This window comes from Rana temporaria, chromosome 5, assembly GCF_905171775.1.
Source record: "Rana temporaria chromosome 5, aRanTem1.1, whole genome shotgun sequence".
Lineage (NCBI taxonomy): Eukaryota > Metazoa > Chordata > Amphibia > Anura > Ranidae > Rana > Rana temporaria.
This window is the reverse complement of record NC_053493.1, coordinates 417,199,858-417,344,036: the sequence shown is the minus strand read 5'-3', so window position 1 is coordinate 417,344,036 and position 144,179 is coordinate 417,199,858. Positions and strand designations below refer to the sequence as shown.

Genomic DNA, 144,179 nt, shown 5'->3' with positions numbered 1-144,179 from the left:
GTCCGTGTCCTGAAATTCCCCGAAAACAAAGCCTCCAAATTCCACCCCGTCCCCCCCTGACCGAGCGTCCCATCTGCTCCCCTCACAGCCGAGTCCTTTCTGCTTCAGATATTTCATAGAGAACAAATACCGACACAACATGCAAACATTCCTCAGTCCTCTTCTGGGTTTATATAGATATATAAATATATATCTAAATATACACACATATAATATATATATATATAAAGAAAAAATATATATATATATACACACACACACACACATATATAATATATATATAAAAAAAGAACAGAAAAATATATATATATATATATACACACATATAATATATATAAAAAAAGTATAATATATATATATACACACACACACACACATATATAATATATATATATATATATATATATATAAAAGAAAAGAAAAAAAATATATATATATACACACACACACATATAGATATATATATATATAGCTAAATAGCTTCCTTTACCTTACTGCAGTACTGGTTTCATGTCCTTATTGTTTGTTTTTGCTTTGAAGTTGCTGTAATTCTGCTGTGATCTCCACACTTCCTGGTTGCCCGTTTCCTTATAACCATCATACTGGGAGATTTTCACGGTGGTCTAAGCTGTCATTACTGTGTGTCTAAAACTCCTCAGAACCAATCAGATTCATTTTAAAAACAAAACACTGCCCTGGATCTTCTGTTCATGAGTTGTATGAACAGAAGATCAGCATTTCTCCCCCTGACAGGACCGGGAGCTGTGTGTTTACACCCACAGCTCCCGGTCCCCGCTCAGTAACGAGCGATCGCATGTGCCCTGCGGCGATCGCTCCCACCGGGCACGCGCACAGGAGTCGGGGGAGAGCTAGTGGTCTGCGCGAGAGCCGACGTATAGCTACGTGCTCTTGTGCAAGGGGAGCCGACCTGCCGCTGTAAAACGACGGCGGCTGGTCGGCAAGCTGTTAATATTCACTATCGTAACACTGGATCTCCTCCCGGCCAATCCCTCACCTGATTGGTCGAAAGTTGATCCGATTGGATTGACTGGAAGGAGAGGCACGGGCACAGAGGAGGGAGAAAAAGCACGGAGGGGAGCTGAGCAGCAAACAAGCAGCCTGCAGCCCAGGGAGAGAAGCCGCCGCCTGCAAGATGGGATAAGGGTGGGACTACGTGCTCTTGCGCAGGGGAGCCGACCTGCGCAAGAGCCCGTGCCCCAAATGACTGGGGGGGGGGGTGCCACCCACCCAAAAAAAAAAACAGCAGCCGCCACTGTCCTACTTATTGGCAAAAAGTAAATGTAAAGTGTTTTTAATAAAAAAAAGAAGCCCCCAAAAAGTCCATCTACCAATCACGTCCCCCAGAAATGTAGATGTATTTTATAGACATACAAAAAGAGCTGATATGAAATGGGTAGAGGTAGTGTCTCGGTCCCAAAGTATTATGCACACAACAACAAAAAATATTTAGCCCACGGGACTTTTACCGAGTCACACCTCAAACAAAATATATAAAAAAAGATGAAAAATAGATTCACATACATTTAAAAACCACATACAATATAACAACTTGTTAATGAACATCAATGCCTAAATAGTGTATCGCATGAAAAAAAAAAAACTTTTTGATAGGACCTACAAATGCCATAAAGATACCACCATCAATCTGGAGCAACTGATGCGACTAATCTCGACGCGTTTCGCGAGACAACTCTCGCTTCTTCAGGAGAGGCGCGGGAGAGTATCTGGAGATAAAGAACATGAATGAATAAAGAGGGAGAGAAAAAAACAAATAAAAAAATAAATAAAATATATACCGTATTTATCTTCGTATAGCGCGCCCCGGCGTATAGCGCGCACCCCCAACCTGGAAGGGAAATTTCCTGGAAAAAAGAAAATACTTACAGTTTGAATGCCCCTCGTGGGTGTCTTGCCCGGTGTCCATCGGCGGCCTTCTCCGGTCCGGCGTCCGTCTGCGGCTCTGCTGGTGTCCCCCCCGCTTCCCGCACTGTGTTTGAACGCCGCCGCCGACATATACCGAGCGCAGTACACTCGGGCACGCTCGGCCACGCTGGGCTCCTCTCGCATAAAGGCTAGGAGGCGGCACAGGGCGTGACCGCGAGGGGAGCCGAGCCTGGCCGAGTGTACCCGAGTGTACTGCGCTCGGTATATGTCGGGAGGAGGGGGATTTATACTTAGGGGATGAGCATGCAGATTAGCGCTCGATTATTTTTTTGCAGGGGGGGGGGGCAGCTGGATCTCCCTGGGATCTGATTGGTGGGATTGTCCCTGGAGAAAACATTGGATCTGTAAGAGGAAATGAGAGAAAATTACTTTTCCCATATAACGTTTTCTTGTATCATTATTGTGATTTGTTGGAGGGAGGACAGCTCTGCTCCGGTTTCCACAACAATAAGGTTCCCTTTCTTTATTCTCGGGAAACTGGTTGGTCTGGTTTGGGGGCCAATAGATTGACTTGAGCTTGGTTTCTATGCTAGGTTCACACGCTGGGGGTATACAAGTAAAAACCTCGGATTGCAAGCATAATTCATTCCGGAAACATGCTTGTAATCTAAAACACTTGTATAGCAAAGCGAATTTCCCCATAGGAAATAATGGAAACTCAGATGATTCGTTCCACAACCATTTATTCATAAATCCTTCAGTTTATAGCCCATATAAAAAGATTACAGCGATGTGATTGGTTGTGTGACCATAAAATGTCCGTCCACAGATGGAAGCCTCCACAAGGGGATTAGAAGCAAAATCCAGCTACAGGGTATAAAAGAGAAGAGAGGCGCCTCTAAGTGTAGCAATAAGTTGCTAAATGTTGTACCTTCATTAAATGTAACCATATTGCTACACTTAGATGCTCCTCTCTTCTCTTTTATACTCAGTTGTGACATGACGCTACTCTTATATCAAGACATCGCTTGTATATCAAGACATCGCTTGTATTTCAAGACATTGCTTGTATATCAAGACATCGCTTGTATATCAAGACATCGCTTGTATATCAAAACATCACTTGTATATCAAGACATCGCTTGTATATCAAGACATCACTTATATATCAAGACATCGCTTGTATATCAAGACATCGCTTGTATATCAAGACATCGCTTGTATATCAAGACATTGCTTGTATATCAAGACATCGCTTGTATATCAAGACATCACTTATATATCAAGACATCGCTTGTATTTCAAGACATCGCTTGTATATCAAGACATCGCTTGTATATCAAGACATCGCTTGTATATCAAGACATCGCTTGTATATCAAGACATCGCTTATATATCAAGACATCGCTTGTATTTCAAGACATCGCTTGTATATCAAGACATCGCTTGTATATCAAGACATCACTTGTATATCAAGACATTGCTTGTATATCAAGACATCACTTGTATATCAAGTCATCGCTTGTATTTCAAGACATCGCTTGTATATCAAGACATCGCTTGTATATCAAGACATCACTTGTATATCAAGACATTGCTTGTATATCAAGACATCACTTGTATATCAAGTCATCGCTTGTATTTCAAGACATCGCTTGTATATCAAGACATCGCTTGTATATCAAGACATCACTTGTATATCAAGACATCACTTGTATATCAAGACATCACTTGTATATCAAGTCAACTTTTATTAAAAAATGTTGCTTGTCTTGCAAAACGCTCTCAAACCAAGTTACTCTCAAACCAAGGTTTTACTATATTGCAATAATATGCTCTTCGTTCTGTTCAAATTAACCACATAGCGGCGCACGCCGATATATGTCAGCAGAATGGCACGGGCAGGCAAGTGTGCCTCACGAGTGCGCTCGCGGGCCCCTGGGAACTCGATGTTCCCCCGGCGGCCCCGCGATTGCGGTCACCAAAAAGGCAGAACAGGGGGATGCCTTTGTAATCAAGGCATTCCCCTGTTCTGCCTAGTGACATGACACTGATTGAATGTTCCCTGTGATCGGGAGCAGGGGCGGACTGACCATTCACTAGGGGGCCCCATCAGGGTTGCCAGCCTCAGTAGGTACAGTATGTAAAAAACAGATTATAGCTACCCCGCCTCTCCAGTACCTTTTCATTGTGTGTGTATATTGTGTGTCTGTGTGTGTATACTGTATGTGTGTATACTGTGTGGCCCATATGCTATTGCCTGGGGGCCCCATAATCTCCTATTGCCCAGGGGCCCCATACTCTTCTATTGCCCGGGGGCCCCATAATGTCCTATTGCCCGGGGGCCCAATGAGTTGTCAGTCCGCCCCTGATCGGGAGAAGCGATCAGTGACGTGTCACTGGTAGCTCCTCCCCCTGACAGTTAGAATCACTCCCTAGGACACACTTAACCCCTTCAGCGTCCCCTAGTGGTTAACCCCTTCCCTGCCAGTGTCATTTTCACAGTAATCAGTGCATTTTTATAGCACTGATCGCTGTAAAAATGACAATGGTTCCAAAAATGTGTCAAAAGTGCCCGATGTGTCCGCCATAATGTCGCGGTCACGATATAAAAAATTGCAGATCGCCGCCATTACTAGTAAAAAAAATAATAATAATAAAAATGCCATAAAACGATCCCCTATATTGTAGATGCTATGGGGCAGATCCTCAAAGAAATTACGCCGGCGTATCTCTCGATACGGCGCGTAATTTCAAATTTTGCGCGTCGTATCTTTGTTTTGGTATCCACCAAACAAGATACGACGGCATCTGTGTTAGATCCGCCTTAGTACGCCGTCGGATCTAAGATGCAATTTTCCGGAGGCCGCTGGGTGGCGTTCACGTCGTCGAGTATGCAAATTAGCTTTTTCCGACGATCCACGAACGTACGACCGGTCGTCGCATTCTTTTACGTTGTTTCCGTTCGGCTTTTTCCGGCGTATAGTTAAAGCTGCTATCTGGTGGCGTACTCAAAGTTAAATATGGCCGTCGTTCCCGCGTCTAATTTTGAAAATTTTACGTCGTTTGCGTAAGTCGTCCGTGAATGGGGCTGGACGCCATTTACGTTCACGACGAAAACAGTGAGGTCCTTGCGACGTAATTTGGAGCAATGCACCCTGGGAGTTTTGACGGACGGAGCATGCGCAGTTCTTTCGGCGCAGGGACGCGCTTCATTTAAATGAAACATATCTCCTACTCGCCGCATTTGAATTCCGCGCCCTTACGCCGCGAGAAATACACTACGCCGCCATAACTTATGGCGCAAATTCTTTCTGGATTCAAACCAAAGCCGGGTAAGTTACAGCGGCGTAGCGTATCTCAGATACGCTGCGCCGGTGCAGATCTTTGAGGATCTGCCCCTATAACTTTTGTGCCAACCAATCAATAAACGCTTATTGCGTTTATCAAAGATAAGTAGAAGAATACGTATCGGCCTAAACTGGGGAAAAATAATGTTTTTTTTTTTTTAAAAAAGGCGGATATTTATTATAGCAAAAAGTACAAAATATATATATTTTTTTCAAAATTGTCGCTCTATTTTTGTTTATAGCGCAAAAACTAAAAACCGCAGAGGTGATCAAATACCACCAAAAGAAAGCTCTATTTGTGGGGAAAAAAAGGACACCAGTTTTGTTTGGGAGCCACGTCGCACGACCGCGCAATTGTCAGTTAAAGCGACGCAGCGCCGAATCGCAAAAAGTGCTCTGGTCTTTTGCCAGCCAAATAGTCCGGGGCTTAAGTGGTTAAATGGGCTGGCGATGCACCTCAACATCACAGGCTGTGGACAATTTTGCATTTCATTTGGACATGGAGGTCCCAGAGTCTGGAGGAGGAGTGGAGAGGCACAGGATCCAAGTTGCATGAAGCCCAGTGTGAAGTTTCCACAGTCAGTGATGATTTGAGGAGTCGTGTGATCCGCTGGGGTTGGTCCTCTGAGTTTTATCAAATCCAAAGTCAGCGCAGCCGTCTACCAGGAAATTCTAGAGCCCTTCATGGTTCCCTCTGCTGACCAGAGTCATGGAGATGCTGATTTCATTTTCCAACAGGACTTGGCACCTCCCACACTGCCAAAACTACCAATACCTGGTCACATGATCATGGGATCACTGTGCTTGATTGGCCAGCAAACTCGCCTGACCTAAACCCCATAGAGAGTCTGTGGCTGTGTTTGATGGCACAGTGGCTGCGTTTGATGGGCACAGTGGCTGCGTTTGATGGTACAGTGGCTGCGTTTGATGGTACAGTGGCTGCGTTTGATGGCACAGTGGCTGCGTTTGATGGGCACAGTGACTGCGTTTGATGGGCACAGTGGCTGCATTTGATGGGCACACTGGCAGCATTCGATGGGCACAGCGGTGGCATTTGATGGGCACAGTGGCAGCATTTGAAGGCACAGTGACTGTGTTTGATAAGGACAGTGGCTGCGTTTGATGGGCACAGTGGCTGCGTTTGATGGTACATTGGCTGCGTTTGATGAGCACAGTGGCTGCGTTTGATGGGCACAGTGGCTGCGTTTGATGGGCACAGCGGCTGCGTTTGATAGGTACAGTGGCTTCGTTTGATGGCTCAGTGGCTGTGTTGGATGGCACAGTGGCTGCGTTTGATGGGCACAGTGGCTGCGTTTGATGGGCACAGTGGCTGCGTTTGATGGCTCAGTGGCTGTGTTTGATGGGCACAGTGGCTGCGTTTGATGGGCACAGTGGCTGCGTTTGATGGGCACAGTGGCTGCGTTTGATGGGCACAGTGGCTGCGTTTGATGGGCACAGTGGCTGCGTTTGATGGCACAGTGGCTGCGTTTGATGGCACAGTGGCTGCGTTTGATGGGCACAGTGACTGCGTTTGATGGGCACAGTGGCTGCATTTGATGGGCACACTGGCAGCATTCGATGGGCACAGCGGTGGCATTTGATGGGCACAGTGGCAGCATTTGAAGGCACAGTGACTGTGTTTGATAAGGACAGTGGCTGCGTTTGATGGGCACAGTGGCTGCGTTTGATGGTACATTGGCTGCGTTTGATGAGCACAGTGGCTGCGTTTGATGGGCACAGCGGCTGCGTTTGATAGGTACAGTGGCTTCGTTTGATGGCTCAGTGGCTGTGTTGGATGGCACAGTGGCTGCGTTTGATGGGCACAGTGGCTGCGTTTGATGGGCACAGTGGCTGCGTTTGATGGCTCAGTGGCTGTGTTTGATGGGCACAGTGGCTGCGTTTGATGGGCACAGTGGCTGCGTTTGATGGGCACAGTGGCTGCGTTTGATGGGCACAGTGGCTGCGTTTGATGGGCACAGTGGCTGCGTTTGATGGCTCAGTGGCTGCGTTTGATGGGCACAGTGGCTGCGTTTGATGGGCACAGCGGCTGCGTTTGATGGGCACAGTGGCTGCGTTTGATGGCTCAGTGGCTGCGTTTGATGGGCACAGTGGCTGCGTTTGATGGTACAGTGGCTCCGTTTGATGGGCACAGTGGCTGCGTTTGACAGCACAGTGGCTGCGTTTGATGGGCACAGTGGCTCCGTTTGACAGCACAGTGGCAGCGTTTGATGGGCACAGTGGCTGCGTTTGATGGCACAGTGGCAGCGTTTGATGGGCACAGTGGCTGCATTTGATGGGCACACTGGCAGCATTCGATGGGCACAGCGGTGGCATTTGATGGGCACAGTGGCAGCATTTGAAGGCACAGTGACTGTGTTTGATAAGGACAGTGGCTGTGTTTGATGGGCACAGTGGCTGCGTTTGATGGTACATTGGCTGCGTTTGATGAGCACAGTGGCTGCGTTTGATGGGCACAGTGGCTGCGTTTGATGGGCACAGCGGCTGCGTTTGATAGGTACAGTGGCTTCGTTTGATGGCTCAGTGGCTGTGTTGGATGGCACAGTGGCTGCGTTTGATGGGCACAGTGGCTGCGTTTGATGGGCACAGTGGCTGCGTTTGATGGCTCAGTGGCTGTGTTTGATGGGCACAGTGGCTGCGTTTGATGGGCACAGTGGCTGCGTTTGATGGGCACAGTGGCTGCGTTTGATGGGCACAGTGGCTGCGTTTGATGGGCACAGTGGCTGCGTTTGATGGCACAGTGGCTGCGTTTGATGGCACAGTGGCTGCGTTTGATGGGCACAGTGACTGCGTTTGATGGGCACAGTGGCTGCATTTGATGGGCACACTGGCAGCATTCGATGGGCACAGTGGTGGCATTTGATGGGCACAGTGGCAGCATTTGAAGGCACAGTGACTGTGTTTGATAAGGACAGTGGCTGCGTTTGATGGGCACAGTGGCTGCGTTTGATGGTACATTGGCTGCGTTTGATGAGCACAGTGGCTGCGTTTGATGGGCACAGCGGCTGCGTTTGATAGGTACAGTGGCTTCGTTTGATGGCTCAGTGGCTGTGTTGGATGGCACAGTGGCTGCGTTTGATGGGCACAGTGTCTGCGTTTGATGGGCACAGTGGCTGCGTTTGATGGCTCAGTGGCTGCGTTTGATGGGCACAGTGGCTGCGTTTGATGGGCACAGTGGCTGCGTTTGATGGGCACAGTGGCTGCGTTTGATGGGCACAGTGGCTGCGTTTGATGGGCACAGTGGCTGCGTTTGATGGCTCAGTGGCTGCGTTTGATGGGCACAGTGGCTGCGTTTGATGGGCACAGCGGCTGCGTTTGATGGGCACAGTGGCTGCGTTTGATGGCTCAGTGGCTGCGTTTGATGGGCACAGTGGCTGCGTTTGATGGTACAGTGGCTCCGTTTGATGGGCACAGTGGCTGCGTTTGACAGCACAGTGGCTGCGTTTGATGGGCACAGTGGCTCCGTTTGACAGCACAGTGGCAGCGTTTGATGGGCACAGTGGCTGCGTTTGATGGCACAGTGGCAGCGTTTGATGGGCACAGTGGCTGCATTTGATGGGCACACTGGCAGCATTCGATGGGCACAGCGGTGGCATTTGATGGGCACAGTGGCAGCATTTGAAGGCACAGTGACTGTGTTTGATAAGGACAGTGGCTGCGTTTGATGGGCACAGTGGCTGCGTTTGATGGTACATTGGCTGCGTTTGATGAGCACAGTGGCTGCGTTTGATGGGCACAGTGGCTGCGTTTGATGGGCACAGCGGCTGCATTTGATAGGTACAGTGGCTTCGTTTGATGGCTCAGTGGCTGCGTTGGATGGCACAGTGGCTGCGTTTGATGGGCACAGTGGCTGCGTTTGATGGGCACAGTGGCTGCGTTTGATGGCTCAGTGGCTGTGTTTGATGGGCACAGTGGCTGCGTTTGATGGGCACAGTGGCTGCGTTTGATGGGCACAGTGGCTGCGTTTGATGGGCACAGTGGCTGCGTTTGATGGGCACAGTGGCTGCGTTTGATGGCACAGTGGCTGCGTTTGATGGCACAGTGGCTGCGTTTGATGGGCACAGTGACTGCGTTTGATGGGCACAGTGGCTGCATTTGATGGGCACACTGGCAGCATTCGATGGGCACAGCGGTGGCATTTGATGGGCACAGTGGCAGCATTTGAAGGCACAGTGACTGTGTTTGATAAGGACAGTGGCTGCGTTTGATGGGCACAGTGGCTGCGTTTGATGGTACATTGGCTGCGTTTGATGAGCACAGTGGCTGCGTTTGATGGGCACAGCGGCTGCGTTTGATAGGTACAGTGGCTTCGTTTGATGGCTCAGTGGCTGTGTTGGATGGCACAGTGGCTGCGTTTGATGGGCACAGTGGCTGCGTTTGATGGGCACAGTGGCTGCGTTTGATGGCTCAGTGGCTGCGTTTGATGGGCACAGTGGCTGCGTTTGATGGGCACAGTGGCTGCGTTTGATGGGCACAGTGGCTGCGTTTGATGGGCACAGTGGCTGCGTTTGATGGGCACAGTGGCTGCGTTTGATGGCTCAGTGGCTGCGTTTGATGGGCACAGTGGCTGCGTTTGATGGGCACAGCGGCTGCGTTTGATGGGCACAGTGGCTGCGTTTGATGGCTCAGTGGCTGCGTTTGATGGGCACAGTGGCTGCGTTTGATGGTACAGTGGCTCCGTTTGATGGGCACAGTGGCTGCGTTTGACAGCACAGTGGCTGCGTTTGATGGGCACAGTGGCTCCGTTTGACAGCACAGTGGCAGCGTTTGATGGGCACAGTGGCTGCGTTTGATGGCACAGTGGCAGCGTTTGATGGGCACAGTGGCTGCATTTGATGTTTTTTATTTTTTTCAGAATATTTCAGTTTGTTTGCGCCCAAAAATTTGAGCACCAGCCGCCACTACTGTACATGGACATACTTTTCACTAAGCCAACATTTCTGCATTAAAAATCCTTTTTTTTTTATTGGTCTTATGTAATATTCTAATCTTCTGAGATACTGAATTTAGGGGTGTCACTAGCTGTAAGCCACAATCATCAAAATGATAGTGGCTGCGTTTGATGGGCACAGTGGCTGCGTTTGATGGGCACAGTGGCTGCGTTTGATGGTACAGTGGCTGCGTTTGATGGGCACAGTGGCTGCGTTTGATAGGCACAGTGGCTGCGTTTGATAGGCACAATGGCTGCGTTTGATGGGCACAGTGGCTGTGTTTGATGGGCACAGTGGCTGCGTTTGGTGGGCACAGTGGCTGTGTTTGATGGGCACAGTGGCTGCATTTGATGGGCACAGTGGCAGCGTTTGATGGACACAGTGGCAGCATTTGATGGGCACAGTGGCTGGGTTTGATGAGCACAGTGGCTGCGTTTGATGGGCACAGTGGCTGCGTTTGATGGGCACAGTGGCTGCGTTTGATGGGCACAGTGGCTGCGTTTGATGGCACAGTGGCTGCGTTTGATGGGCACAGTGGCTGCGTTTGATGGGCACAGTGGCTGCGTTTGGTGGGCACAGTGGCTGTGTTTGACGGCACAGTGGATTTTCACCAAGCCAATTTTTCTGCATTAAAAATCCTTTTTTTTTTATCGGTCTTATCTAATATTCTAATTTTCTGAGATACAGGATTTGGGGTTTTCACTATCTGTAAGCCACAATCATCAAAATTAGGAAAGATAAAAATAAAAATAAAAACATTAAAGGAAAGTAATGCCTGAAATACATCACTCTGTGTAACACATTTATATAAAATAAACGAGTTTCACTTTTGAATCGAATTCCCGAAAATAAATGAACTTTTTGATGACATTCTGATTCTATGAGATGCTCCTGTATATATATATATATATATATATATATATATATATATATATATATATATATATATATCTCTAAGCTCAGCTTTATTCTCTTACCAAATTCCCTTATTGAAGGAATTGGCGCTAATTTGCTTTTTTTATTCCTTATAAGGGACATTTATATCTCTATATGAGGTTATTATTGCCCCCGTTAATCTCCTATTCCCATAATAAATTCTGGAATAAATTCCCCCCCCCCCCCCATGCTGTATAATGACAATCTGCCGCAGCAGAATATGGCGGCCTGTCACTCTCCCCCCATCAGCGTTTGCGGGAAATGAATTTATCCTTCTGAGATTTCATCTTCCATTTCTGTCCGATATGACGGGATCTCATTATCCGCTGACACCTCAGATTGATTCCCCCCCCCCCTTGTCTTCCTTGGCTTGGGGAGGGGGGGAGGGAGGGGGGTAATGCTTCTCTGGAGAGGTCCCCCCCCCGGGAGCGCAGAGATGGTGACCGCACAGCGTGCCCGCGTTAATTACACATCTATCACGTACAGAAAGCGCTTATTCCCGCGCGCAAATACAAAAACAATTACACAATATTCCTGCAATCCGAAATGTATTCCCGGCGATCGATACGCAATTCACTTCTATGGAAAGAAACATGGCGGCCGCGCACCGCAGGCGTAAATGGAAATGCTTTATGTCGTTAAATATAAATTGCCCGGCGAATTATCATTCTGGAAATGTTTTTATGCCGATGATGACCGCACTTTGTTACATTATACAATCCGATTGAATAATTCAGTTTGTTAATGTGGCGCCACCATGTACTGGTGCCATGTCTTCTTCCAACTCTTGTTTTCAAGGGTACAGTCCAGGAAATAGATGGGGATCAAGTGGTGATGCCCGGGGCTGGGGGAGAACAGGGGCGGGGGGGGAACAGGGATGGGGGGAGAACAGGGGGTGGGGGAGAACAGGGATGGGGGGAGAAAGGGTGTGGGGGGAGAACGGGGATGGGGGGGGAAGAACAGGGGCTGGGGGGAGCACACCTAATGCAAGCTCCAGATCAGTGGCCAGCAATCAATGGGCTGTTACACAACATTGTAACTTTGTCTCATTTCCTCAGCCTCTTCTCCTCCAGTGATCAGCCGGCAACATTGTGGGGTAGATTCACAGGGCTGGATTCAGATACAATGGCGTATCTGTCCAGGCCGGTATAACGTATCTCCGATACGTTACGCCGTTCTAACTTTGGGCTCGCGCGAGGTCTTTATTCAGAAAGAACTTGCGGCCTTAGTTACGGCAGCGTAACGTATGTGTTGCGGCGTAAGGCTGCGTAATTCAAATGGGGATGTAGGGGGCGTGTTTTATCCAAATGTGTCTTGACTCCGCGTTTTTTAAGTTTTGTTTGAACGGCGCATGCGCCGTCCGTAAAATATCCCAGTGTGCATTGCTCTAAATGACGTCATTGGTTTCAACGTGAATGTAAATTACGTCCAGCCTTATTCGCGAACGACTTACGCAAACGACGTAAAATTTAAAAACTCAGCGCGGAACGACGGTCATACTTAACATAGGATATGCCTCATAAAGCAGGGGTAACTATACGCCAGAAAAAGCTGAACGCAAACGATGTAAAAAAAAGCGCCGGGCGGTCGTTCGTTTTTGAATCGGCGTAAATACTCATTTGCATATTCCTTGCGTAAAAATACGGAAGCGCCACCTAGCGGCCAGCCTGGAATTGCAGCCTAAGATCCGACGGTGTAAGTCACTTACACCTGTCGGATCTTAGGGATATCTATGCGTAACCTGATTCTATGAATCAGTTGCATTAGATACGACCGGTGGAACTCAGAGATACGACGGCGTATCTCTTTCTGAATCCGGCCCACAGAGAAGATACGACGGCGTAAGTCACTTACGTCAGTCGGATCTTAGGGAAATCTATGCGACTGATTCAGAGAATCAGTTACGCATAGATTTCCCTAAGATCCGACTGACGTAAGTGACTTACGCCGTCGTATATTAGGCTGCATATTTACGCTGGCCGCTAGGTGGCGCTTCCGTATATTTACGCAAGGAATATGCAATTGAGATAGATATGCCGATTCAGAAACGTACGTCCGGCCGGTGCTTTTTTTTACGTCGTTTACGTTAGGCTTTTTTCGGCGTATAGTTACCCCTGCTATATGAGGTGTATCCTATGTTAAGTATGGCCGTCGTTGCCGCGTCGAGTTTTGAAAATGTTACGTTGTTTGCGTAAGTCGTTCGCGAATAGGGCTGGGCGTAATTTACGGTCATGTCGAAAGCAATGACGATTTGCGGCGTAATTTCGAGCATGCGCACTGGGATTTTTTCACGAGCGGCGCATGCGCCGTTCGTAAAAAATGTCAAATACGCGGGGTCACAGTTAATATACATAAAACACGCCCACATCATCCACATTTGAATTAGGCGGGCTTACGCCGACACAGATACGTTACGCCGCCGTAACTTAGGGCGCAAGTTGTTTCTGAATACAGAACTTGCGCCCTAAATTACGGCGGCGTAACGTATCTGAGATACATTACGCCGGGCGGATAGATACACCATTGCATCTGAATCCAGCCCTGTAACTTTGTCTCATTTCCTCAGTCTCTTCTCCTCCAGTGATCAGCCGGCAACATTGTAACTTTGCCTACTGACTCTTTTTTTTAACATCCTCCAATCCACGGGGATGTTAAAGAATGAGCCTGGATGCCGGGGCGAGGTTCGGCAAGGTCCATAAAGACATGGATGAGCGAGTTTGGGGTGGAGAAACTTGACTGGCCTGCACAGAGTCCTGACCTCAACCCGATAGAACACCTTTGGGATGAATTAGAGCGGAGACTGCGAGCCAGGCCTTCTCCTCCAACATCAGTGCCTGACCTCACAAATGTTCTTCTGGAAGAACAGTCAAACATTCCCATGGACACACTCCTAAACCTTGTGGACGGCCTTCCCAGAAGAGTTGAAGCTGTTATAGCTGCAAAGGGCGGGGGCCAACTCAATATTGAACCCTCCGGAGTAAGACTAAGGCAGGCGTCCCAATATTTCATTGTGTTGTGTTTGGCCACCTGTTGCGGGTTTTGTGCGATTTTTTCGATCGGAGATCTGGGCCTCTCAGCTGACGATCATTCACAGCAGGACATTCCCAGGCTGCCCCCCCCCCTGTCTTGTGAATAGCGCCTTCCCTAACACGGGCGTCCCCGGGAGGTGGTGAGCGGCGAGGGTGACTCGCAGGGGGAAGAAGAAATCGGTGACATCAATATGCAGGAATGTGACATCTACACACACACAAGGTCCGAGCAGCCGAGAGCCGGGGGGTGACAATGCCCCCCCGTCCCCCCCCCCACAGCCGTTACTGCGCAAGCAGCGCCCTTTGTCTGAGAAGAATCGCTCCTTTCACCTTCTGGTGCCCCATTGTCCTCGTCCACAATGAGAGCGGCCTGGCGGCTTATCATCGGCCTTGCCAGAGAAAGACACTTTGTTCTGTGGTACGAGGACGGGCATATTCGGGGGGGGGGGGGGAATCGGACACATCGGGGGGGGGGGGGGGATAGGACACATCGGGGGGGGGGAATCGGACACATCGGGGGGGAGGGACACATCGGGGGGGGGGGGGGGGGGGTAGGACACATCGGGGGGGAGGGACACATCGGGGGGGGGTAGGACACATCGGGGGGGGACACATCGGGGGGGGGGAATAGGACACATCGGGGGGGGGGGGGACCTCCATACAACATCCGGATGGATCCCTCAGGAAAAGTTGCAGAACTTCTACAAGTTGCCTCTTGATGAGTGAGACGGGTGGGGGTGGGAGGTCCATAGTTCCTTCCCTGACACCGGGCCCTATTTACCAAGGGCCCTTCATGCACTTGTCCTAACGTCAATAATATGTGATGCCCCCCATCTCACATGATACCACAGTGCCCAGGGCAACCGTCCCTCCTGCCCCCCATCTCACATGATACCACAGTGCCCAGGGCAACCGCTCCTCTTGCCCCCCATCTCACATGATACCACAGTGCCCAGGGCAACCGTCCCTCCTGCCCCCCATCTCACATGATACCACAGTGCCCAGGGCAACCGCTCCTCTTGCCCCCCATCTCACATGATACTACAGTGCCCAGGGCAACCGCTCCTCTTGCCCCCACAAAAAAAATCACCCCTCCTAGAACACACCCTCTTCCCCCATCCCTCCTCTAATCACAATTACTCCCCCCCCCTAAATCCCCCCTCCTAGAACACACCCTCTTCCCCCATCCCTCCTCTTAACACAATTACTCCTCCCCCCTAAATCCCCCCTCCTAGAACACACCCTCTTCCCTCATCCCTCCACTTAACACAATTACCCCCCCCCCCCCCTAAATCACCACTCCTAGAACACCTCCCCAAATTTGCCCTCTTAGAACATTTCTTACCTCCTGCTGCCCAAACCCCCCCCCCCCCCCGATCTCCTTGCGGTGCCCCCCAATCTCACATGATATTTCGAATTTGGAATTTATGAATTTCCGAATATTCGAAATTCATTAAAAAAAAAAATCATTCGGGAAGGAAACGTATTGCCCATGTCTAACTGCCACCATTTTATTCTCCAGGGCCCCCTCATTCAGAAAATAATGGGCTAGATTCAGTAGATACGCCGTCGTAACTCTGAATCTACGCCGTCGTAAATTTAAGCGTATTCTGGAAACCAAGATACACTTAAATTAGGCTAAGATACGAGCATACGTAAGTCTCCTACGCCGTCGTATCTTAGGGTGCAATATTTACGCTGGCCGCTAGGTGGCGCTTCCGTCGTTTTCGGCGTAGAATATGCAAATGACCTAGATAAGCCGATTCACACATTTACGTACGCCCGGCGCTATTTTTTTCACGTCGTTTACGTTAGGCTTTTTCGGCGTAAGGTTACTCCTGCTATTAGGAGGCGCACGCAATGTTAAGTATGGGCGTCGTTCCCGCGTCGAAATTTCAAAATTTTACGTCGTTTGCGTAACTCGTCCGTGAATGGGGCTGGACGTCATTTACGTTCACGTCGAAACCAAATGACGTCCTTGCGGCGTACTTTGGAGCAATGCACACTGGGAAATTCCACGGACGGCGCATGCGCCGTTCGGGAAAAAAGTCAATCACGTCGGGTCACCAATAATTAGCATAAAACACGCCCCCCTCATCCTCATTTGAATTAGGCGCGCTTACGCCGGCCCCATTTACGCTACGCCGCCGTAACTTAGGAGGCAAGTGCTTTGTGAATACAGCACTTGCCTCTCTGACTTACGGTGGCGTAGCGTAAATACGATACGCCGAGCCGTGATTCATTAATTTATTTTTTATTTTTTTAGTTGATCGGATTTGTGTCTTTTTTTCGATCCTGAAGATGTAACAATTTGATGAGACGGTCGGTCCATTTACTTCTTGATGGATGGAGATCTTCCTCCGGATCCCGCAGCTCACACAGCAGCCATGTGGAGTGCTGCAGGCAGATTTTGGTGGTGCGCCCCCCTTATATTTGATGTCGGGGGAGGGGAGGGAGGGGGGGGTGCTGATCCCCGCAGGCATTATCAGAAGAGTATTTAACCGTATAAACAGTGTCAGCCTTGTGACCCACACAGGTTGTTAATCTCCGATTACACGCCGCCGGAGCCTATTAATATTCCCCCATTTATCCGGCAGCTGCCGCCGCCTCTCCCATCTCTTCCCGTCATCTGCGCAGTGCGTGCCCCGGCCCTCCACCGGCCTCTCCCGGGCCCTCCATCCGTCATCCCCTTCTTAATTGGTTCCTTTTTGGCAGAGCGGCCTCCGACAGAGTCGGGTGGACACGAGAGGCAACTAATTGCAGGATAAAACCCCGTTGGGCCGCTTCACACCACATGCAGTGCAAAAAAAATCAGCGAATCGCATACTAGCTCATTATGGAAGACTTACCTTAAAAAAAAATCACGAATCGCATACTAGTTCATTATGGAAGACTTACCTTAAAACGAAAAAAATTACGCGATTCGCATACTAGCTCAATATGAAAGACTTGCCTTAAAATGAAAAAAATTATGCGAATCGCATGCTAGCTCATTATGAAAGACTTGCCTTAAAATAAAAAAAAATCAGCGAATCGCATACTAGCTCATTATGGAAGACTTACCTTAAAATAAAATAAAAATCACAAATCGCATACTAGTTCATTATGGAAGACTTACCTTAAAACGAAAAAAATTACGCGATTCAAATACTAGCTCATTATGAAAGACTTGCCTTAAAACGAAAAAAATACGTGATTCGCATACTAGCTCATTATGAAAGACTTGCCTTAACCACTTGCCGACTGCCTGACGTAGATATACGTCGGCAGAATGGCGCGGGAAGGCAAAGCAACGTACCTGTACGTCACATTGTATCTGCCACCTAGCGGGCGCGCGCGTGCTCGCCGTGTGCTCCGTGCCCGCAGGCCCCGTGAACTCAATGTCTGCCGGTGTCACGGAGCAACAGAACAGGGAGAAGTCTATGTAAACAAGGCATTTCCCCGTTCTGCCTAGTGACAGGACACTGATCTACTACTCCCTGTCATCAGGAGCAGTGATCAGTGTTGTGTCAGTGGTAGCCCCGCCCCCCACACAGTTAGAATCACTCCCTAGGACACACTTAACCCCTTCATAGCCCCTTAGTGGTTAAGCCCTTCCCTGCCAGTGACATTTACACAGTAATCGGTGCATTTTTTATAGCTCTGATCCCTGTAATAATGACAATGATCCCAAAACAGCTCCAAAAGTGTCCGAAGTGTCCGCCATAATGTCGCAGTCCCGATAAAAATCGCTGATCGCCGCCATTAGTAGTAAAAAAAAATTATAATAAAAATGCCATAAAACTATCCCCTATTTTGTAGATGCACAAACCAATCGATAAACGCTTATTGCGATTTTTTTCTTTTTTTTTTACCAAAAAATATGTAGAAGAATACGTATCGGCCTAAACTGAGGAAAAAAAATTATATATATTTTTGGGGGATATTTATTATAGCAAAAAGTAAAAAATATTGTTTTTTTTTTTCAAAATTGGCGCTCTTTTTTTTTTGCTTATAGCGCAAAAAATAAAAACCGCAGAGGTGATCAAATACCACCAAAAGAAAGCTCTATTTGTGGGGAAGAAAAGGACGCTAATTTTGTTTGGGAGCCACGTCGCACGACCGCGCAATTGTCAGTTAAAGCGACGCAGTGCCGAATCGCAAGAAGTGGCCTGGTCTTTAAGCTGCATAATGGGCCGGGGGCTGAAGTGGTTATGCAAAAAAAGAAAAATAAATAAGATTTTTTTTAAAAAAATGTAAAGTGCCCCCGTCCCGGCGAGCTCGCGCAACAAAGAAAACGCACACGTAAGTCACGCCCGCATATGAAAACGATGTTTAAATCACACATGTGAGGTATCGCCGTGATCGTTAGAGCGAGAGCAATAATTCTAGCACCAGACCTCCTCTGTAACTCAAACCTAGTAACCGTTATTTTTTTTTTTTAAAGCGCCGCCTATGGAGATTTTTAGGTAACGTAGTCTGTCACCATTCCACGAGTGTGCGCAACTTCACGGTCAAAAACTTTGTTTTATTATAGAAAAGACAAGGTGTGCGCAATTTCAAAGCGTGACGTGTTGGGTATCTATTTACTCGGCGTAACGTCATCTTTTTACATTATACATAAAATTGGGATAACTTTACTGTATAGTTTTTTTTTTAATTCATGAAAGTGTCTTTTTCCCCCCAAAATTGTGATTGAAAGACCGCTGCGCAGGGCCGCCATCAGGAATTATGGGGCCCCTTACACAGCTTCGGGCATGGGCCCCCTGGAACAGAGAACCAGGGGGGGGGGGGGCTGCCATCTGAAATTGAGAAGCGGGGGGGGGGGTTTCTGCCGCAAATTGAGAAGGAGGGTTGCCATCCTGGGGACCTCTGGGCCCTTTAATAATAAAATAAATAAATATATATATAAAAATAAATTACAAAAAAGGGGGGTTGCTATCCGGGACCTCTGGACCCTTTAATAAAAATAAACCTCTGGGCCCATTACTAAAAAAAATAAATCAACATTTATAAAAAAAAAAAGTGGGTGGGGGGGTTGCCATCCAGGGCCCTGGGGACCTTTGGGCCCTTTAATAAAAATATATATATATATATATATATATATATATATATATATATATATATAAACAGAAATAACAAAATAAACAGAAATAAAAAAAATAAAAAAAGGGGGTTTGCCACATGGGGACCTCTGAGACCTCCTTTAATAAAAAAAAAAATATATATATACATATATATATATATATATATATATATATATATATATATATATACATATATACATATATATATATATATATTATATATATATATATAAAAGAAAAAAAAGAAATAATATTTTTTATTAAAATATAAAATAAAATAATTAAAAAAAAATAAAAAATTTTTTTATAAAAAAGGGGGGTTGTCATCTGGGGCCCTGGGGATCTCCGGACCCCTAAAAAAATAAAAAATAAATTGGCCCTTTAATAATAAAAATATATTAAAAAAATATTTTTTTTTTATAAAAAATAAATAAAAAAAAGGGGGGTTGCCATCCGGGGCCCTGGGGCCCTCCGGACCTCTAAAAAAATAAAAATTGTCTCTTAAAATAAAAATATATAAAAAAAAAATGTATATAAAAAAAAGGGGGGGTTGCCATCTGGGGCCCATGGGGACCTCCAGACCCCTAAAAAAAAAAAAAAAAAAAAAAAAAAAAAATTGGCCCTTTAATAAAAAAATAAATAAAAATATATTACAAAATATATATATATATATTTTTTAATAAAAAAAAAAGGGGGGGGGGTTGCCATCTGGGGCCCTGGGAGATTGGAGACAGGGGGAGATTGGAGACAGGGGGAGATTGGAGGCAGGGGGAGATTGGAGGCAGGGGGAAATTGGAGGCAGGGGGAGATTGAAGGCAGGGGGAGATTGGAGGCAGGGGGAGATTGGAGGCAGGGGGAGATTGGAGGCAGGGGGAGATTGGAGGCAGGGGGAGATTGGAGGCAGGGGGAAATTGGAGGCAGGGGGAGATTGGAGACAGGGGGAGATTGGAGACAGGGGGAGATTGGAGACAGGGGGAGATTGGAGGCAGGGGGAGATTGGAGACAGGGGGAGATTGGAGGCAGGGGGAGATTGGAGGCAGGGGGAGATTGGAGGCAGGGGGAGATTGGAGACAGGGGGAGATTGGAGGCAGGGGGAGATTGGAGGCAGGGGGAGATTGGAGGCAGGGGGAGATTGGAGGCAGGGGGAGATTGGAGGCAGGGGGAGATTGGAGGCAGGGGGAGATTGGAGGCAGGGGGAGATTGGAGACAGGGGGAGATTGGAGGCAGGGGGAGATTGGAGGCAGGGGGAGATTGGAGGCAGGGGGAGATTGGAGGCAGGGGGAGATTGGAGGCAGGGGGAGATTGGAGGCAGGGGGAGATTGGAGGCAGGGGGAGATTGGAGACAGGGGGAGATTGGAGGCAGGGGGAGATTGGAGGCAGGGGGAGATTGGAGGCAGGGGGAGATTGGAGGCAGGGGGAGATTGGAGGCAGGGGGAGATTGGAGGCAGGGGGAGATTGGAGGCAGGGGGAGATTGGAGGCAGGGGGAGATTGGAGGCAGGGGGAGATTGGAGGCAGGGGGAGATTGGAGACAGGGGGAGATTGGAGACAGGGGGTGATGTGACTAAATAATTTGACATTATTATATCGAAAACAACAAAAAATATGTTTTTTTTTTACCTTAATATTTACCTGAAATCACATTGCTATTTGCCTATTGTACTTGTTTGCGGCCTAAATACTGAAATGTGCACCTAAAAAATGTCATTTAGTAACTTTTGTGAAATGCCAGTAAATTCCAATCTGGTAGGTTGGCAACACTGGTGTGTGCGATTCGGGTGCGATGTGGGAACCGGCACTAAATCGTTGGGTTTCCCGCATGGCGGCCTAAAGGCTCCATTCACACTTTGTGCAACTTGTCATGCGACTTGGGACATCAAAGCCCCTCTAACACAAAGCACTGATGAGAGGAGCTTCAACTAATTCAACAATTTCTTTTTTTTTATCTAAGACGCAGTGACAAACGCAAACAGATGCGACCCGGGCCTTGGATTCGCCGTTATTCTTGGCCGCATAAGGCCAGACAGCAAAGCCTTGTGGGAAGACGAGCGGGCGATGCATGGAATGTGACGTGTGTGTATAGTGACCTCTAGTGGGCAGAGCAGGGATAGGCGAGAATTACAGAACAGACTTCACAGGCAATATTACCGAACGATAATCGTGGCTGTTCCACCTCTTGTTTGTAATTGGCCCATTTTTATGATTATTACTATATATATATATATATATATATATATATGTATTTTTTTTTTTTTTTATTGGCAGCAACTGAGGTGACCGCCAATAAAAATATAATGATGTGAATGTAGTCAGATATTCCAGGACACAACTCCGTATTTTAGCATGGACCAATCCCGCTTCATACTATACTACAGGGGGAGGCAACCCGGGGCCCTCCAGCTGTTGCAGAACTACCATCACGCCTCTGGGCAGGGCTGGTGCTTTCACCAGGCAAACTAGGCAGCTGCCTAGGGGGCGCCCGGCCACTGATGTTACTACTCTCTTCTCTCTGCCGCAAGCAACTAAATCTCAGCATCAGCCGTCGCTCCATCCGCACATAGTGTCAGAGGCGCAGCGGCGACGCAGGGCTGTGTCTGTGTCCTGACTCCCCAATGAATGGAAGCAAGCAAACATTAATTGATGGGCACTCGTACGCTGCATTGATGGGCGCTGGTGAGGCTGCATTGATGGGTGCTGGTGAGGCTGCATTGATGGGTGCTGGTGAGGCTGCATTGATGGGTGCTGGTGAGGCTGCATTGATGGGCGCTGGTGAGGCTGCATTGATGGGCGCTGGTGAGGCTGCATTGATGGGTGCTGGTGAGGCTGCATTGATGGGCACTGGTGAGGCTGCATTGATGGGTGCTGGTGAGGCTGCATTGATGGGCGCTGGTGAGGCTGCATTGATGGGTGCTGGAGGGGGGCCCAAAGTGTGCCAATAAAATATCCCCCACACACCATTACACCACCAGCCTGACCCGGTGATACAAGGCAGGATGGATCCATGCGCCAAATTCTGACCCCACCATCTGAATGTCGCGGCTGAAATCCAGACTCACCAGACCCGGCAACGTTTCTCCAATCTTCTGTTGTCCAGTTTCGGTGATCCTGTGCCAATTGTAGACTCAGTTTCCTGTTCTTTGCCGACAGGAGTGGCCCCCGGTGTGGTCTACTGCTGCTGTAGCCCATCTGCTTCAAGGTTGGATGTGTTGTGCGGTCAGAGATGGTATTCTGCATTCCTTGGGGGGTAACGAGTGATTATTTGAGTTACTGTTGTCTTTCTATCATCTGCCCATTCTCCTCTGACCTCAACAAGGCATTTTCCTCCACACAACCGCCGCTCACTGGATATTTTCTCTTTTTGGACCATTCTCTGTAAACCCCGAGAGATGGTTGTGTGTGAAAAATCCCAGAAATACTCAAACCGCAAACCGCGTTAAAGCGGAAGTAAACTGTCCTAACTGTCACATTGGTTGTGCTCTCAACCAAACTGTCAAACCATCCAATGGCTGGTGTCATAACTGATCACATGTGCAGCATCATGGCAGTTGAAGGTTAAACATAGGCCAAAATGGCAGCTTCCTTGGCTGAACGTGATAGGTGGGTTTACTTACACTTTACTATGCTTCAGTTTGTGAATAAGAAGGAAGCTGCTCAGCACAGAGCCCTTCCCATTGGTTGGCTGTCCTGTGCAGAGGAAGGTGGGTGTGTTTGCGCTGTGGGGTGCGCAGCTTAACCACTTCCCTCCCCGCGTATGACGTCCGCAGAAGCCATCCTGGGCAGGTGTCATATGACGTCCTGGGTTTCCTGCCCGTCTAGGGGGGGCGTGCGTGGGCCCCGCCGCGTCACTCGGGAGTCAGTGCGCGTGCCCTGGCGGCCGCCATGTCTGCCGGGCACCCGCGATTACTGGTAACAGAGCCAGGGACGTGAATCCACGTCCTGTCAGGTGAGAGGAGACCAGCGGTGTGTTTCCAGTACAGAGGAACAACAATCGGTCTCCTCCCCTTGTGAGTCCCATCCCCCCCTACAGTAAGAATCACTCCCTAGGAAACACATTTAACCCCTTTGATCGCCCCCTAGTGGTTAACCCCCTTCCCTGCCAGTGACATTTACACGGTAATCAGTGCATTTTTATAGCACTGATCGCTGTATAAATGTCAATGGTCCCAAAATAGCGTAAAAAATGTCCAATGTGTCCGCCGCAATGTCACAGTCATGATAAAAAATACGTAGATCGCCGCCATTACTATTAAAAAAAAAATGCCATAAATCTATACCCTGTTTTGTAGACTCTATAATTTTTGCACAAATCAATCAATATTATTATTATGATTTATTTATTTTTTTTAACTATTTTTTTCCTCAGTTTAGGCCAATATGTACTTTTCTACATATTTTTGGTAAAAAAAAAAAAAAATCGCAATAATAATAATATAAAATATAATAATATATATATATAATTTATTATATTTTATTTTATTATTATTGTGATTTTTTTTTTTACTGGGCTGGATTCAGAAAGACTTACGACGGGCGTATCAGTAGATACGCCGTCGTAAGTCCGAATCCGCGCCGTCGTATCTTTAAGCGTATGCTCAAATTGAGATACGCTTAAATATTGCTAAGATATGACCGGCGTAAGTCTCCTACGCCGTCGTATCTTAGGCTGCATATTTACGCTGGCCGCTAGGTGGCGCTTCCGTATATTTCCACGTAGAGTATGCAAATGAGCTAGATACGGCGATCCACAAACGTACGTCCGCCCGGCGCATTTTTTTACGTCGTTTACGTAAGGCTTTTTCCGGCGTAACGTTACCCCTGCTTTATGAGGCGTACGCAATGTTAAGTATGGACATCGGGCCAGTGTCAAATTTTCCGTCGTTTGCGTAAAACGTTCGCGAATAGGGCTTTGCGTAAATTACAATCACGTCGAAAGCATTGACTATTTGCGACGTGATTTCGAGCATGCGCCGTTCAAAAAAAACATAATTTACGTGGGGTCAAGATGAATTACCATAAAACACGCCCACATCTTATCAATTTGAATTGCGCGCCCTTACGCCGACACAGTTGCACTACGCCGCCGTAACTTACGGCGCAAATTCTTTGTGAATACGGAAAATACGCTGTAAGTTACGGCGGCGTAGTGTCTCTGAGATACGCTACGCCAGACTTATATATGCGTCGAGGTACGTGGATCTGGCCCATTGTTTTTTTTTTTCAAAATTGTCGCTCTATTTCTGTTTATAGCACAAAAAATAAAACCCGCAGAGGTGATCAAATACCACCGAAAGAAAGCTCTATTTGTGGGGGGGAAAAAAGGACATCAATTTATTTTAGGGTGCAACGTTGTATGACCTCGCAATTGTCATTCAAAGTGCGACAGCGCTGAAAACTAAAAATTGGCCTGGGCAGGAAGGGGGTGAAAATGCCCCCCCCCCCCGGTATTGAAGTGGTTAATGCCCTGGGCTGGGCACACCCCTATGTTTCCTGGAACGGATGCCAACGATGGTTATGGAGCTTTGCACCCTGGAAATGTAACTACAGGAACAACAGTGAATTTTTTTATTACTCGGTTTATACGGGTCGTTGGCTTTTTGCAAAGCATCATGGTTTGTTTGTTTTTATGTCCATAGCACCGAATTCACCGATCGGCGGGATTTATTACCCAAATATGAACTTTCACATCTGTCTGTAAAGGCAAAGTCCACATAGCCTGGGTTTACATATCACTGTTGCCAACCTCTCAGATTCCAATTTACTGGCACAGCCAAGTTTTTTACTGGCATTTCCAAAAGTTACAAAATGACCGTTTTCAGTGCAAATTTCAGCATTTAGACCAGAAACGCGTACAATATGCAATTGGCGATGTGATTTAAGGGAGATATTAACCACTTCCCGCCCGGTCAATGGACAATTGACGTCCGGGAAGTGGTTGTGAAATCCTGACTGGACGTCTATTGACGTCCTGCAGGATTTCATGCCGGAGCACACCCGTGGGGGCGCGCAGCGCGGCAAACGGTGATGCGGGGTGTCAGTCTGACACCCTGCATCTCCGATCTCGGTAAAGAGCCTCCGGCGGGGGCTCTTTACCACATGATCAGCCGGGTCCAATCACGGCTGATCACGATGTAAACAGGAAGAGCCGTTGATGGCTCTTCCTCACTCGCGTCTGGCAGATGCTAGTAGAGGAGAGCCGACCAGCGGCTCTCCTGACAGGGGGGGTTCGCGCTGATTGTTTATCAGCGCAGCCCCCCCCTCGGATGCCCACGCTGGACCACCAGGGAAGGGCAGTAAAAAAAAAAAGAAATGGGCAGTAAAAAAAAAAAAAAGAGAATAGATGCCATTCAGTGCCCATGGGGCACTGACTGGCAACATGAGATAACATGGGACTGGCACTGGGATAAACAATTGATGCCCAGCAATGCCATCAGTGCCACCCCTCAGTGTCCATCAGTGCCACCCCTCAGTGTCCATCAGTGCCACCCCTCCATGCCCAGTGCCCACCTATCAGTGCCCATCTGTGCCACCCTTATGTGCCGCCCATGAGTGCCCATCAGTGTCGCCTATGAGTGCCCATCAGTGCCATCTATGAGTGCCCATCAGTGCCGCCTATGAGTGCACATCAGTGCCATCTATGAGTGCCCATCAGTGCCGCCTATGAGTGCCCATCAGTGCCGCATACCAGCGCCGCCTGTCAGTGTCAAACAGTGCCGCCTCACCGATGCCCATCAGTGTCGCCTCACCAGTGCCCATCAGTGCCACCTCATCGGTGCCCATAATCGAAGTAGAAAACTTACTTATTTACCCAAAAAATAAAAAATATTTTTTTTTCAAAATTTTTGGTCTTTTTTTAGTTGTTGCACAAAAAATAAATACCGCAGAGGTGATCAAATACCACCAAAAGAAAGCTCTATTTGTGGGAACAAAATGATAAAAATATTGTTTGGGCACAGTGTAGCATGACAGCGCAATTGTCATTCAAAGTGCAACAGCGCTGAAAGCTGAAAATTGGCCTGGGCAGGAAGGTGCGTAAGTGCCCCCCCGGTATGGAAGTGGTTAACCACTTGAGGATCGCCGTACACAGATATACGTTGGCTGTTATGGCAGCAGCTAGCTACAATAACCCAGGTATCCTCTTCTTCAGCCGGCGGTCTGGTTTCCGATAAAATGGTTGTCTCTGCGGCGGATTCGCCGCGAGATCACCGTTATCGGCGGCGGGAGAGGGCCCCTCCTCTCTAGGGTGCCCACGTGTCCCGGATTGCCCAGGATTGTCCCACAATTCGCATTTGTGTCCCGGGCACCTTCATTCCGGGACAATACAGTGTCCCGGAATGAAATGAGGACACACAGCCACCCTAATAGACAAACCTGTATCTTATGTACATGGGAGGAGCCTGTGATACTTATGTACATGGGAGGAGCCTGTGATACTTATGTACATGGGAGGAGCCTGTGATACTTATGTACATGGGAGGAGCCTGTGATACTTATGTACATGGGAGGAGCCTGTGATACTTATGTACATGGGAGGAGTCTGTGATACTTATGTACATGGGAGGAGTCTGTGATACTTATGAACATGGGAGGAGTCTGTGATACTTATGTACATGGGAGGAGCCTGTGATACTTATGTACATGGGAGGAGCCTGTGATACTTATGTACATGGGAGGAGTCTGTGATACTTATGTACATGGGAGGAGTCTGTGATACTTATGAACATGGGAGGAGTCTGTGATACTTATGAACATGGGAGGAGCCTGTGCTTCTTATGTACATGGGAGGAGCCTGTGATACTTATGTACATGGGAGGAGCCTGTGATACTTATGTACATGGGAGGAGCCTGTGCTTCTTATGTACATGGGAGGAGCCTGTGATACTTATGTACATGGGAGGAGCCTGTGATACTTATGTACATGGGAGGAGCCTGTGATACTTATGTACATGGGAGGAGTCTGTGATACTTATGTACATGGGAGGAGCCTGTGATACTTATGTACATGGGAGGAGCCTGTGATACTTATGTACATGGGAGGAGCCTGTGATACTTATGAACATGGGAGGAGCCTGTGATACTTATGAACATGGGAGGAGCCTGTGATACTTATGTACATGGGAGGAGCCTGTGATACTTATGTACATGGGAGGAGTCTGTGATACTTATGTACATGGGAGGAGCCTGTGATACTTATGTACATGGGAGGAGCCTGTGATACTTATGTACATGGGAGGAGCCTGTGATACTTATGTACATGGGAGGAGCCTGTGATACTTATGAACATGGGAGGAGCCTGTGATACTTATGTACCTGGGAGGAGCCTGTGATACTTATGTACATGGGAGGAGCCTTTGATACTTATGTACATGGGAGGAGCCTGTGATACTTATGTACATGGGAGGAGCCTTTGATACTTATGTACATGGGAGGAGCCTGTGATACTTATGTACATGGGAGGAGCCTGTGATACTTATGTACCTGGGAGGAGCCTGTGATACTTATGTACATGGGAGGAGCCTTTGATACTTATGTACATGGGAGGAGCCTGTGATACTTATGTACATGGGAGGAGCCTGTGATACTTATGTACATGGGAGGAGCCTGCGATACTTATGTACATGGGAGGGGCCTGTAATACTTATGTACATGGGAGGGGCCTGTAATACTTATGTACATGGGAGAACAGCATGAACCCACAGCACAGCCAAAGCTGGGACAGAGGCTCCAAATTTAAATAAATGAACCTGGTCAGAGTCACATAACTCTCTGACCCCCCCTCTAAATTTACACTAGCACCGGTTCTGAAAAGTAACCAGGCGCTACACTTGTAAATATTGCATTGTGTATAGACAGACGTCTGTCTCAGCTTTTACTAGCCAAACGTCGCAGGTAGAACCCACCCAGACATAAATCTCCTCATGGAAGTTGATAAACTTTCCCCTGAATTCTATAAAAGAGAACATATAAAGTTCGCCATCTGCAGGTTATGAACAGGACGAGAATCATTAGCCAGGAGAGAACTGGAGAGCGCACACCGTCACCAGCCAGGGATCGGTACGGGTGAGAGAACGATCGTCTTTCTGTTATTTACACTTATTTATGCACCAAGGGCCAGATTCTCGTACTTTTGCGGCGGCCGTAGCGTAAGCCATTTACACTACGCCGCCACAACTTACTGGAGCAAGTGCCGTATTCCTCAAGCACTTGCTCCGTAGTTTGCGGCGGCGTAGTGTAAAAGGCCCGGCGTATCCCCGCGTAAATTCAAAGGGGGCGGCTTGTATTTAAACTAAGCGCGCCCCCGTGCCGATCGAACTGCGCATGCGCCGGGCTTAAAATAGCCCAGTGCGCATGCTCCAGTTCTCGACGGAAAACGTCAATAACGCCGACGTGTGCGTCATTGGCGTAAAGTCGTATTCAAGAACGACTTAGGAAAACGACGTACCCGACGGGAAAAGACGACGCAGACCCGACCCCATACTTAACATGGCATACGGCGGACTGGCGTAAGGTTACCCCTCATATAGCAGGGGTAACCTTACGCTTACGCAAACGACGTAAGCGACGGCTACGCTACGCGAATTCGTTCGGGAATCGGCGTATCAGGCTCATTTGCATAAACAAATGAGACCAGAACGTAAACGCCACCTAGCGGTTGGCGTTGTATTGCATTTAGGATCCGACGGTGTAAGTGATTTACACCAGTCGGATCCTAGCCTAATTCCGGCGTATCTTGTTTTGTGAATACAAAATAATGATACGCCGGCGGGAAATTCGAATTATGCCGGTGTATCAGTAGATACACCGGCGTAACTCTTCTGAGAATCTGGCCCCAAGTCTCTTATTTTACTGGTATTAGATTTGACGTATCAAATTGGCATCCGAGTTACCGAGGGGAATGAATGTATTCCCTGATTGGAATGTGCCAGGGGACATGGAATACAGTAATGGGACAGATCACTCATTTCACCTTTATATTTACATACAGTGGATCCTCGGATTACGAGTATAATCCGTTCCAGGAGAATGCTTGTGTAGCGCCCCCTTACTTTCAGTGCGGGCGCTACACTAAAGTTAGTGGGGAATGGAAGGCTTAGTTTTACTCCCATTCGTGATTTATGGAAATTCAGGCTGCTGCCCACTTCAGAATCGGTCCTGTAGGTCAGTCTGCGAGGGGTATGTTATCACCTCTGGGCGGCAGTTGGCGCTAGAGTAGGGTGACCAGACATCCCCAGTTTCAGGGGACAGTCCCCTGATTGAGGACAGTGGGCCAGATTCAGGAACATCAGCGGATCTTTGGTCCGGCGCAGTGCATCTTTTTTACACTGCGCCGGAGCAGCGCAGAGAGGCATGCTAGTGATTCAGGAAACTTTTTTCCTGTCTCTTGCCCCGGCGTGGCGGATTTTACACGGCGTAAGGCGGCGTAGCGCGGCGTAAGGCGGGGTAGAATAAAATGGGTGGCTCCCTATGCTAATGAAGCGGGGAGCGTGGCGCAGGGGTCACGCCGGGGCGCATCTTAGACCGCACATGCTCAGTGACATCCAGGGGTAAATGCCCCAATCTGCACATGCTCAGAACTGCGCCCCGGCGTGATCCCTGAGCTCCGCCGACCCACTACCAAAGCCCAGTCCATGAATCAGCCCAGACTTCCGCCCTGCAGGTGCAAATGTACTGAAGCTTTTTTTTTCCAAGCTAGGTGGTTTGCATTGTGGTGGGGCAGTTATGGCTGATGAGGAATCCTCAGGTGGGCGGATGACCAATTTCAGCCCAGAGGAGAGGGCTGTAATTATTGAGGGCCTCTCCCAACATGGGGACCGCCTCTATGTGTTGTCCAGCAAGTGTTGTTGCTCAGTTCGTTTGTAACGCTGCTGCTTTAGCTGCTCTCCAGCTGACCTCTGCAAGTTTGGTGTAAAGTTACCCCTGCTTTATAAAGGGTAACTTTCCGCTGCAAACCAGAGTTACACGCACCGGGAGTAGCCTGCGCCGGCAATTCGTAATTTGCTGAATCGGACCAACTCCCTCATTTGCATATTTAAAATAGAAAAACCAGGGCCGCGCTAGTTCAGACCAGCGTAAATGGGCGCCCACGCCGCACCGGCGTGGAAAGGTCCAAACGAAAAAAAAAAATCTACGTTACGGCGTAATATTGTTTGCTGAATACGGCGCGGAGATATGCCGGCGCAAATTGGCATTTACGCCGCGCATCTCAGTCTACACCGGCGGAAATTGTTCCTGAATCTACCCCACTGTCCCCGGACCAAGTCTGTCCCGGTATTGTCCCCAGATTGGATTTAATAGGGGGCAGAGGCAATTTCAAGGACAGTCAGTGCAGAATTAAAATAAAAAAAATAGAATTACACACCCCCACTCCCCCGTGCCTACTAGCTTAGGGTTGTTGTATTTTTTCCATTATCTGTGCCCCTTTCTGATGATCATGTGCTGGTCGGAGCGGAAAGGGAATATTTCTTCAGTTTCGGGCACATGCCCATTCAGCTTCGCTCGCATGTTCTTCTGCCTTGGCTCAAATCCTGGCCAGCCACCTGCCTATCTCCTTGCCTTCCCTGGCGGATTGATCTTCCTCCGCTCCCCATCCAGTAGTATCCGGGGCCCGAAGAGCAAGACTTAAGAGCCTGTGAGGCGGGTGGCGACGGGCAGAGAGTTGCTGATTGTTGCCATTACTAGTAAAAAAAAAATATGTCCCCGGATTTCATTTTAAAAATCTGGTCACCTTACGCTAGAGGGGTTCTGTTCTGACAGACCCACCTTCTCCCAGCAGCCAATCAGAGGAGTTCTTTCCTCGTTGGGCATGCTGGGAGGGGGGTATATCTGGGGCAGCCGTTTTTGGCGGGTTGTTCTATGCGGGGCCCGAGTTCCAGGTGCAGTACCCACCTTCAGGGTACGCGCATCCATGGGCCCCACCACCGTGGCCTGCTTCACTGAGGTTGTGCAACAAGCAGAGCATCATCCTGACATTGAGAGGGGCCCCAGCGACTTGCTGGGTCCCAACCTTCTGTTGAGAGGATCCTAAGCTGGAGGCTGTGCGATGGGGGATCGGCTCGGGGGAACCTAGAACTAGAGGTTGTCCAGGAGGCCTAGACGAACCATCGGGGATCCGGTAGGGTGACCACATTTCCAAACTGCCATTCAGGGACCCCCCCCCCCCCCCCCCCCCCCCAGCACCCACTGTCACTTAGTGACAGTGGCGTACTTTGTACTTTACTTACTCTGGCAAGTTTATCAAATTCACCCTGTTTAGTGTCCCCTCGGGTCTCTCTGTCTCCTTCATCAATGTCCTCTCAGTTCCCTGTGTGTCACCTTTATTAGCGTCCACTCTGTTCCCTGTGTCACTTTCATTACTGTTCTCTCAGTTGTTCCCCCCGTGTTACCTTCATATCCCCTCACTTGTCAGCTTCTTTACTGTCCCCTGCTTGTGTCACCTTCTCCTTCATTACTGTCCCCAACTTGTGTCACCTTCTCCTTCATTACTGTCCCCAACTTGTGTCACCTTCTCCTTCATTACTGTCCCCAACTTGTGTCACCTTCTTCTTCATTACTGTCCCCCACTTGTGTCACCTTCTTCTTCATTACTTTCCCCACACTTGTGTCACCTTCTCCTTCATTACTGTCCCCAACTTGTGTCACCTTCTCCTTCATTACTGTCCCCAACTTGTGTCACCTTCATTACTGTCCCCAACTTGTGTCACCTTCTCCTTCATTACTGTCCCCAACTTGTGTCACCTTCTTCATTACTGTCCCCAACTTGTGCCACCTTCATTACTGTCCCCAACTTGTGTCACCTTCTCCTTCATTACTGTCCCCAACTTGTGTCACCTTCATTACTGTCCCCCACTTGTGTCAACTTCATTACTGTCCCCAACTTGTGTCACCTTCTCCTTCATTACTGTCCCCCACTTGTGTCAACTTCATTACTGTCCCCAACTTGTGTCACCTTCTCCTTCATTACTGTCCCCAACTTGTGTCACCTTCTCCTTCATTACTGTCCCCCACTTGTGTCAACTTCATTACTGTCCTCAACTTGTGTCACCTTCTCCTTCATTACTGTCTCCAACTTGTGTCACCTTCTCCTTCATTACTGTCCCCAACTTGTGTCACCTTCTCCTTCATTACTGTCCCCAACTTGTGTCACCTTCATTACTGTCCCCAACTTGTGTCACCTTCTCCTTCATTACTGTCCCCAACTTGTGTCACCTTCTTCTTCATTACTGTCCCCAACTTGTGCCACCTTCATTACTGTCCCCAACTTGTGTCACCTTCTTCATTACTGTCCCCAACTTGTGCCACCTTCATTACTGTCCCCAACTTGGGTCACCTTCGTCTTCATTACTGTCCCCAACTTGTGTCACCTTCGTCTTCATTACTGTCCCCCAATTGTTTCACCTTCTTCATTACTGTCCCTAACTTTTGTCACCTTCTTCATTACTGTCCCCAACTTGTGTCACCTTCGTCTTCATTACTGTCCCCCAATTCTTTCACCTTCTTCATTACTGTCCCCCACATGTGTCACCTTCTTTGTTACTGCGCCCCACTTGTGTCACCTTCTTCTTCATTACTGTTCCCAACTTGTGTCACCTTCTTTATTATTGTCCCCTCAGTTGTTGTTCCCCTGTATTACCTTCAAATTTCCCACTTGTTAGCTACATGTATTACTGCCCCCACTTGTCAGCTTCATATATTACTGTCCCCCACTTGTCAGCTTCATATATTACTGTCCCCCACTTGTCAGCTTCATATATTACTGTCCCCCACTTGTCAGCTTCATATATTACTGTCCCCCACTTGTCAGCTTCATATATTACTGTCCCCCACTTGTCAGCTTCATATATTACTGTCCCCCACTTGTCGGCTTCATATATTACTGTCCCCCACTTGTCAGCTTCATGTATTACTGTCCCCCCGACCCCCAATTGTCGGCTTTGTGTATTACTGTGACAGCAATACATAAAGCTGATAAGTGGGGGACAGTAATATATGAAGCTGATAAGTGGGGGACAGTAATAAATTAGGCTGACAAGTGTGGCAAAGCAGTGGCAGGTGGTGCTCAAAATTTTTGTTGGTGGGGGAGCAAACAAACTGAAAAAAAACAAAACAGAAATTGCAGCCACTGTGCCCATCAAACGCAGCTACTGTGCCCATCAATTGCCGCCACTGTGCCATCAAACGTAGCGATTGTACTCATCAATTGCTGACACTGTGCCCATCAATTGCCGCCAGTGTGCCCAATCACATGCTGCCAGTGGTCCTATCAATTGCCGCTACTGTGCACCATCAAATGCTGCCAGTGTGCCAAACAATTGCTGCTACTGTGCCCCATCAGATGCTGCCAGTGTGATGATAAATTACCGCTACTGTGCCCCATCAGATGCTGCCAGCGTGTCGATCAATTACCGCTACTGTGCCCCATCAGATGCTGCCAGTGTGACGATCAATTACCGCTACTGTGCCCCATCAGATGCTGCCAGTGTGACGATCAATTACCGCTACTGTGCCCCATCAGATGCTGCCAGCGTGTCGATCAATTACCGCTACTGTGCCCCATCAGATGGTGCCAGCGTGTCGCTCAATTACCGCTACTGTGCCCCATCAGATGCTGCCAGTGTGATGATCAATTACCGCTACTGTGCCCCATCAGATGCTGCCTGTGTGCCGATCAATTGCAACTACTGTGCCCCATCAGATGCTGTCAGTGTGCCCATCAATTGTCGCTACTGTGCCCCATCAGATGCTGCCATTGTGCCGATCAATTGTTGCTACAGTGCCCCATCAGAGTGCCAGTGTGCCAATCAATTGCCGCTACTGTGCCCCATCAGAGTGCCAGTGTGCCAATCAATTGCCGCTACTGTGCCCCATGATCAAATGCTGCCAGTGCCAGTGTGAGTGTGCCCATCAATTGCCGTGACTGACACTGTGCCCCATCAGAAGCTATTTGTCACCTGATCATCTGCTCTGGTTTCATTTGCTTTGCTAACCTTTTAATCCTGGACTCTGTCACTCTGGTCTCGTGGGGCAGACTTCAAACAGGGCTGGTCTTCTTCTCTTCTTGGTTCCCTGGTCCTGACCTGCAGGCAGTTGGGCTTCTCGGGCGGGAGGAGGAGGTCGGATGTTGTGCGGCCACGGGTTGCAGCCTGAAATGCACTGCGGGAGCGGGAGGTCGGGAGTCGGGACGGACCGGGGACAGCTGAGCCGAGCCGGTGGATCTAAGGCACTGCAGAATGCCGCCGCCCACCGGCGCCGAGAGGCCACTGGACTGGAGGTAAAGGTCTGGTCGGAGGACTCGGATTCAGCGGTGATGTGAGTGACTTGCGATGCTGCTCTCTCTGCTGCTGCCGCGGCCGGGGGTGGAGTCGGAGGCAGTACTGGTAAAGGCCTGTTCCCTCGGCGGGCCGCCTCCCTTTGCCCTCTCTGCATGTGACGTCACTGGTTGCTACACGCCAAGCGGGGCGGCCGTAGCAACCAGTGAGTTTGGCAATATTTTATTACACTGGCAGGCTGGCAGCCAGTCCTTTTTTCATTCCGGGACAATGTATTGTCCCGGATTGAAGGTGCTCGGGACACGGGACTCACATTTTAATTACGGGATAATCCCGGGCAGTCCGGGACACGTGGTCACCCTAGGATCCGGTCACCACACCATATGACAGGTATGCTCAAGCTGTCAGTGGGTGACACTGATTGAACTAACTGGGAGGATTTGCTCAAATTGATCTCACAAATCCCAAGTTGTCCGGCCTGTGGCAGAGGCCCTGAGTCAGGCCTGTGGCAGAGGTCTGTTTCCTCCCAGTGATCCGCAAGTGACGCTCCGGCTGCCAGGCCTGAGATAACCACCTGTCCGGGGGCACTTTACCCACCCTGATTGAGGTGGCGACGAATTGAGCTATATCATTGCTGAGAGCAGGCTTGCTCTCTGTTCATATCCAAGGCCTTATAATAAAGTTCTCTCTACGCTCATCAACCTTTCTCTGTCGTGTGCCATGTTGATGTTGGCCGTGTTGGGCCTTGGAATAAAGCATTGAAAACTAGATTGGTGTCTGGACACTTGCTCTTTATTCACACTCACAGAAATCACCCCTAGACCAAGTCAAGAAGGTAACTCAGTAAGCCGATCCCAAACTAATCAGCGGCTCCTTCGGGGGTGAGCGCTACACTTGTAATCCAAAGCACTCGCATATCAAAGCGATTTTCCCCATAAAAGTCAATGAAAACAAAGATAATTCGTTCTGCATTGACTTCTATGGCATGCAATACCGCATGTGGCCAGAAGTGGGGGGCGCCAGGGAGCCTCAGAAAAACTCAGGGGACAGCTCGGCTGATCTTGGAAACCCTCAGGAAAAAGCTCCGAAACACTTGGGAACTGAGGGCTAGATTCAGATAGAATCGTCTATCTTTACGCCCGGCGTAACGTAATTCAGGGCGCAAGTTCTGTATTCAGAAAGAACTTGCGCCCTTAGTTACATCGGCGTAACGTATCTGTTTCAGCGTAAGCCCGCCTAATTCAAATGTGGATGATGTGGGCGTGTTTTATGAATATTAACTGTGACCCCGCGTATTTGACGTTTTTTACGAACGGCGCATGCCCAGTGCGCATGCTCAAAATTCCGCCGCAAATCGTCAATGCTTTCGACGTGAACGTAACTTACGTACAGCCCTATTCGCGAACGACTTACGCAAACGACGTAAAATTTCCAAAACTCGACGCGGGAACGACGGTCATACTTAACATAGGATACGCCTCATATAGCGGGGGTAACTATACGCCGAAAAAAGCCTTACGAAAACGACGTAAAAAAATGCGCCGGCCGGACGTACCTTTTTTTGAATCGGCGTATCTAGCTAATTTGCATATTCCTCGCTTAACTATACGGAAGCGCCACCTAGCGGCCAGCGTAAATATGCAGCCTAAGATACGACGGTGTAAGACACTTACGCCGGTCGGATCTTAGGGATATCTATGCGTAACTGATTCTCTGAATCAGGCGCATAGATACGACCGGCCGGACTCAGAGATACGCCGTCGTATCTCCTCTCTGAATCTAGCCCTGAGTGTTTCCAAGTATTTCCGAGTTATTCCCACCAGTGGTGCCAATCAGTGCCCATCAGTGCTTCATTATCAGTGCCACCTAGCAGTGATGCCTATCTGTGTCACCCACCAGTGCCCATCACTGCCACCCACATTGTGTGTAGACCCAGCCCAGACATAAATCTATCCATAAAAGCTGAGTAACTTCTCTCCGCGCCCAATAAAGGAGGCTTTATTATGTCATTAGAAGGTTAAGAGGAAGAAGATGATAGTCATTACCCAGGGGAGTATTGGAGGGAAGAGAGCTGCACAGGTGAGATAAAAACAATGATTTACTTAAAATTGCGGCGGTCAAATCGGACACTAACTGACACTTTTGACACTTTTTTTGAGGACCAGTGACACGAATACAGTGATCAGTGCTAAAAATATGCACTGTCACTGGACTAATGACACTGGCAGGGAAGGGGTTAACATCAGGGGCGATCAAAGGGTTAACTGTATCCCTAGGGGGCGCTTTCTAACTGCGTGGGGGGGGGGATGGATTCACTCGATGAACAGAGTGATCCGTGTTCCTGGTTAGCAGAAACACAAGAGATGAACAGAGTGTTCATCTCTGACAGAACGGCGGTCTGCATTGTTTACATCGGCAGACCGCTGTTCTAACTCTGCGGGGAGCGATCGTGGGTGGCCGGCGGACATCGCTTCCGCCAGACCCGCTGATTGGCTCCCCCTCTGGCCAATCAGCGCACGCGCCCCCTGCTGGATTGTTTATCCTTTCCAAGAAAAAAAAAGACAGAAAATTTTGAAAAAAGAAAAAAGTTTTTCATAGTTTCTGTCAGTAAATTTTGTAAATAAGTAATTATTCTCCTTCACTGAAGGCCGCTAATGAGGCGGCACTGATGGGCTGCACTGATGAGGCAGCACTTATGGGCACTGTTTAGGTGGCACTGATGAGGAGGCACAAAAATGCCACACTTATGGGCACTGATCTGTTGCACTTGTGGGCACAGATAGGCGGCACTGGTGGGCACAGATAGGCGGCACTTGTGGGCACCGATGTGCTCTGATGAGGCGGCACTGATGGGCACTGATAGTCTGCACTGATGAGGTAGCACTTATGGGCACTGATGAGGTGGCACTTATGTGCACTGTTTAGGTGGCACTGATGAGGAGGCACAAATATGCTGCACTTATGGGCACTGATAAGCGGCACTGGTGGGAACAGATAGGCGGCATGGATAGGCAGCACCAATGGGCATTGATGGGCACTGATGAGGTGGCACTTATGGGCACTGTCTAGGTGGCACTGATGAGGAGGCACAAATATGCTGCACTGATATGTGGCACTGGTAAGCACAGATAGGCGGCATGGATAGGCTGCACGGATAGGCATTGATGGGCGCTGATGAGGCGGCACTGATAGGCTACACTGATGGGCACTGATGAGGTGGCACTTATGGGCACTGTCTAGGTGGCACTGATGAGGAGGCACAAATATGCTGCACTGATATGTGGCACTGGTAAGCACAGATAGGCGGCATGGATAGGCTGCACGGATAGACATTGATGGGCGCTGATGAGGCGGCACTGATAGGCTGCAGTGATGCACACTGAGGCTGCAGTGATGAGATGGCACTTATGGGCACTGTTTAGGTGGCCCAAATATGATGCACATATGGGCACTGATAAGCGGCACTGGTGGGTACAGATGGGTGGCACTGGTGGGCACAGATAGGCTGGACTGATGAGCATTGATGGGTGGCATTGATGGGCATTGAAGGGCAGCAGTGATAGCCAGCACTGACTGGCATCTCTAATGGGTTTCCGATTGCTGGCACTTGTGGGCACTGTTTGCTGGCACTGGTGGGCACTCACTGTTGGCACTGTGGGGGATTTATTGTAATCAGTGCCCTGATTACATGCCTAGATGTCCACTGTGAGGAGATGGCGCTGATTGATCGGCTCTCCTCACAATCTGTCAGTGTGAGGCGAGGAGCGACGATTACCGGCATCTCCGCGTTTACATGTGACCGGCTCTGATTGGACACAGCCGATCGCATTGTTAAAGAGCCGCTAATGATCTTTGTAATAATAAAGTTATATGTGGTTAAACTGTCTGTTTGCAATGTAATAATTAATCTGGAATGATAAACGTGTCACTGTTTTAACCACTTAAGCCCCGGACCATTATGCAGCTAAAGGACCTTGCCCCTTTTTGCGATTCGGCACTGCGTCGCTTTAACAGACAATTGCGCGGTCGTGCGACGTGTCTCCCAAACAAAACTGGCGTCCCTTTTTTTCCCACAAATAGAGCTTTCTTTCGGTGGTATTTGATCACCTCTGCGGTTTTTATTTTTTGCGCTATAAACAGAAACAGAGCGACAATTTTGAAAAAAATGCAATATTTTTTACTTTTTGCTATAATAAATATCCCCCAAAAACATATATAAAAAAACTTTTTATTTCCTCAGTTTAGGCCGATACGTATTCTTCTACCTATTTTTGGTAAAAAAAATTGCAATAAGCGTTTATCGATTGGTTTGCGCAAAATTTATAGCGTCTACAAAATAAGGGATAGTTTTATTGCATTTTCAATTAATCATTTTTTTTGTAATGGCGGGCGATCTGCGATTTTTATCCTGACTGCGACATTATGGCGGACACATCGGACAATTTTGACACATTTTTGGGACCATTGTCATTTTCACAGCAAAAAATGCATTGATTACTGTGAAAATGACAATTGCAGTTTAGGAGTTAACCACAAGGAGGCGCTGAAGGGGTTAAGTGTGACCTCATCTCTGTTTGTAACTGTAGGGGGGTGTGGCTGTAGGTGTGCCGTAATTTATTGTGTTTCCCTATATAAGGGAACACACGATCAATGGCGGCGCCACAGTGAAGAACAGAGAAGCTGTGTTTACACTCACCTCTCCCCGTTCTTCAGCTCCAGGGACCGATCGCGGGACTCCAGCGGCGATCGGGTCCGCGGGTCCCACGGCCGCGGAGCTTCGGACCGGGTCGCGTGCACGTGCCGGCGGCGCACGCGTGTGACCCCACGGCTGGGCTTAAAGGGCCACGTACAGGTACGTTGATGTGCCCAGCCGTGCCATTCTGCCGACGTATATCGGCGTGAAGGGGCCCTTAAGTGGTTAAAGGGGATGTACCTGTACGCCCTTGTGCCCAGCCGTGCCATTTTGCAGACGTATATCTGTGTGCGGCGGTCCTCAAGTGGTTAAACAAGGTTAGGACTGTACGATACGTTAAATACCGTTCTGTAAGCAACACTTTATTTTCTGGCAGTGCCCCTTCCCGAGACTAGACTCTGGATCCGCCCCTGACTGGTCCCCCTGGACCGGTACCAACCTTCCTCGATGACTTCTCCGTCTGGCTACCCGATTTTCTCCCTCCCGAAATTAATCATTCTCAGTGACTTCAACATCCTTGTTAATACTAACTCTACTCATTTCTCAGTCTATCCTCCTTTGACCTGAAGAAATATATACTGTACATGCCACAGCCCGGCAGTGTTGCCAACCTACCAGTCTGAAATTTACTGGCACCACACCCAAAATTTACTGGCGCAGCCACGTTTTTACTGACATTTCACAAAAGTTACTAAATTACATTTTTAGGTGCAAATTTCAGTATTTTGGCTACAAACAAGTACGCTAGGCAAATAGCAATGTGATTTAAGGTAGATATTAAGATAAAAAAACATATCTTTGTTATTTTCGATATAATAAGGGCAAATAATTTACCCCCTGCCTCCATCCCCCTCTGCCACCAACACCCCCTGCCTACACCCCCCTCTGCGGTGCCACAATCTCCCCCTGCCTCTAATCTCCCCCAGGCCCCCTGCCTCCATTCCCCTCTGTGGTGCCACCAAGAACTCCTATCTCCACCCCCACCCTCTGCGATGCCAACATCCCCCTCTGCGGTGCTACTAACACCCCCTGCCACCAACACCCCCTGACTTCAATCTCCCCCTGCCTCCATCCCCCTCTGCGGTGCCACCACAGCCACCATCACCCCCTGCCTCCAATCAACCCCTGCGCAGTTCCAAGCCAAACCGATCTAGGCTATTTTAACTGGCACATTTCCGCAACCACGGACATTTACGAACGGGGGAAAAAAGTGCCCGTTTTTACGAAACTGTCCGGAAAAATACGGACAGATGGCAACACCCTTGACCTTGTATTCTCCTATGTATGCATCTCTCAGATCATTACCTTACTCTTCATTTAGATTTTGGTTATGTCTAGGATTGGGAGCTATACTGACGTTCTGTCAGCTTTGATTTGGCACCTTTTGGGCTTGTTCGGAGTTTTTGAGGTGGTCCAGCCCCGCTGTGCCCCCTGTTTACTTTCCGTTGGGGGGGCTGTTTTTGCCATCGCCTGGATACTTGTCGGCTCAGCCACAAGTCTACATACATGGTGACGGGTATGATTTGTATGTTGTGCACTCATTGTGCTCTCCTGCTTTGTATAGATATGTAATCTAATCTAACTATGTATACATTTTAAAATATGGTTATTTGTATTACATACAGTGTGACTCCACGCAGGACATTAGTCCCTGACGAAGGGACCAAGTCCCGAAACGGGTTGGGCCTCACTGGACCACTGTGGAAAAGTCACGCACCTATGTATCAACTATGGGCTAGATTCAGAAAGCCCGCCGTAACTTTGTGCGGGCGTAGCGTATCTCACATACGCTATGCCGCCATAACTTAGTGAGGCAGGTTCTGTATTCAAAAAGAACCTGCGCCCTATGTTACGGCGGCGTAGCGTAAATGTGCCGGCGTAAGCGCGCCTAATTCAAATTGTGAAGAGGTGGGCGTGTTTTACGTAAATAAAACATGACCCCCGCGTAAATTACATCTCTAACGAACGGCGCATGCGCCGTCCGTGAACGTATCCCAGTGCGCATGCTCCTAATCACGTCGCAAATAGTCAATGCTTTCGACGTGAACGTAATTTACGCAAAGCCCTATTCGCGAACGACTTACGCAAACAACGTAAAATTAGACACTGTCCCGACGTCCATACTTAACATTGGCTATGCCTCATATAGCAGGAGGAACTTTACGGCGGAAAAAGCCTCACGTAAACAAAGTAAAAAAATCCGCCGGGCGCACGTATGTTTGTGAATCGGCGTATCTAGCTCATTTGCATATTCTACGCGGAAATCAACGGAAGCGCCACCTAGCGGCCAGCGTAAATATGCACCCTAAGATACGACGGCGTAGGAGACTTACGCCGGTCGTATCTTGGCAACATTTAAGCGTATCTCAATTTGAGCATACGCTTAAAGATACGACGGCGAGGATTCAGACTTACGACGGCGTATCGACGGCGGCTGAATCTAGCCCAATGTTTTTAAAAAAAATTGTATAAATTGTCTAATAAATTTTGTATATTATTACTTCTTTTGAATTTGAGTCGTTACCTTTAACTATTTGCTGACCAGTCGCCGTCGTTTTACAGCAGCAGGTCGTCTCCCCTGCGCGAGAGCCCGTACAATAACGTCGGCTCTCGCGCAGGCCACTAGGGGCTCTCCCCCGACTCCCGTGCACGCCGGGCACACGCGATGGCTCGTTACAGAGCGAGGACTGGGAGCTGTGTGTGTAAACACACAGCTCCCGGTCCTGTCAGGGAGAGAAATGCTGATCTTCTGTTCATACAATGTATAACCAGTGATTAGTCAATTCCAATGGTCCCAAAAGTGTCTGAAGTGTCCGCCATAATGTCGCAGTACCAAAAAAAAGCTCATCCTTTCTTTATTAGTGATAAAAGGTGGAGCTTTTCTGAAAAAATATTGCTGTTGTGTAAATTGTAACATGTTAGGATTTGTTTTCCTACAGAGTCTTGTAAAGTTACTAACAGGTCCCCTTTAACAAACAACTCTTCTGTGGACAATTGCAGAATGATGAGTGTACTTCCGGTGCTCGCGGTGGCCTTTTCTTTCCTCCTCGCCCTCCTCCTCCTCCTCATTTCCCTTTGGAGAAAGCCAAAGAAATACAAGTCTTTACCTCCAGGACCGTCCCCGCTGCCTCTCCTCGGGACCCTCCAATATATTGGGGTGAATGCTGGCTGCAAACACTTTCCAGAGGTACGTGACTAAGGAACGCATCTCACTTGCACAACAGATACATAAAAACACATATCACACGAACAAAGAATTCAACCTAGTAAAAATTAGACACGTGCAATTCGTTTAGTTCCAAATGAGTTCCAAATTTGTTCATTCCGAATTTTCGGATTTCCGAATTCACAAATTTAAAAATTTCGGAAATTCTGAATATTACAATTTCGGAAACTCAAAAAATAAAAAATTTCGAAAATTCTAAATTTTGAAATTCAAAAATCGTAGATTAGAAAATTGGAGATTATAATATCGGAAATTATAAAATCTGAAAATTTGGAATTTCGAAATTTGAATCTCTAATTTCGAAATTCCAAAATCGCAGATTAGAAAATTGGAGTTGGGAAATGTGAAAATCGGAAATTCGAAAAATCGGAAAATTTGGATTTTTGAATTTCCGAATTTTTGAATTTCCGAATTTCCGAATTTTTCGAATTTCTGAATTCCAAAATTGGAGATTAGAAAATCGGTGTTTCGAAAATCCGAAACTCGACAATTCCAAATTCCAAGATTCCTAAATCGGAGTTTCGAAAATCCTAAATTCGAAAATTCCAAATTCTGAAATGTGAAAATCGGAAAATTTGGATTTTTAAATTTCCGAATTTTCGTATTTACTGAATTTCTGAATTTCCGAAAGATGGAAAAATATATAATATAACGAAAACGAACACATTTTTCGGCAGTGCACATGTCTATTAAAAATGGCATGTTTAGGCCCGTTGTTGGCCCAAATGTGCCATTAACAGGTTCTATTAAGGGGTTGCAAAAAAATTTTGTTTTATGGCCATAGACATCCAATGCTACTTTTATCTGGGGGTCCCAACTCTCTCTTGGCAAAGTTTACTTATTAGATCACTAATCAAATCTTAACAAATTCTAAACAATGTAACTAATACTTTACTGACGCAATGGGGGGGGGGGGTGTCTGTACCAGCACGGTCTATGAGAAGCCTTTGATATGCAAGCAAAGGCTTCTCAATCCCAACAGCAATGAATAGGGATTTGTTTGCAGACAAATGTACATTCATGTGCGGAGTTTTAACCGCTTGCCACCCGCCCACAGCAGTTGTATGGTGAGCAGGCGACAGCCCAAGGCTGGGGGCCACGTACCTGTTCATCATGGCCTTTCTTCTGGGTTCAGGGTATGCATGCACGTGCCCCCCCACCGACAGGGCCGTCTTAATAGCATCATGGGCCCCTGGGCAAAGTAATGCTCTGGGGCCCCTACAGTGATGACATTGAAGGTAAACAGACAACAAGTAGGTAGGAGGCAGACTGCCTCCTCTGTGTATCTATCACTCTCAGTGCCATCATGGGGCCCCCAATTCCTGGGACAGTGTGGGCTCAAGGACCAGCTACTTTGGGGAAAGTGCAGGGGCCCCCCCATGCAGCTAGGGCCCCTGGGCAGTGCCCAGGTGTGCCCTCTCATTAAGACATTGTTTATGCTTTTATATATGTATTTTTTATATTTAATATATGTGTTCATTTATTGCACTATTGTCACTTTCCATTGTTAGGAAAGACGTTTTTTTATTCATTTATTTATTTTTCACTATTGGAGGTTTTTAGGTGTTTCTTTTTACACTGGTATAGTGTTTGACTTTGGAAAGCGCAGCGTATATATATATATATATATATTTATCCACATATTGAAGTATGTCAGCGGGTCTGCGACCTCAAAGGTTTTCATTTAGACTGGAAGAGGTTAAAGATTCTGCTACATAGGGGAAAAAAAAAAAAACAAGACTTTACAATTACTTTATGACAGTCATCATTTAATCACAATGTCCTCATATCACCGTCTCAGATTTTATTTAACCACTTAGGACCCGGAACTTTAGGCAGCTAAAGAACCCGGCCAGTTTTTGCAATTCGGCGCTGCGTCGATTTAACTGACAATTGCGCGGTCGTGCGACGTCGCTCCCAAACAAAATTGGCGTCCTTTTTTTCCCCACAAATTGAGCTTTCTTTTGGTGGCATTTGATCACCTCTGCGGTTTTTATTTTTTGCGCTATAAACAAAAATAGAGCGACAATTTTGAAAAAAAATCCATATTTTTTCCTTTTTGCTATAATAAATATCCCCCTGTAAGCTGGGGGATAGGTAGCAGGTACAAAACGCTCCCTGGGATGAGCAGGCACAGATACCAAGTCCATGGGCTAAGTGAAAACAGAGGGGTGTTTATTGGTGCTATATACAAAGTCTTTTTACAGGTGCTGTACAGTGTGCAGAGAAGAAACAAAACAAAAGTAATTAAACAAAAAAAGCCTAGCCGTGTCCCGGCTCTAACTATACAATATGCATGCCCTCACTACCAGGCTGAACAAACCTACAGTTTGTCAGCTTCCACATAGATTGCTTAACAGTTTTGTTTACCAACCTCTTTGCTCTCACAGACCAACACTATCTGTGTCCCAGGGCAGAGCCAAGACTGTCTGCACAGGTGAGCTTAAATTGGCCTGGGGGAGAGGGCCAACACCCGTACTGGATCAGAGCTCAGAAATCCCTGAACGTATAAGAGAGGAGCCTGGGAGAGGTTATAAACCCCGAACAGGACTTTTCCAGGCTCTCTCTGGGACGCTCTGCTACACATCCTCCCCCCTTGTTTCAACCCCAGGGTTGGAACACCTGTAGCCCAACAGGAGTGAAGACGGGACAGGGCATCTACATTCCCCATTTCAACACCTGGCCTGTGTTTTACCATGAAGGAGTAATCCTGTAGGGCCAAAAACCACCGGTTTACCCGTCTATTCGTCTCCTTCTTTTGGGCCATCCATTTTAGGGGAGCATGGTCAGTTATCAAGTCAAATTGGCGCCCCAACAAGTAGTACCTGAGTGCATCCACGGCCCACTTTATGGCTAAACACTCCTTTTCAATGACTGCATATTTTTTCTCATGGTCATTAAGCTTTCTGCTTAGGTACACCACAGGGTGTTCTTCCCCATTGTGTACCTGTGATAGTACTGCCCAGATACCCACATCAGAGGCATCCGTTTGAACCAAAAAGTCTTTGGCGAAATCAGGGGAGTATAGCACTGGCTGTGCACAAAGAGCTTTTTTCAGGACTTGGAAAGATTCTTCCGCTACTGGGGACCATTTCACCATTACGGAGTCTTTCCCTTTCGTAAGGTCTGTCAGTGGGGCAGCTATAGTTGCAAAATTTGGGATAAACCTTCTATAATACCCCGCAATGCCAAGAAAAGCCCTGACCTGCTTTTTATTTGCAGGACGTGGCCACTCCTGGATGGCTTCTATTTTATTCACCTGGGGCTTTATGACACCACGGCCAATAGTGTAGCCCAAATACTTGGCTTCCTCTAGACCGATGCCACATTTTTGGGGATTTGCCGTAAATCCTTCTTTGAAGAGGGAATCAAGGACAGCCTGGACACGGGGCAAGTGAGACTCCCAGTCAGTGCTATGTACCACTATGTCATTTAGATAGGCTGCTGCATACTGTCGGTGAGGCCTTAGGGTCCTGTCCATAGCCCTCTGAAACGTCGCAGGGGCATTTTGCAACCCAAAAGGCATTTTCTTATATTGAAAGGATCCCTCCGGGGTTACAAATGCAGTCTTCTCTTTGGTGCTACCAGTCAGGGGTATTTGCCAATACCCTTTTGTCAAGTCCAAAGTAGTCAGATAGCGAGCTTTGCCAAGTCGGTCTATAAGTTCGTCCACTCTGGGCATTGGGTACGTGTCAAACTTTGTCACTGCATTAAGCTTCCTAAAGTCATTGCAGAACCTCCAAGTGCCATCCGGTTTTGGGACTAACACGATGGGGCTAGACCAGTCACTATTGGATTCCTCAATGACATCTAGCTCCAACATCCTTCTAACTTCATCACTGATGTCCTTTCTCCTCGCTTCAGGAATTCGGTTACGTGTCGGCTTGAGCTTGACACGGACCCCCGGTTCAGTAACAATGTCATGCTGAACTGCTGAGGTCGTGCCAGGCAACTCTGAAAATTTCTCTCTATTCCTTATCAGGAACTCTCTAGCTTCCTGTTTTTGGAAACATGACAGGGTGTCTGGAATGGTGACCTCAGGGATCAGAGGGGACTCAATACCTTTAGGCATTACAGGGAGGGACCTCGTAGTCAACGCTAGTCTATCCTTCCAGGGCTTTAACAGATTTATGTGGTAAATTTGTTCAGGCTTCCTTTTACCTGGTTGATACACCTTGTAATTGACCTCCCCAACTTTTTCAATTACTTCAAAGGGACCCTGCCACTTAGCCAGGAACTTGCTCTCAACAGTGGGAACCAACACGAGGACCCTGTCACCAGGTGAGAAAACACGGAGTTGGGCCCCCCTGTTGTATATTCTCTGTTGGGCTGCTTGGGCCTGCAGTAAGTGTTCCTTTACCACCGGCATGATTGCTGCAATCCTCTCCTGCATTTGAGCGATATGCTCAATGACACTTTTGTGGGGTGTCTGTTCCCCCTCCCAAGTTTCCTTGGCTATGTCTAAGAGTCCTCGAGGGTGTCTCCCATAGAGCAGCTCAAATGGAGAGTACCCCGTAGAGGACTGGGGAACCTCCCTGATGGCGAACATCAAGTACGGTATCAGGAAGTCCCAGTTTCTCCCATCCTTGTCCACAACCTTCTTTAACATACTCTTTAATGTCTTATTGAAGCGTTCCACCAAGCCATCCGTTTGAGGATGATACACCGAGGTTCGCAACTGCGTCACCTTAAATAACTTGCACAGCTCCCTAGTTATCCGTGACATAAATGGGGTACCCTGGTCTGTAAGGATTTCTTTAGGGATGCCAACCCGACTGAACACCATGAACAGCTCTTTGCAATGTTTTTAGCAGACGCAGCGCGTAAGGGAACGGCCTCAGGGTAACGGGTAGCGTAATCCATGATCACGAGGATATGCTGATGACCACGGGCAGATTTGGGGAGCGGACCCACAAGGTCCATGGCAATCCTTTCAAAGGGCACTTCAATAATGGGCACGGGCACTAAAGGACTTCGGAAGTGAGGCTGTGGGGCTGACATCTGACACACAGGACAGGATTGACAATAATTCTCAATATTTTTCTGTATCCCAGGCCAGTAAAACCTGTGCAACACTCTTTCAGTGGTTTTCTCAACCCCTAAATGGCCTCCTAGCAAGTGCCCATGAGCAAGTTCCAACACCACCTGCCTATATGGCTTAGGGACCACCAACTGCTCAACCACTTCATCATTCATTTTACATACACGATACAGTAAATCCTCATTGCTGCAGAAATAAGGAAAACAGGTCCTATCCCCTGGTTCAACAGGTACATCATTAATCACCATTACATTTTCCCAGGCCCTGGTGAGGGTAGGTTCTTTTCTCTGCTCAGTACCAAAATTTTCCTTGTGCACATTAAGGTCAGCAAACTCCAACGTAGGCTCAGAGTCAGCAGACGGCTGTCCGGCTCTACTGGTTGTGGGGACTTCCTCAGGCTCCTCCAGCTCTCCTGCCATAACTGAGAAAGGAAAGCTCGGAGAGCCCCGAGATGAGTCCCCTGAACCCCCAATATCAGAATTAGCCAGGAGTTCTGGCTCTGCGACTGAGTCAGGTACTGCGACCGGGTCGGGACGATCCCACAGTTCCCAAAACGTAGGGAAGTCCCTACCAATGATGGCCTCGTGCACCAAGTGGGGCACAAGTCCGACCGCATGGGACACCGTACCTAAGCCAGTTTTAAACTGAACTGTGGCTATAGGATACTCCCGGTTATCCCCATGTACACAGCAACTTTTTTAGCATGAAAATTCATAGTTTCAACCAGCTCAGCTGTAACCAAAGTAACCAGACTTCCAGAGTCCAGCAAGGACATAATAGGCTTATTATTAACAGTCATTTGACACATGTGTTTCCCCACATTTGGCGCTGCAGCGCATGAAACAGCAGCAAACATAGACTGCCTTCTAATGGACAGATCACACTGCATTGGTTCATCAGTCAATGGACAGTTTGCTGCAACATGTCCCAGTTCTTGGCAACGAAAACACCTGATGTTTCCCCAGTTCGGTTTGCTGACAGGCAGTGGTCTCCCTTGTTTGGGACGCCAAACTTCAGTCCTGGCACCAAAAATCCTCCCCCCTACTTCCTTGCCATGCTTACCACCCACTTCCCCTGGAACAGTCTTACCGGTTGCCTGGGGAGACCGTGGCTTTGGGTGGAAAGTCCGTGCGGCTGTTGGGGTGGTGACCAGGTTCTCAGCAGCAAAGTACCTCTCAACGAGTTCCACCAGGTTATCTGCCGAATTGGGGTCTCCTTGACTCACCCACTTCTGCAGGGGTATTGGCAGTGACCTCAGGAATTGGTCCATGACCACACGCTCCACTATTTGTGGCGCAGACAGGGACTCCGGCTGTAGCCATTTTCGCACCAGGTGGATTAGATCGAACATCTGCGATCTTGGGGGCCTCTCAACTTGGAAGAACCAGCTGTGGACCCGTTGTGCTCGAACGGCCAAGGTGACACCGAGTCGCCCCAGAATTTCCCGCTTGACCTTCTCATAGTCTCCCGCTTCTGCCGACTCCAGATCATAGTAGGCCTTCTGCGATTCACCAGACAGTAAGTTAGGCCAACCGTCCCTCTCAGCGGTCCGTTCAAATGTTAACAGGAAGGCCTCTGGATCATCATCCGTAGTCATCTTGGACAGAAAGCGAGCCACATGGATGGCTGAAGGCTTGCTTCCCATATCCTTGATTTCCGCAGGTGCCCACTGTGCTAGCGTTTCTGCAACCTTAGTCAGGGTTTTCCTATCCGCTTCTGCAGCAGTGGCAAGCTGTTCAAACAGCCTCTGCGATTTCTCTGGTACAGCACCAATCTGCCACTGCGATTGCTCTTGTGCAGCACCAATCTGTTGGTACAGCGCCTTGGTTTGCTCCTGTGCAATAGCATTGGCTTGCTGTTGTGCAGCGTTGGATAACACCATTTGTTTGAGGATTTCCTCCATGTTGTCACTTTAGGTACTGGCCTTTTAAATAGTAACTTACTACTGCTGGTCGCAGCCTCCACCATATGTAAGCTGGGGGATAGGTAGCAGGTACAAAACGCTCCCTGGGATGAGCAGGCACAGATACCAAGTCCATGGGCTAAGTGAAAACAGAGGGGTGTTTATTGGTGCTATATACAAAGTATTTTTACAGGTGCTGTACAGTGTGCAGAGAAGAAACAAAACAAAAGTAATTAAACAAAAAAAGCCTAGCCGTGTCCCGGTGACTTGTCCTGAATGTTCCCCTATGGGGGAAGTTCCTCCACTGACTGCGCAGGCGCAAACTTCCCGACGGAAATCCCTGAACCTCGCCCGGCATCCAGGCTCATTCTTTAACATCCCCGTGGATTGGAGGATGTTAAAAAAAGAGCCAGGAGGCCGAGCGAGCGAAGCGAGCCGTCCGAGCGCAGCGAGGACGTGAGGCCGACTGGCCACTTACCTCACTATCCACGTCGCCCTGGATGCCGGCCGCCGTTCGGGGATTTCCGTCAGCAAGTTTGCACCTGCGCAGTGCTTGAAGGAACTTTCCCGATGGCTGGAACCATCTCAGCGCATCAGTTCGCGCATGCGCTGGAACTTCCACGATAGCTGGAACCAGCATGTCAGATCACCGGCTCTAACTATACAATATGCATGCCCTCACTACCAGGCTGAACAAACCTACAGTTTGTCAGCTTCCACATAGATTGCTTAACAGTTTTGTTTACCAACCTCTTTGCTCTCACAGACCAACACTATCTGTGTCCCAGGGCAGAGCCAAGACTGTCTGCACAGGTGAGCTTAAATTGGCCTGGGGGAGAGGGCCAACACCCGTACTGGATCAGAGCTCAGAAATCCCTGAACGTATAAGAGAGGAGCCTGGGAGAGGTTATAAACCCCGAACAGGACTTTTCCAGGCTCTCTCTGGGACGCTCTGCTACACCCCAAAAATATATATAAAAAAAAAAATTTCGTCAGTTTAGGCCGATACGTATTCTTCTACCTATTTTTGGTAAAAAAAAAATCGCAATAAGCGTTTATCGATTGGTTTGCGCAAAATTTATAGCGTTTACAAAATAGGGGATAGTTTTATTGCATTTTTATTAATACATTTTTTTTTACTACTAATGGCGGCGATCAGTGATTTTTTTCGTGACTGCGACATTATGGCGGACACATCGGACAATTTTGACCCATTTTTGGGACCATTGTCATTTTCACAGCAAAAAGTGTTATAAAAATCCATTGTTTACTGTGAAAATTACAATTGCAGTTTGGGAGTTAACCACTAGGGGGCGCCGAAGGGGTTAAGTGTGACCTCATATGTGTTTCTAACTGTAGGGGGCGGGGCTGGACGTGTGACGTCATTGATCGTGTTTCCCTATATCAGGGAACACACGATCACTGACAGCGCCACAGTGAAGAACGGAGAAGCCGTGTTTACACTCACCTCTCCCCGTTCTTCAGCTCCGGGGACCGATCGCGGGACTCCAGCGGCGATCGGGTCCGCGCGTCCTCACGGCCGCGGAGCTTCGGACCGGGTCGCGTGCGCTTAAGAGGACGTACAGGTACGCGCTTGTGCCCAGCCGTGCCATTCTGCCGACGTATATCTGCAGGAGGTGGTCCTTAAGTGGTTAATGAGCGGTGTTTAGCATACAGTTTATTGATAAAGGGACATCCAGTAAAAAAATAAAAAATAAATGTTGAGAGCAGGATTCACTGCAATGGTTAGCCTGCAGGCCTTGAAGCCGCTGGAGCACCATGGCGGGGGGTTGGAATTCCTTGGCTGTTTCCCTGCTGAACCGTTTTCAGCCAAGCTTGCAGGAAAGGAAATCTTCTTATCAGTCTTTCTGTATAATGCAATTTTAAACATTGTAACCACTTTTGTGTTGCAGCTGTGTAAGCAGTACGGTCCGATATTCACAATCTGGAAGCTCGCCGAGCCCGAGGTGGTCCTCTGCGGTTACGACGTGGTGAAGGACGCGCTCATAAATCACGGGGAGCAGTTCAGCGGCAGACCAGCCGCTCCGGTGATGGATGCCTACTCCGAGGGATACAGTAAGAAATGATAAATAGATCCTGAAGTGTGTGTGTGTGAGATAATATCGCAACAGGAACGCAAAAATACATCTCACCTGTCATCAGGGGCGGATCCAGAGTCTTGGGAGGGGCACTGGCAGAAAATGTTGCGGGCAATTTGTCAGGGCAATGGCTGGTGTTGGCGCTTCAATCATCACGGCGCCATGGTTGATATGGGGTCAGGACGATTGAAGCGCATTATTTCTATTATTACGCTGTAATATCAAATTAACCGCTTGCCGCCCGCCGCACGCACATATACGTCTGCAGCACGGCACGGGCAGGCAAGGTGACGTACCTGTACGTCCCTTTTTAAGAAGTGGTTGTTGCAGGTGAGCGAACGCGCCCGGCAGCACGCGCGCCTGCCGCGATCTCCGTAAAGCGCCCCGTCCCGACGAGCTCGCACGCAGAAGCGAACGCATATGTGAGTAGCGCCCGCATATGAAAACGGTGTTCAGACCACACATGTGAGGTATCGCCGCGATGTTTGGGGGTTCTAAGTAATTTTCTAGAAAAAAAAAACTGTTTTAAACTCGTAAACACAGAGTCTGAAAAACAGGCTCGGTCCTTAAAGCAACACTAAAGGCAAACTTTTATATTTTTTTAAATACCGTATTTATCGGGGTATTGCGCGCTCCGGCGTATAGCGCGCACCCCTAAAGTGGACCCGCATTCCTGTAAAAAGAAACATTTTAGTACTTACAGTTTTGGTGTCTTACGCGGCGTCCATCGGCGGCCTCGTCGGGTCCGGCGTCCGTCTGCGGCTTCGGTGGTGTCCTCCTCGTCGGGTCCGGCGTCCTTCTGCGATGTCCTCCCCGCTCGATCCCCGCTTCCCGCGCTGAGTTTGAACCACTGCGCCGGCATATACCGAGCGCAGTACACTCGGGTATAGTCGGGCAGGCTCGGCTCCTCTCGCGGTCACGTCCTGTGCGTCCTGTACGTCCAGGACGTGACCGCGAGAGGAGCCGAGCCTGCCCGACTCTACCCGAGTGTACTGCGTTCGGTATATGCCGGCGCAGTGGTTCAAACTCGGCGCAGGAGGCGGGTATCGGCGTATATCGCGCACCCTTGATTTTGCCCTGATATTCCGGGCAAAAAAGTGTGCGGTATACGCCGATAAATGCGGTAACAAACATGTTATACTTAACCTTCACTGTGCAGCTCGTTTTGCACAGAGTGTCCCCGAATCCTGTCTTCTGGGGTCCCTCGGCGGCTGTCTCGGCTCCTCCTCGCAAAAGCTTTCCACCTTCATGCGAGCTTGCATGGTGGAAAGCTTTTGCGAGCGCGCTCCCGTAATACAGCGGCGGCCCCCCCCCCCCCCCGTGTGATGTGGCTCCCAAACAAAATTAGCGTCCTTTTTTCCCCACAAATAGAGCTTTATTTTGGTGGTATTTGATCACCTCTGCGGTTTTTATTTTTTGCGCCATAAACAAAAATAGAACGACAATTTTGAAAAAAATTCAATATTTTTAACTTTTTGCTATAATAAATATCCCCCAAAAACATATATAAAACATTTTTTTTCCTCAGTTTAGGCCGATACGTATTCTTCTACCTATTTTTGGTAAAAAAAGTCGCAATAAGCGTTTATCGATTGGTTTGCGCAAAATTTATAGCGTTTACAAAATAGGGGATATTTTTACTATTTTTTTTTTTTTTTACTACTAATGGCGGCGATCAGCGATTTTTTTCGTGACTGCGGCATTATGGCGGACACTTCGGACAATTTTGACACATTTTTGGGACCATTGTCATTTTCACAGCAAGAAATGCATTTAAATTGCATTGTTTATTGTGAAAATGACAGTTGCAGTTTGGGAGTTAACCACAGGGGGCGCTGTAGGAGTTAGGGTTCACCTAGTGTGTGTTTACAACTGTAGGGGGGTGTGGCTGTAGGACTGACGTCATCGATCGAGTCTCCCTATAAAAGGGAACACACGATCGATGCAGCCGCCACAGTGAAGCACGGGGAAGCCGTGTTTACATACGGCTCTTCCCGTTCTTCAGCTCCGGGGAGCGATCGCGAGGGGGCGGCTAGAAACGAATAGCCGCGCCGTCGTCCCGGATCGCTCCTGAAGCCACGGGAACTACCGCATGTACCGGGGGGGGGGGGTCCCGATCGGACCCCCGACCCATGTCTAGGCAGGCATGTACAGGTACGTTGATGTGCCTGTCCGTGCCATTCTGCCGACGTAAATGTACATGCGGCGGTCCGGAAGTGGTTAAGTGGTTAATAACTAAAGTGTATTTTTCCCCTAAAAAATTGCATTTGCAAAACGGCTGCACAAATACATAAAAAAAACAATCGCCATTTTATTCCCTAGGGTCTCTGCTAAAAAAAAAAATTTACAATGTTTGGGGGTTATAAGTAATTTTCTAGCAAAATTTTTTAAATTTGTAAACAAAATATGAATAAGCCTGGTCGGCAAATTGTTAAATTCTTGAACCGTCACCATATACAGCAACAGATCATTTTTCAGAAAGGTTCCAAGTGTCATTTCTCCAGTGTTGTCAAATGAAAAGATATAATAAAATATTTACAAAAATGTGAGGGGTGTACTTACTTTTGTCAGATACTGTGTGTATATATATATATATATATATATATATATATATATATATACACACACACATATACACCAATTTATTTTTCTGCATTTTACCCCTTTCCTTTATCCTCCCCCATCAGGTGCCATCCAGGGGCGGACTGACAATTTATGGGGCCCCCGAGCAATAGGAGATTATGGGGCCCCCAGGCAAGAGGGGATTATGGGGCCCCCAGGCAATAGGAGATTATGGGGCCCCTGGGCAATAGGAGATTATGTGGCCCCCGGGCAATAGGAGATTATGGGGCCCCCAGGCAATAGGAGATTATGGGGCCCCAGGCAATAGGAGATTATGGGGCCCTGGGCAATAGGAGATTATGGGGCCCCCAGCCAATAGGAGATTATGGGGCCCCTGGGCAAGAGGGGATTATGGGGCCCCTGGGCAAGAGGGGATTATGGGGCCCCTGGGCAATAGGAGATTATGGGGCCCTGGGCAATAGGAGATTATGGGGCCCCCAGGCAATAGGAGATTATGGGGCCCCCAGGCAAGAGGGGATTATGGGGCCCCTGGGCAAGAGGGGATTATGGGGCCCCCAGGCAATAGATTATGGGGCCACACAGTATACACACACATAGAGTACACAGACACACACTGAAAAGGTACTGGAGAGGCGGGGCAGTTATAATCTTGGGATTTTTAGACCAAAAGGATGTCGGTAAGGGACAGATGTAAAAAAAACACACAAATTTTTACATACTGTCCCTGGTTTTACTGAGGCTCAACCCTGATGGGGCCCTCTAGTGGCATGGGCCCCCATGGGCAGTGCCCGAGTGCCCAAATGGTCAGTCCGCCCCTGGTGCCAACCAATGGTCTTTGTCGGTTCCTGTTGCTGACATGATTTTCCCGCCTCCTCCCCGCAGGTTTTCCCAGCCTTGACGGCGAACGATGGCGTCAGCTGCGCAGATTTACCATAACGGCACTGCGCAATTTCGGAATGGGGAAGAAATCAATGGAGAAGCTAGTGCTGGAGGAATCCCAAAATCTCATTGCAGCCGTTTCCAAGACAGGAGGTGATTCAGTGATATTACGACTGTTATTACGGGGGCACAGTTGGCGACAATGGCATGGCAAGGTAGCTTTGTTTGGCATGGCACAGTGGCGACAATTGATGGGCACAGTGGCGACAATTGATGGGCACAGTGGCGACAATGGCATGGCACAGTGGCGACAATTGATGGGCACAGTGGCGACAATGTCATGGCACTGTGGCGACAATTGATGGCACAGTGGCTGCATTTGGCATGGCACAGTGGTGACAATTGATGGCACAGTGGCTGCGTTTGGCATGGCACAGTGGCTGCGTTTGGCATGGCACAGTGGTGACAATTGATGGGCACAGTGGCGACAATGTCATGGCACTGTGGTGACAATTGATGGCACAGTGGCTGCGTTTGGCATGGCACAGTGGTGACAATTGATGGGCACAGTGGCGACAATTGATGGGCACAGTGGCGACAATGTCATGGCACTGTGGCGACAATTGATGGCACAGTGGCTGCGTTTGGCATGGCACAGTGGCGACAATTGATGGCACAGTGGCTGCGTTTGGCATGTCACAGTGGCGACAATTGATGGCACAGTGGCTGCGTTTGGCATGGCACAGTGGCGACAATTGATGGGCACAGTGGCGACAATGGCATGGCACAGTGGCGACAATTGATGGGCACAGTGGCGACAATTGATGGGCACAGTGGCGACAATGTCATGGCACTGTGGCAACAATTGATGGCACAGTGGCTGCATTTGGCATGGCACAGTGGTGACAATTGATGGCACAGTGGCTGCATTTGGCATGGCACAGTGGCGACAATTGATGGGCACAGTGGTGACAATTGATGGGCACAGTGGCGACAATTGATGGGCACAGTGGCGACAATGTCATGGCACTGTGGCGACAATTGATGGCACAGTGGCTGCGTTTGGCATGGCACAGTGGCGACAATTGATGGCACAGTGGCTGCGTTTGGTATGTCACAGTGGCGACAATTGATGGCACAGTGGCTGCGTTTGGCATGGCACAGTGGCGACAATTGATGGGCACAGTGGCGACAATTGATGGGCACAGTGGCGACAATTGATGGGCACAGTGGCGACAATGGCATGGCAAGGTGGCTGCGTTTGGCATGGCACAGTGGCAACAATTGATGGGCACAGTGGCGACAATGTCATGGCACAGTGGCGACAATTGATGGGCACAGTGGCCACAATGGCATGGCACAGTGGCTGCTTTTTGGCATGGCACAGTGGCGACAAAATTTTGAGCACCAGCCGCCACGGTCAGAATATCCGACCAAAAGCTCACATCAAACATTTTTTGTCGGAAATTCCAATCGTGTGTACGCGGCATTAGTCTCCATTGGAATCCCATGTGACAGGGTGACAACGCAGGAGCACAATTGGTAGAACGTGACAGAGTGTTGTCACCCTGTAACAGGAAGTTCCTGAACCAGGAGGACCTCTATGGCAGGATCGCCAGGGAAAGCTGCACAATAAATAAGAGGTTTGAAGTCACAGCTTTTACTGGTTGGATTTACATTAATATATTTTTCTTAGGAAAGCCGTTCAACGTTCTCAATGTCCTGGGCTGCGCGGTGGGGAACATCAGCAGCGCCGCTCTGCTGGGGGAACATTTCCACTACCAAGACCCGAAGTTCCAGGAACTGATCGCCACCATCAGGAAGTTCATCTACAACGCTCACTCTCCGCTGCACGAGGTACGCCGCGTGCGAACAGCATCCAACCCTGCCTGGCAACATAATATTTGATCCCCTTAGTGGTTGGTGGGGAAACCCTTGTTGGGAAGCACAGAGGTCCGACGTTTCTTGTAGTTGGTGATCAGGTCTCCGCATCTCAGCAGGGATTTTGGTCTCCTCTCTTCTTTACAGATCTTTTCTAAATCCTTCAGGTTTCTTGGCAACTCGAAGTTGCAGCTCCCTCCATACATTTTCTATAGGATTAAGGTCTGGAGAGTGACTAGGACACCCCATGACCTTAATGTGCTTCTTCTTGAGCCACTCCTTTGTTGCCTTGGCGGTATGTTTTGGGTCATTGTCATGTTGGAGGACCCATCCAGGGCCGATCCTAGGCAGGGTGCACGGGGTACTCCGCACCCAGGCGCCGCAGAGGTGGGGCCGCTGAAGCTCCAAAGTGCTCCCCTCCCTCCTCCTTGTCTGTGTCCAGAGGCGGAGCGCATGTAGTGGGTGCTGCGGTTCCCCATCCCGCTTGCTCTCTCCGCTGGCAACTGACAAGAGCGCATACCTCCCGCTGTCCCCGGAATCCAGGCTGGGTACCACAGCGGAGGCAGCCTAGTACCGGAAAACGTTCCAGTACTAGGCTCCACCCATTCATTCTGTCCAGTGTGCATGGAACAGTCTCCTGTCTGCCCCGCCCCCTCTGCGTGTGTCGGCTCTTCTCCCATAGGCGGTGTGATGAGAGGCTTCTGGGTTGGCCGGAGCTGCTGCCAATCATCCCGTGCACTCCCAGAAATGCTCTCCGAGTGCCACCCTCCAAGTAACCAAAGATGCCACGTATGCCCCGCCCCCTGTAAAGTGCTTCTGCTCCCAGTGCACCCGAGCTACATGGATCTATTGGGCAAGTACTGATCTATGGGGATACTTGATGTGGGGGGGCTCTGATGGAGGACACCTGCTGTGGTGGGCTCTGATGGGGGACACCTGCTGTGGGGAGCTCTGATGGGGGACACTTGATGTGGGGGGGCTCTGATGGGGGACACCTGCTGGGGGGGCTCTGATGGGGGGACACCTGCTGTGGGGAGCTCTGATGGGGGACACTTGATGTGGGGGGGCTCTGATGGGGGACACCTGCTGTGGGGGTCTCTGATGGGGGACACTTGATGTGGGGGGGCTCTGATGGGGGACACCTGCTGGGGGGGCTCTGATGGGGGGACACCTGCTGTGGGGGGGCTCTGATGGGGGACACCTGCTGGGGGGCTCTGATGGGGGACACCTGCTGGGGGGGGGGCTCTGATGGGGGACACCTGCTGGGGGGGGCTCTGATGAGGGACACCTGCTGGGGGGGGCTCTGATGGGGGGCACCTGCTGTGGTGGGCTCTGATGGGAGACACCTGCTGGGGGGGCTCTGATGGGGGACACCTGCTGTGGGGGGCTCTGATGGGGGACACCTGCTGTGGGGGGCTCTGATGGGGGACACCTGCTGTGGGGGGGCTCTGATGGGGGACACCTGCTGTGGGGGGCTCTGATGGGGGACACCTGCTGTGGGGGGCTCTGATGGGGGACACCTGCTGTGGGGGGCCCTGATGGGAGACACCTGCTGGGGGGGCTCTGATAGGGGACACCTGCTGTGGGGGGGCTCTGATGGGGGACACCTGCTGTGGGGGGCTTGGATGGGGGACACCTGCTGTGGGGGGCTCTGATGGGGGACACCTGCTGTGGGGGGCTCTGATGGGGGACACCTGCTGTGGGGGGCTCTGATGGGGGACACCTGCTGTGGGGGGCTCTGATGGGGGACACCTGCTGTGGGGGGGCTCTGATGGGGGACACCTGCTGGGGGGGGCTCTGATGGGGGACACCTGCTGGGGGGGGCTCTGATGGGGGACACCTGCTGGGGGGGCTCTGATGGGGGACACCTGCTGTGGGAGGGCTCTGATGGGGGACACCTGCTGTGGGGGGGCTCTGATGGGGGATACCTGCTGTGGGGGGCTCTGATGGAGACTTCTTAGGGGAGCATCTCTGTGTTTGAGTCGTAGCCATAGAAACATGTGCAAAGGGGAGGAGTTAGTAAGATGACTACGCCCATGTGGGGGCGCCAGAAATATTTGTGACCCTAGGATCGGCACTGGACCCATGTTCAGTGCAATTTTTTAGCACTGATCGCTGTATAAATGACAATGGTCCCAAAAATGTGTCAAAAGTGTCCGATGTGTCCGCCGCAATGTCGCAGTCAAGATAAAAATCGCTGATCGCCGCCATTACTAGTAACAAAAAAAATATTAAGAAAAATGCCATAAAACTATCCCCTATTTTGTAGACGCTAAAACCTTTGGCGCAAACCAATCGATAAACGCTTATTGCGATTTTTTTAACAAAAATATTTATCGCCCTAAACTGAGGAAATATTTTTTTTATATATTTTTGGGGGATATTTATTATAGCAAAAAGTTAAAATTGTTGCTCTATTTTAGTTTATTGCGCAAAAAAAAAAAACCGCAGAGGTGATCAAATACCACCAAAAGAAAGCTCTATTTGTGGGGGAAAAAGGACGTCAATTTTATTTGGGTACAGTGTCGCACGACCGCGCAATTGTCAGTCAAAGCGACGCAAAAAATAGCCTGGTCATGAAGGGGGGAGGTAAACCTTGAGGTTAAAATGGAAAATATAACATTTGGCCACTAGGTGGTGCTAAATACCGGCCTAGGAAATTTGATACTTAGCACCATCTAGTGGCCAATTTCAGTATTTTCAGTTTGAAAAATAATTGAAAAAACATTCACCCAGCACAGGAAATAGCCTAATAACAATCGTATTTTGCCCCCATTTGCACAGAAAAAATGTACATGCATTCTCACTAGATGATTTATTATGCAGGTTTTTTTTTTTTTAAATAAATACACCCCTTTAAGTCTTAACCACTTAAGCCCCGGACCTTTAGGCAGCTAAAGGACCCGGACAGTTTTTGCGAATTCGGCACTGTGTCGCTTTAACTGACAATTGCGCGGTCGTGCGACGTGGCTCCCAAACAAAATTGGCGTCCTTTTTTCCCCACAAATAGATCTTTCTTTTGGTGGTATTTGATGACCTCTGCGGTTTTTATTTTTTGCGCTATAAACAAAAATAGAGCGCCAATTTTGAAAAAAATGCAATATTTTTTACTTTTTGCTATAATAAATATCCCCCAAAAACATATATAACATTTTTTTTCCCCTCAGTTTAGGCCGATACGTATTCTTCTACCTATTTTTGGTAAAAAAAATCGCAATAAGCGTTTATCGGTTGGTTTGCGCAAAATGTACAGCGTTTACAAAATAGGGGATAGTTATATTGCATTTTTATTATTTTTTTTTTTTATACTACTAATGGCGGCGATCAGCGATTTTTTTCGGGACTGCGACATTATGGCGGACACTTCGGACAATTTTGACACATTTTTGGGACCATTGTCATTTTCACAGCAAAAAATGCATTCTTTATTGTGGAAATGACAGTTGCAGTTTGGGAGTTAACCACAGGGGGCGCTGAACGTGTTAGGCTTCACCTAGTGTGTGTTTACAACTGTAGGGGGGTGTGGCTGTAGGTGTGACGTCATCGATCGAGTCTCCCTATAAAAGAAGATGACACGATCGATGCGCCGCCACAGTGAAGCACGGGGAAGCCGTGTTTACATACGGCTCTCCCCGTTCTTCAGCTCCGGGGAGCGATCGCGACGGAGCGGCTATAAACGAATAGCCGCGCCGTCGTCCCGGATCGCTCCCCACGGGAATAAGCCCGCGTGTCGTGTTTTCAGGATTTCCTGCCCGATGAAACGGCTGTGGTAATTACTAAGGCAGTGAAACTGATGAAATCTCCTGTGAAAAAATAATGGAAAGCCTGAAAACATGACCTGCTGGGGCGATTTGAGGGCTGGAGTTGAGGAACACTGCTGTAAAGTGACGACACATAGGATTCATCGTCTGGCCTTAGCGAGGTTGCAGGATAGACACACACGCGTTTTTTCCCACCTCTGTGACGTCTTCTCTGTCCTTCCAGCTGGCAAACACCTTCCTCTTCCTCCTCAATGTGCCGATCCTGAAGCAGAAGATCTTCAAGGAAAGTTCTGACCTCAAAGCCTTCGTCCAGAAATACATCTATCGGCACCGGCGCTCCGTGAACCCGGAAGCGCCACGAGATTTTATAGATCACTTCTTTATCAAGATCAGAGAGGTGAGAGGATGGCGGGCGACCCAATCATGGTGGGTTCCAATGATTTGAAATCTCTGGCCTTCTCTTCCCTTCAGTCTTGCTCAGTTGTACCGACTCCTCTGCAGCCACTGTGTTCATCAAACGCAGCCACTGTGTTCATCAAACGCAGCCACTGTGCCCATCAAACGCAGACACTGTGCCCATCAAACGCAGACACTGTGCCCATCAAACGCAGACACTGTGTCCATCAAACGCAGCCACTGTGCCCATCAAACGCAGACACTGTGCCCATCAAACGCAGACACTGTGTCCATCAAACGCAGCCACTGTGCCCATCAAACGCAGACACTGTGCCCATCAAACGCAGACACTGTGTCCATCAAACGCAGCCACTGTGCCCATCAAACGCAGACACTGTGCCCATCAAACGCAGACACTGTGTCCATCAAACGCAGCCACTGTGCCCATCAAACGCAGTCACTGTGCCCATCAAACGCAGACACTGTGTCCATCAAACGCAGACACTGTGTCCATCAAACGCAGCCACTGTGCCCATCAAACGCAGACACTGTGCCCATCAAACGCAGACACTGTGTCCATCAAACGCAGCCACTGTGCCCATCAAACGCAGTCACTGTGCCCATCAAATGCAGTCACTGTGCCCATCAAATGCAGCCACTGTGCCCCATCAAACGCAGACACTGTGCCCATCAAACGCAGACACTGTGTCCATCAAACGCAGCCACTGTGCCCATCAAACGCAGCCACTGTGTCCATCAAACGCAGCCACTGTGCCCATCAAACGCATCCAGTGTGCCCATCAAAAACAGCCACTGTGCCCATCAAACGCTACCACTGTGCCCATCAAACGCAGACACTGTGCCCATCAAACGCAGCCACTGTGTCCATCAAACGCTACCACTGTGTCCATCAAACGTAGCCACTGTGCCCATAAAACGCCACCACTGTGCCCAAACGCAGCCACTGTGCCCATCAAACGCTACCACTGTGCCCATCAAACGCTACCACTGTGTCCATCAAACGCAGCCACTGTGCCCATCAAACGCAGCCACTGTGTCCATCAAACGCAGCCACTGTGCCCATCAAACGCAGCCACTGTGCCTATCAAACGCAGCCACTGTGCCCATCAAACGCAGCCACTGTGCCCATCAAACGCAGCCACTGTGCCCATCAAACGCTACCACTGTGCCCATCAAACGCTACCACTGTGCCCCATCATAAGCAGCCACTATGCCCATCAAACGCAGCCACTGTGCCCATCAAATGCTACCACTGTGCCCCATCAAACGCAGCCACTGTGCCCATCAAACGCAGCCACTGTACCCATCAAACGCATCCAGTGTGCCCATCAAACGCAGCCACTGTGCCCATCAAACGCTACCACTGTACCCATCAAATGCAGCCACTGTGCCCATCAAACGGAGCCACTGTGCCCATCAAACGCAGCCACTGTGCCCATCAAACGCAGCCACTGTGCCCATCAAACGCAACCACTGTGCCCCATCAAATAAACGTTTTTTAATTGACTTACATGTTAGTGATTAATAAAAAAATAAAAAAGCCAGGATGTTTTGGAATTCTGGCCAGAAAGTTCCACCTTTCACCGATCCCACCCATTGAAATCAATGGGACAGCGCGGCTATACCGCCGGCAATGCGCCTCTGCGGTTTTAACCCTATCTCGGCCGCTAGCGGGGGTAAAACCGCCCCGCCAGCGGCCGAATAGCAGCGCAAAGTTAGCGGTAAGGCGGCACTTTACCGCCACCACACCTCCCGCCCCATTGTGAAAGGGGCCTTAACCACTTAAGGACCACCTCTTGCACATATACGTCGGCAGAATGGCACAAGCACGTAACTGTACGTCCTCTTAAAGTGCCCAGCCGTGGGTCATGGGCGCGCGCCCGTGGCGCGCTCACGCGCCCCGGTCCAAAGCTCCGTGACCGGTCCCCAGAGCTGAAGAACGGGGAGAGCTGTGTGTAAACACACCTTTCCCGTTCTTCACAGTGGCGCTGTCATTGATCGTGTGATCCCTGTTATAGGGAAGCACGATCAATGACATCAGACGTTTAGCCCTGCCCCCCTACAGTTAGAAAAACATATGAGGTCACACTTAACCCCTTCAGCGCCCCCTAGTGGTTAACTCCCAAACTGCAATTGTCATTTTCACAGTAAACAATGCATTTTTATAGCATTTTTTGCTGTGAAAATTACAATTGTCCCAAAAATGAGTCAAAATTGTCCGATGTGTCTGCCATAATGTCGCGGTCACGAAAAAAAAACGCTGATCGCCGCCATTTGTAGTAAAAAAAAAAATTAATAATAAAAATGCAATAAAACTATCCCCTATTTTGTAAACACTATGGGCCAGATTCTTGTTTCCCGGCGTAAAACTCGGCGGGCGTAACGTATCCGATTTACGTTACGCTACCGCAAGTTTTACAGGCAAGTGCTTGATTCACAAAGTTGCGGCGGCGTAGCGTAAATCCCCCGGTGCAAGCCCGCCTAATTCAAATGATCCGGGTAGGGGGCATGGATCATTTAAATTAGGCGCGTTCCCACGCCGAACGTACTGCGCATGCGCCGTCCCTAAAATTTCCCGACGTGCATTGCGCTAAATGACGTCACAAGGACGTCATTGGTTTCGACGTGAACGTAAATGGCGTCCAGCCCTATTCACGGACGACTTACGCAAACGACGTAAATTTCTCAATTTCGACACGGAAACGACGGCCATACTTAACATTGGCTGCGCCTCATATAGCAGGGGCAACTTTACGCATTGCAAATCTTACGTAAACGTCGTATCTTCACTGCGTCGGTCGGGCGTACGTTCGGGAATTCGCGTATTTTGCTAATTTGCATACGCGATCGGGAAAACGACGTCGGCGACACCTAGCGGCGGAAAAAAAAATTGCAATTAAGATCCGACAGCGTAAGAGCCTTACGCCTGTCGGATCTAATGGTTATCTATGCGTAACTGATTCTATGAATCAGGCGCATAGATACGACGGGCGAACTCAGAGATACAACGGCGTATCAGGCGATACGCCGGCGTATCTCTTTTGAGAATCTGGCCCTATAAATTTTACGCAAACCAATCGCTAAACGCTTATTGCGATTTTATTTGTTACCAAAAATAGGTAGAAGAATACGTATCGGCCTAAACTGAGGAAAAAAAATGTTTTTTTATATATTTTTAGGGGATATTTATTATAGCAAAAAGGAAAAAATATTAAAAATATCAAAATATCAATTTCAAAATTGTCGCTCTATTTTTGTTTATAGCGCAAAAAATAAAAACCGCAGAGGTGATCAAATCCCACCAAAAGAAAGCTCTATTTGTGGGGGAAAAAGGACGCCAATTTTGTTTGGGAGCCACGTCGCACAATTGTCAGTTAAAGCGACGCAGTGCCGAATCGCAAAAACTGTCCGGGTCCTTTACCTGCATTTTGGTCCGGGTCTTAAGTGGTTAAAGAAGTCAGCAGTTAAAATGATGTAAAAAAGAAAGGGCGGATTCAGCACCGCGGACAGCTCCTCTCTATGGTTACATTGTATCTCATTGTAACACTCGATGATTCCTCTCCTTCCAGGGAGGAGAGCAGTGGAAGCCGCATTTTTATTGGTTGAACTGGAGGAACTTGTGTCTTTTTTCAACCTGACTATGTAACCATTTATTTTTATTATTATTATACAGGATTTATAGAGTGATAAGAGTCTGAGCAGCACTGATTTATGATGGAACAGATGATGGCGGACAAATGATACTTGACCTGGGGATGGAAGACATCTGGGAACACCGCCCTCACACTGGAACGTCCCCTCCCCTCCCACACCCCCTGCCCACAACCTCACATGTCCCAAGAGGCTGTGGGACCATTCACAGGATGCGGCGCAACTTGCACATGCGCAGTGGGAAGCTGCCTGTGAAGCCACAAGGAGTCGCAGCCAGCTTCCCACAGTAAACATGCCGTGGAACGGAGGATCGGCGAAGCCCCCCTTAAGTCTTACCTGAGCCCGATCTTCCTCCAGCGATGTGCACAAGAGCCTTGGCTCCAGTGGCGGTGCGTCCATAGAGGGTGCAGGAGCGCCGCCCCCTCTCTCTCCTGCACCGCTACCATGGGCGTCCGCTCTATAGGGCAAAGGGGGCAATTGACCCCCCCTGGAAAATCGAGAAGGTGTTGAAGAGTCTCGCGGCTGTGGGCTGTCTGAGCGGTCCCGGGCCGGATGTCACAGCGAGCAGAGTGAAGCCGCCTCCCCCTCCAGTGTTTATGTGTACACAGGAGGAGGGAACCTGCTGTGCCCATGCGGTGCTGATGGCTGATCTGAGGTACTGAATGGGATGGGGGAGGGGTGGTCCGTCTGTGCTAAAGGGGGGGTTTGTGCTGAATGGGGGGCTGTGCTGAAGGGGGGTCCATCTGTGCTGAATGGAGGGGTTTGTGCAGAAGGGGGGGTCTGTGCTGAAGGGGGTCCATCTGTGCTGAAGGGGAGTCTGTACATTCTCTAGGCTATATTTATATGGGCATGGAGTGAAGCTGAATTATCTCAAGAGCAATTTCACACTGCCAGCTGGCCGCGTTATCGGTAAAGCGCCGCTTTAACATTGTTTTAGCTGCGCTATTTGGTTGCTAGCAGGGTGCTTTTAATCCCTGCTAGCGTTTGAAGTAAGGGCTAAATGCGACTGTGTATCGCCGCTGCGGAAGCGCCCCCCCCCCCTGAAAAAACTTCAGCGGACGCCCATGACCGCCACTGAAATACAATACATAGATTCATGCATTGCATGAATCTATGTATTGTCGCTGCCGCCCACTATTCAGATGGCCGGCCCCCTGGTGAGCCCCCCGGCCATCTCAATAACGGCAGCTGGTTGGCTTTGGAAGTGCCTATCAGAGCCAGCGGCAGGCTGTAATCGGCTTCAAAATAGTTAACCAGGGGACGCACAGGGTGTGCAATCCTTGGTTAACACTGACAGTCGTCTCAGCCAATCAGGTTCACCGGTTCTGGTTACCGGTAACCTGATTGGCTGAAGCAACATCGAGGGCGGGACTACTTCGAGGGATCGATCCGAGGATGGCTGACCCAAGAAAGGTAAGTGCCGGGCTGGGTGGCAATCTGGCGGCATTTTAAGGGGCAAACTGGCGACAATTAATGGGCACAGTGGCGACAATTAAAGCGGAGGTTCACCCAAAAAGACAACTTTTTACCATCCAAACTAGCATACTAGCATCAGCTACAGTATGCCTTTTTTTTTTTGAGCTGTACTTACGGTTTAATCCGTAAGTTTCGTTTCAGACTCCCGCGGGGAATGGCGTTCCTATGAAGAGTGGAACATGATTGACGGCCGGCTATGGCATGTCACACGTTCCGAAAATAGCCGGAGTAGGACTCGGCTCTTCACGGCACCTGCGCACAGACTAGGAGCTGACTGCGCAGGCGCCGTATATGTCCGCGTCCTATTTCGGCTTTTTTCGGAAGGCATGACGCGCCATAGCTGGACGTCAATCATGTACCCCTTTTCATAGGAACATCCATTTCCCGGCCGGAATCTGAAACGAAAGTTACGGATTAAACCGTAAGTACACCGCCAAAAAAAAACAAAAACGCATACTGTAGCTGATGCTAGTATGCTCGTTTGTTTGTTAGAGAAAGACGGTTTTTTTTTTTTTAGGGTGAACCCCCGCTTTAATGGCACAGTGGCTGCGTTTGATGGCACAGTGGCGACAATTAATGGCACAGTGGCTGCGTTTGATGGCACAGTGGCGACAATTAATGGCACAGTGGCTGCGTTTGATGGCAGAGCGGTGACAATTAATGGCACAGTGGCGACAATTGATGGCACAGTGGCTGCGTTTGATGGCAGAGCGGTGACAATTGATGGCACAGTGGCGACAATTAATGGCACAGTGGCTGCGTTTGATGGCACAGTGGCAACAATTGATGGCACAGTGGCTGTGTTTGATGGCAGAGCGGTGACAATTGATGGCACAGTGAGGCTGCAATTGATGGTTTTTTTTTTCGTTTGTTTGCACCCCCCCCAAAAAAAAAATTCTTAGCACCAGCCACCACTGCTTGGCTCTCTCCCGTCTCAATTGCTCCCGCTGCTGTCAATCACAGCCAGTGAGCCAATGAGGGGAGAGAGAGAGGGGGCAGGGTGTGCGAATAAACAGGCAGAGCTGCGGCTTCTGAACGAGCCTGCTTGGATGCCCCCATTGCAAGCTGCTTGCTCTGGGGGGGGGGGGGCACTCGGCAGGAGGGAGGAGCCAGGAGCGCCGATAGGGGGGTCCTAAAAGAGGAGGATCACAGAGCAGTAAGTATATCAACCTAAAGGCAAATTTCTTTAAAGTTTTGGTTAGATAGATTGGGGAGGGAAAGGGGTTGGACCCGTTGTCAAGTTTTTATTGCTGCCTTTGACCCTGCTGAGGGAGATTCTCACCTTTAGTTATCCTGCTGGCTAAAAAAAAGTGAGAGGAAATCCAAAAATTCTGAGTTGTCACAAGAACAGGATGTGAGGGTAAATCATCCGATGGGGACATTTCTAATATGGGAATTCCTCTCACTTTGGATAGACGTCCGTTCACTTCCTGTTACCTTTCTAGGACAGGAACTGAACAAATATCCTAGACAGCAAAAATAAATAAAAAGGGTCAGGGTTTTAACCGTTCACTACTTTGTAGTAGTAGTTTACCTTGATGGATTTGTTTCCTTTCTTTTAAGTCAGTGGTCTCCAAACTGTGACCAGGGGCACCTGCCTATCCACTGATTCCAACAACAGGGCATTATTATTTCCACTGACACCAATGATGGGGCACTATGCCTCCCACTGACACCAATGATGGGGCACTATGCCTCCCACTGGCACCAATGACGGGCCACTATTCCTCCCAATGACAGCAATGATGGGGTACTATTCCTCCCACTGACACCAATGACTGGGCACTATTCCTCCTACTGGCACCAATAACGGGGCACTATTCCTCCCACTAACACCAATGACGGGCCACTATTTCTCCCACTGACACCAATGACAGGGCACTATTTCTCCCAATGATGGGGCATTATTCCTCCCACTGACAGCAATGATGGGGCACTATTCCTCCCACTGGCACCAATGACGGGGCACTATTTCTCCCACTGGCACCAATGACGGAGCACTATTCCTCCCACTGGCACTAATGACGGGGCATTATTCCCCCCACTGGCACCAATGACGGAGCGCTATTCCTCCCACTGGCACCAATGACGGGGCACTATTCCTCCCATTGGCACCAATGACGGGGGCACTATTCCTCCCACTGGCACCAATGACGGGGCACTATTCCTTCCACTGGCACCAATGACGGGGCACTATTTCTCCCACTGACACCAGTGATGGGGCACTATGCCTCCCATAATACCAAAGATGAGGCATTTCTTCCTTTGGGCACAGTCTGGCCCTCCTAAGCTCTGAAGGACAGTAAACTGGCCCTTTGTTTAGTAAGTTTGGAGACCCCTGTTTTCGGTGTTGTTACTTTGTTATAATATTTATACTTGGAAGATAAATGAATTTCCAGTTTCCCGCTCCATTGCAGGAGGAGAAGAAGTCCTCGGGGGGTCATTTCAATGAGACCAGCCTCCTGATGACTCTTATTTCCATGTTCGCTGCTGGGACTGAGACCACGACCGCCACTCTGAATTTCTTTCTGATCCTAATCAGCAATTACCCGGAGATACAAGGTACAAGGGGCTCAATATAGACGCGTCACCAAAGGTCACTCTGATTTTTGTCTACGAAACTTTGTCCTATTTTAGTTCTGATTTTTCCCCATAAATTTAAAGTATAAAATAGAAAAGACCACCAGCGCTCTGCAGGAGGTAAGCGGGGGGCTGGCTGTTATTTACACTCACCCAATAGAGTGGAGTGCAGGAGGTAAGCGGGGGCTGGCTGTTATTTACACTCACCCAATAGAGTGGAGTGCAGGAGGTAAGCGGGGGCTGGCTGTTATTTACACTCACCCAATAGAGCGGAGTGCAGGAGGTAAGCGGGGGGCTGGCTGTTATTTTAACTCACTCAATAGAGCGGAGTGCATAAGGTAAGCGGGGGCTGGCTGTTATTTTAACTCACTCAATAGAGCGGAGTGCAGAAGGTAAGCGGGGGCTGGCTGTTATTTACACTCACCCAATAGAGCAGAGTGCAGGAGGTAAGCGGGGGGCTGGCTTTTATTTACACTCACCCAATAGAGCGGAGTGCAGGAGGTAAGCGGGGGCTGGCTGTTATTTACACTCACCCAATAGAGCGGAGTGCAGGAGGTAAGCTGGGGCTGGATGTTATTTACAGTCACCCAATAGAGTGGAGTACAGGAGGTAAACGGGGGCTGGATGTTATTTACACTCACCCAATAGAGCGGAGTGCAGGAGGTAAGCGGGGGGCTGGCTGTTATTTACACTCACCCAATAGAGCGGAGTGCAGGAGGTAAGCGGGGGCTGGCTGTTATTTACACTCACCCAATAGAGCGGAGTGCAGGAGGTAAGCGGGGGCTGGCTGTTATTTACACTCACCCAATAGAGCGGAGTGCAGGAGGTAAGCGGGGGCTGGCTGTTATTTACACTCACCCAATAGAGCGGAGTGCAGGAGGTAAGCGGGGGCTGGCTGTTATTTACACTCACCCAATAGAGCAGAGTGCAGGAGGTAAGCGGGGGCTGGCTGTTATTTACACTCACCCAATAGAGCGGAGTGCAGGAGGTAAGCGGGGGCTGGCTGTTATTTACACTCACCCAATAGAGCGGAGTGCAGGAGGTAAGCGGGGGCTGGCTGTTATTTACACTCACCCAATAGAGCGGAGTGCAGGAGGTAAGCGGGGGGCTGGCTGTTATTTTAACTCACTCAATAGAGCGGAGTGCAGAAGGTAAGCGGGGGCTGGCTGTTATTTTAACTCACTCAATAGAGCGGAGTGCAGAAGGTAAGCGGGGGCTGGCTGTTATTTACACTCACCCAATAGAGCAGAGTGCAGGAGGTAAGCGGGGGGCTGGCTTTTATTTACACTCACCCAATAGAGCGGAGTGCAGGAGGTAAGCGGGGGCTGGCTGTTATTTACACTCACCCAATAGAGCGGAGTGCAGGAGGTAAGCTGGGGCTGGATGTTATTTACAGTCACCCAATAGAGTGGAGTACAGGAGGTAAACGGGGGCTGGATGTTATTTACACTCACCCAATAGAGCGGAGTGCAGGAGGTAAGCGGGGGGCTGGCTGTTATTTACACTCACCCAATAGAGCGGAGTGCAGGAGGTAAGCGGGGGCTGGCTGTTATTTACACTCACCCAATAGAGCGGAGTGCAGGAGGTAAGCGGGGGCTGGCTGTTATTTACACTCACCCAATAGAGCAGAGTGCAGGAGGTAAGCGGGGGCTGGCTTTTATTTACACTCACCCAATAGAGCGGAGTGCAGGAGGTAAGCGGGGGCTGGCTGTTATTTACACTCACCCAATAGAGCGGAATGCAGGAGGTAAGCTGGGGCTGGATGTTATTTACAGTCACCCAATAGAGTGGAGTACAGGAGGTAAACGGGGGCTGGATGTTATTTACACTCACCCAATAGAGCGGAGTGCAGGAGGTAAGCGGGGGCTGGCTGTTATTTACACTCACCCAATAGATCGGAGTGCAGGAGGTAAGCGGGGGCTGGCTGTTTTTTACACTCACCCAATAGAGCGGAGTGCAGGAGGTAAGCGGGGGCTGGCTGTTATTTACACTCACCCAATAGAGCAGAGTGCAGGAGGTAAGTGGGGGGCTGGCTGTTATTTACACTCACCCAATAGAGCAGAGTGCAGGAGGTAAGCGGGGGGCTGGCTTTTATTTACACTCACCCAATAGAGCGGAGTGCAGGAGGTAAGCGGGGGCTGGCTGTTATTTACACTCACCCAATAGAGCGGAGTGCAGGAGGTAAGCTGGGGCTGGATGTTATTTACACTCACCCAATAGAGCGGAGTGCAGGAGGTAAGCGGGGGGCTGGCTGTTATTTACACTCACCCAATAGAGCGGAGTGCAGGAGGTAAGCGGGGGCTGGCTGTTATTTACACTCACCCAATAGAGCGGAGTGCAGGAGGTAAGCGGGGGCTGGATGTTATTTACACTCACCCAATAGAGCGGAGTGCAGGAGGTAAGCGGGGGCCTAGCTGTTATTTACACCCACCCAATAGAGTGGAGTGCAGGAGGAAAGCGGGGGCTGGCTGTTATTTTAACTCACTCAATAGAGTGGAGTGCAGAAGGTAAGCGGGGGCTGGCTGTTCTTTACACTCACCCAATAGAGCGGAGTGCAGGAAGTAATCGTGGGCTGGCTGTTATTTACACTCACCCACAATAGAGCGGAGTGCAGAAGGTAAGCGGGGGCTGGCTGTTATTTACACTCACCCAATAGATCGGAGTGCAGGAGGTAAGCGGGGGCTGGCTGTTATTTACACTCACCCAATAGAGCGGAGTGCAGGAGGTAAGCGGGAGCTGGCGGTTATTCACAATCACCCAATAGAGCGGAGTGCAGAAGGTAAGCGGGGGCTGGCTGTTATTTACACTCACCCAATAGAGCAGAGTGCAGGGGGTAAGTGGGGGCTGGCTGTTATTTACACTCACCCAATAGAGCGAAGTGCAGGAGGTAAGCAGGGGCTGGATGTTATTTACACTCACCCACAATAGAGTGGAGTGCAGGAGGTAAGCAGGGGCTGGATGTTATTTACACTCACCCACAATAGAGTGGAGTGCAGGAGGTAAGCAGGGGCTGGATGTTATATGCACTCACCCAATAGAGCAGAGTGCAGGAAGTAAGCGGGGGCTGGCTGTTATTTACACTCACCCAATAGAGCGGAGTGCAGGAGTCAAGCGGGGGGGCTGGCTGTTATTTTAACTAACTCAATAGAGCGGAGTGCAGGAGGTAAGTGGGGGCTGGCTGTTATTTACACTTACCCAATAGAGCGGAGTGCAGGAGGTAAGCGGGGGCTGGCGGTTATTTACACTCACCCAATAGAGCATAGTGCTGGAGGTAAGCGGGGGCTGGCTGTTATTAACACTCACCCAATAGAGCGGAGTGCAGGAGGTAAGCGGGGGGGCTGGCTGTTATTTTAACTAACTCAATAGAGCGGAGTGCAGAAGGTAAGCGGGGGCTGGCTGTTATTTACACTCACCCAATAGAGCAGAGTGCAGGAGGTAAGCAGGGGCTGGCGGTTATTTACACTCACCCAATAGAGCGGAGAGCAGGAGGTAAGTGGGGGCTGGCGGTTACGCATATATTGATTGGTTTGCGCAAAAGTTATAACGTCTACAAACTATGGGATAGATATATGGAATTTTTTTCTTTTTACAAGTAATTGCGATCAGCGAATTATAGCGGGACTACGACATTGCAGCAGACAAATCAGACACCTTTTTAGGGGTCAGTGACACCAATACAGTGATCAATGCTAAAAAATATGCACAGTCACTGTACTAAGGACACTGGCAAAGAAGGGGTTAACATCAGGGGCGATCAAACGGTTAAATGTGTCCCTAGGGAGTGCTTTCTAACTTTAGGGGGAGGTGCTTTCACTGTGGGAAGACAGGGATCCGTGTTCCTGCTTAGCAGAAACACAGGATCTCTGTCTTCCACCTCTCACAGAACGGCGATCTGGACCCAATGATTGACTCCTGCTGTCAATCACAGCGGAAGCGCTAGATCACATACCTGCAGGGCTGTCTTTAACACAGGGCACAAGGGGAAGCTGCCCCGGGCCCAGTCGTTGTTGTGGGGCCCAAAGCAGTTGCCCCTTGAGCCCACACTGCCAGCAAATAGTTGATAAGTGGATTTGGGAGGGCCAAGAAAAATGTTTGCCCAGGGTCCAATCAATAATAAAGATGGCCCTGCGTACCTGTATGTGATTTTGCGCAGAAGAGCCGCCGACCCGCAGTATATGTATGTGGGGCGGTCGGCAACCGGTCAACCTACATTTGTCTTGTAGATAATAACACATGACATTTTATTGCTTAAATCTTGCAAAATAACATTTCACCCATAAAAAGACGAAACAGACGGCATGACTGTTCTTCCGGTGTAGGGCAGTGATGGCGAACCTCGGCACCCCAGACGTTTTGGAACTACATTTCCCATGATGCTCAACTACACCGAGTGCATGGGCATCATGGGAAATGTAGTTCCAAAACATCTGGGGTGCCAAGGTTCACCATCACTGGTGTAGGGAATCGCCAGCTGAACAGAATGATATCTGGATGATGCCGGCAGCTGCACCCATCATTCAGATATCGCCACAAAAGGACCTGGACCCTTTTTGCGATTCGGCACTGCGTCGCTTAAACTGACAATTGCACGGTCGTGCGACGTGGCTCCCAAACAAAATTGGCGTCCTTTTTTTCCCACAAATAGAGCTTTCTTTTGGTGGTATTTGATCACCTCTGCGGTTTTTATTTTTTGTGCTCTAAACAAAAATTTTGAAAAAAAAATCTATATTTTTTACTTTTTGCTCAAGTGTCAGTGTCCTCAAAAAATATATAAAAAAAATATTTTTTTTCCTCAGTTTAGGCCGATACGTATTCTTCTACCTATTTTTGGTAAAACAAAAAATCTTGTTTTTTTTTCGTTTCCGCAACATTATGGCGGACACATCGGACACTTTTGACACATTTTTGGGACCACTGTCCTTTTCACAGCTATAAAAGTGCTATAAAAATGCACTGATTACTGTGAAAATGACAATGGCAGTAAAGGAGTTAACCACTAGGGGGCGCTAAGGGGTTAAGTGTGCCCTAAGGGAGTGTTCTTACTGTGGGGGGGCGTGGCTGTGCCTGTGCCGTCACTGATCGTCATTCCCTAACACAGGGAACAGATGATCAGTGACAGCCACACTAGGAAGCACGGGGAGAGGTTTGTTTACACTTATCTCTCCCCGTTCTTCCTCTCTGTGACCCGGCGGCGATCGGGTCCGCTGTTCCCGCGGGGGCGGTCAAGGAGAGGACCGGGTTGTGAGCGTGCTGCGCGACCCACTGCTGGGCTCTTAAAGGGGACGTACATGTACGCCCTTGTGCCCAGCCGTGCCATTTTGTCGACGTATATAGTCGTGCGGCGGTCCTCAAGTGGTTAATGAAAAAAAAAAAAAAATGCTTTACTCACTTCTATCTGGCTGTTACTAGGCATATTTCGCAATCTGCCTACATCCTGGTCCTAGGTGGTTCAACTTCCTGTCCTAAGACCCCATTGCATCCTGGGAAATGATGACACTCATTTCCCAGGAGTCTCTGGGTATTACTGTGCCTAAAAATCACCCAGCATGCACCTCTCCCCAAAAACCAGGAAGAAAAAGGAACTGGGCTTCACATGCCCACACATATGATGGATACGCCCACACATATGATGGATACGCCCACAACATGAGCTGGAGGATATAAGGCAAGTGTTTGCAATGATTTCTGGAACGATTGGGGAGCTATTAATATGTTTTATGGACTATTTAATGCGATTAATTTTATCTTGCAAAAAAAAAAAAATGTATACCCGGAACCTCGCTTTAAGTCTACTCCTTTTTGCCGGGTTGGAAATATTTTATCATTCCCCCCCATTGTTTTCTGTAAACAATCAGTGTTCTGTATTTGGTATCTCCTTCAGCCAAGGTCCAGCAGGAGATCGATGAGGTGACGGAGTCACAGCGCCAAGCTGAGATCATGGACAGGGCGCAGATGCCGTACACCAACGCCGTAATCCATGAGATGCAAAGAGTTCTAGACCTGGCGCCGCTGGCCCATTACCACGCCGTCACGGAGGACACCCACTTCCGAGGTTACACTATTCCCAAGGTGCAGGATTATCAACGGGCAGAGGGTGCCCATTTATTGCCGCCGGTTTTTCCACTTTTTTGCAGCCAAAATTGGGATAACGCCTGTTTTCTATTTGCTCCATATTGCCATTTACACAACATAACTGAATGAAAATGTAAAAATTGCAACTTATCTTTTTAGATAGCTCTCTTCTAGAAACAACAGCACTGAAAAAATCCTACTTACCGTCTATACACGAGTATAAGCCGAGTTTTTCAGAACATTGTTTTGTGCTGAAAATGCCCCCCCTCGGCTTATACTCGAGTCACCTTTTTGCGCCTGATCTCCCGGACTTATGGGACCCGGTACCGGCCGGCCGTAGGTCCCCTGGACCCCAAACACATGTCGCCCCACTCTTCCTCTACAAGTGTGCAAAGTTTGTTGTCCAGGGGACCTACGGCCGGGGAGCACCCCTTTCCATAGACTTCCATGTTAAACAGTAATTTCTCCGGTGAATTTGGGAACCTGGTACCGGCCGGTCGCAAGTTCCCTGGACCCGGAACTTGGCACATATGTAGCCCCATTTCTTCTCTACAAGTGTGCAAAGTTTGTTGTCTGGGAGACCTACGGCTGGGGAGCACCGATTTTTCAAAACTGAGCACCCCTTCCATAGACTCCCATGTTAAACAGTCATTTCTTTGGTGAATTTGGTGACCCGGTACCGGCCGGTCGCAAGTTCCCTGAACCTGCAACTTGGCACACATGTAGCTCCATTTCTCCTCTACAAGTGTGCGAAGTTTGTTGTCTGGGAGACCTACGGCTGGGGAGCACCAATTTTTCAAAGCGGGCACCCCTTCCATAGACTCCCATGTTAAACGGTAATTTCTTTGGTGATTTTGGGGACCCGGTACCGGCCGGTCGCAAGTTCCCTTGTCCCGGAACTTGGCACACATGTAGCCCCATTTTTCCTCTACAAGTGTGCAAAGTTTGTTGTCTGGGGGACGTATGACTGGGGAGCACCAATTTTTCAAAACCGGGCACCCCTTCTATAGACTCCCATGTTAAACGGTAATTTCTTTGGTGATTTTGGTGACCCGGTACCGGCCGGTCGCAAGTTCCCTGAACCTGCAACTTGGCACACATGTAGCTCCATTTCTCCTCTACAAGTGTGCAAAGTTTGTTGTCTGGGGGACGTATGACTGGGGAGCACCAATTTTTCAAAACCGGGCACCCCTTCTATAGACTCCCATGTTAAACAGTCATTTCTTTGGTGAATTTGGTGACCCGGTACCGGCCGGTCGCAAGTTCCCTGAACCTGCAACTTGGCACACATGTAGCTCCATTTCTCCTCTACAAGTGTGCGAAGTTTGTTGTCTGGGAGACCTACGGCTGGGGAGCACCAATTTTTCAAAGCGGGCACCCCTTCCATAGACTCCCATGTTAAATGGTAATTTCTCCGGTGATTTTGGGGACCCGGTACCGGCCGGTCGCAAGTTCCCTTGTCCCGGAACTTGGCACACATGTAGCCCCATTTTTCCTCTACAAGTGTGCAAAGTTTGTTGTCTGGGGGACGTATGACTGGGGAGCACCAATTTTTCAAAACCGGGCACCCCTTCTATAGACTCCCATGTTAAACGGTAATTTCTTTGGTGATTTTGGTGCCCCGGTTCTGGCCGGTCGCAAGTTCCCTGAACCCGGAACTTGGCACACATGTAGCCCCATTTTTCCTCTACAGGTGTGCAAAGTTTGTTGTCTGGGAGACCTACGGCTGGGGAGCACCGATTTTTCAAAGCCGGGCACCCCTTTCCATAGACTCCCGTGTTAAACATCAGTCTAGTGATGGGCACAGTGAGGCATGCAAATGGACACCCTAGGCTTATACTCGAGTCAATACGTTTTCCCAGTTTTTTGTGGTAAAATTGGGTGCCTCGGCTTATATTCGGGTCGGCTTATACTCGAGTATATACGGTAGTTCTTTTTGTTTATGAGAGCGGGAAGGGACCCCGTCTGTACTGTGCGATCAGATCTCATTATCAGTTGTAAACTTGATTTGGTTACAGTGGTTGTAAACCCTTACATATTTTTTATCATAGGTGTATATTATATGATAGAGACAGAATATCAACCAAAAAATCCAGAAAAAACACAAGATACAAATGTTATAAATGGAGTTGCAGTTCAGTGAGTAAAATAAGTATTTGATCCCCAAGCAAAACATGACTTGGTGGAGAAACCCTTGTTGGGAAGCACAGAGGTCAGACGTTTCTTGTAGTTGGTGATCAGGTCTCCACACATCTCAGGAGGGATTTTGGTCTCCACTCTTCTCTAAATCATGAAGGTTTCTTGGCCGTCTCTCTTGGCAAATCGAAGTTTCTGCTCCCTCCATACATTTCTTATAGGATTAAGGTCTGGAGCCTGGCTAGGACACTCCATGACCTTAATGTGTCTCTTCTTGAGCCCCTCCTCTGTTGGCTAAGCTGTGTGTTTTGGGTCATTGTCATGGTAGAAGACCCATCCACGACCCATCTTCAGTGTTCTGGTTTAAGGAAGGAGGTTCTCATCCAAGATTTTACAATAAATGGCCCCGCCCATTGGCCCCTCAATGCGGCAAAGTCGGCCTGTACCTTTAGCAGAGAAACACCCCCAAAGCATCATGTTTCCACCTCTGTGTGTGACTGTAGGGACGGTGTTCTTAGGGTCATAGGGCCAGATTCACGTAGAGCGGCGCATATTTAGATTGGCGTAACACATGTCATTTAAGTTACGGCGGCTGAATTTTGTGGCTTAAGTGCCGTATCCACAGAGTATCTGCGCCCAAATTTGCACCAGCGTAACGTAAATTCTGAGGCGTAAGGCGGGGTAATTGAAAGTGGGAAGGAAGTGGGCGTGCTCCATTGAAATGAGCCGTGACCCCATGCAAATGAAGGGCTGGCCGTACTGCGCATGCGCGCACAAATCTGCACCTCACTGGGCATGCTCAGAAGTCGGCCCGGCGCAATCAGTGAGATAGGAAAAAGGCCAAGCGTACTTAGTGAGATACGCCCTGTGTATAAATAGCCCCAGACAAACGCCCTTCCATTGCAAAAGTATTTCCCTGTGTTCCCTTTCCTAAAGCAAGTTGCTTTTGCTCTGTTGTTTGTTGGTGTGTGTAGTATTGTTAGATTAAAGATTTATAGAAGTAGGAGATTGTAGTAGGTGTTTGTTTTTTCTGACAGTTTTTTGTGTTTGTTTTTTCTGTGTTTGTTTTTGATTTTGTATTAGCTGTCTGCTTGTTTTGTTTGATTTTTGTGTTTGGTTTTTGCTGTTTGATTTTTGGGTGTGTTTGCTCTGTGTTTTTGTGTTTGTTTGTTCTGTGTGTATTTGTGTCTGTTTGTTCTGTTTGTTTTTTGTGTGTGTTTGGTGTTGAGTGTTGGGTGTTATGGCACCAAAGAGAAGGAAGCTGAACTTCTCGGTGCGTGAGAAGCACTTACTTGCAAGGGCCATCACCCGATTCGGGCGATATTTACATGGCCCTGAGAGCCGGGACACCCCCCCCGGCCAAGAAGAGGGCGATCCTCCAGCAGATTACGGATTAGATCAATGCGGGGGGGGGGGGGGGAGACGAGGACCCCCAGTGGGATCTGTAAGAAGATCAATGACCTGAGGAGCCTGGTCCGTGAGAAGCTGGCCAAGATAAATGCCCATGCCAGGGGCACTGGAGGAGGCCCACCCTGCACCGCAAGGTGGACAGAGGAGGAGCGTGCGGTGGCCCGGTGCTTCCACAGCCAGCAAGTGGTGGGCCTGCCTGGCTTTGACTCCGAGGAGGGCGTGAGGACAGGTAAGTTTTTTTTTTTTTTCTATCTGGCGAGTAGCATGTGTGGGTGGGGGAAGGGAATATGTGCCAAGTGTGTGGATCCTCCAACCTGTGTATGTTTTGTGTCATCCACAGATGGCCAGGAGATTGCTGGGCCATCAGGCCAGTCTGCACCATCTCCAGGACTTGAGGCTGCTGAAGAGCCCCAAGAAAGCCAGGAGTCCCCAGGGCAGGGGAGTGGCCACACCTCACCTCAGGAGGAGGTTGAGGGGAAGGAGGATGAGGGGGGGGGAGGTCGTGGATGATCAGATGGACATTGCCAGGGAAATCCTTGTGTGTTTGCAGGAGGATCCCCTTGTGGCTGCCCTTGAGGCTGGCAGCAGTCAGGCCTCCATCAGGGGTAGCCCCTCCCACTCCTCCCCCAACAGGGCTCCCCCCACAAGGGTCTCTCTCTCCCCTCCTCCCAGGCCACAAGCCTCATCTGTAGGCAGGAAGGCCACCCAGAAGACCAGGGGGGTGGCCGAGTTCCTGCCTGCAAATCTGCAGAGGGACCAGGCGCGACAGACCCAACATCTGGGTCAGGTCAGCCGGACTTTGGCCCAGATGGAGGACAGCCTGGGCTCCATTAAGGAGTCGGTGAGTGATCTGGGCACAAACTCGGTGGCGGTCATCAATTGTTTCAACGACCTGCAGGCCGCCACAGCAGGCGTGGCCCTGGAGGTGTCTGCCCTGACCCAGGCTGTCAACGCCAATACACAGGCTGTCCAGGCCAATACGGCAGCCCTCACTCTGAGCCTGACCAGGATCGCCGTGGCCTTGGAGGGCAGGCCAGCAGGTGACCAGCCACCAGGGGAGGCTCCTCCTTCCCCTGCTCCCCCCCCCCCATGAGTCTCCCCTGGTTGGCTGTGCCCGTGGCCGGCCCAGGCGTAGCTCACGCCGCCATTGATCATTTGGGGTGTTCTTTTGTTTTTTTTTATGATTTTCTACTGTGATTTTGATTTGTTATATGTGTGTGAATGATGTATGAATGTGGGGGTGACATTCCTGGTGAAAAAGGGGTGTCACCCACAGTTTTGGTGGATTAGGGATCCCCAGGACCAGGGAGAAGTGATCCCAGGTCCATGTGAATGGTGTATGAATGCACAGTGACATAATTGGAGCCGTGGCGTGGCGTTGCTGCTCCCTAATACCATGTGGTTTACTTGGGTCTAATCCAATTCGATGTGCATGTGGGGTGTGTGTGCTAGGGACCACAGTGGTGTGCGTGCATGCATTCTCATTGTGCCATGTTTAATGTGTGCGTTTACTGTGCAAAGGTGCCTTCTGCGAGGCGTCTCCTGGCTGCTGTTCCCTCAGAAGAGGGGGTACCCTCGGTCAGGGTGGGATTGTCTGGTTCGGGGGTCAGGTCATCACGTATGTCTATCTCCAGGCCCCTTCTCACTGTGAAGTTGTGCAGAATGCAACATGCACCGATGATCTGGCACACAAAGTCTGGGGAATACAACAGGGTACCCCCAGACTTATCCAGGCATCGGAAACGGGACTTCAGGAGGCCAAAGGTGCGTTCCACCACTGCACGGGTACGTATGTGTGCAGCGTTGTAGTTTTCCTCTCCTGGGGTTTGGGGGTTCCGGAATGGAGTCATGAGATGGGGTCCAAGTGCATATGCAGAGTCACCTGAAAGGGAAAAGACAGGAGGATGTTAGTCATGCATGTGCCCCTTGTGATGTCTGCATCATGGGGGGGGCAGTCATACCTGACACCCATGTCACTCACCAACCAGCCAGCTGTCCCCATACACGTTCTGCTCGAATTGTCTTGGGATGTCGCTTTGACGGTATATGTAGCTGTCATGGCTGGATCCTGGGTGTTTGGCACGGACGTGCCATATGAGGCATTGGGCATCGACTATCACCTGGACATTGATTGAATGCCAATGCTTCCGATTGCGGTACATGTGCTCTGTCTCATGGGGGGGCTGTAGTGCCACATGTGTGCAATCAATGGCCCCGATGGTGCGTGAGAATCTGGCAATTTTGTAAAAATCTGTCATTGTCTTCATCCGCAGGTCCTCCTGGGAGGGTTTGATGATTTGGTTGGCCATGCGTCTCAGGATTGCAGGGGCAACCTGGTGCACACATCTGCTAATGGAGGATTGGGACATCCCAGCCAACAATCCACTTGTGCGCTGAAAAGAGCCAGTGGCCAGGAAATGGAGTGTTGCCAGGACCTTGATCAGTGGCTGCACTGCATGTACGCGGTGTGTTGGGCTGGTGAGGTCATCCTGCAGGGTTGTGGTTATTTCCATGATGGCTTCACGGTTGAATCTGAAGGTGCGATACACCTCAGAATCACACATGCCAAACACATCTAGGCGTCTGCGGTATACCCTCTCCTGTGCCCTCCTCCTCTGTTCCCTCCTCCTTCTGCGTTCCTCTAAAGTCACTAGTATAGTTATGCGCATGGATGCCCCTGGCATGTTGGCATACAGATTGTAGTCCGGCAAGTGTGTGTGCTCAGCTCTTCCTTAACCACTTCATTACTAAGCCTGTTTTTCAGATTCGGTGTTTACGAGACTAAAACAGTTTTTTTTGCTAGAATATTACTTAAAACCCCCAAACATTATATATATTTTTTTCTAACACCCTAGAGAATAAAATGGCAGTCATTGCAATACTTTTTGTCACACCGTATTTGCGCAGCGGTCTTACAAGCGCACTTTTTTTGGAAAAAAATCACTTTTTTAAATGAAAAAATAACACAACAATAAATTTGGCCCAATTTTTTTATATATTGTGAAAGATAATGTTACGCCGAGTAAAATGATACCCAACATGTCACGCTTAAAAATTGCGCCCGCTCGTGGCATGGCGTCAAACTTTTACCCTTAAAAATCTTGATAGGCGACGTTTAAAAAATTCTACAGGTTGCATTTTTTGAGTTACGGAGTAGGCCTGAGGCTAAAATTATTGCTCTCGGTCTACCGATCGCGGCGATACCTCACTTGTGGGGTTTGAATACCGTTTTCATATGTCGGTGCTACTCGCGTATACGTTCGCTTCTACGCGCGAGCTCGTCGGGACGGGGCGCTTTAAAAAAATATTTTTTTGCTTTTCGCATTTATTTTTACTTATTTTACAATTTTTAACAGTGAAATAAAAATAAATAAAAAATGATCACTTTTATTCCTATTACAAGGAATGTAAACATCCCTTGTAATAGAAAAAAGCATGACAGGTCCTCTTAAATATGAGATCTGGGGGTCAAAAAGACCTCAGATCTCATATTTGGGCTTAAATGCAAAAAAAAATAAAAAATTTGGAAATGTCATTTTTTCAAATGACAAAAAAAAATAAAATGTCTCTTTAAGAGGCTGGGCGGGACTGACGTTTTGACGTCACTTCCGCCCAGCGGAGCTATGGGGGAGGGGCGAAGGAGATTTTTCCTTCAGTCTCGTCCCCGCTCAGCTGCCGGATGGTCGCGATCCCCTCCGCCGCTACCGACGGCTCTGGTAAGCGGCGGAGGGCGCGGGACAGCGGCGGGAGGGGGGGGGGCCCCCTCTCCCACCACCGATAACGGCGAATCCGCCGCGGAGACCGCCGTTATCGTGTACAGGACCGTCGGCACTAAAGATGGATACCTCGGTTGTGACAGCAGCTGCTGCCGTTACCGAGATATCCATCTTTAAAAACAGGACGTCTTTTGACAATGGGCTGGAAAGCAAGTGGTTAATGGTGTTGCTTTAGCTGACCTTTACACCGCTGGAGCAAAGTTAAGGCACCTTTTATAAGGTGTAACTTTCCGCCGTGAAACTAGCAGATGCGCACAGGGCGTAGCCTACGCCGCACAGGCGTACTTTTGTGGATCGCCTTATCTCCCTCATCTGCATCTTTGCCTAGCAAAACAATGGTGTGTCTAGCGTATTTTGGGCTCAAAGATGCGCCGGTGTAATCGTTTTACGTCGGATGGAAAAAATCTGGTTTTCAGGCGTATCTCGTTTTGAGGATACGGCGCAAAGATACGCCGGCACATTTTACGATACGCCGCCGTAACTTAGGACGCAAGTGCTTTGTTGAATACAGCACTTGCCTCTCTAACTTACGGCGGCGTAGCGTATATGAGATACGCTACGCCTGCCTAACGTTAGGCACCTTTACGTGAATCTGGCTATATGACCCTAAGAACACCAAAAAAAAAAAAATGTGTATTTATTCTTAACCTAAAACATTTTTTAATATTTGATAGAGTTTAAAACAGTATGGAAACTTTTTGAAGAATAATAAAAAATATATAATTGTTTTATATTTTTTTTTTTGTAGAATTTTATTTTAATTGAAGTATAAAATTGAATGTACATGGGGAACTCTCATTTACCTTTTCAGGGGACCACAGTGATTGCGTTCATCTCTTCAGTGCTTTCTGACCCCAGCCAGTGGGAGACGCCCACAGAGTTCAACCCGGGGCATTTCCTGGATGAAAATGGACAATTCCGCACAAAGACGGCGTTCATGGCTTTCTCTGCAGGTGAGAACAACAAAAATATATTCTTTTATTATGATTAAAACATTAGAGAGAGAGAGAGCGATACTGAGAGCTGGGGTGGGGAAGAGGGAGAGTGATACTGAGAGCTGGGGTGGGAAAGGGGAGAGCGATACTGAGAGCTGGGGTGGGAAAGGGAGAGAGCGATACTGAGAGCTGGGGTGGGAAAGGGGGAGAGCGATACTGAGAGCTGGGGTGGGAAAGGGGGAGAGCGATACTGAGAGCTGGGGTGGGAAAGGGGGAGAGTGATACTGAGAGCTGGGGTGGGGAAGAGGGAGAGTGATACTGAGAGCTGGGGTGGGAAAGGGGGAGAGCGATACTGAGAGCTGGGGTGGGAAAGGGGGAGAGCGATACTGAGAGCTGGGGTGGGAAAGGGGGAGAGTGATACTGAGAGCTGGGGTGGGAAAGGGGGAGAGCGATACTGAGAGCTGGGGTGGGAAAGGGGGAGAGCGATACTGAGAGCTGGGGTGGGAAAGGGGGAGAGCGATACTGAGAGCTGAGGTGGGAAAGGGGGAGAGTGATACTGAGAGCTGGGGTGGGGAAGGGGAGAGCGATACTGAGAGCTGGGATCAGAAAGGGGGAGAGTGATACTGAGAGCTGGGGTGGGAAAGGGGGAGAGCGATACTGAGAGCTGGGGTGGGAAAGGGGGAGAGCGATACTGAGAGCTGGGGTGGGAAAGGGGGAGAGCGATACTGAGAGCTGGGGTGGGAAAGGGGGAGAGCGATACTGAGAGCTGGGATCAGAAAGGGGGAGAGCGATACTGAGAGCTGGGGAGAGAGTTTAGAGTGTTGGGGGCGTGGTTGTCGGCTTATCTGACAAATAAGATTGTTCCAGTGCCCCGGACATGAAGGGCTCCAGCCCTGATCAGTGACAGACAGTCGGTATTGTTGGAGATTCCGGTCTGGTGAAGTTCCTGGGTGAGGTGGGGGGGGGGGGGATCTCACCAAAGGAGCTTCAGAAAGTACAATCTCAACAGAGGGTTCTAACCCTTCTCCACTCCACCAAAAAGTAGTAAAAAACACCGCCCATCAAAAAATGAAATGGGAGTGGAAGGGACGATAATAATTAGATTTCACACGTATTCAATTGCTATCAGTTAGACATGCGCACTGCTGAAAAATTAGTTTGTTCTCGTTTCATTGTTTATTTTTTTTCGAGGCATTCATTATGATCGAAATCCGTAAATTTGAAAATTCGAAAATCCAAAAATTCGCAAATTCGAAAATCCAAAAATAAGAAAAGAAGATTCTAATTAACGAAAATTAGAAATAATGATTAACTAATAAGAACTATTAAATTATAGGTATTGGAATTTCCTTTCAAATTTGTCTGTTGGTGAAGCAAACTAATACTAATTTATCCGAAATAACGAATGCAGCATCTAAACAAATGGAACGGAACAAATTAATAAATAATAATATTAATATTTTTATTATTATTTATTATTATTAATTCGTTACGTTACATTCATTTAGATTCGGCATTTGTCATTTCGGATAAATTAGTATTCGTTTGCTTCACCAACAGACAAATTTGAAAGGAAATTCCAATACTATATTTAATAGTTAAAATAAATATTAGTTGTTATTTCAGATTCAAAATTTCATTCTTTTGAATTTTCGTTCTTATTTTTCAGATTTAGAATTTTTCAATTTCCGATTATTCTTTTTTTTTATTTCCGAATTTTCAAATTTCGGAATTTTGTAATTTCCGGATTATCAGATTTAGAATTTCAGAATCTTGTCATTTCTGATTTAGAATTTCAGAATTATCAGATTTTCAGATTTTTTAATTCCCGAATTTTGTAATTTCTGGATTTTCAGATTTCGAATTTCCAAAAATTGTATAATTTCTGATTTATAATTTCCGAATTATCGGATTTTCAGATTTTTAAATTTCCGAATTTTGCAATTTCTGGATTTTCTGATTTTTAATTTCTGAATTATCAGATTTTCAGATTTTTAATTTCTGAATTTTGCAATTTCCGGATTATCGGATTTTCAAAATGTATGAATTTTGTAATTTGTGGATTTTCAGATTTCGAATTTCCAAATTGTATAATTTCTGATTTTGAATTTCCGAATGATCAGGATTTTCAGATTTTAAATTTCCGAATTTTGTAAAATTTCCGGATTATCAGATTTCGAATTTCAGAATCTTGTCATTTCTGATTTAGAATTTTGTAATTTCTGGATTTTCAGATTTCGAATTTCCAAATTGTACAAATTCTGATTTAGAATTTTTGAATTATCAGATTTTTAATTTCTGAATTTACGGTATTTCAAAATTTCAGAATTTACGGATTTCAAATTTCTGAAAGGGGAATCGGGTGTTTTTTTTAAAATCTAAGCAGTACTTACCTTTTTAGAGAGCGATCTTCTCCGCCGCTTCCGGGTATGGACTGCGGGACTGGGCGTTCCTATTTGATTGACAGGCTTCCGACGGTCGCATAAATCGCGTCACTATTTTCCGAAAGTAGCCGAACGTCGGTGCGCAGGCGCCGTATAGAGCCGCACCGACGTTCGGCTTCTTTCGGCTACTCGTGACGCGATAGATGCGACCGTCGGAAGCCTGTCAATCAAATAGGAACGCCCAGTCCCGAAGACCATACCCGGAAGCGGCGGAGAAGATCGCTCTCTAAAACGGTAGGTACTGCTTAGATTTTAAAAAAACTAGCAGATTCCCCTTCACAAAATGAGCCTCAATCTAAGGTTAAAACATTTTTTTCGGGTGAACTCCCACTTTAAACGAATTTGTCGAAATCCATTAAAACGACTTTGGAACTAAACAAATTGCACGCGTCTGTTCTCAGTTAGAACTCCTCCTCCAGCGCTGATTCTCGCCTTCTCCGCAGGGAAACGGGTTTGTGCCGGGGAGAATTTGGCACGCATGGAACTCTTCCTCCTCTTTTGTGCTCTGCTCCAGAAATTCACCTTCACCCGGCCGCCGGGCGCAGAGCGTCAAGACTGTAAGGCTCTGAAACAGAACAGGAGAAGTTTGTTCTTCTCCCAGGTGTGCGCCGTGCCGCGATCCCAGGAATCCTAGAGGCCGCCAATGAATCCTAGAGGCCGCCAATCAAATGCCACCATTGGACAACCGCACCTTAGATGTCTGGGTGGGGTTTTTATTTCTGAATATGTAAATAAAATAAAAAAACGTGCTTGCTCTGTCACCTTTAATAGATGTCATGACGGTCTTAAATCTGACCCAGCACCGCACCCGGGTTCATGCGTTACCATAGGCTGCAGTACAGCGTTACGCCAACGCAGCAGAATGAATGAGACTTCACTGGCTCCACTCTAATCTCAGGTCAATTAGGTTATCGCATTGGATTGTAAGAGATTTTCTAAATCAGACTTTTTTTTTATTTTAATGCAATAATCAAACTATTTCTACCGGGTTTAGTTTTCTTCTTCAGTATCCTGTACAATCATTGACGCGTTTTTAAAGCGGAGTTCCGGCCACAATTTCACTTTTTAAATATAAATACCCCTGTAATACACAAGCTTAATGTATTCTAGTAAAGTTAGTCTGTAAACTAAGGTCCGTTTTGTTAGGTTGTTACAGCATTTAGACACTTTATAAAATAGAAATTGACTGGGGCCATCTTAAGTGTGGGCATCATGAAGCCAGACTGTATGACTTCCTGGATTTCAGCCTTGCAGATCTCGCACATGCTCAGTTCATGTCAGATCAGGTTTCAGCACCTGTGCTGTCCAAGTCACATGATTCTTTGAGACTGGGGAGTGCACAGACTCCTGGAAAGTTACACCCACTACATTTCCAGGAGTCTGTGCGGTGTAGGTTAGGAAGCATTAAGCACCTAGGTGCAGGAAGTGGAAAGATTAACTATTCTGCCTAGCAACAACACTTTGAATGCATCTAAAAAAAAAAAAATATTTCGTAAAGGACTAATGACTTTTTTTTTAAAACTACTGATGTAATGTTATATTTATGGGTGGAACTCCACTTTAATAACGGCGTTTCGTTCAGTAAAATCTCGCACTTATTTTTGTTCTCTATCAAAAATAAATAAAATGTCTGACATTTATTGCACTTTTGCTCAGATCTGTGATCACGGATGTTTCATGTGTGTGGGACAAGTTATTAGAGAGAATAAAGCTCCACACCCCCCTCCCCCGAAAAAAATCAATGAAAATAAAACAAATAAACCACTTTGCGGATCTCCCCATGACCATTACTGCCCATTATGATTTGTTGCAGCACAAGGCATTCAGCAGATCCCGTCCAATAACCGATTGTCGAGAACTGTTGATTGGTTCCGTCATTCATGGAGGAGAGCTCCACGAAAAAAAAAATAAAAAAAAAATAAAAATAAATAAATTATATATATATATATATATATATATATATATATATATATATATATATATATATATATATATATATATTTGCTTAACCACTTCCATACCGGGCACTCACGCACCTTCCTGCCCAGGCCAATTTTCAGCTTTCAGCGCTGTCGCACTTTGAATGACAATTGCGCGGTCGTGCTACACTGTACCCGAATGAAATTTTTATCATTTTTTTCCCCACAAATAGAGCTTTCTTTTGGTGGTATTTGATCACCTCTGCGATTTTTATTTCTTGCGCAACAACTAAAAAAAGACTGAAAATTTTTGAAAAAAAATTAAAGTTATTTTTTTTTGTAAATAAGTAAGTTTTCTTCTTCAATTATGGGCACTGATATGGCGGCACTGATGGGCACCGATGAGGTGGCACTGATATTCTGCACTGATGGGCATTCATAGGCAGCACTGATGGGCACCTATAGGTGGCACTGATGGGCACTCATAGGTGGCACTGATAGGTGGGCACTGGGCATAGATGGGCACTAAGAGGTGGCACTGATGGACACTGAGGGGTGGCACTAATGGCATCATTTCAGCCAGTGCCCATGTTGCCAGTCAGTGCCCATTTGTGGGCACTGATTGGCATCGATTGTGTTTTTTTTTTTATTGGTGTTTTTTTTAATTGAATTGTTGCTCTATTGAGCACCGGGGGCACTCCCTGGTGGTCCAGTGTTGGCATCCGAGGGGGGGGCTGCGCTGATAAACAATCAGCATGAACCCCCCCTGTCAGGAGAGCCGCCGATCGGCTCTCCTCTACTCGTATCTGTCAGACGTGAGTGAGGAAGAGCCGATCAACGGCTCTTTCTGTTTACATCGTGATCAGCCGTGGTTGGACACGGCTGATCACATGGTAAAGAGCCTCCGCCGGAGACTCTTTACAGAGATCGGAGATGCAGGGTGTCTGACTAACACCCCGCATCACCGATCGCCGCGCGCCCCCACGGTTGTGCTCCGGCATGAAATCCTGCAGGACGTCAATATAAACGTCCAGTCAGGATTTCACAACCACTTCCCGGACATCAATTGACTATTGACCGGGCGGGAAGTGGTTAAAGTGTCGCCTATGGAGATTTTTTAAGTACCGTCGTTTGTCGCCATTCCATGAGCGGGCGCAATTTTAAAGCGTGACATGTTGGGTATTTATTTACTTGGCGTAACATCATCTTTCACATTATACAAAATTTTGTTTTGGGTACAGCGTCGCACGACCGCGTAATTGACAGTTAAAGTGACACGGTGCCAAATTGTAAAAAGTGCTGTGGTCAGGAATGGAGTAAAATCTTCCGGAGCTGAAGTGGTTAATCAGCAAGTTAACATGTTGCCCCTGAAGTTGATGTATGGAAAGCAGAAGAAAAGAAAATTGGCATGGCAGTTTGTTGTAAATGAAACTGCAGACCGGTTCAGGGTGCCCATGCTGGCCACAGCCAAAAGTGCCTACAATGGGCACGTAAGCATCAGAATGGGACGTCAAGCAGGATAAGGCACGCAACGCGGCAATTGGTAGTGAGGTGTGTCGCTCTGACACACCGCACCTCCGATCTGACACACCGCACCTCCGATCCTGGTAAAGAGCCTATGACATAGGCCAGGGATATGCAATTAGCGGACCTCCAGATGTTGCAGAACTACAAATCCCATGAGGCATAGCGAGACTCTGACAGCCACAAGCATAACACTCAGAGGCAGAGGCATGATGGGACTTGTAGTTTTGCAACAGCTGGAGGTCCACTAATTGCATATCCCTGAGATAGGCTCTTTACCATGTGATCAGCTATGTCCAATCACAGCTGGTCACATCATAATCACATTTGTGACATTTAATCAGGCTTTTCCTCCATTCACGCTGATAAGGCGTGAGTAGAGGAGAGCCGATCAGCGGTTCTTCTGACAGGGGGGTCTGCGCTGATAATTAGTGCATTAATTACCAGTGCAGACCCATCAAAGATGCCCACCAGGGATGCCAACCCATGCCCATGAAGGATGCCAACCTGTCCACATCAAGGATTTTAGTCAATGGCCATTAGAGATGCCTGTTAGATGACACTGAAGAGGAGGCACTATCAGTGCCCTGCATCATTGCCCATCAATGCGTCCTATCAGTGCCACCTCTGAGTGCCCATCAGTGATTAGGAATGCCTGTTAGATGGCACTGAAGAGGAGGCACTACCAGTGCCCATCAGCGCAGCCAATTAGTGCCACCCGAGTGCCCATCAGTTCCCCCTTTTAAATGCCCATCAGTGCCACCTCTGAGTGCCCATCAGTATGGCCCATCGGTGATTAAGGATTCCTGTTAGATGGCACTGTAGAGAAAGCACTATCGGTGCCCGTCAGAGCTGTGCATCATTGCCCATCAGTGCAGCCAAACAGTGCCACCTCTGAGTGCCCAACAGTGCCACCTCTGAGTGCCCAACAGTGCCACCTCTGAGTGCCCAACAGTGCCACCTCTGAGTGCCCAACAGTGCCACCTCTGAGTGCCCAACAGTGCCACCTCTGAGTGCCCAACAGTGCCACCTCTGAGTGCCCAACAGTGCCACCTCTGAGTGCCCAACAGTGCCACCTCTGAGTGCCCAACAGTGTGGCCCATCGTTGATTAGGGATGTCTGTTAGATGGCACAGTAGAGGAAGCACTATCGGTGCCCATCAGAGCCGCGCATCATTGCCCATCAGTGCCACCTGAGTGCCCATCCGTGCCACCTCTGAGTGCCCATCCGTGCCACCTCTGAGTGCCCATCCGTGCCACCTCTGAGTGCCCATCCGTGCCACCTCTGAGTGCCCATCCGTGCCACCTCTGAGTGCCCATCCGTGCCACCTCTGAGTGCCCATCCGTGCCACCTCTGAGTGCCCATCAGTGCCACCTCTGAGTGCTCATCCGTGCTGCATTTTAGCGCCTCATCAGTGAAGTAGAAAACATACTTTTTTGCAACATTTTATAACAGAAACTAAGAAAACCTTTTATTTTTAGCAAAAAAATAAAATAAAAAAAACAAACATAGAATGATTAAATACCACCAAATAAAAGCTCTATTTGTGGGAAAAAAATGATAAAAATGTAGTTTGGGTACAGCGTCGCACGATCGCGCAATTGTGATTCAAAATGTGACAGCCCTGAAAGCTTAAAATTGGCCTGGGCAGGAAGGGGGTGAAAGGGTTAAACTCCTTTGAGAATGTGAACAGGACATCTCTGGATTTCGGGTTCTCACATGACAGTGTATGAAATATAAATGTCTTCAGACACAAAGGTCACTGCCTCTCCAATGTTATACAATACTAAATATAACATACACATTTCCATACACAAGACTGGTTTCAGGATAACCGTTTTATTCGGTAATAAATAAAATACTTAAAATAATAATAAAATTGTGCGATGTTACATGGCTGATTCGCTCGCCGTCGTCTCCTCCAGAAGATCGCCTAAATCTGAAATGTCCTTTGCAGCGACCAGAACCAGATTCCTCGCAGAGAACTGCGGCTTAAACAGCGGGATCACTTCACACTGAAATCCTGGCGACAAACACAAATTCATTATCGAGGAAAAGAACGTATACAATAAATAAATGATAAAAATAATAATAATAATAAATTATTATTATTATTATAATAAAATACTACAGTAAAACCTTGGATTGTGAGCATAATTCATTCTGGAACCATGCTTGTAATCCAAAGCACTTGTATATCAAAGCAAATTTCCCCATAAGAAATAATGGAAACGCAAATGATTCGTTCCACAACCATTTATTTATATGGGCCCAGATTCACAGAGTGTGGGCGCACATTACCCCGTTGTGGAGTAACCAATGTACGCTACGCCAATGCAGCGCAGAGAGGCAAGCATTGAATTCAGCAAGCCAGTGCTCCCAACGCTGCACCAGCGTGGCATGGGATTCGAAGGCGTACGCCGGCGTAGGTGGAAGTGGGCGTGGCCCATGCAAATGAGGCGTGACCCCATGCAAATGATGGGCCGAGCGCCAGACAGATACGTATCATGAACTGCGCATGCGCCGTGACGTGGACGCATCCCCCTGCGCCTGCTCACAACCACGTCGGAACAACTGCCTAAACTACGCCGGATCACTGCGTACGGCGTGAACGTAACCTACGCCCAGCCAGACACATGTGCAACGTAAAATACGCCGGCTTGTGTTCCCTGGTGCAGACCTGTGCATGTCTGCTGCCGGGTTGCACCTCCTTTATGGGGAATAACTTTACGCCAGATGTACAACTTACGCACACCTCGCGTAGCCTGCGTCGGGCGCACGCAGGTTCGTGAATCGCCGTATTTCCCTCATTTGCATGTTTGAATGGCTAATCAATGGGAGCGGCACCATGCGTCCACTCTACGCCGGCGTAAGCAAGCTACGTCGGCGGGGTGTAGCCTGGTTTTAGGCGCATATCTGTTTGTGGGTCTGGCGCACAGATACGACGGCGCACATTTGCACTTACGTCGGAAGCCTCTACAAGGGGATTAGAAGCAAAATCCAGCAGGAGCTCCAGAGTATAAAAGAGAAGAGAGGCGCCTAGCGCTAAGTGTAGCAATAAGTTGCTAAATGTTGTACCTTCATTAAATGTAACCATATTGCTACACTTAGAGGCGCCTCTCTTCTCTTTTATACAGATGCTGGAACATGTTGCATGTTCTACCAAGATGTTCGAAAAATGAACTTATCCTTTAACCACTTCTCTACCCGCCCATCGTCATACGACGTCCACAGATGGGATCTCCCATCCTGGGTGGACATCATATGACGTCCTGGGCTTCCTGGCCGTCTAGGGATCCGGTGTGTGTGCGCGGCGGCCGCGATGTCCGCCGGGCACCCGCGATTGCCCGCAATCATGGCAGGACGCAATCATGGCAGGACCGTGGATCTGTGTAAACACCCAGATTCACGTCCTGTCTGCGGTGAGGAGACCGATGTGTGTTCCCAGTACAGAGGAACACACATCGGTCTCCTCCCCTTGTGAGTCCCCTCCCCCTACCGTTAGAAGCAGTCCCTAGGATACACATTTAACCCCTTCATCGGGCCCTAGTGGTAAGCCCTTCCCTGACAGTCACATTTATACAGTAATCAGTGCAGTTTTAGAAGCACTAATCGCCGTATAAAATGTGAATGGTCCCAAAAATGTGTCAAGTGTCTGATGTGTCCGCCGTAATGTTGCAGTCACAATAAAAATCGCAGATCGCGGCCATTACTAGTAAAAAAAAACAAAAAAAAAAAAAAAAAAAACTATCCTCTATTTTATAAACGCTATAACTTTTGCGCAAACCAATCAATAAACGCTTATTGCGATTTTTTGTACCAGAAATATGTAGAAGAATACGTATCGGCCTAAACTGAGGAAAAATTCGTTTTTTATATATTTTTGGGGGATATTTATAATGGCAAAAAGTTAAAAAAAATAGAATTTTTTTCAAAATTGTCGCTCTATTTTTGTTTATAGCGCAAAAAATAAAAACCGCAGAGGTGATCAAATACCACCAAAATAAAGCTCTATTTGTGGGGGAAAAAGGACGCCAATTTTGTTTGGGAGCCACGTCGCACGACCGCGCAATTGTCTGTTAAACCGACGCAGTGCCGAATCGCAAAAAGTGCTCTGGTAAGGAAGGGGGTAAATTCTTCCGGGGCTGAAGGATAGCTCCTGACACTACACTGACCTCGCTCCCGTAAGAAGATCATCCTGTCCAGCAGTATGAGAGTCTCCACCAGAGGAGCCAGCAGAAGAGCCAGGCTGAAGAACACCACTACGTTCTGCTGCTGAGATAACATGTGTTCCACCGAGGTCTCATCCAAGGGGGTATTGGGGTCCAGCCCGACACGTTCCAGTCCAAGCATAGCATACCTAGAAAGGAGAGATGAATAAGATGTGTGCATGATATGAGAGGAAATGTTTCAAGAAAGTGAATGAAAAGCATGTATAAAATGAGACGAGACAGAGACAGAGAGAGAGAGAGAGATGAATAGAAAATCAATGGGAGCGCCAAATACGTCCAGCGTAAACATGCGCCCACTCTACGCCGGCGTAGGCAAGTTACGTCGGTCGGATGAAGCCTGTTTTCTGGCGTATCTTAGTTTTGTGGGCACGGCGCATAGATACGACGGCGCATATTTGCACTTACTCGGCGTAGCTCGAGAATCGTCGGAGCAAATGCTTTGTGAATCCGAGCCATAGACTGAATTTTAATGGTTTAAAGAATGTCAGGCAAAATGGTCGGCCCTCAAGCATGTTCACTTCGTCAAATCTGGCCCCCCAAAGTTTGGACACCCCTGCCCTAAAGTCTTCTCATACTTACTCGGTAAAGGGAAGCCTGTGCGCCTTTTTGATGGTCTGCACCCCAGGACGCCTCATGGTGGGATCCACTTTTCGTATCACAGTCTCCAGCATGGCCCGGTAACAATGAGTTCTCAGGATATCGCTGTCACCTTTAAGGCGTGCTATGTAATCTTCTATGGCGTGGCACGCCACTTCTCTGGATTTATAGGACAGTTTGTGTCCAGAGAGGCGCGACACCCAGGAGCTCATCGGGTACCCGAACTCTCGAATGTCCGAGTCAGCAGACAGAACGCCGGGGGGCTGCGGCACCTCCAACGTGGTCAGTTTCATGTAGCAGCAAGCCACAGACGTGATACCCGCAACACCGGGGCACCTGGCGAAATGACGCAACATGGCTACGCTAAGGTCACCGCATGCGTGAAGTCCCGTTAATAAAAACCTGCGGTCCACTCGGGATTCAGATACAACGTGACATGAACCTGCGGAAGGTTCAGCTGCTTCATTCTCACGAGTGGTCTTCAAGTTCATTACTTCCTCTGTAGAAGTGGTTACATGTGACGTACTTGCGTTAGTTAAAGTCCGCCATGTGTCGTCAGCCATTTTGTTCTCTCCCGCGCTTTGTAGCGAGGTCTCCTCTGCATTGCTGGCTACCTGCCTGACAAAATCTTCCCAGGGTGCCTGAGGATCCACGCATGCCAAGACGTGCCGCGGAGGTTTGGGGAAGGGGATACTTGTCGCCTCAGTACCGCCATTCTATAAGTAAAATAGAACAATGTAACTATTGACTGCGATGTTCAAAAAGATCCTAAAAAAATAGAAAAAAAGAAAAGGGAAATGTACATTTGCATAGAATGTGAAGAAAGTTTTTTTTTTTTATGATCTAAAAAATAAAAAACAACCCCCACCTCACTGAAGTCAACTACATGCATTTTTTAAACTTTATCAAATTGAAATTCAGAATCCCACCAGCTTCTGTTTTGGAGGTGTAACGCTCAGGGGTTAACGCCGTTACGATATTCCATTCCACCAACCCAAGACTGCTTCCGACACTCCACAATCCAGCAGACAGGACCCATTGGAGACACAGCTCTGTTCTCTGGTTCCAAACAGAATGACTTTAATGGTAAACTTAGGTTTCTTATATACAGTTAGAAAGCATGCTGCAGGAATCAAAGGGACAATGACACACCCCACCCACAACATCACACAATGGGTGCTAACGAGTCCCCCCTCAATCCACATCTCAGACAAACTTTCTGACTCCACGATAAGCTATTCTCACCTGCTACACAATACACATTCCTTTAGTGAACATAAGTCAGACGTCTGACCTTTAGAGTGTGTTAACTCACAACACATATTAGCATCAATAGAACTTTCACACAATACAGGGTTAGTTAGCATAGCACCATGAAATATCTTAGGAGTCAGACTTAATTAACACAATAGACAATAGAATACAATCACAGCAAGCTTTCATCACTAAAGCCAGGTAGCTGGAGGCGATTAACATCAATTAACATCTCAACAGTCTATGTTCCACATTGAAGGAGACACTCTATTGACCTGTTGTGTTCAGAATGAACAACTTGTAATATTTCAAGATATCCTGCAATACATGAATTTAGGGTTGCAACCAACGATTATTTTCATAATCGATTAGTTGGCCGATTATTGTTTCGATTAATCGAATTAATCGGATAATAGCCTTTAAAAAAAAAAATTGCATTTAAAAAAAAAATTTGGGGCCAATTTGTTGTTGGGCAGATTACAAAACACAAATTGGAGCAAAAACACATTACATGCTTTTGTGCAGCTTCTCCACTGAAGTATATTGAACCAAAAAAAAAAGCACCGTTTTGCGTTAAAAAGTCCTTGCCCTTTCCAAATACGCAACAGCTGAAAAAAAATCATGGATGTGAACGTGTCCCATAGGAAAACATGTAAAAGAACTGTAGTGTGTTTCTGCAAAAAGCACCAAAACAGAGGTGTGAACCCAGGCCCGAGATGTTTAGTAACATAATGGGGGTTAAAAAAACAAAAATAAGTACAAAAAGAGCAAATAATCGCTACTGTAAGGGGTTATTTTTTTTTTTTTAGTGTGGGACAGTGAAAGTGATATTTACAGTAGCAATGTGCTTTTTTGTACTAATGAGGGGCTAATTTTTGTTTTTTTAACCCTATTATGTTACTGGCCGATTAATCGATTATGAAAATTGTAATTGATTCATTTCATAATCGATTAGTTGTCGATTAATCGATTAGTTGTTTCGGCCCTGCATGAATTATCATTACTGTCCCATCTCATGTAATCCATGATATCAGTTCTCAGTCATCCTATGCCCCTAGTGGACATAGGATGAACCTAGACACAAGAGTCATTGGTGAAGCTGACATAGGAGTACCCCACATCCTTCAAGAGCCTCTGGGTCCCACGGGCAATACCGTTACAGGAGGCATTACACATCGGGCCGATATACTCACTCTACAGGTTCACACTGCACCCAGCTTCAAAGTCCGGCCCCAGCAGGGCTTTGGCACGACTTGCATGCAAATTCTGTAATGGCCAAAGTCAGAACAAAAGTAGTGCACAGTACCAGGGATGGCAGTCAGGGGAGGCCAGGAGCATAAAAAAATAAAAATAAAAACACAACCATGATCGCGATTCGAGGGTCGTAGCTTGCCGCCCTGGGGGGACAGAGACCCCCCCAAATTTGGCCTATGGTTCCGAAGAAACCTGGGGCTCCTTGCGCAGCTTCTGTCAGAAACTACATACAGAGCGGCCAGTTTAAATACAAGCTGACACACTCTGCAGCAGACTGAGAGGATGAGATCACAGCGCCTCTCCTCACTTCTCGTCAGAGGCACTGAGCTCAATGGACAGCTTGGAGCCTTGGACCAATGGTAAAGCACCATTGGTCCAAGCTGTCCAATAAAGATGCTGCTCTGGAGGCTCGCCTCTCACTGTGGTGTCATAGCAGGGGGCGTGTCTAAAAGACAAATACTTCCTTTCAGCCCAGGAGAAACGGCAGGAGGGGGAGGGGTGGCTCACACACAGGAGCCGACAGACAGGGAGGGTGAAGAGAGGGAGAGACTGCGGGCTGACAGAGGCACGTAAACTGACCACGGAGTCATGGCTCAGCTGCCATGATTACCGTGGTCAGCACACACAGGGGGACACAGGAACTGGTGCAACCAGGTTTTTTTACAGCATACAAAAGGAAAATAAAAGGATTTTTGTACTCACCGTAAAATCCATTTCTCTGAGTTCATAGACGGACACAGCCTTCATTGACCTTAGGGTTATGCTTCTTCCTACCAGGAGATTTAGGCAGAATTCTACAGCACTTAAGGTGTTAAAAACTTTCCTTCATGCTGCTCCTCCCAGGGGGCGTGGCTCCCCCAGGCATAACCCACACCCTGCTTTAGCAGCCTCAGTTCGTAACAAGCAGTACAAACAAAGGAGGGGTGGGTGCTGTGTCCGTCTATGAACTCAGAGAAATGGATTTTACGGTGAGTACAAAAATCCTTTTTTCTCTTTCGTTCATAGACGGACACAGCCTTCATTGACCTTAGGGACGTCCCCAAGCAGTGTCAAAAAAATTCGACGGGTGGGAAAAATAACACAGCAAAAACAGGTTACACCCCAAACAAAAACCGGAGTTACTCAACGGAGGAACTCCAACCTTAAACTGCCGCCTGTAACACCCTGCGGCCAATGGAGGCATCCGAAGATGCACTCACATCCACCATATAAAAACTTTGAAAAAGCGTGGACCGACGACCAGGTCGCAGCCTTACACACCAGTAACACAGAGGCTTGGTGTCGGAAAGCCCAAGAGGCCCCGATCGCCCTGGTCGAATGCGCCATGACCCGAAAGGGGGGCGCCCGCCCTTCAGGGCATAGGCCTGAAGCACAATCCGTCGGATCCACCTGGAAATGGTGGCCGACGAAACTGCCAGGCCCTTCCTGGGACCGGACACAGACACGAACAGCGAGTCCGACATCCGGAACGGAGCTGTCGCCGACAAGTAAACTCGAAGGGCCCGAACCACATCCAAAGAATGTAAAGTGGCCTCCTTCGGGTTCTTCGGCTGAGGACACAAGGATGGAAGAACAATGTCCACATCCAAGTGAAAAGCCGAAATGACCTTAGGGAGAAAAACGGCTGCGGCCGCAGCACCACCTCATCCTTACGGATGACCAAGCAGGGAGCCTTGCAAGACAAGGCCACCAGAACAGACAGACACCCGTCTGATCGAGGTAATTGCTACCAGAAATAAAATCACCTTTTGTGACAATAAAACAAAAAACCTCCCGAATGTCCTCAAAGGGAGCATCCCGAAGCACTGAAAGGACTAAATTCAAGTCCCATGGGGGTAATGGATGGCGCACCGGAGGGGCCACCTGCCAGACCCCCTGACCCAACGCACGCACCCAGGAGTGCTATGCCAAGGGTCGCTGCAAGTAAAAAACAGCCAGAGCAGAAATCTGGCTCCTAACCGTACGTAAGGCGAGAGCCTGAACCACTCCCTGCTGCAAAGACAGCAGAATCCTGTACACAACGCATGTACGAGAGTGCCAGTTCATCTCCCCACACACAGAGAAGTAGGCCTTCCATGTATGAGGAAAAAACCTACGTGAGGTAGACCTCCGTGCAGGCAGCACGGTAGAGACCACCGAGCCCAATAGGCCTCGGTCCTTAAGCCCCTGGCTCTCAACAGCCACGCCGCTAAGGCCGGTGGCTGTGAAACAGGGTGGAAGATTGGACCCTGTAACAGAAAATCAATTCCCAGGGGAAGACGCTAGGGGGCGTCTGCCAGCAGACGCACCTGGTCCGCGTACCAGAAGCGACGCGGCCAATCTGGGGCAATCAGGACCGATAGAATCCCTACAGCTTCTACTCTGCGCAGCAGGCGAGGAAGAAGCTTCCGAGGAGGGAAGGTGTAAAGTAGGCGACAGCGACCCCAAGGAGCCACCAACGCGCCTGACGCGTCTGCCCACGGGTCCTTAAACCTGGCCACGAACCGTGGCACCTACCGATATAGAGACGGGACGCTAGAAGGTCCACGTCCGGAGTGCCCCACTTTCGGCACAGACCCCGAAACACCTGCGGGTGGAGAGACCACTCTCCTTGGCCCAGTGCAGTGCGACTTAGGTAGTCGGCTAGCCAATTCCGTATTCCCGGAATGTACCCGGCCGATAGAGCCGGAACGGACCCTTCGGCCCACCGAAAGGATGCGCGCGACCCCCGTCGCTGCAACAGAACTCCGTGTGCCTCCCTGATGATCAACCTACGCCACGGACGTGGTGTTATCGGACAGGATCCTGACCGGTCGGCCCTGTAGATCCAGGGACCACCTGGTAAGGCAAAGCTTGATTGCTCGGAGCTCCAGAACGTTGATCAGTAGGCAGGACTCCACCTGCTGGGCTGACTGGGTGCCCCAAGCGCCCCTCCCCAACCGGAGAGGCTGGCATCCGTCGTGACCACTGTCCAGTGGCCTGCAGAAAAATGACTTTCCGGCCCGAAGCACCGGAAATGCCAGCCACCATACCAGGGGAGACATGATCAGATGACTCAACTGAATCTGGTAATCCAGAGATGACGGAAGCTAGTCCCATCGTGACAGCAGTTCCCTCCGTAGTACCCTGGCGTGGAATTGGGCATACGGAACCGCCTCGAAAGAGGCTACCAACTGACCCAGAACCTTCCTGCAGAATCGCAGAGATGACCGCTTCTGGGTCGGCAACTGCTGCACAGCAGATAGCAGAGTCTGAAGTTTTTCCGCTAGGAGAAAAACACTCCCGCCCCGGAGGAATCCAGGACCAGTCTCAGGTATCCCTGAGACGGAATCAACCCTGATTTCAGGACAATCCCGAAACCAGCCGAACACTCGGAGAGCCTGACACGTGATAGACACGGCTCCACCAATGCAGAGCTCGAAGAAGCTCGTAGGAGAATGTCGTCCAGACATCCCATGATAACAAACCCCTGCTGTCACAGCCGGGCCAGTATCGGTACGAGCACCTTGGCGAAAACCCGCCGAATGGGAAGGACACCATTGAAAATGGTCCCCCCCGACCGCAAAGCACAGAATCTCTGGTGGTTTGAGGATATGCAGGTACACGTTCATGACATCCAAGGATGCCAGAAAAACCTGACAAAACAAAACGAGGGACTTGAGGCCCAGGATCGACCGGGCCCCATCCTCCATGGGGACACAAACAGAATGGAGTAAAACCCTGAGACCGTTCCAACGAGGGAACTGGCACAATCACTCCCCTGACCAGAAGATCCTGGACAGCCCCTGACGGAGTCAACCGGCGAACCGGAGGAGGCCAGAAGCCGGAGGGAAAAAACCTGTTTGGCAGACAAGAGAGAAACTCAATCTTGTACCCCAAGGAAAACACTTCGCAATGCGAAGCCAGTCTCCCACCCGAGACACGGGCGGGAGCAGACCTTCAGGCGGAAGCAGGTATGTCCGCAGACTTGTTAGGCATGCGGTATCCGGTGCGCTGCTACCCCGCAGCGGGGATTCAAGCACCATGTAGACCTACCCCCACCGCACAGGGCGAGCGAAAAAACGCTCGGAGGTAGGCAAGGAGGGTCCTTGCACAGGGCGAGGTCCCTAGCCCTTCCCAAACCGTGGGAACAGCATACGCTTACCACCTGTGGCATCCTCAATGATGCCAGTCAGGGAAGACCCAAAAGGACCGTTCACCCTTAACGGTGATCACCAAGGCCACCTTAGAGGTCCTTCTTCCAGCTCCTGCAGCAGGAGCTTCGCCCTTTTAGTCGGGGCCTGCCAGGGCCCCGGCCAGAGCCGGCCTCACCGCCGAACCCACCACCGTGAATAGGGAGCGGGCCACGGCCTCCACTCTCCTATCAGCGGGATCCTGAAATGCAGGAGCCCCTTCCACAGGCAATGTGGTGGCCTTGCGCAGTCTGGACACAGGGGGGTCCACTGGCGGAGGAGAGACCTACTTTTTTTTTTTTTTTTTTTAAAGCCCCCCTCAAGGGGGTAACGGGTTGCAAAGTTTTTTGACAAACTTTTTGCGGTGCATCCCATTCCTTGTATAACATATAGTCCAAATAAGGAACACAAGGAAACACTTCAGCGATGCGTGGTAGTCTGCTGGTACTGACACGGAGTGTCTCCGCCACATCCTCAATTTTTAGAGCCTCACGCACCGCAGAAACAAGAGCTCCAACAAATTCTTGCCAGCAACTGACTGCAGCAGAGTCATCCTCACTATCCATAAGGGTTAAAACCCGCAGCCTCTGACATAACAGAACCAGAAAAAAACAGCGATTCTGTGTCATCCCCAGAAGCAGGCTTCAGGGAGGGGGCGCTTTTTTACCCCCCATCCGGGCACTAGCTGCTTCAAACCTGGCAAGAAACCCAGGACAGCCAACATAACAGATGTGGCAGGGGGAGGGGCATTAAGGGTTAACTCAGGCATAGCTTGAGTTCCATAGTGTCAGCGCTGAGTCACCCACCCTGCAAGGCAGGACAAAAAAAAACCACTGGTCACCTCCTTGCTGTTATTGCAGAGCATGGGGGCCCCCGGTATTCACCACCCCACCCAGCTGCAGAGGGAGCTGAAAAACCTCAGGTGTGCTCTGATGTGCTGACTGTGATGTGTATTCACCTCATGGAAGATTCACAGCACTAAAACTGTAACAGCACTAAAACTGACCAGAGGCTGTGCCGAGTCATCTCAGGGAAGAATCACATCGTTACCAAGGAGATTTCCAAGATGGCCGCTGTCTGAGGTAAAAATTACCTCATAGAACACAGCAGCACTGACTGCTTTGTCTGTTACCTCAGAAAAGAATCACAGCGTTACCAAGGAGATTTCCAAGACGGCCGCTGTCTGAGGTAAAAATTACCTCATAGAACACAGCAGCACTGACTGCTTTGTTACCTCAGAAAAGAATCACAGCGTTACCAAGGAGATTTCCAAGACGGCCGCTGTCTGAGGTAAAAATTACCTCATAGAACACAGCAGCCCTGACTGCTTTGTCTGTTACCTCAGAAAAGAATCACAGCGTTACCAAGGAGATTTCCAAGACGGCCGCTGTCTGAGGTAAAAATTACCTCATAGAACACAGCAGCACACAGCAGCACCCCCCAGAGTAACAACACAGTCCCCCTAACAACACACGGGCCCCGGTGGTAACAAAGAAAACCCAGGAGGCCCCCCTTCACAGCCACTACCCAGTCAGGGGAAGGAGGGAGAGGAAGGGGAGAGAGGAAAGCAGGGCGGACCCTCAGTCGACCTCCCCAGGGAAACCACCAGCCAGACCACTTACCTGAGTAAGGGGCCACTACTTACCTGTCCTGCGACTACCCGGCTGGAGGTATCCCAGACAGAACCAACGTCCGTAAACGGCATGGCTGTCGGCCAGACACACTGTGACAAAGCCATAGAGACCGGTCATATGTGTGCCCTAGAACCAAAGTTCCCCGGCCGCCCCTGGAGCAATGGGGCCTGTCGTGGACGTCCCAAAGCTGAGCTGAGGGCCGGCACACGCTCGAAGGCAGACATGGGGGGACTACAAGAGTCGAGGACCCAGCCTGTCACCCAGTCGGCTGTTGATAGAAGAATCGCAGGATTCAAAAATGCAGGAACAAAATAATAAAAAAAAAGCGAGAAAAATCGCCAGAAAAAAAATCCAGAGTCCAGGAACTCCAGAGATAGCCTTGACCTCCTGTCGTTAGGCAGAAAACAAACTGAGGCTGCTAAAGCAGGGTGTGGGTTATGCCTGGGGGAGCCACGCCCCCTGGGAGGAGCAGCATGAAGGAAAGTTTTTAACACCTTAAGTGCTGTAGAATTCTGCCTAAATCTCCTGGTAGGAAGAAGCATAACCCTAAGGTCAATGAAGGCTGTGTCCGTCTATGAACGAAAGAGAAATTACATCGCACAAGCACTATGTGGTTTAACATGTTTTAAATGGAACCGGATCCTTTTTTTTGTAGGGTTATGACCCGTTTAATATTACAGAGCCATTTATTACAAACTGCATAGAGCGGTTTCAGGCTTGCTGGCCATCAATGCAGTGTATGGAAACCATGACTTCTATGGAGTAGAGCTTAGGACCCAACGAGGCAGTACAGGATATGGTGAGGAGGGGCTAAATGAATCAATAAGCCCTCCAACCCCGTAGTTATCCCGGCTCTATAAAGTGTCCTGTAAGTAGGAGTTACCTTTGCGGGTCGGAGCTTTTCTTTCTTCAACATGTAGATCATTTCCTGATCAAACTTGGCTGCCATAGTGACCAGGTGATCGTCGGCTTCCACCGCCGTGACACAGAGGCCGAGGCCAAAGGCCAAGACCCTCGATAGGTGGCCCTAAGAAGAAAATAGAAACAAGAGGACATTACTGGGAGGGGCAGGTTTTAAATCTGCCATACAGCACAGTGAATGGTAAACAGGAGCAATGAGACAGATGTACCGTATTTATCGGCATATACCGCGCGCCGGCGTATAGCGCACACCCCAAGCTGAGGAGGGAAGTTTAGGGAAAAACATACATTTTGGATGTCTTGCCCGGCGTCCATCGGCGGCCTTGTCCGGCGTCTGTCTGCGGCCTTGCGCGGGGTCCGTCAGCGGCGGTGCCCATCGAGCCTTGTGGGTGTCCGCCTGCGGCGGGGCCCATCGAGCCTTGTGGGTGTCCGCCTGCGGCGGGGCCCATCGAGGTGTTGCAGTGTCGTGTGTTCGAATTTGGCGCGCTGTGCAGAGCCGGATTTCCTGCGCACTAGGCTTCTCTCGGCTCCTCTGGCGTGGCTGCGGGCGGAGCCGAGCGTGGCCGAGCCTAGCCTAGCCAAGTGCGCAGTCCCGCAAGACTAGCAGGATTAAAGGGGGTTGTAAAGTTACAATTTTTTTTTTCCTTAATAGCTTCCTTTACCTTAGTGCAGTCCTCCTTCACTTACCTCATCCTTCCATTTTGCTTTTAAATGTCCTTATTTCTTCTGAGAAATCCTCACTTCCTGTTCTTCTGTCTGTAACTCCACACAGTAATGCGAGGCTTTCTCCCTGGTGTGGAGTGTCGTGCTCGCCCCCCTCCCTTGGACTACAATAGAGTCAGGGCGCCCACTAACACACAGCTTCTTTTCTCTATCTGCGAACGTAGAGAGCGTCCTGACTCTCCTGTAGTCTAAGGGAGGGGGGGCGAGCACGACACTCCACACCAGGGAGAAAGCCTTGCATTACTGTGTGGAGTTAGACAGAACAGGAAGTGAGGATTTCTCAGAAGAAATAAGGACATTTAAAAGCAAAATGGAAGGATGAGGTAAGTGAAGGAGGACTGCACTAAGGTAAAGGAAGCTATTTAGGAAAAAATAAATAAAAAAATTGTACCTTTACAACCCCTTTAAAGCTGCTGGGGTGTGCAGTACCGCATTTGGCCAAAGGTGCGGGGGCGCCAGAGACACTCCACTGCTGAGCATCTCTGAGTGTTTCAGAGTGACTCTGGTGCCCCCGCATCTCTAGCCACATGCAGTACTGCATAGACAAGCAGTGGATGTGGAACGGATTATCTGAGTTTCCAATATTTCCTATGGGGAAACTCGCTTTGATATATGAGTGCTTTGGATTACAAGCATTCTTCTGGAACGAATTATGCTCGTTATCCGAGGTTCCACTGTAATTGTATGGCCAAAAATGCTGATTGCTAAAAAATGAAAAATTCATCTAGTAAAGAACTGGAGCCAGATAGCAGGAAAAAAAAAAAAAACGATGGGGGTTCTCATCTTTCCTTAACCACTTCAGCCCGGACCATTATGCAGCTAAAGGACCTTGCCCCTTTTTGTGATTCGGCACTGCGTGGCTTTAACTGACAATTGCGCGGTCGTGCGACGTGGCACCCAAACAAAATTGACGTCCTTCCCCCCCCCCCCCCACAAATAGAACTTTTTTTTGGTGGTATTTGATCACCTCTGCGGTTTTTATTTTTTGCGCTATAAACAAAAATAGAGCGACATTTTAAAAAAATATACTTTTTGCTATAATAAATATCCCCAAAAAAACTGTTTAGGCCGATACGTATTCTTCTACTTATTTTTGGTAAAAAAAAAAAATCACAATAAGCGTTTATTGATTGGTTTGCGCAAAATTTATAGCGTTTACAAAATAGTGGATAGTTTTATGGCATTTTTATTAATATTTTTTTTTTTTACTAGTAATGGCGGAGATCAGCGATTTTTTTCATTATGGCGGACACATCGGACACTTTTGACACATTTTTGGGACCATTGTTATTTTCACAGCGAAAAGTGCTATAAAAATGCACTGATTACTGTGAAAAAAGCAGTGAAGGGGTCAACCACTATAGGGCGCAAAAGGGGTTAAGTGTGTCCTATTGTGCGTTTCTTACTGTAGGGGGGCGTGGCTTTGTGTGTGACACGTTACTGATAGTCGTTCCCTATGACAGGAAACAGACGATCAGTGACAAGCCACAGAGAAGAACGGGGAAGGTTTGTTTACATTAACCTCTCCCCTTCTTCAGCTCCTGTGACCCAATCGCAGGACACACCGGCGGCGATCGGGTCCGTGGGTCCCGCAGTCACGGAGCTCAGGACTAGGTCGCGAGCGCGCGACCCACAGCTGGGCTCTTAACCACTTAAGACCCGGACCTTTAGGCAGCTAAAGGACCCGGCCAGTTTTTGCGATTCGGCACTGCGTCGCTTTAACTGACAATTGCGCGGTCGTGCGACGTGGCTCCCAAACAAAATTTACGTCCTTTTCCCCCACAAATAGAGCTTTCTTTTGGTGGTATTTGATCACCTCTGCGGTTTTTATTTTTTGCGCTATAAACAAAAATAGAGCGACAATTTTGAAAAAAAAAATGCAATATTTTTTACTTTTTGCTATAATAAATATCCCCCAAAAATATATAAAAATAACTTTTTTTTCCTCAGTTTAGGCCGATACGTATTCTTCTACATATTCTTGGTAAAAAAATAATCGCAATAAGCGTTTATCGATTGGTTTGCGCAAAATTTATAGCAAAATAGGGGATAGTTTTATTGCATTTCTATTAATTTTTTTTTTTTATTTACTACTAATGGCGGTGATCAGCGATTTTTTTTCGTGACTGCGACATTATGGCGGACACATCGGACAATTTTGACACATTTTTGGGACCATTGTCATTTTTTACAGCAAAAAATGCACCGATTACTGTGAAAATGACAGTTGCCATTTGGGAGTTAACCACAAGGGGACGCTGAAGAGGTTATGTGTGACCTCATGTGTATTTACAACTGTAGGGGGGTGTGGCTGTAAGTGTGACGTCATCGATTGTGTCCCCCTATAAAAGGGATCACACGATCGATGACGGCGCCACAGTGAAGAATGGGGAAGCCGTGTTTACACACAGCTCTCTCCGTTCTTCAGCTCCGGGGACCGATCGCGGGACTCTAGCGGCGATCGGGTCCGCGAGTCCCGCGGCCACGGAGCTTTGGACTGGGTCGGGTGCACACGCCCGTGGCGCGCGCACCCCACGGCTGGGCTTAAAGAGCCACGTGCATGTACGTGGATGTGCCCAGCCGTGCCATTCTGCCGACGTATATCGGCGTGAATGGGTCCTTAAGCGGTTAAAGGGCAACAGACCTGTGCGTGCCTGTGCCCAGCCGCGCCCTTCGGCGTGAAGGGGCCCTTAAGTGGTTAATCTAGTTAGTTTTTGGTTAGCCAAACATTAACTTTTCTCCAGGGGTGATCCCATCTACAGAGGGAACTGTGCTTGGAAGGTCTCACACCACAACAATGCCACACATCTATAGAGCCATCTGGTGGTGGGAGGGGGGGTGACCGGTTTACAGTACCTGACCAGAGCCGACATCCACCACATCCGCACAGCTTGTGGAGTCACAGAGTTTTTTCACCAGCTGTAGATGAGAATAAAATAAAATGTTAGGGGGTGATAAAGAAGTTCCTGTCTGGTGCTGTGTAAAGACAGGAGGGTGTTCTCAGGGGACAAGTAATCACTAGGTACAGTATCTAACAAAAGTAAGTACACCCCTCACATTTTTGTAAATATTTTCTTCTATCTTTTCATGTGACAACACTGAAGAAATGACACTTTGTATCTACAATGTTGTGTAGTGAGTGTACAGCTTGTATAACAGTGTACATTTCCTGCCCCCTCAAAATAACTCAACACACAGCCATTAATGTCTAAACCGCTGGCAACAAAAGTGAGTACACCCCTAAGTGAAAATGTGCCACCGTAGCAAGTGGCTTCCTATGGTGGGCACTTGGCCTGGGCAGGGGGGGGAGCCAGGAGCACTGGCAGGGGAATCCAGAAGAAGGAGGAGGATCAGGGTTGCTCTGTGCAAAACCAATGCACAGAACAGGCAAGTAAAACATGTTTGTTATTTTAAAGTGGAGTTCCACCCAGGAAAAAAAAACATTTGCCCAAAAATCATTAAAAAAATTGAAAAAATAAAATAAAAATTTATACTCACCCGAACTACCTGTTGCTATGCGGAAGTTCGTAATCTGCCTCTTCCGTAGCCGCGGTTGGTCTTCTTCTTCTTCTCCTAGTGAATGGGGCGCGCTGCTTTCTGGGAACTGTGTGTGTTCTCAGAGAGCATCCGCCCATTCACAAGTCGGCGCGAGACTCCCGCATGCGCAGTAGGAAATGGGCAGTGAAGCCGTAAGGCTTTACTGCCTGTTTCCCCTAGTGTGAATGGCGGCGCGGGACCTGCATCGATCGTGGGATCGGCATCGGGAGGGGCCATCAGCGCGGGCAAGTAGGACAGGTAAGTGTCCTTATTAAAAGTCAGCAGCTACACTGTTAGTAGCTGCTGACTTTAAAAAAAAAAAAAAAAAATTGCGGGTGGAATCCCGCTTTAATTAAAAAAAATATATATATATCTTAAGCTTTACAATCACTTTAATGTTTACAGGTTCTTACTTTGCCCAGCTGCCGGATTTCGTGCTGCTTCTTCGGCTTGACGTGTTTACGGAACAAAGGATCCAGCCGGGAGCTCTGGCTGTGGTTATGCTGGAATTCAGCAGGCCTTTTCTGGAGCCCGCTGATCTTTTCATAGCGAGGGGTCCTTTGAAAAGCCAAGGAGTGCGCTGTGACTTTCAGGGCGAGAAGGCTGAGGGGCCACACCGAGCTGTAACTGTACAGAAACAGAAATGGGTATTAGTAGTCGGTTATTGTCCGCGAATTTTCTGGTTTATAAGTTTAAATCAGTATTTTTTTGCTAAAAAAAAAAAATTGCGTTTGAAAGACCGCTGCGCAAATACAGTGCGACATAAAACATTGCAACAATCGCCATTTTATTCTCTAGGGTCTCTGCTAAAAGTAAAAAATTATATATATATATTATATATATTATATATATATATATATATATATATATATATATATATATATATATATATATATATATATATATATATATATATATATATATATATATATATATATATATATATATATATATATATATATATATATATATATATATATATATATATACCCCCCCCATCATAAACCCTAGAGCAGGGCTCAAAATTTCAAGCCCTGAGCTACTAGCCAGGCCTCAAGGCGTACTCGCCACCAGTTGCCGCGCCCAATCCCTACCATGTCCCGCCCCCTAGACACGCCCTCATAAATCTCATGAAAATGACACTTAAATGTTTTATGCAGAATTAAGTTAGAAAAATAAATATTAACAACAACTTTATCCGTACCCAAAAATCCAGCCTGCCCATGTCTACCAATGCAGCCAGTGTCCCCCAGTGCAGCAAAATGTCCCCACAATTGCAGCCAGAGTCCCCCCACAATTGCAGCCAGAGTCCCCCCACAATTGCAGCCAGAGTCCCCCCACAATTGCAGCCTACCTGTGCTGGGTAGGAGCCAGAGCCGCGTTGTTCAAACCGCGGGGAACATTACAGCTTTCAATTCAATAGCTGTGTTCCCCGCCGCGCGCGTCATATACAGCCCCTCCCCTTTGTCCGGGAAACTTTGATAGACAGATCACCCATCCAATCCTGGGATGGGCGTTTTGTCTATCAAAGTGCCCGGACAAGGGGGAGGGGCTGTATAAAACGCGCGCGGCGGGGAACACAGCTATTGAATTGAAAGCTGTAATGTTCCCCGTGCTCTAAACAACCAGACGGCGGCGGCGGTGACGACTCTCCTCTCCTTGCTCGCCCCCCCCTGCTCTCAGGCAGCCCACACTCGCCAGCCTTTAAAATGTACTCGCAAAATGCGAGTATAAATTTTGAGGGCTGCCCTAGAGAAAAAAAATAAATAAATGAATAAATTAAAAAAATATATATATATATATATTTTTTTATTATAAAACATTTTATTTTTTACCAATTCTCTAGGGTCTCTTAGAGAAATGATATATGAATATATATATAAAATCTTTTTTTTTTACTTTTAGCAGAGACCCTAGAGAATAAAATGGTGATTGTTGCAATATTTTATGTCACAATGTATTTGCGCAGCGGTCCTTCAATCGCAATTTTTTGTGAAAAAAAATAATTTAATTTTAATAAATTATAAGAAAATAACAAAAACACACAAATACATATCCCGATTTTTTTGTATATTGTGAAAGATAATGTTACGCTGAGTAAATAGATGCCCAACATGTCACGCTTTAAAATTGCGCACACTCATGGAATGATGACAAACTACGGTACATAAAAATCTCCATAGGCGATCCTTTAAAAACATTTTTTTTACAGGTTACCTTTTTAGAGTTAAAGAGGAGGTCTAGCCTTAGAATTTTTTCTTTCGCTCGAACAATCGTGGCGCTACCTCACGTGTGGTTTAAACACCATTTACATATACGGGCGTGACTTACGTATGCGTTTGGTTTTGCGCATGAGCACGGAGGGACGGGGCGCTTTACATTTTTTTTCTTAAATTTTTTATGACACTGTCCATTTGTTGAATTTTTTTTAGATCACTTCTATTCCTATGACAAGGAATGTAAACATCCCTTGTAAGAGCCGGTTCACACACAGGCGGCACGACTTTGGGGGCGACTCGGCAAGGCGATCTCAAGACGACTTGAGAGGCAACTTGCAAAATGACTTCTGTATAGAAGTCAATGCAAGTCGCCCCGAGTCGCCCCCAAAGTCGTACAAGAACCTTTTTCTAAGTCGGATCGACTTGCGTCACTCCTATTAGAACGGTTCCATTGAATAGAATGGATCGAGTCGACTGACAGGTCGCCCCTGTGTGAACCGGCTCCAAAAGAAATAAGAACAACAGCTACTCTCAGGGGCAGACTGACAAATCATGGGGCCCCCAGGCAATAGAAGATTATGGGGCCTCCGGACTTACAGATGGCCACCACGCCAGGAGGCAGTGCAATGGCTGGGTAGCTAAAATCTCAGGGCCAGATCCTCAAAAGGGATACGCAGGCGTATCTGCTGATACGCCTGCATATCTCTGTTTCTATCTATGCGACTGATCCACAGAATCAGTTACGCATAGATATTCCTAAGATCCGGCAGGTGTAATAGTTTTAGGATGCAGTACTGCGGCAGCCGCTGGGGGCATTTCTCGTCGAAATGCCGCTTCGGGTATGCATATTAGCACTTACGGAGATCCACGAAGCGGTTTCCCTTCGTGAAGTCTCTGTAAGTTGTTAGTTTGCAAATGCAAAATTAGGGCTGCTTTTACAAAGTGTAAAGTTAGTACACCTTGTAAAAGTAGACCCTTCTTTCCCGAGGCGATGTCAAATGTTTTTGAAAAAAAAAAAAATTCCCGCCGCATCTTTTTTTTTTCCCGACGCAACTTTTTTTACCCGGCGCGATTCACAAAACTCGGCGCAACGTAATTTCGCGCAATGCACGTCAGGAAAATCGCGTCGGGAGCATGTGCAGTATGTCCGGCGCGGGAGCGCGCCTAATTTAAATGGGACTCGCCCCATTAGATTGGGCACGCCTTGCGCCGGACAGATTTAAGTTACACAGCCAAAAATTTCTAGGTAAGTGCTTTGTGGATCGGGCACTTAGGTAGAAATTTTGCGGCGGTGTAACTTAGATAGGAAGATTTAAGTTAAGCCCGCTGGCTGTGGATCTGGCCCACAGTATTTTCATATCAAAACCTTTTCCTATCCGGACATATCAGGGACAGATGTAAAAAACACAGATTTTTTTACATACTGTCCCTGGTTTTACTGAGCCTTGCAACCCTGATGGGGCCCCCTAGTGGCATGGGGCCCTCAGGCAGGGCCCTAATGCTCGAATGGTCAGTCCGCCCCTGGCTACTCTTTATTAAGAGATCTAAAAAAAAAAAAAAAAAATAATAATGTAAAAGCATTTTAAAATAAAATAAAAAATAAACCGTTTTGGCTTGAGAACCAGAAGTGACGTTCGAGGTCGCTCCAGTCCTCCAAGGGCATGTCGGCCATCTTGCCCTCCTTCGACTTCCTGCCCAAACGGGCGCTTCGGATCGATTCGGGGCTTTACCGACGGCTCCGGTAAGCCCAGAAAATACGGCGAATCTGCCCGCAGGGCCACTTTTATCCGATGCGGAATCGTCCATGGTAAAAAACGATGCCAGGCTTAAGGCAGCTGCTGCCATAACACTGGTATTTAATGTCAAAGTAATGAGGTATTTTTTACCATGAACCGGTCGACACGTGGTTATTTACACGGACATCGGAATCACGGTGGCAGCTGCAGTATAAAATTTCATGTCTGCATTTTTTCAGAGCTGATCATATTCCCGAGTTCTTCGTGTTATGGTGCATTAGCTAATGTGCTAGTATGGGAAATGACATCATATGCATCAATGAGCATTTTAATGCAGCCACAGCACATCATATATGCACAGAGATCCTTCCCTGGACGCCGCAACGCATGTCAATGCAGCACAGCAACATCCAATCCAAGCGCAACACTCACTTCAATGTTATTAATCCCTCCATGTCAATACCGCCAACCTATTACAGCACAGACAGGATCACTTACACTGAGTGCTTCCTGTACAAAGCCTTTGTAATCACTCTTCGCAAATTCATTCACTGGAATTTCCATTTCAATGGAATGATTTGCAAAAATTGTAATACATTGTTTACATAAAATATATATATATATATATATATATATATATATATATATATATATATATATATATATATATATATATATATGTATATATATATATATATATATATATATATATATATATATATATATATATTAAAATTAACCCCTTCGTGCCTATAAAAAGGGTAAAACAAATCTAAAATGCCCAAGCCTAATTTTGCAACTTTGACATGCGTTAAGCCCCAAACGCACGATCCGAAAATCGTACAAAAAATGCCGCTTTCGAAACGATCGTACGATAATCGGATCGTTAGTACAGAGCTTCCGAGAGCCGATCAGGACAGTTCATCCAATTTTATTCTATCGGACATGCACAGAATTTTTTTTTCGTACGATGCCAGATCGTACAATTTTCGTTTAATAAGTGACATGACATCACTTCCGATTTTTTGTTCTGCCGTACAAAAATTTTCGTGACTTCAGTAAACTCATCAGATTCGACGTGAGATTAGCATACAAAAAAAAACAAAAAAAACGTCCGATAATCGGATCGTGTGTACCGGGCATTAGTAAAACTGTACATATCATCACAGCTGCTTTGTGCATCTGGGTGGATTATACTGCATTTTTTCCCCCCCAGGATAAATTGGGCTTTCATTTGATGGTAAATGGTAATGGATATCTCCAGATTTCCCGTAATTTTATATATATTCTATAAAAAAAAAAAAAAAAAAGGAAAACTGGCACACAAATGGTAAATATTTTGGGCCAGATTCACATAGAAATACGTTACGCTGCGGCGGCGTAACGTATCCCATTTACGTTACACCGCCGCAGGTTTACAGCGTAAGTGCCTGATTCACAAAGCTCTTACCTGTAAACTTGCGGCGGTGTAACGTAAATCCGCTCGGCGCAAGCCCGCCTAATTCAAATGGGGCGGGCACCATTTAAATTAGGCGCGTTCCCACACCGAACGTACTACGCATGCTCCGTCCGTCAAATTACCCGACGTGCATTGCGCTAAATGACGTCGCAAGGACGTAATTGGTTTCGACGTTAACGTAAATGGCGTCCAGCGCCATTCACGGACGACTTATTCAAACGACGTGATTTTTAAAATTTTGACGCGGGAAGGACGGCCATACTTAACATTGGCTAGTCCACCTAGAGGGCAGCCTTAGTTTTACGCAGCGTATTACGACGGAAACTACGTAAATTTAGAGCGACGGGTAAAGCGTACGTTCGTGAATGGCCGTAACTAGTCATTTGCATATTCTACGCCGACCGCAATGGAATCGCCACCTAGCGGCCGGTCTAGAATTGCATCCTAAGATCCGACGGTGTAAGTCAATTACACCTGTCGGATCTTAGGGCTATCTATGCGGAACTGATTCTATGAATCCGCCGCATAGTTACGACGGGCGGATCACAGAGATACGACGGCGTATCAGGAGATACGCCGTCGTATCTCTTTTGTGAATCTGGCCCTTTATTTTTTAAATGTAGCTGCATTTTTCTTGCTACTATCATAACCGACCACCAAAGAACAACCCCAAAATTCTCCTACGCCTGACGATGGCAGCGATACCACATTTGTGTGCGTTAGTTGTTGTTTGTACCCGTAGTACAGCCCAAATCAATATTGCGCATTTTCCTTTTATTTTTATCCTACCCAATATATTAGGTTATTATATTATATTATTAGCAGAGGCCCTATAGAATGAAATTGTAATCGTAGCAGTTTAGAGTTACAGAGGAGCTCTGGAGCTCTCACTCTGATGTTCCTGACAATACCTCACATGTGTGGTGCGATCACAGTTTACATATGCGTGCGGGAGTAACGTACACGTTTGCGCATAAGGACAGGGGTACTTACTTTTTTTTTTCTTATTATTTAAATTTATACAAAAAACTTTTTTTTCTTTTTTTAACGATTAACTTTACTGCCATCACAAGGAATAAACAACATCGCTTGTGACAGCATGGGCTGTGACGGGCCCTCTTAATGGAGAGATCTGGGGTCGATTAGACACAGGCCTCCAATGCAGTCGATTAGACACAGAACGATCTGATTGGCTGCTTTCCTGGCCGCCAACAGCCATGTAAACCAAATTTCCAGGATGTTGATGGGTAAGGTCATTTTGAAAAGACGCTTCCTGACAACGTGGCAACACGAAACGTACGTCAAGGCGCCTGGTTACGTACAATTACGCATTTCCGGTCCCGCTGGTCCTCCGGATTGGAACGCACGCCAGCTTCCCCAGCGAGGAACACTCCCTACAACGCTGTCTAGCCTCAGTGCCGGGTCCAAGGCACCACCAAAAGTATGAGGCCATTTGGCGATGCTACGGTTTTAGATGAATTTTAATAAACGTTACTACACTATAGTGGTCTTCCTTTCTCTCTGTTCGGTAATGTGAGATTAGCTGGACCTCTTTTTAATTAAAAAGATCAACACCTTGTGGGAAGGAGCCATCTATTTGTGCACCATTTGGGGTGAATTATGATCTTGGTGGAGGTGGAAGCCCCTTGTATTGAATTTCAAGCACCTTATGTTGAGCTCTAATACTCCTGAACACGGAGACTCATGAATGGACTTTTATATATATATATATATGTTTGATTTATGGATTTTGTCACCATTTGCTATCACGGTTTCACTAGTGGTATTTTTATTTGCTCACTGTTGGTTTAGTTAGACCATCTTTGGTTTAGTTAGACCATCTTATCTATCGATTTATTCACTTTTATTGTTTACTTTTATGTATTACTTATACTGTCATTAGCGCCCCCTATATCCAATATTTGCTCACAATTTTGAAAAGAGACCCATTTGCCCTGGAGCGTCAATCTCCCTAGGACTGTTTCCCAACCTAGAAGACTGGCGTGCGTTGCCACCACTTTCCAGGTGACTGGACTGAAGGATTATCCTTTTTGCTGATTTTTGGGTACTAACCTCCAACAGAGGCTTTGACGTACCTCTGGGGTCAGAATCATCGGGAAGTCCAAAGCTTGGACTCTCTTGTTCCAAGCGGAGAGGATGGTGTTTTGTAGCATCCTTGAATGAAATTGGGCATAAGGGACGGCTTCGAATGAGGCCACCATCTTGCCCAATAACCGCATGTAAAGGCGAATGGAGGGATCTCTTTTCGTTCTGACTAACTGGACCCAGTGGCGTAGCGTGGGGGGTGCAAGGGGGGCCCCAGCCACAAAATTTAGAGGGGCGCTGTCACGAGTGTGGAGAGGGGGGAGCGCCAACAACAGATGGGACATAGGAACATATGCATGATCTCACCACTCCAGTCATTATCAATCTCTCCTCTTCCCTACAGCCACCGCTGTCTTACACAGTGGATCATGTGACCAGACTGTAGATAGATGAAAATAGGTAAGTCCATGGGTCATGGGGGGGCGCAAATTACTTGCCTCGCCCCAGGCGCTGACAACCCACGCTACACCACTGACTGGACCAGCTCTCTCAAGGAAGTGACTTTTGCCTGGGGCAGAAAGACCTTCTTTTGGTCTGTATCTATGACCAGACGCAAATATTCTAACCTTTTCACCCATTGTAGGGCTGATTTTTCCAGATTGAGAACCCAACCCAAAGACTCCAGATACTTGACTGTGCAGCGCACAGCCTTGTTCAAGTTGACTACTGACTGATCCACCGGCAGCAGATCGTCTCAATATGCCATCATGGACACCCCCACTCTTGGCCCTTAGTCTGGCCAAGAGTGGGGCCAGAACATTTGTAAATACTCGAGTGATGCGGTGGCCAACCCGAAGGGTAAGGCCACGAACTGATAACGGCATTGCTCCACCTCGAACCGTAAGAGTCTCTGATGAGCGAGAAAAATAGGTACGTGCAGATACGCGTCCTTGATGTCGATTGACGCTAGCAGCTCTCCCCCCTAAAGGGTGGAGACCACCGACCGGATCGACTCCATGCAAAAGGAGCGGATATTCAGGAACTGGTTTAGACCCTTGAGGTCTAAAATAGGCCTGACGTCCCCGTTTGGCTTTGGTACTGTAAAATGGTTTGAATAGAAACCTAAGCCGCGTTCCTCTGGAGCTTTAACCACTTGCTTACTGGGCACATATACCCCCTTCCTGCCCAGGCGAAATTTCAGCTTCCGGCACTGCGTCGCTTTAACTGACAATTGCGCAGTCGTGCGACGTAGCTCCCAAACAAAATTGATGTCCTTTTTTCCCCACAAATAGAGCTTTCTTTTAGTGGTATTTGATCACCTCTGCGGTTTAAAAAAAGAGCGACAATTTTGAAAAAAAAAAAACACAATATTTTTTACTTTTTGCTATAATAAATATCCCAATAAGCGTATAGTGACTGGTTTGCGCAAAAGTTATAGCGCCTACAAAATAGGGGACACAATTATGATTTTTTTTTTTTTACTAGTAATGGTGGCGATCTGCGATTTTTTTTATTGTGACTGCGACATTATGGGGGACACATCGGACAGTTTTGACACATTTTTGGGACCATTCACATTTATACAGCGATCAGTGCTATAAATATGCACCGATTACTGTATAATTGTGACTGACAGGGAAGGGGTTAACACTAGAGGGTGAGGAAGGTGTTAAATGTGTACCCTGCATAGTGTTTCTAACTGTGGGGGGAGGTGACCGATCTGTGTCCCTATGTACAAGAGACACAGCATCGGTCTCCTCTCCATGACAGGACGTGGATCTGTGTTTACACACATAGATCCACGGTCCTGCTCAGCTACTGGGCAATCCACGGGTGCACGGGCGGCCATCGCGGCCACGCGCATCGTGTTCCCAGTAACGCGCGCGCCCCCTAGTGGCTGTGAAAGACGAGGACGTCATATGACGTCCTGTCAGAACAATAGAGCTATCGTGCCGCTGTCAATTGATCTGGACATTGATCTGGACATTGTCCACCGGACATGCAAGACTTTTATTCACACAGGCCCGGATTCAGGTAGATTTGCCCCTTATTTACGGAGGCGCAGGGCAGCGTTTTTGCCCTGCGCCCCCGCAAATTTATTGCGCTACCCGCGATTCACGGAGCAGTAGCAACGTAAATTGCGTGTGCACTGTGTAAACTTGCCCTGCGTAAGGGCGCCTAATGTAAATGATCCCGTAGGGGGCGGGAATCATTTAAATTAGGAGCACTCCCGCGCCGAGCGTAGAGCGCATGCTCCGTCGGGAAACTTTCCCGACGTGCATTGCGGCAAATGACGTCGCAAGGACGTCATTTGCTTCAAAGTGAACGTGAATGGCGTCCAGCGCCATTCACGAATCACTTACGCAAATTACGTAAAATTCGAACGTCGCGACGTGGGAACGACGGGTATACTTTAGCATTAGCTGCCCCTGCTATTAGAAGGGGCAGCCTTACGCTAAACACGCCGTACGGAAACGACGTAAATTGCGTACGCAGGGCTCGCGCAACATCGTGAATCGGTGTTAGTATGCAATTTGTATACTATACGCTGACCACAATGGGAACGCCCCCTAGCGGGCATCGCAAGAATGCAGCCTAGATATGCATGGCATAAAAGCCTTATGCCACGCAGATTTTAGGCTGCAGTCGGCGTTACGATGTTCCTGAATCAGGAGCATTCGTAACGCCGGGGCAAGTAAGCAATTGCGCTGTGTAACCTATGGTTACACAGGCACAATTGCTACTTGAATCTGGGCCACAGGAGATAGCTGCGTCCACTGCTTGCAGACTCCATCTCTTGGTGAACTTCTCTTCCATAGGATAAAGAGCAGAAAACTCACCAAGTTCATCAGGAACATTCACTTACCTTTCCCCGCCGCAGGACCCTGCTAGAGAAACAGTCAGTCCAATCTTCACCCATCACGGCGGGGATGTCAATAGACCTTCAGGGACCGGACTCCTTTCGGATATCCACTCACCTGGACCTGTAGCGCATCCTGGCAGTAATTTTTGGTTTTTGGTAAAACCAAAGAACTGGAGCCCAGGATCCAGCTCTCCGAGGAGAGGCATTACAGGCAAAACCTCGTTCTTTACAGCCGAGGCCCGGGGACTGTTAATTTTGGCCTCAGTTGCACTTTGTACAGATCCGGCATAGCCTGCTTGGCCCAAAAGACTTTCCAGCGAGGCTTCTCATAATCATCTTTAACCGTGACCGACACTGGCAAAAAAACGGAGGTACTCCCGGTCTGGGAGGGGTTATATAGAGGAGGGGTCTTCCTGTCTTGGGCATGCCGGTGTCCATCACCTGAAGGTAGGCCTATAACCCACATAGTAATTACTATGCCGCTCTGCGTCCCGTGATGTATGAAAAATAAAACGGATCGCAATAGGCTTATATTGATTGGGCTGCGCAAACGTTATCGCGTCTACAAACTATGGGATAGATTTAGGGACTTTTATTTTATGGTGTGGACTGTCGTGCTTGCCCCTTCCCTTGGACTACAGGAGAGTCAGGACACCCTCTATGTTGCAGATGGAGAAAAGAAGCTGTGTTAGTGGGCGTCCTGACTCTCCTGTTGTCCAAGGAAGGGGGGCGAGCACGACACTCCACACCAGGGAGAAAGCCTCGCATTACTGTGTGGAGTTACAGACAGAAGAACAGGAAGTGAGGATTTCTCAGAAGAAATAAGGACATTTAAAAGGAAAATGGAAGGATGAGGTAAGTGAAGGAGGACTGCACTAAGGTAAAGGAAGAAATTTAGGAAAAAAAAAATTAAAAAAAAATTACCTTTACAACCCATTTAACTACTAAAAGTCAGCTAGTCCCCTAATGGGTTTTACACACAGGAGTGCTGAATGATAAGGCTATCCATTCTGCACCCCACCTTCTTACATTGCCTGAGCCCCCCCACCCAATAGGAAACACATATTTATTGGGCACCTTTTAAAATAAACTCACATCAATAGCTAAACCAATACACTAATAGATACTTAGGCCCAGATTCACAAAGCACTTACGCCGACGTATAACAAGACACGCCGACGTAAGTGCAAATGTGCGCCGTTGTATCTGTGCGCCGGACCCACAAACTAAGATGCGCCTAAAAACAGGCTTCATCCCGCCAACGTAACTTGCCTATGCCGACGTAGGGTGGGCGTACATTTAGGGCTCTTTCACACTGGCGGCCTGTTCAGGTCCGCCTGCCAGTTTTTTTGGCGGACCTGAGCGGGCGCTCCGTGCTCCTCTATGGAGCCGCGGATGTCAGCGGTGACATGACCGCTGACATCCGACCCGCTCCGACCCGCCAAAGTGTGACGGAGGAAAAACCTACTTTTCCATTCGTCTGGCGGATCAGATCGGGTGAACATGGACAGACGGTCCGTGTTCATCCGATCCCCCCATTGGGGGGAGCGGAGAAGAGACAGGGCGGTCCCTGCACAGTGTGCGGGGACCGCCCTGTCATACGCCGGCTCAGCGGGGATCAACGGAGCGATCCCCGCTGAGTAAGCGGAGGTACTGTTCCGCCCCGTGTGAAAGAGGCCTTAGACTGGACGCATGGTGGCGCTCCCATCGATTAGCCATTCAAATATGCAAATGAGTGAAATACGGCGATTCACGAACATACGTGCGCCCGACGCAGTGCGCGTAAGTTGTACGTCCGGCGTAAAGTTATTCCCCCATAAAGGAGGTGTAACCCAGCAGCAGACATACAAAGGTCTGCACCAGGGAACACAAGCCGGTGTATTTTACGTTGGACGTGTCTGGCTGGGCGTAAGTTACGTTCACGCCGTACGCAGTGATCCGGCGTAGTTTAGGCAGTTGTTTCGAGGTGGTTGCGAGCATGCGCAGGGGGATGCGTCCACGTCTTGGCGCATGCGCAGTTCGTGATACGTATCTGTCTGGCGCTCGGCCCATCATTTTCATGGCTCACGCCCACTTCCACGTACGCCTTCTAAACCCAGCGCAGTGTTGGGAGCACTGGCTTGGTGAATTCCATGCTTGCCTCTCTGCGCTGCGTTGGCGTAGCGTAAATTGTTTGCGCTACGGCGGTGTAATGTGCGCCCGCTCTCTGTGAATCTGGGCCTTAGTTAGACCAGTGTTTCTCAACTCCAGTCCTCAAGGCGCTCCAACAGGTCAAGTTTTAAGGCTTTCAATTAATTTTGCACAGGTGATTTGATCAGTTTCACTGCCTTAGTAATTACCACAGCCGTTCATCTGTGGGAAATCCTGAAAACACGACGACATGTTGGGGCGCCTTGAGGACTGGAGTTGAGAAACCCTGGGTTAGACTGTATCACCACAATATATGATACATTTGGTAAAATATAATAGCAAATGCAAACAGCGACATCTAGTGGCGGAAAGAGAATATTGCACTACACTATCTTGTAATAGAAATTCAACCTCGGAGGAACATATAAGGCCTCGTGCACAATTGGCGTTTAGCACCGCTGCATGAGGCTCCAACCTTTAGCTGCTGGCAGCGGACGCAGGTGCACCGTCCATCCCTGCTATTGGCAGCCTGTCACAGTCCATGAGAGGCTGACAGCTGCTGTGGCTGAACAGAGTAGCAGGTCTTAGAGCAGTGCAAGCAGCCTGCTTTCCAGGCATTGGTCCCCTGGGGTGCATCCTGCCCTAAGTGGAAGTACCTTTATTTGCAATCTCATTCCCATCCAGTCCCAGCAGCTGTCGCCCTTTCATAGAGTGACAGGCTGTCGGGTGCGGGACTGGACAGTGCCCAGCCCACCTGTTCCCTCTGCCAGCAGCTAAACGTTGGAGCCTCATGCAGCCAACTGAGGTTGATTGGACGGTGCATTTGTGCCCTAAACTTAGGAGCCTCATGCAGCGGTACTAAACGTCCAATGTGCATGAGGCCTAAACCTTCTTGTAAAGGATCCACAAGGAGAAATAAGAGACCCAAGACAGGGCTGTCTTAATGAGAAAGCACACCTGGGCACTGCCAGAGTGCTGGGGGGATATTTGGGATGTAGAGGGGTCAGAGTGCTGGGGGGGGGGGAATATCTGGGGTGTAGAGGGGTCAGAGTCCTGGGGGGATATCTAGGCTGTAGAGGGGTCAGAGTGCTTGGGAGATATCTGGGGTGTAAAGGGGTCAGAGAGCTGGGGAGATATCTGGGGTGTAAAGGGGTCAGAGTGCTGGGGGGGGGGGGAGATATCTGGGGTGTAGAGGGGTCAGAGTGCTGGATGGGATATCTGTGATGTAGAGAGGTCAGAGTGCTGGGGGGATATCTGGGGTGTAGAAGGGTCAGAGTCCTGGGAGGATATCTGGGGTGTAGAAGGGTCAGAGTGCTTGGGGGGGGGGGATATCTGGGGTGTAGAGGGGTCAGAGTGCTGGGGGAAATCTAGGGTGTAGAAGGGTCAGAGTGCTGGGGGGATATCTGGGGTGTAAAGGGGTCAGAGTGCTGGGGGGATATCTGGGGTGTAGAGGGGTCAGAGTGCTTGGGAGATATCTGGGGTGTAGAGGGGTCAGAGTGCTGGGGGGGGGGGATATCTGGGGTGTAGAAGGGTCAGAGTTATGGGGGGATCTCTGGGGTGTAGAGGGGTCAGAGTGCTGGGGGGGGGATATCTGGGGTGTAGAGGGGTCAGAGTTCTGGGGGGATCTCTGGGGTGTAGAGGGGTCAGAGTGCTGGGGGGGGGTATCTGGGGTGTAGAGGGGTCAGAGTGCTGGGGGGATCTCTGGGGTGTAGAGGGGTCAGAGTGCTGGGGGGGGGGATATCTGGGGTGTAGAGGGGTCAGAGTGCTGGGGGGATATCTGGGGTGTAGAGGGGTCAGAGTGCTGGGGGGGGATATCTGGGGTGTAGAGGGGTCAGAGTGCTGGGGGGATATCTGGGATGTAGAGGGGTCAGAGTGCTTGGGAGATATCTGGGGTGTAAAGGGAGGAGAGTGCTGGGGAGATATCTGGGGTGTAGAGTGGTCAGAGTGCTTGGGAGATATCTGGGGTGTAGAGGGGTCAGAGTGCTGGGGGGGGGGGGATATCTGGGGTGTAGAAGGGTCAGAGTTCTGGGGGGATCTCTGGGGTGTAGAGGGGTCAGAGTGCTGGGTAGATATCTGGGGTGTAGAAGGCTCAGAGTGCTGGGGGGGGGGGGGATCTCTGGGGTGTAGAGGGGTCAGAGTGCTGGGTAGATATCTGGGGTGTAGAAGGCTCAGAGTGCTGGGGGGTGGATATCTGGGGTGTAGAGGGGTCAGAGTGCTGGGGGGGGATATCTGGGGTATAGAGGGATCAGAGTGCTGGGGGGGATATCTGGGGTATAGAGGGGTCAGAGTGTTGGGGGGATATCTGGGGTATAGAGGGATCAGAGTGCTGGGGGGGATATCTGGGGTGTAGAAGGGTCAGAGTGCTGGGGGGGGATATCTGGGGTGTAGAAGGGTCAGAGTGCTGGGGGGGGGGGGATATCTGGGGTGTAGAAGGGTCAGAGTGCTGGGGGGGGGGGGATATCTGGGGCGTAGAGGGGCCATAGTGCTGGGGAGGCATCAATCTAGCAGATATATTATATGCACAGGACAGCTTTGTTACTTTATGTATGTAGTATTTCCCCCTCTGTTTCTTTGCTATACAGAATGATTGTTCATGTAGTTAATGCGGAGCTCCGCTTGTCTACCTCCTACCAACTTGATGTCTGTTTATCTGCACTGTCTCCATTGTAGGGGCCCCAGAGCATTACTTTGCCCAGGGGCCCATGATGCTATGTAGACGGCCCTGTCCCAAGACACATCCCATGCATGTCTTGTGCTTTCATTTTCAATAACCCCTTCAAGTGCCGCAACCAGTTTTATGGACCTTTCTTGGTTTTATTCACAATTTTGCAGCCAGGCCTAAGCCTGGGGGGGGGGGGGGGGTCTGAGCTGCAGCAGCAGATGGACTGAGGCCACACCTCCCCTGGCAGCAGCAGCAGGTCACTCATTCTCATTGACTGGACCAATGCTGCAACAAAGAACACAAAGATCCTGGAGAAATGATAAATATTGGTGATCTGAGTTCTTGGAAATGTACAGTTTGGGTTCCCTTTATCTTGTGGCAAGATCTTTAACCTCTTGGCACCCATGTGTGCGGCGGCAAGGAGAATGGGCTTTAATGCATGCCACGCATATGTCTCCATGGATGGCAGGAGGAACCAGCGGGACCGGCTCCCGAGCGCTGCAACAGCCAATCACGTGATCGGGCAGACCTTCCCGCCTCCCCACCCTTAAAGTGATATTAAAGTCTTGGTTTATTTTGCATTTAAAAACAACAAACATGTCATACTTACCTGCTCTGTAATGGTTTTGCACAAAGCAGCCCCGATCCTCTTCTTTTTGGGCATCCTCACCCCTCCCTTCTGCCGAGTGCCCCCCAAAGCAAGCGGCTTGCTATGGGGGGCACCCAAGCCGAGCTGCTGCTGTGTGTGTGTTCATTCAGACACGGAGCTGTGTCTTTGCCTCCACCCTCTCCTCATTGGCACACTGACTTTGATTGACGGCAGCGAGAGCCAATGGTGCCCCGCTGTCGTCTCAGCCAATGAGGGAGACAGCCAAGACTCTGTTGCAACTTCGCTAGATTGAGATGAGGCTCAGGTAAGTATTAAGGGGGACTGCTGCACACAGAAGGTTTTGTTATCCGAATGTGTAGAATGCAGCAAGATAAAAGAAAACCTTCTGACTTTACAAACCCTTTAACCACTTAAGGACCGCCTCCTGCACATTTACGTCAGCAGAATGGCACGGCTGGGCACAAGCACGTACAGGTACGTCCTCTTCAAGTGCCCAGCCATGGGTCGCGGGCGCGCGCCTGCGACCCGGTCCGAAGCTCCGTGACCCGATCGCCACTGGAGTCCCGCGATCGGTCCCCGGAGCTGAAGAACACAGGTTCCCCATTCTTCACTGTGGCGCCGTGATCGATCGTGTGTTCCCTTTTATAGGGATACACAATCGATGACGTCACACCTACAGCCACACCCCCCTACAGTTAGAAACACATATTAGGTCACACATAACCCCTTGTGGTTAACTCCCAAACTGCAATTGTCAGTTTCACAGTAAACAATGCATTTTAAATGCATTTTTTGCTGTGAAAATGACAATGGTCCCAAAAATGTGTCAAAATTGTCTGATGTGTCCGCCAGAATGTCGCAGTCATGGAGGAAAAAAAAAAAAAAATAAAAAAAAAAAAAAAAAAAAAAAAATCGCTGATCGCCGCCATTAGTAGTAAAAAAATAGTTAATAAAAATGCAATAAAACTATCCCCTATTTTGGAAACGCTATAACTTTTGCGCAAACCAACCGATAAACGCTTATTGCGATTTTTTTTACCAAAAATAGGTAGAAGAATACGTATCGCCCTAAACTGAGGAAAAAAAAAAATGTTTTAGATATTTTTGGGGGATATTTATTATAGAAAAAAGTAAAAATTATTGATTTTTTTTTAAAATTGTCGCTCTTTTTTTGTTTATAGCGCAAAAAATTTAAACCGCAGAGGTGATCAAATACCACCAAAAGAAAGCTCTATTTGTGGGAAAAAAAGGACGCCAATTTTATTTGGGAGCCACGTCACACAACCGCGGAATTGTCAGTTAAAGCGACGCAGTGTCGAATCACAAAAACTGGCCGGGTCCTTTAGCTGCCTAAAGGTCCGGGTCTTAAGTGGTTAATAGCCCAAATAAATGGATGCCGCTGCTGGGTGGGAAGGGGGGAAAGAAAGGAACCAAAAATTCACTTACCGGACTTCTGCTGAGTTTCCATTACACAGAAGCTGATCGGCCAGCTGTGGAGCAGGAAGGTCTGACAACACAACCCTCCACGATTCCGGGAGCGACTCCCATAGGTGGTCAGTGAAGAACTCCTGGAATGGGGGAGGAAAATGTATTAGGTTAAATATTAATTAAGTATTAACTAATATAGTAATATTAACTTTCATATACACACATTATATATATATATATATATATATATATATATATATATATATATACACACACACACACACACACACACAGCTGCAGGGGAGACACAGAAAGAGGAATGACTTCTGTTCTTCTCCCTGGATTTTCATATTACTTAGGAATCGAAAATGCAACTCCAGCTCTCTCTCCCACCCCTCTTCACCCAGGTACAGTAGGGGTCAGCAGTAAGTGAGGCGGAGTCCAGGGGGTCAGCAGTAAGTGAGGCGGAGTCCAGGGGGTCAGCAGTAAGTGAGGCGGAGTCCAGGGGGTCAGCAGTAAGTGAGGCGGAGTCCAGGGGTCGGCAGCAAGTGAGGCGGAGTCCAGGGGTCGGCAGCAAGTGAGGCGGAGTCCAGGGGTCGGCAGCAAGTGAGGCGGAGTCCAGGGGTCGGCAGTAAGTGAGGCGGAGTCCAAGGGTCAGCAGCAAGTGAGGCGGAGTCCAGGGGTCAGCAGCAAGTGAGGCGGAGTCCAGGGGTCAGCAGTAAGTGAGGCGGAGTCCAGGGGGTCAGCAGTAAGTGAGGCGGAGTCCAGGGGTCAGCAGTAAGTGAGGCGGAGTCCAGGGGTCAGCAGTAAGTGAGGCGGAGTCCAGGGGTCAGCAGTAAGTGAGGCGGAGTCCAGGGGTCAGCAGTAAGTGAGGCGGAGTCCAGGGGTCAGCAGTAAGTGAGGCGGAGTCCAGGGGGTCAGCAGTAAGTGAGGCGGAGTCCAGGGGTCAGCAGTAAGTGAGGCGGAGTCCAGGGGGTCAGCAGTAAGTGAGGCGGAGTCCAGGGGGTCAGCAGTAAGTGAGGCGGAGTCCAGGGGTCAGCAGTAAGTGAGGCGGAGTCCAGGGGTCAGCAGTAAGTAACCACTTAAGGACCGGGCCTATTGTTCAAACTTGTTGTCTACCAGTTAAAATAATTTTTTTCGCTTATTTAGAACCCCCAAGTCATTATATATATTTTTTTTCAGACACCCTAGAGAATAAAATGGCGGTCGATGCAATATTTATGTCACACCATATTTGCTCAGCGGTCTTATAAACGCATTTTTTTAATAGAAAAAAAAACACTTATTTTAATTATAAGAAAAATATGTAAAGTTGGCACAATTTTTTTTTATATAGTGTTAAAGATAATGTTACACCGAGTAAATTGATACCCAACATGTCAAGCTTCCAAATTGCGACCATTCGTGGAATGGCGACAGAACTTTGACCCTTAAAAATGTCCATAGGCGACATTTAAAGATTTCTACAGGTTACCAGTTTAGGGTTACAGAGAAGGTCTAGGGCTAGAATTATTGCTCTCGCTCTAACGATCACAGCGATACCTCACATTTGTGGTTTGAAAACCGTTTACATATGTGTTTGCTTCTGCACGGAAGGACGGGTGCTTTAATAAAAAAAAAAAATATATATTTTCCTTTAAATTTTAACACTGTCCCTTTAAAAAAAAAAAAAAAATGGACAATTTTGATCACTTTTATTCCTATTACAAGGAATGTAAACATCTCTTGTAATAGAAAAAAAGCATGACAGGTCCTCATATATGAGATCTGGGGGTCAAAAAGACGTCACATCTCATATTTACACTAAAATGCAATAATAAATAAATAAATAAAATGGCCCTTTAAGGCTGTTGGGCGGAAGTGAGGTTTTGACAAGTCAGCCAATGTAATTGAGTCGAGTGGGGGCCCATCATTCCCTCACTCGACCTCAGAGGGGAAAGGATCGGATCGTCTCCACCGCTACCGACGGCTCCAGTAAGCGGCGGAGACTTACGCCATCCACTGGCCACACCGACGCCGCCCATATGCCAATTTCACTTTAACCACTTAAGACCCGGACCATTATGCAGGTAAAGGACCAGGCCTTTTTTTGCGATTCGGCACTGCGTTGCTTTAACAGACAATTGCGCGGTCGTGCGACGTGGCTCCAAAACAAAATCGGCGTCCTTTTTTTCCCACAAATAGAGCTTTCTTTTGGTGGTATTTGATCACCTCTGCGGTTTTTATTTTTTGCGCTATAAACAAAAATAGAGCGAGAATTTTGAAAAAAAAAAATCAATATTTTTAACTTTTTGCTATAATAAATATCCCCCAAAAATATGTAAAAAATACTTTTTTTCCCCCTCAGTTTAGGCCGATACGTATTCTTCTACCTATTTTTGGTAAAAAAATTAAAAAAAAATATCGCAATAAGCGTTTATCGATTGGTTTGCATTTTTATCAATCATTTTTATTTTTTTTACTACTAATGGCGGCGATCAGCGATTTTTTTCGTGACTGCGACATTATGGCGGACACATCGGACAATTTTTACACATTTTTGGGACCATTGTCATTTTCACAGCGAAAAGTGCTATAAAAATGCACTGATTACTGTGAAAATAACAATTGCAGTTTGGGAGTTAACCACTAGGGGGCGCTGTCAGGGTTAAGTGTGACCTCACGTGTGTTTCTAACTGTAGAGGGGCGGGGCTGGACGTGTGACGCCATTGATCGTCGTTTCCTATATCAGGGAACCTTGGATGGTAAGCGCTTTTTTTTGGGGGGGGGGGGAGACTACTGTGAATGTACAGTATTGTAAAGTGCTGCAAAAATTGTCAGCACTAAAGAAGCGCCTGTAGTAAAATAATAATACAATCATGAATAGGATCTGCTTTTGCAGCGCAAGCAAAATAAACCTGGAATGATGGGAGGCGAGTGACCTCCCCCTTCCTGTCCCCTCCTCCTACTTACAATAATATAGGAGTCTGTGATGTACCCGTAGATGGACAGGACCCGGGTAATACTCGCAGCGTGGCGTTTATCACGCTCCAGCGATTCCTGCGAGGTGCGATGACGTTTCATGCTGCAAGAAATAATAAAAAAAACAATAAAAAAAATAAAATAAATGGGATTATTGTCTTGTGATCAGGAAACGTTTCAAGTCTCACTGATTGGAGGAATGGTGTATTTTTAGACCATCTATAAATCAAGCGCATCACAATATCGCGGTCCTTGCTACAAGTCGCTGATCGCCACCACAATATCGCGGTCCCTGCTACAAGTCGCTGATCGCCGCCACAATATCGCTGTCCTTGGTACAAGTCGCTTATCGCCATCACAATATCGCGGTCCTTGGTACAAGTCGCTTATCGCCATCACAATATCGCGGTCCTTGCTACCAGTCGCTGATCGCCGCCACAATATCGCGGTCCCTGGTACAAGTCGCTGATCGCCGTCGCAATATCGCGGTCCCTGGTACAAGTCGCTGATCGCCGTCGCAATATCGCGGTCCCTGGTGCTAATCGCTGCCACAATATCGCGGTCCTTGGTACAAGTCGCTGATCGCCGCCACAATATCAGGGTCCTTGCTACCAGTCGCTGATCGCCGCCACAATATCGCGGTCCTTGGTACAAGTCGCTGATCGCCGCCACAATATCGCGGTCCCTGCTACCAGTCGCTGATCGCCGCCACAATATCGCGGTCCCTGCTACCAGTCACTGATCGCGCCACAATATCGTGGTCCTTGGTACAAGTCGCTGATCTCCGCCACAATATCGCGGTCCCTGCTACCAGTCGCTTATCACCATCACAATATCGCGGTCCTTGGTACAAGTCGCTGATCTCCGCCACAATATCGCGGTCCCTGCTACAAGTCGCTGATCGCCGCCACAATATCGCGGTCCCTGCTACAAGTCGCTGATCGCCGCCACAATATCGCGGTCCTTGGTACAAGTCGCTAATCGCCATCACAATATCGCGGTCCTTGGTACAAGTCGCTAATCGCCATCACAATATCGCGGTGCTTGCTACAAGTCGCTGATTGCCGCCACAATATCGCGGTCCCTGCTACAAGTCGCTGATTGCCGCCACAATATCGCGGTCCCTGCTACAAGTCGCTGATCGCCGTCACAATATCGCGGTCCCTGCTACAAGTCGCTGATCGCCGTCACAATATCGCGGTCCCTGCTACACATCGCTGATCGCCGCCACAATATCGCGGTCGCTGATCGTCGCCACAATATCGGGGTCACTGCTACAAGTCGCTGATCGCCGCCACAATATCGCGGTGCCTGCTACAAGTCGCTGATCGCCGCCACAATATCGCGGTCCTTGGTACAAGTCGCTAATCGCCGCCACAATATCAGGGTCCTTGCTACCAGTCGCTAATCGCCATCACAATATCGCGGTCCTTGGTACCAGTCGCTGATCGCCGCCACAATATCACGGTCCCTGCTACAAGTCGCTGATCGCCATCACAATATCACAGTCCTTGGTACAAGTCGCTGATCACCACCACAATATCGTGGTACAACTCGCTGATCGCCACCACAATATCGTGGTACAACTCGCTGATCGCCGCCACAATATCGCGGTCCCTGCTACAAGTCGCTGATCGCCGCCACAATATCGCGGTCCTTGGTACAAGTCGCTGATCGCCGCTAGAATAAGAACAGATACCGATAATTACCCCCGGCATACAGGACAGGAGAGGTGGTACTGTGCAGAGTCCATACATACAGAATAAGAACAGATACCGAGAATTACACCCGACATACAGGACAAGAGAAGTGATACTGAGCACCATACATACAGAATAAGAGGAGATACCGAGATTTACATCCAGTAAGGGAAGTAGTACTGGGCACTGTAGACAGATACCAGGACTGACCTGTATGGTAGTCGCCCTCCTATGAAGGGATGATCGGTGGTCTCCGGCGGTCAGAGTGAGGAATTCTGGGAGATTTGTTCACCGACACAATATCGCGGACCTTAGTACAAGTCGCTGATCGCCGCCACAATATCGCGGTCGCTGATCGTCGCCACAATATCGGGGTCACTGCTACAAGTCGCTGATCGCCGTCACAATATCGCGGTACAAGTCGCTGATCGCCGCCACAATGTCGCGGTCACTGCTACAAGTCGCTGATCGCCGCCACAATATCGCGGTACAAGTCGCTGATCGCCGCCACAATGTCGCGGTCACTGCTACAAGTCGCTGATCGCCGCCACAATATTGCGGTCCTTGGTACAAGTTGCTGATCGCCGCCACAATATCGCAGTCCTTGGTACAAGTCGCTGATCGCCGCCACAATATCGTGGTCCCTGCTACAAGTCGCTGATCGCCGCCACAATATTGCAGTCCTTGGTACAAGTCGCTGGTCGCCACCACAATATCGTGGTCCCTGCTACAAGTCGCTGATCGCCGCCACAATATCGTGGTCCCTGCTACAAGTCGCTGATCGCCGCCACAATATCGTGGTCCCTGCTACAAGTCGCTGATCGCCGCCACAATATCGCGGTCCCTGCTACAAGTCGCTGATCGCCGCCACAATATCGCGGTCCCTGCCACAAGTCGCTGATCGCCGCTACAATATCGCGGTCCCTGGTACAAGTCGCTGATCGCCGCCAGAATAAGAACAGATACAGAGAATCACACCCAGTAAGGGAAGTAGTACTGGGCACTGTAGACAGATACCAGGACTGACCTGTATGGTAGTCGCCCTCCTATGAAGGGATGATCGGTGGTCTCCGGCGGTCAGAGTGAGGAATTCTGGGAGATTTGTTCATCCTGCAGACAAGAGAAGAGACAGGTGACTTCCTGAATGTCAGGCCTGGGTGACAACTGCTCACCCCATTTCTGATATTGGGGTCACAGCTAGAAATATTAAAGGAAAATCTCCCCAATTAACTGAGGAAGTGTTTGCTCCTCAGGCAACGTGACTTCCTGTCCCGGTGACAACATTCATCCCATTTCTTGTATAGGAGTCACAGGGACAAGAATGAAGGAAAATCTCACCAATGGGGGGGGGGTTTCACAAAAAAGGTCGTGTTCGCTCTTCCGACGGCGACTTCCTGTCCTGGTGACAACCACTCACCTCATTTCTTGTGTCACAGGGACAGGAAGTGAGGTGAAGGGCCACACAATCAACTGAAGAAGTGTTAGCTCTTTGGACAATGTGACTTTCTGTCCCGGTGACAACCGCTCACCCTATTTCTTCTATAGGTGTCACAGTGACAAGAAACAAACCCAAATCTCCCCAATGGGGTCACACAATGAAGTGTTACTCCTCTGACAACGTGACTTCCTGTCCCGGTGACAACATTCGCCCCTATTCTTGTGTTGGGGGGGGGGGGGGGGTCACAGGGACAAGAATGAAGGAAAATCTCCTCAATGGGGGTCACACAATCAACTGAGGATGTGCTAGCTCTTTTGACAACGTCACTTCCTGTCCCTGTGACAACATTCACCCCATTTCTTGTATGGGGGGGGGGGGGTCACAAGAACAAGAACGAACTGAGGAAATATTTCTGTTTTTCATGCATTAGGGGGTCACACAATCAAATGAAGGAGTGTTTGCTTATCAGGACTTACTGTTCTGGTGACAACCGCTCACCCCCATTTCTTGTTTGGGGGGTCACAGGGACAAGGAACAAAGAAAACTGTCCCCAATGGGGTGACACAATGAACTAAGGAAGTGTTTGTTGCTCTGACAATGCAACTTCCTGTCCTGGTGACAACATTCATCCCATTTCTTGTATTGGGGACACAGGGACTACAAAAAGAGGAAAACCCCTGCAATGGGTGTCACACGGTCAACTGAAGAAGTGTTGGCTCCTCAGACAACGTGACTTCCTGTCCCGATGACAACATTCTTCTTGTATTGGGGTCACAGAGACAAGAATGAAGGGGGGGGGGTCACATAATCAACTGAGGAAATATTTCTGTTTTTCATGTATAAGGGGGTCACACAAACAAATTCTGGTATTGGGGTCACAGGGACAAGAAACAAAAGGAAAATCATCCCAATGGGGTCACTCCTCTGACAATGCGACTTCCTGTCCTGGTGACAACATTTACCCCATTTCTTGTATTGGGGTCACAGGGACAGGAATTAAGGAAAATCTCCCCGATGTGGTCACACAATCAACTCAGGAAGTGTTTGCTCCTCTGACAGCGTGACTTCCTGTCCTGGTGACAACATTCATCCCATTTCTTGTATGGGGGTCACAGTGACAAGAATGAGGAAGTGTTCGCTCCTCGGACAATGTGACTTCCTATCCCGGGGATAACCACTCACCCCATTTCTTGTATTGGGGTCACAGGAACAAGAATGAAGGAAAATCATCCCAATGGGGTCAGACAATGAACCAAGGAAGTGTTAGCTCCTCTGACAATGTGACTTCCTGTCCTGGTGACAACATTCACCCCATTTCTTGTATTGGGGTCACAGGGATATGAATCAAAAGGAAATTCGTCCCAATGGGGGTTACATGATCAACTGAGGAAGTGTTCGCTCCTCCGACAGCGTGACTTCCTGTCCTGGTGACAACATTCATCCCATTTCTTGTATTGGGGTCACAGGGACAGGAATGAAGGAAAATCTCCCAGATATGGTCACACAATCAACTTAGGAAGTGTTCGCTCCTCGGACAGCGTGACTTCCTGTCCTGGTGACAACATTTATCCCATTTCTTGTATGGGGGTCACAGTGACAAGATTGAAGGAAAATCTCCCCAATGGAGTCACACAATGAACTAAGGAAGTGTTCGCTCCTCTGACAATGTGACTTCCTGTCCTGGTGACAACATTCACCCTATTTCTTGTATTGGGGTCACAGGGATAAGAATCAAAAGGAAATTCGTCCCAATGGGGGTTACACAATCAACTGAGGAAGTGTTCGCTCCTCTGACAATCACTCACCCCCTTTCTTGTATGGGGGTCACAGAGACAACAATGAAGGAAAATTTCCCCAATGGAGTCACACAATCAACTGAGGAAGTGTTCGCTCCTCTGTCCTGGTGACAACATTCATCCCATTTCTTGTATTGGGGTCACAGGGACAAGAAATGGAAGGAAATGCGTCCCAATGGGGGGTCACATAATCAACTGAGGAAGTGTTTTCTCCTCAGAAAATGTGGCTTTGTATGCCGGTGACAACCACTCACACCATTTCTTGTATGGGGGTCACAGAGACAACAATGAAGGAAAATCTCCCCAATGGAGTCACACAATCAACTGGTCAAAAACTGGCTCTGGCAGCGAAACCGTTAAAACGAATCGCACGCTTCATAATTAAAAAAAAAAGTCAGTTAGACAAGTCAGTTAGACAATTTTATGCGATGCGTTAGAGAGCGCTGGCGGGCGATGCACAGCACACCGACGTGACCTCATAGGACGGAAGACGCATCGATTTGTTCTTGAATCGGCCGGCAACGCTGTTGGTGGGAATGAGCCCCTAAGGTAAGATGACCCGTCTGCAGATAATATTCCTGATTTTAATGCCTTAGGGGGGTCACACATTCAACAAATCACCCCATTTCTTGTATGGGGGTCACACAATCAACAAATCGCCCCATTTCTTGTATGGGGGTCACACAATCAACAAATCACCCCATTTCTTGTATGGGGGTCACAGGGACCAGAATGAAGGGGGGTCACACATCAACAGAAGAAGTGTTAGCTCCTCTGACAACACTGACTGTGACTTCCTGTCCTGGTGACAACCACCCTATTCCTTGGTAGCCACTGGGACAGGAAGTGAGATACAATTTCTCCAATAGGAGTCACTGACCCCACAATTAGAATAAGTTAGGTTTGTATGTGGGGGGGACCCCAGTTCTGTCCCCCTCGGTGTGTGGCCCCTCAGAGTCACACTCCCACGTCTGTGCCCGGCTCCCCTCATACACTCTCAACACTCACTCTCCCCCATGCACGGCCTTCTCTGTCTCCATAGGAGGTGCCGTTCCGCCCCGGAAGACTCTTCCTCGTCTCTCTTCCGCCCCGGACTCAGCTGCTGGTGAGTTTCTTGTCTCCCTTCTATTGTCTCCGTCCGGTCTTCCGGCAGCCCTCCGCTTTGTTTCAGCCGCCTACACGGGGTTCCGGCCTGCGCGTCACCGGCCTCTCCTCACCGTAGTGCCGCCGCTCTAACGCGGCCCTCCCCCATGCCTTCAGGAAAGTCCCCGGTCTTTTGTCACTGCGGTAGGCCGCGCTCCGCCCTCAGCAGCTGGTGGTGCCGTCTCTGGACAGAGAGCTGTTCACACCACATTGCACTGCATGTAAACGGCCATTGTCTGGGGATAAAAAGCCACAAATAATGTAATTATATGGATGTGTTTTATGTACTATCAGCCCCATCCATTAAAACCGTGCAGACATGATCCAGAACACCTCACAGAGTCACAGCCCTATGTAACCTAGGGTTACCACCTTTGCTTCAAGACCATTTTTTTTTTTTTTTTTTAGTATACATAACAAATGGAGTGTCCCCATCAGAGTGCCCCCCACAAATCAGGTGTCCTCATCAGAGTGCCCCCCCTAAACCAGGTGTCCTCATCAGAGTGCCCCCCCCAACCAGGTGTCCTCATCAGAGTGCCCCCCCCCTAAACCAGGTGTCCTCATCAGAGTGCCCCCCCCCCCTAAACCAGGTGTCCTCATCAGAGTGCCCCCCCTAAACCAGGTGTCCTCATCAGAGTGCCCCCCCCTAAACCAGGTGTCCTCAACAGAGTGCCCCCCCTAAACCAGGTGTCCTCATTAGAGTGCCCCCCCCCCTAAACCAAGTGTCCTCAGAGTGCCCCCCCTAAACCAGGTTTCCTCAGAGTGCCCCCACCCTAAACCAGGTGTCCTCATCAGAGTGCCCCCCCCTAAATCAGGTGTCCTCAACAGAGTGCCCCCCCTAAACCAGGTGTCCTCATTAGAGTGCCCCCCCCCCCTAAACCAAGTGTCCTCAGAGTGCCCCCCCTAAACCAGGTTTCCTCAGAGTGCCCCCACCCTAAACCAGGTGTCCTCATCAGAGTGCCCCCCCCTAAATCAGGTGTCCTGATCAGAGTGCCCCCCCTTAAATCAGGTGTTCTGATCAGAGTGCCCCCCTATATCAGGTGTCCGCACCAGAGTGCCCCCTATATCAGGTGTCCGCACCAGAGTGCCCCCTATATCAGGTGTCCGCACCAGAGTGCCCCCTATATCAGGTGTCTGCACCAGAGTGCCCCCTATATCAGGTGTCCGCACCAGAGTGCCCCCTATATCAGGTGTCCGCACCAGAGTGCCCCCTATATCAGGTGTCCTGACCAGAGTGCCCCCTATATCAGGTGTCCTGACCAGAGTGCCCCCTATATCAGGTGTCCTGACCAGAGTGCCCCCTATATCAGGTGTCCTCACCAGAGTGCCCCCTAAATCAGGTGTCCCCATCAGATTGCCCCCTAAATCAGGTGTCCCCATCAGAGTGCCCCCTTAAATCAGGTGTCCTCCCCCCTTCCCTCTTGTGCTCACAGATCATTAACCCTTCCCGTTATATCAGCTAACCCATCTTAGTGACTAACCATTGGTCTCTAAAGGGGGTCGCTAATATAAGGGGACTCTAACTTAATGGGGGGGGGGGGGTTCTAATTTAAAAGGACTCTTATTTAATGGACGTCTGCAAGGGGGGGGCGGTGGTGATATAAGGGGACTCTGATGTACTGGGGGTCTCTAATGAGGGGGTGCCGAGTGCTGATTTAATGGTTGGTCAGCAACCACTATATCAGCAGTCAGCATCCTCCATTAGAGACCCCTATTGGCTCACAGTCCCTTATATCAGTGCCCCCATCTTCCTTAGAGCCTCCATTAGAGGGAGACCCCCCCCCCCCCTCTCGCCACCTGAGGCTTCTATCATTTTGCACCTTTCCAGCGGGAGGGACAGGACACTGGAGCCGCTGTAAGCAAGCGAGTGTATGAGAGGGAGCCGGAGTTACAGGGGGGGGCGGAGCTGGGTGGTGGAGCGGCTGCGGCCCTACAGCTAGGAAGATCCCATGTGTGCACAGCAGCAAAAGCGTCGTTGGTTGCTAGGATACCAGAGATCCTCGCAACCAAAGACCGCAAAGCGATCACTCCCCTCAAAATAACTCAACACACAGCCATTAATGTCTAAACCGCTGGCAACAAAAGTGAGTACACCCCTAAGTGAAAATGTCCAAATTGGGCCCAAAGTGTCAATATTTTGTGTGGCCGCCATTATTTTCCAGCACTGCCTTAACCCTCTTGGGCATGGAGGTCACCAGAGCTTCAAAGGTTGCCACTGGAGTCCTCTTCCCCTCCTCTATGATGACATCACAGAGCTGGTGGATGTTAGAGACCTTGCGCTCCTCCACCTTCCGTTTGAGGAGCCCCACAGATGATCAATAGGGTTTAGGTCTGGAGACATGCTTGGCCAGTCTATCACCTTTACCCTCAGCTTCTTTAGGAAGGCAGTGGTGGCCTTGGAGGTGTGTTTGGGGTCGTTATCATGTTGGAATACTACCCTGCGGTCCAGTCTCTGAATAGAGGGAATCATGCTCTGCTTCATTATGTCACAGTACATGTTGGCATTCATGGTTCCCTCAATGATCTGTAGCCCCCCAGTGCCGGCAGCACTCATGCAGCCCCAGACCATGACCCTCCCCCCACCATGCCTGACTGTAGAGAAGACACACTTGTCTTTGTCCTCCTCACCTGGTTGCCGCCACACACGCCTGACACCATCTGACACCAAATACCTTTATCTTGGTCTCATCAGACCACAGGACAGGTTCCAGTAATCCATGTCCTTAGTCTGCTTGTCTTCAGCAAACTGTTTGCAGCTCTTTCTTGTGCATCGTCTTTAGAAGAGGCTTCCTTCTGGGATGACAGCCATGCAGACCAATTTGATGCAGTGTGCGGTGTATGGTCTGAGCACTGACAGGCTGACCCCCCCACCCCTTCAACCTCTGCAGCAATGCTAGCAGCACTCATACGTCTATTTCCCAAAGACAACCTCTGGCTATGACGCTGAGCACGTGACCTCAACTTCTTTGGTGGACCATGGCGAGGCCTGTTCTGAGGGGAACCCGTCCTGTTATACCGCTGGGTGGTCTTGGCCACCGTGCTGCAGCTCAGTTTCAGGGTCTTGGCAATCTTCTTATAGCCTAGAGACCATCTTTATGTAGAACAACAATTCTTTATATCAGAGAGTTCTTTGCCATGAGGTGCCATGTTGAACTTCCAGTGACCAGTATGAGAGAGTGAGAGCGATAACACCAAATTTAACACACCTGCTCCCCATTCACACCTGAGACCTTGTAACACTAACGAGTCACATGACACCGGGGAGGGAAAATGGATAATTGGGCCCAATTTAGACATTTTCACTTAGGGGGTGTCCTCACTTTTGTGGCCAGCGGTTTAGACATTAACCACTTAAGGACCGGACCATTATGCAGATAAAGGACCTGGCCAGTTTTTGCGATTCGGCACTGCATTGCTTTAACTGACAATTGCGCGGTCGTGCGACGTGACTCCCAAACAAAATTGGCGTCCTTTTTTTCCCACAAACAGTGCTTTCTTTTGGTGGTATTTGATCACCTCTGCGGTTTTTATTTTTTGCGCTGTAAACAAAAATAGAGCGACAATTTTGAAAACAAAACACCAATATTTTTGTGTGTTTTTGTAAACACACCTTCCCCATTCTTAGGCTCCATTCACACCTAGGCGTTTTGACGCCCGACGCTATTGCAGCCTGAAATACGCTGGCGGGGTGATTTAACATTGTCGGCTATGGAGATGGTTCACATCTCCACGCCGAAGCGCCGTACGCCTGAAGCTCAAAACAAGTCCCTGACCCTTTTTTTCAGGCGGCTTCGGCGTTCGGCCATAGCCGACAATGTGTAAATCACCCCTCCAGCGAAAACCGCGGAAAAAAACGCTGCGTTTTGTCGCGGCAAATCGCGTGACAAAACGCAGCAATTTGTCGCGGCAAATCGCGGTACAATATGCCGCGTTCAGGTGTGAATGCAGCCTTACAGTGGCAGCTTCATTGATCGCGTGTTCCCTAACCACTTGCCGACCGCCGCATGTATATGTACGTCCACAGAATGGCACGTACAGGCATATGAGCGTACAGGTACGTCCCCGCCTTTCAGCGGGTCGGGGGTCCGATCGGGACCACCCCCCACTACATGCGGGGGGCGATCCGGGACGACGGCGCGGCTATTCGTTTCTAGCCGCCCCGTCGCGATCGCTCCCCGGAGCTGAAGAACGGGGAGAGCCGTATGTAAACACGACTTCCCCGTGCTTCACTGTGGCGGCTGCATCGATCGAGTGATCCCTTTTATAGGGAGACTCGATCGATGACGTCAGACCTACAGCCACACCCCCCTACAGTTGTAAACACACACTAGGTGAACCCTAACTCCTACAGCGCCCCCTGTGGTTAACTCCCAAACTGCAACTGTCATTTTCACAATAAACAATGCAATTTAAATGCATTTTTTGCTGTGAAAATGACAATGGTCCCAAAAATGTGTCAAAAGTGTCCGATGTGTCCGCCATAATGTCGCAGTCACGAAAAAAATCGCTGATCACCGCCATTAGTAGTAAAAAAAAAAAAATAATAATAAAACTATCCCCTATTTTGTAAACGCTATAAATTTTGCGCAAACCAATGAATAAACGCTTATTGCGATTTTTTTTTTACCAAAAATAGGTAGAAGAATACGTATCGGCCTAAACTGAGGAAAAAATAATGTTTTATATGTTTTTGGGGGATATTTATTATAGCAAAAAGGAAAAAATATTGAATTTTTTTCAAAATTGTCGCTCTATTTTTGTTTACAGTGCAAAAAATAAAAACCGCAGAGGTGATCAAATACCACCAAAAGAAAGCTCTATTTGTGGGGGAAAAAGGACGTCAATTTTGTTTGGGAGCCACGTCGCACGTCTGCGCAATTGACAGTTAAAGCGACGCAGTGCCGAATCGCATAAAAACTGGCCAGGTCCTTTACCTGCATAAAGGTCCGGGTCTTAAGTGGTTAATGGCTGTGTGTTGAGTTATTTTGAGGGGACGGCACATTTACACTGTTATACAAGCTGTACACTCACTACACAACATTGTAACAAAGTGTCATTTCTTCAGTGTTGTCACATGAAAAGATAGAAGAAAAATATTTACAAAAACGGTGAGGGGTGTACTTACTTTTGTGAGACACTGTGTATCAGTCAGCACTGCTGGGTTATAATTCTGTTGTATTTTTTTCTCCTAGGTGATGAAGCGTCCTCCATGCTCAACTCCGCATTTTATTTTACCCACCCCTGAGCTCCGGACTCCCCACCTTCCTTCCTCAGAGGTGGTATAACCCATCATGGCGGACATGTTTTTAAACTTGGAGATGGCGGACGGATCTTCTTCTGGCGCACACGCCGAACCCGGGAACAGCAAGCACCAGCGTTTTCTCAAAAGGAGAAAGTTTTTAGAACTAAGAGGGTTGCTGAAGCAGAAGCAGTTGCCCCAAAAGACCCCCAACAAGAAAAAGGAGCAGCCGACGGATTCCTGGGCCCACAGCAAACACAACGGACAGCACCGGACTGACAGATCGCACAGCAACTTCTTCTGTCCCAACCAGCAGCAGCTGCCCCCCTCCTCCGGGAGGGTCACCACGGGCGCCCCCCCGTGCCAGTCCGGCACTGTGACCGTCAGCATCGGCTCCGGAGCTAATCATTCCCGCTCTGCAACGTTTATGCCATCCAGGGGCCACTGTTCTTCCAAGCGGGGGGAGAGCGGTCACCCGCCGCCGCCGCCTAGACCTTCTCTTCACCAGCAGAAGTTGAACCCGCTGAGCGAGTATGAGAGCGGACTCCCCTCGGACTCTTCCACCCCCAGCTACAAAATAGTGGCCATAGACTGCGAGATGGTGGGCACGGGGCTGAAAGGGAGCATCAGTGCCTTGGCCCGGTGCAGCATCGTCGGTTATAACGGGGACGTGGTGTACGATCGGTACATCCAACCAGCCAATCCCGTCACAGATTACAGGACGAAATGGAGCGGGATAAGGAGGGAACACTTATTCAACGCCATCCCGTTCTCTGTCGCCCAAAAAGAGGTGAGAAGCCGCCGGTTACTGAGAGTCAGCCAGGGATTCAGGTTAAAAAAAAAGTTACCTGCGCTTAGACCCCTTTCACACTGAGGCGCTTTGCAGGCGCTATAACGCTAAAAATAGCGCCTACAAAATGCCCTGAAAGAGCGGCTCCTTTCACCCCGAGGGCTTTCACACTGGAGTAGTGCGCTGGCAGGACGGTAAAAAAAAGTCCTGCTAGCCCAGGGTTTGACAAATTTGCTTGGAATCTAGGAGCCAGCTAAAAAAGTTAGGAGCCAGAAAACGCACCCCGTCCTGCCAAGCTTGCGCGCAGAAGTGAACACATACGTGAGCAGTGCCCGCATATGTAAACGGTATTCAAACCACACATGTGAGGTATCACCGCGATTGGTAGAGTGAGAGCAATAATTCTAGCCCTAGACCTCCTCTGTAACTCAAAACATGCAACCTGTAGAATTTTTTAGGCGTCGCCTATGGAAATTTTAAAGGGTAAAAGTTTGTCGGCATTCCAGGAGCGGACGCAATTTTGAAGCGTGACATGTTGGGTATCAATTTACTCGGCGTAACATTATCTTTCACAATATAAACAAAAAATTGGTATAACTTTACTGTTGTCTTATTTTTTTATTAAAAAAAGTGTATTTTTTCCCAAAAAAAGTGCGCTTGTAAGACCGCTGCGCAAATACGGTGTGACAGAAAGTATTGCAACGATCGTCATTTTATTCTCTAGGGTGTTAGGATAGAAAATATATATAATGTTTGGGGGTTCTAATTAGAGGGAAGGAGATGGCAGTGAAAACAGTAAAAACACACACATTAGAACTGCTGTTTTACTTGTAATGCCAACGGCCACCACCAGATGGCGCCAGGTCACAGAAGGCAGCTTGGGCCTTCACAAGGCTGCAAAGCCGCGGCCTCAATTACCGGCCGGCGCGGACCTGCCGCAATCGCGTGGAGGTAGGGGCGCACGGAGACACAGGATCCGTGCCCCCCCACCTCCCCCGCCGCGTGATCGCGACGAGCCCGCAACAGCCGGTAAAAAAAAGCAGCGGCCTCAATTACCGGCGGGCGCCAGGTCACAATTTCTTGTCGCAATTGCGACCTGGCGGCCAGGTTTTGTCGGGGCCTGTGCTAGCCGCATCTTTGAGGCGCTGTAGGACTGGTGAATACACCGCTCCTAAAGTGCCCCTGCCCATTGAAGTCCATGGGCCGGACACCGCCAGTAAAGAGCTGCTGCAGCGGCGCTTTGCGGGCGGTTTTAACCCTTTCTCAGCCACTAGCGTGGGGTTAAAAGCACACCGCTTAGTGCAGTCCTCCTTCACTTACCTCATCCTTCCATTTTGCTTTTAAATGTCCTTATTTCTTCTGAGAAATCCTCACTTCCTGTTCTTCTGTCTGTAACTCCACACAGTAATGCGAGGCTTTCTCCCTGGTGTGGAGAAAGCCTATTGAGGGGGGGAGGGGGCGAGCAGGAGAGTCAGGACACTCTCTACTTTGCAGATAGAGAAAGGAGCTGTGTGTTAGTGGGCGTCCTGACCCTCCTGCTCGCCCCCTCAAGAGGCTTTCTCCACACCAGGAAGAAAGCTTCCCATTACGGTGTGGAGTTACAGACGGAAGAACAGGAAGTGAGGATTTCTCAGAAGAAATAAGGACATTTAAAAGCAAAAATGGAAGGATGAGGTAAGTGAAAAAAATGTTTTCCTTTAAAACGGAGTTCCAACCAAAAATGGAACTTCCACTTTTTGAATCCCCCCCCCCCCCCCCGGTGTCACATTTGGCACCTTTCAGGGGGAGGGGGGAGCAGATACCCGTGTAATACAGGTATTTGCTCCCACTTACAGGCATTGGTTGCTTCGGCGATCGAGTTGACCTACGCCACTTCCGCCGCCTACTCTTTCCTCCCCCGCTGTCTTCTGGGAGACACACAGGTCCCACAAGACAGCAGGGACCAGCGAGGATACGCAGTGCAACTCACGCATGCGCAGTAGAGAACCAGGAAGTGAAGCCGTAAGGCCGGATCTCTCATATTTATTTGCATGCAAGATGATGTCATAATTCTTTTGTGTTCTTCTGCAGATCTTAAAGATCCTTCATGGGAAGATAGTGATCGGTCACGCCATCCACAATGACTACAAGGCCTTAGAATACTTCCATCCCAAGGAGATGACCCGAGACACCTCGAAGATTCCATTGCTGAACCGCAAGGCGGGTTTCCCGGAGAAGGAGATGGCGTCACTAAAACGTCTGGCCAAAGTGCTTCTCCGCAGGGACATCCAGGTAATATATTTAGGCGCCTTATCTTGTCTGCTGTGCGATGATTTTGGGAGCATTGAAGGGGTTGTAAGGGTTACATTTTTATTTATTTTTTTTCACTTAAGACCCGGACCATTATGCAGGTTAAGGACCTTGCCCCTTTTTGAGATGCGGCACGGCGTCGCTTTAACTGACAATTGCGCGGTCGTGCGACGTGGCTCCCAAACAAAATTGGCGTCCTTTTTTCCCCACAAATAGAGCTTTCTTTTGGTGGTATTTGATCACCTCTGCGGTTTTTACTTTTTGCGCTATAAACAAAAATAGAGCGACAATTTTGAAAAAAAATATCTATATTTTTTTACTTTTTGCTGTAATAAATATCCCCAAAAAAGATATAAAAAAACGTTTTTTTTCCTCAGTTTAGGCCGATACGTATTCTTTTACCTATATTTGGTAAAAAAAAATCCCAATAAGCGTTTATCGGTTGGTTTGCGCACAATTCATAGCGTTTACAAAATAGGGGATAGTTTTATGGCACTTTTATTAATAATTTTTTTTTTTTTTTTACTACTAATGGCGTCGATCAGCGATTTTTTTCGTGACTGCGACATTATGGCGGACACATCGGACAATTTTGACACATTTTTGGGACCATTGTAATTTTCACAGCAAAAAGTGCTATAAAAATGCACTGCTTACTGTGAAAATTACAATTGCAGTTTGGGAGTTAACCACTAGGGGGCGCTGTAGGGGTTAAGTGTGACCTCATATGTGTTTCTAACTGTAGGGGGCGGGGCTGGACGTGTGACGTCATTGATCGTCTTTCCCTATATCGGGGAGCAGATGATCACTGACACTGCCACAATGAAGAACGGGGAAGGTGTGTTTACACTCACCTCTCCCCGTTCTTCAGCTCCCGTGACCGATCGCTGCAATCGGGTCCCGCGGTCACGGAGCTTCGGACCGGGTCACGAGCGCATCGCTGGCGGCGCGCTCACGAATTCCGGCTTGGCTTAAAGAGACACGTACAGGTACGTGATTGTGCCCAGCCGTGCCACTCTGCCGACGTATATCGGCGTGAAGGGGTCCTTAAAGTGGTAGTAAACTCTTTACTACCACTTTTACCTACAGGTAAGCCTATAATAAGGCCTATAATAAGGCTTACCTGTAGGTATAAAGAATATCTCCTAAACCTGTACGGTTTAGGAGATATTCCCCTCGCAATGCGCCGCTAATTGCAGCGGCCCATGCGCAGCGGGGATTCTCGGCTAAAGGCCCGGCAGCCGCCGGAATGAAGTCTCCCGGGAGTGACGACATCGCCGCTCCAGCCAATCACAGCGCTGGAGCGGCGATACCCGGAAGACACGCCGAAGCAAGATGACATCTCGCTCGGCGTGGACCAGGTAAGTTCTCTACACCTCGTTCCAAGATAAGTATTTCATAATGAGCTAGTATGCGGTGTCATAGGAGCCATTTGCTCCTGCTGCTGTCAGTCACAGCCAGGGAGCCAATCAGAAGACTGGGGAGGGGACGATCCGCTGCTCCATGTGTGAATGGACACAGAGCCGCGGCTCGGGAGCACACCTGCTTGGTTGCCCCAAGAGCAGGCTGCTTGCTGTGGGGGGGGGCAGCCAGCAGGAGGGAGGGGCCAAGAGCGCTGGTATGGTACCCGAAAAGAGGAGGATCCAGGCTATTCTGCGCAAAACAATTACACAGAGCAGGTAAGAATAACGTGATTGTCATTTACTATCTATCTATATCTATATATCCTCAGCCGTCACTGAGCCTCGTGGCTGAGGATATAGACAAACAGAGGGACCATGTGCCAACATTGCTTTGGGGGGGGGGGGGTCAACTCTCTACAAAAGCAGCAAATTTGGCCTGGCACAGGAAATGATGTCATAATGAGAGAAATGGCGGGATCAACAGGTAATCATTCCCTTCCTTCCTTCCTTTGTAGGTGGGCAGAGGCGGCCACTCTTCCGTGGAGGACGCCAAGACAACGATGGAATTATATCGCATTGTGGAGGCCGAGTACGAGACAGAGCTGGCATCCACGGGGGCAGATTGATAAACTTTGGGGGGGGGGAGGGGTTTCAGATTTATATATGGGAACATATCAACTGTTACTTTCTACTGCTTCATTAATTAAAAAATGGAACCCCGGACTGAACGCCTGATTTTTACTTTCAGCTACAAAATCCACTTTTTTGTTCTTAGGTTAAAAAGAAAATTTGTGGTTGGCGGCGTCCGTCTTCCTGTAAGTTGGCAGGTGGGTGTGGATGGTGACGGCACCTGTCCGAGGTCCTCCAGGAACCCCATCCTCCAACCCAACTCCATCCTCATCTGTCCTTATAGGTTGGGTTCACACTGATGCTGCGCAGGACAGCGCATGTCATTCGCACAGGAAACGCAGCGCATAATTGTGTGAGTTACATACGTTGTCTCGGGTGCAATTTGGCCCATGGATTTGTATGCCTCAAATCGCAGTAAACTCGTGCAGGACC

The 144,179-nt window shown here is 48.6% G+C and overlaps 3 protein-coding genes across 5 annotated transcripts; 2 read left to right on the top strand and 1 right to left on the bottom strand.

Moving 5' to 3' along the window:
• The first annotated feature begins 42,190 nt into the window (after positions 1–42,190).
• LOC120941371 (cytochrome P450 2C8-like) lies at positions 42,191–86,168 on the top strand. The gene is made up of 9 exons (XM_040354711.1): positions 42,191–42,376; positions 51,273–51,435; positions 54,924–55,073; positions 56,617–56,777; positions 60,786–60,959; positions 68,527–68,668; positions 74,568–74,755; positions 82,892–83,033; positions 85,903–86,168. Exons 1-9 carry the CDS (start codon positions 42,191–42,193, stop codon positions 86,091–86,093), a joined length of 1,497 nt encoding a protein of 498 aa, XP_040210645.1. The 3' UTR covers positions 86,094–86,168.
• A 4,554-nt stretch (positions 86,169–90,722) lies between these two features.
• Positions 90,723–133,346, bottom strand: METTL25B (methyltransferase like 25B). Of its 3 annotated transcripts, XM_040355194.1 has the most exons (10): positions 133,262–133,346; positions 130,047–130,129; positions 127,311–127,422; positions 124,377–124,498; positions 107,619–107,832; positions 106,525–106,587; positions 102,908–103,051; positions 93,714–94,447; positions 93,078–93,262; positions 90,723–90,925 (listed from the first exon to the last, which is right to left on the bottom strand). In XM_040355194.1, exons 3-10 carry the CDS (start codon positions 127,419–127,421, stop codon positions 90,792–90,794), a joined length of 1,707 nt encoding a protein of 568 aa, XP_040211128.1. In that variant the 5' UTR covers position 127,422; positions 130,047–130,129; positions 133,262–133,346; the 3' UTR covers positions 90,723–90,791. The 3 variants fall into 3 exon arrangements, with proteins under 3 accessions (XP_040211128.1, XP_040211127.1, XP_040211129.1); XM_040355193.1 differs by lacking the exons at positions 130,047–130,129; positions 133,262–133,346 and adding an exon at positions 129,230–129,320; XM_040355195.1 differs by lacking the exons at positions 102,908–103,051; positions 130,047–130,129; positions 133,262–133,346 and adding an exon at positions 129,230–129,320.
• Positions 133,274–143,845, top strand: ISG20L2 (interferon stimulated exonuclease gene 20 like 2). The gene is made up of 4 exons (XM_040355196.1): positions 133,274–133,358; positions 138,589–139,425; positions 141,496–141,696; positions 143,633–143,845. Exons 2-4 carry the CDS (start codon positions 138,688–138,690, stop codon positions 143,741–143,743), a joined length of 1,050 nt encoding a protein of 349 aa, XP_040211130.1. The 5' UTR covers positions 133,274–133,358; positions 138,589–138,687; the 3' UTR covers positions 143,744–143,845.
• The last annotated feature ends 334 nt before the right edge of the window (positions 143,846–144,179 follow it).

Bases quoted from the DNA above. Each gene is read 5' to 3' on its own strand.
- ISG20L2 (XM_040355196.1), top strand. From the start codon at position 138,688: ATGGCGGACATGTTTTTAAACTTGGAGATGGCGGACGGATCTTCTTCT. The intron at 139,426-141,495 runs GTGAGAAGCCGC...GTTCTTCTGCAG, and splicing joins TCTCTGTCGCCCAAAAAGAG to ATCTTAAAGATCCTTCATGG. The intron at 141,697-143,632 runs GTAATATATTTA...CTTCCTTTGTAG, and splicing joins TTCTCCGCAGGGACATCCAG to GTGGGCAGAGGCGGCCACTC.
- METTL25B (XM_040355194.1), bottom strand. From the start codon at position 127,421: ATGAAACGTCATCGCACCTCGCAGGAATCGCTGGAGCGTGATAAACGC. The intron at 106,588-107,618 runs GTAAGAACCTGT...TCTCATCTACAG, and splicing joins AAATCCGGCAGCTGGGCAAA to CTGGTGAAAAAACTCTGTGA. The intron at 93,263-93,713 runs GTAAGTATGAGA...TCTCCTTTCTAG, and splicing joins CACAGGCTTCCCTTTACCGA to GTATGCTATGCTTGGACTGG.
- LOC120941371 (XM_040354711.1), top strand. From the start codon at position 42,191: ATGATGAGTGTACTTCCGGTGCTCGCGGTGGCCTTTTCTTTCCTCCTC. The intron at 42,377-51,272 runs GTACGTGACTAA...TTTGTGTTGCAG, and splicing joins GCTGCAAACACTTTCCAGAG to CTGTGTAAGCAGTACGGTCC. The intron at 68,669-74,567 runs GTACAAGGGGCT...TATCTCCTTCAG, and splicing joins CAATTACCCGGAGATACAAG to CCAAGGTCCAGCAGGAGATC.